Below are 119,462 nucleotides of genomic sequence, written 5' to 3'. Positions count from 1 at the left end.
TGGCTACGGATGCCGACGAGTACAGTGTGACCAGATCGCTGGAGGCGTACCTACTTTGATTGTTTGTCATCATGTTCAACAACACTCATGGCAACTCGGTCGATAGGATTCTCCTTCCGTATGCACGGGAGATTGCGGATGGGGACGAGGACATACCGCCCTACAGCTGGGGTGAGGCGGTACTTGCAGCCACTTACCGTGGACTCTGTGACGGCTGCATGAAGACACATGGGAACGCTATCCTGGCAGGGTGCCCACTACTGCTACAGCTTTGGTCGTACGATAGGCTAGCCGTTGGTCGGTCCATCATCAGCCACGAGCCTTACCACGGGGCCATGTACGGCGACGAGGAGGACGACAGGCCCACTGTGGGAACTGTCTGGATCTGACGTCAGATATGTTCGCAACAAATCTAATTTTGTTATTCATTGTTATATGATGCATTAGCGCACTTTTAATTTTACTTATTTGGACTGCAGAGGTCCTGGGTGCATGCGCAGGTTAGACGCGCATATCCTGAGTTTGTTTCGGAGCTCGACATGCTGACGGCCGAGGACGTTGTCTGGGAGCCTTACAGCCCAGAGGCTGTGGCTACCCGTGCACTAGCAGGCCTGTCTTCGCACTGCTCTACGAATGTGAGCCTATGGCTTACTACAGCCGTCCTGGTTTATGACATCGCGGTTGAGGCATATTGCCCCTGGAGAGTCAGGAGACAGTTTGGGCAGCGCCAGGAGTTTCCGGTGCCCACCGCGTTGGAGCTTGTCAGTCGCCAGGACCACAGGTAATTATGAATGAACTTGGCTCATACATTCATGTCGAATCTAACGATTCTTCGTGGTCCACTTTTGTAGGTTGTCAAGGAGTGGCTTGCCGTGCTCTGATGATTGGCTCACCAAGATGCAGCCGTGGGTGGACCAATGGGAACAGGCAGACGAGCACTTGGTCCATCCAACAGGACCACACACAGACAGCTCCTTTAGGGCTTACCTCACCTGGTACTTACCCCGGACTCGGCCTCGTCTGGTTTATGTTGACACTCACCCACAGCCACACCAGGCGAGGACTCAGGATGGCTACGCCCGGCACCACGCGGAGACACTAGCTAGCGCGGTGAGTCTCTTGATCATATTTGCATATATATATATATATATATATATATATATATATATATATATATACACACATTCATATTCGTAAGATAATTCATGCATTTCTAACTGTACCTTTACTGAATGGATGCAATTTCGCCTTTGCAACATGATGGAGACGGACTGCTCGACTTACCTGACGAGGGTACGTGCCGGATCCCCAATGACCCAGTTTGAGCAGACAGAGGCATGGTCGAGGCAGCGTGATCAGTTGCGTCAGGTAGTGCACAACTTGGGAAGCCGTGTGCAGTACGAAGACAGCCACGGGTCGTCCCAGGCCTCGTCTTCGTTCCCGTGTCCGTCGACCGTGCACGGACCGACGTCGCAGTTCTTCCCAAGTGCAGGTAACGTACATATCTCTTCAAATTAGATCAAGTGTTCCTACATATTTACTAATATCACATACAGGATACGATCCAGCTACTGCGTTCGGCCATACTGGAATGTTTAGAGGGACAGCACCAGTTGACGGACCGTATCCAGGGATGGTACCGGGGCCACAGATACCGGTCTACACAGGTTAGTTTATGTTTCATATTTCGGTTTCTACATGTCATTACGAAATATACGAGCGTACGCTAACATCCACATTTTTTGCGTAGGATTCTACCCCGATGCGGGCGCCGGACCTTCTTCTTCCTCCTTTCGACCAGATAACGAGACCTTCACCTTAGACGACTTCGACAGCTTGACTCCAGAAGAGCCTGCCGCGCAAGGTGACCCCGATGTCTTGGGGTATTCACAGCTAGGAGGAGCACCACTTGGGATCTCTCAGCAGCAGACACCGCAGCCCCTTGCGCGTCCTGAGCGACAGGTGAGGTCTCCGGATGTTCTCACCTACTCCGAGGGTCATGTCCGTGCCCAGCAGAGGGCTAAGAGGGTCCGACGCCCTAGGGGTGGTTAGATATATCTGATGTTTGTATCTCTGATGTTTATTTGTAATGAGATAGCTGCGGACCGCTTATTTGTATCCGATGTTTATGATTGTGCTAGTTTACTTGTCATTTGTTTCTATAGGTACTATTGATGTGAATTTATTATGTTTGTGGGTTCCATAATGCTCATGAAATAAGGGAAGTTCTTGCGATTTTTTTCCGTAATTTAATGAAGGACAAGTTAGGTGCGCTAGGAGTTAGCGGCCGAGATCCTGCCGACGATGATGACGACTACACGCTCGAATAGCTCAAAATAGGAACCATAGTGTATCTAGCTACGAGTACGAGAGCACAGGTTGCCACTACTCAGCACGGCGATCACGGGTTTCCCAAATGTCGCATTCTTTGCCCAGACATACGTGACCTAATAACAGTGCCCTTCCACCATTTCAAAAAGATGTGACAACACGGCAAGCACTCCAGCTTTTTTCCTGAATTTTTAGGCTCAAATGACAAAGGGAATGGCTGCATATGGCAGCCAGGTATTATAAAAGGGAGGGGACCCTGTCGCCCCCCCAACGGGCGACAGGCCCCTGTCGCCCCTGGGGTGGGCGACAGGGGCCTGTCGCCCGTTGGGAGGGCGACAGCCCCCCCCCTCTTTTTTACTCTAGGGACTTCGTTGCAAATTTGAAAAAAAAAATACATTTGAGCCCTGTCGCCCCCCATAAGGCGACCGGGGTATATTTTTGAAATTTTCCAAAACGGACATATATTTTTGAAATTTTAATTTTTTTTAAATATAAAAAAGAAAAAAGGGCATCAACTTGCCGTTTCCAATTGGCCCATCATGCTGTCCTACACAGGCCTTGGCCCAATCACACAGACGGCGGAGCGGGGTTTGAACGGAAAGAAGGCCGGGGAGGAAGAGTGGGCCACGGGGAAGCTCACCACGTCGCCCAGTCGAGCGGAGAAGGGCCGGAGGTGGTTCGTCGATGGGAGGGGGCGGAGCTCGGCGGGAACGTTGTGCAACATCTATACTGATCACAAGAGTCTCAAATACCTTTTCACTCAAGCTGATTTGAACATGCGTCAAAGGAGATGGCTTGAGTTGATTAAAGATTATGAGCTCGAAGTGCATTATCATCCTGGCAAGGCAAATATAGTCACCGATGCACTAAGTCGCAAAGCTCACTGTCATTGCATTTCAGCTATACCATTAAGCGAGTCTCTTTGCTATGAAATGGAAAAGCTGAATTTAAGTATTGTACCACATGGCACATTGGCTCATCTAGAGCTTGATCCTACTCTTCGTGATCTCATCATCGCGGCACAAAAGTAAGATAAAGGGGTGAAGGAAATTCAGAGAAGACTATCAGAAGGAGACCCTAAAGTGAATTGCTTCCACCAGGATACTGAGAATGTGTTATGGTTCAAGAACCGACTAGTGGTGCCTAAGGATTTTGAGCTCAGAAAGCAAATTCTTGACGAGGCTCATACCTCTCGACTATCAATCCATCCGGGTAGGTGTGGGTCACGGGCCCAGCATGTACACGGGCGTGTGTGGGTCAGTGCGTGGGCATCTGGGATGTGCCGTTAGCACTAGACGCACAGACGTGTACATGTGTTGATTGGCACTAGGACATACAGTCGTGGCCAAGAGAGGAGATCATGTTCCTGTCCCATATGGGTAAGCTGGTTCGATGCCTCGATGAGGACGTCGAGTCCTAAGGGGGGGTGTATGTGACATCCCAGCCTTGTTAAGTGGGTTAAGTTGAACAGCCGAATTGGGCCGGGCCTAATACCGGTACGGTAGCTATGGTACTGTATCGAATCGGTTACTGTAGCATCAGGCACTGTTCATCGCGGAACACTGTAGCCCGGGACCGATGATCCCATGCTGGAAATTGAGAAAGGGACAGACCAGCTTAAATAGCCGGTCGTGGGAAGCTAGTTAATTCCGTATCGATCCTTTTTACGCGAAGCGAGGACGAAAGCGCAAGAGGATTAATTAGCAGGTGTGGTTTACTCAATGTGCAGAGTAGATCTTAGCCGTTATCCCGAGCCGGGTCATTACAGTTCTGTAACGTCCCGCCTCCCCGAGGCCGGGCCCGCTTACATCTGGTTGCTTTCTAGGATATAGACTGTCCTCACATACCAACACCAGTCTTTTCAGCACACTTTGTCCTCACTCGTGCACACCCGAGAAGAACTTCCCGGTCGGTCACCCATCCCCAAATTTTTCTGGGCCAAGCACGCTTAACCTCGGAGTTCTTTGGAGACCGGCTTCTGGAAAAGAAGTTGCAACTTGTTGGTATGAGTATCCTATAAATCCTATTAAGCCCTGGGCCGGGGTGTCACATTACCTGTCGCTAGTGGTATGGAAGGAGCTACTACGCTTCCTCACCACTGACCGAGTACTCCTTGGGCACTCAGTCTGGGCATCAGCACTTTGAGTGGGGCTGTGCTCCCCATCACTCCTTTCCCCAGACGTTGCCTCATCTGCACAACCAAGTCTGGATATCAGTACTGTTTATATGAAACCTCATATGAGCATGCTAAGGTTTGACTAACAAATCGAGAAAATTAGAAGAACAAAAGGATGAATAAATGCCTGGTAGCGAAGGACTACTCTTAAAGCGATCCACGTCATCCTACAGAAAGCAAATCCTATCAGTTTTACACTATGGTAAAGTACTCGATTTCTATGAATCGACTACTCTTATCAAGTACCAGTTTCGGTGGATTCGCAGCAGAAAATGTACCAGAAACACCTGGATATTATTTACATTCTTCAGAAGTCGTTGTATTCGACTAAAAACTACATCATCCGAGATCTCTTCCTTCGAGTATCTCGACGGATCAGTTGTTCCCTGATACTGGAATCCAAACGAAACCCAAGCCTGCAATGACTAGATTCTTCGCTTCATCCAGTCAAACATGACTGCTTCCCAGTCATCATATTTTGCCTTAAAATGGCAATCCGCGCGAGTAGTTCAGAGATTTGACTCTCGTCGGCTGGTTTTTTTATTCCACTCGGGCCATTGGATTGGAGGGCCGGGAGCAATGGATGGAAAACTTCTCAACTGGTTCTCGATATAGAACCACATGGGTTTCCATTCGATTACTTTATTACTAAGGTCATAAGGAATATACACTCTATCCTTCCTTTGCCTAAGTTGGAGACCCGTGCCCCCTACTACATGTAAGACGAATCTGTTGGGCTGCGGCTTCAAATGAAAAAGAAAGCGAAAGACCTCAAAATGGGGCTCGATGCCCAGAAAAGCTTCGCATAAATGCACGAAGATGGATATATGGACAAAGGAATTTGGGGTCAGATGATGCAACTGGATCCTGTAGTAGCGCAGGAGTCCAGAAAAGAAAAAAGAGAAAGGAAACCCCAATCCTCGTTCCAAGTATGAGGTGAAAGCAACGATTTCCCCTGTATTTTCATACGGATGATCTGAACCCAAGGCAGGACGCCATTGGATAACAGATCTGGGAACTAAAAGACCCTGCGACACTAGAGAATCTAAGTCAGACTGAGAACACTTACTTGTGTTCCAACCCTCATCATGGGTTAGCTCTGCAGCCACACCCTTCCCCTTGGTCGCTTTCTTGGGGGCCATCCGGAAATCTACGGATCGCTTCACGCGCATACATTAGCGGAAACCCTAGGGCAAAAGTGGGGAGCAAATGAAGAAAGAACTTTGGATCTGGGAGCTTGAGAGTAGAAAGACAGATCTAAAGCAGTAAAAACAAGTGGCGGCCGGTGGGGTAAAACTTAAGTTACCGCTTCATTTTATAATGGCGGTGGTAACATGGTAAAAACACCCAACATGCCAACAATCCATTGCAAATCACGAAAATAACGGGATTTAAAAGAGACATTCCTTTTTCTGAGATTACATTCTGGAAAAGAAAACACTTACATCCCTAGTTGACTACTCGACACCATTTTCCTTAACTGGGATTACATTCCAAAACAAGGATAAGTACTCGACACAGTACAACTACTCGACATTACAACTCGAGTACTTTTTCCTAACTAAACTTTACAATGACTCGGACCTGCATGCCCATCGCCTGGATCTCTTGGAGTTTCTAGTCGACGTCTGCTGCAGCCAGATCGGCCCGAGGCCATGACAAAGTACTAACTTATTATTCCAATTAAGGGAATAATGATACTCGTACTCTAGGAGAAAAGTTTCAAGAGTATGGAAGCAGATTACAGTAATCACCTCGCAAGTCCTCTTGTAGCATCTTCTGGAGAAACTTCTCCTTCTCCCAGAATACGTTGTGGTAAGACTAAGTCTCCTACCAGAGATGCAGTTCTCGGGCACCTAGAAACAGGCCACCCCAAGAATAGGACACAATGTGATGTCACTCATCCTCTGAAACCCTGCCTCATTGGAATATGCAAGGACATGATGTCCAGCATGGATCCGATGAGAACATTAGGGATGCAGGAGGAGGCAGCAGAGACTTCTCTTGTCACTCGCAAGTTCTCTTCTAGCATCTTTTGTTGGAAGGAACTACGTAAAATTCAGGAGGGCAAGAACAAGAACACCAAGGAAAAGCCATGGTCGCTGCACTTTGGTGCTTCTGGCAAAAGCCTCTCCCCTACCTTTTATAGCCATAAGGAGGCTTGCTGAAGGAGAATCCGTGAATCAACAGTGCACGTTTCACGGATGCATTCATGGCAGCATTCATGGACGCAGTCAAAGTTGCAATAATGCAGATTCTCCAAACAGTAACTTCTCATGTGAGCACTGAATAAACAGCCGTACATCCCGGGTTTTATTCTTGAAATTATTTCGGGTGCAATCAGTGTGGCGGATTCAATTGTATCATTTTTCTGGGATTTTACCCGAAAAAGAGGTCTTTTCGGATTCCGGATCTGATAAATCCTGCAAATAATCTGAAGGATAAAATCTGATGCCACGACTTAAATCCTTAATTCCAAATCTACGCTCGGGGGCTACAAGCAGCAAAAGGGATTTTGATTTAAGGCTCGGGGGCTGCTGGATATAGGCATCAAAGATTTATTTTTCAAAAATAGACTGAAGTGACCCTCAGCCTGATTCTACGATTCAATCTAAGGCTCGGGGGCTACTCCATATGGAGCGCGAGTACTTCGCGCACCATATATGATCAAGATTTTGGGGCTTGAGCACCTCACAGTCTTGAAGCAAATGGAAGTACTTGAAGGACTACTCAATGTATTTGAAGGAAGGACCAGAAGGATATTCTAACTACTTGAAGTACTCGAAGAGGCCCAGCCAAGTACTCGACGCCTGCAGGACTCAGCTACGAAGAGCTCGGGGGCTTGTCAGACCCGGGACAGCGGGACTGCTTATAGACATAGAATATTCTAGAGTAAGGGATAGCTCATGGATATACCTTACATCTTTTGTAACTACCCGAATAGGCATAGAACTAGCTGCAGTACAAAGGAAACTACCCGATTGTGTTGTAGTAGGATTCCAACTGTACTCGGCTAGGACTTTCCATGTAACCATGTCCCCCCTCGGATATATAAGGGCGGGCAGGGACCCTCTCCAAACAATCATCAACACCTAAGGCAATACAAACCACACATGACGTAGGGTATTACGCAAATTCGCGGCCCGAGCCTGTCTAAATCTTTGTGTTCCTTGTACCATCGAGTTCTAGAGCAGTCGATCCCTACCTACAAACCCTACTGCTAAGGGTATCACTGAGCAGGCTTAGCGGTAAACACCGACAGTATCCTTACTTTTATACACAGATGGTTTATAGTAGGATGTATATGCAGTCATATTACATTCAATATCCTCCTATATATCCAAACCATGCAAAAAGACCGGATGTTGCTAGCAATAATCTGGTCCAACAAGATGTTGATTGCAGCAAGGAGAATGAGAAGAGCAAGGAGCAAGACTCAAAGTATTTACAGCTGAGATGGTGTCCCTCAGGTTTGTCTCATACTCAGAAGAGAAGGCTGCAATATATACGCAAGAAGGAGGCAATGGAACAACAAGTAGAGGCCGAGCCGAAGACGTCAGCAATCATGAAGAAGGTATGGCGGCGAAACAAGTTGTTTCAACATCGACTTGATTAGAGCAAGACATGGCCGATAATTGTTTATCGCCCTTAGTACAAAAAATGGCCGATGTGATGTTAATCATCGCACTTAGACAATTTTGGCTCAGAAGAATATTTTTTGGCAAGCAAGTTTTACCAAAAAACAGGGGGGGCATATGTTGACAGCCAAAATTGGCACCAACCGGTCTGACCGAGCGGTCTGACCGGTTGAGGCACTGTGGCCTGTCCGGCAAGGACCGACCAGTCTGACCGGTAGGTCCGACCGGTCTGACCGGTCTAGGAGGAGTCCGAGTCAAATAAGGATTTTTGTAGATCTAGATCTATAATAGGGATTTCTTGCGGAATATGTCCAACCCCAATCTGCTGTTCTTCCTTTGTCTCCATGACGTCTGAAGGCGTTCTAGGTCGCCCGCCGATCCTAGAACAACCCTACGTGCGCCTACCCTAATGGGGTCCCTCCCGGGTTAGCGTTCGCAGGCCGTCGCCGATTCTCACCGGCGATCGGTCAGACCGATCCCATAGACCGGTCTGACCGCTCCACGCAGAAAGAGCTGGATCGAGCTCTTTCTTGCGTCGCACGATCTAGTGCGTTCGTGTGTTGATCCGTAAAAGGCGTCAACAGAAGGGGGTTGAATTGGGACTTTTCAAAATATGTTTGGTCCTTAACCTACTTCTAGTATTGCCCAAGTCTAGAATTGAAAATCTAACAACTAGAGCACACTAGCAAAGTAGTCATAGGTGGGAAAACACACTAACATGCTTATTTTTCTAGTTGAGATCACACTATCAAATATAGAACTAGACAAGAGAACACACTAGCAACAACAAGTCCTAGTTCAACAAACAAACAAGCAAAGAGCAACAAAGATAACAAATTGAATTAAATGCTTGAATGTAAAGAGAGAGGACACGAGACAACCGGATTTTTCCTGTGGTATCGAGGAGTTGACGGTCCCCCCCGGTCCACGTTGGAGCACCCACAAAGGGTTGAGCTCCCTTGCATCACGAGGAGTGAGTGTTCACTAAGAAGTCTCCTTCTCTATCTTCGGAACGGCGAGCTTCACACCGTGTACAAATCCTTCTTCTTGGGGCTCCCACAAACTCTAAGAGCTCACCAAAAGCCTCCGATCACTAAGACCATCTAGGTGCCATCAAACACAAAGAGTAATAAGCTCCTAAGCCTTCACTCGACCCTCACTAAATTGGCCCTAAACTCAAGCACACTTGCTACTCTCCATTTGGATGAATTCTTCTTGATCTGAGTGAATTGCAAGCTTTAAATCCCTTCTCTTATCACAAGGGTGGCATCAGGTGTTCAATGTGTCAAAAGACATCTCAAATGATCCAGGGCAGAGAGGCTCCCCTAGCTGTTACCAACTCGCTGCAAAAAAAAAAAGCAATAGGCATCGGAACTTCCGATGGGGGGCATCGGAACTTACGGTCACTCTGAATGCAAATAGTAGTCGTTACAGCTCTGACAAAGTAACGGGTTTATGTCATTGCTCCGACGCGTTGCTCCGATAGGGCGTCAGAACTTCCGGTGCTAAAGAGAATTTCAAATCAAAAACATGCTCTCTGAGTGAAGCTCCGATACTTAGTCCGATGGGGTGCTGAAGGCATTCTGAAATCCCGAGAAACATGCTCTTTGTGTGACAATTCGGTGATTAGTCCAATGCTTAATGTTGAGGGCATCAGAATTTCTAGTGGTACTAAGGTTTTCCGGTTGAATCCAAAGTGCACTAAAAATAAGCACCGTACTAAGGTGTCGGAACTTCCGGTGAAGGATCATCGGAGCTTCTGATGGCCACCGGAACTTCCAGTGCTACAGAGTTTTTTGTTTTCTGCCCCATTTGACTTGGTTTTGATTTTTTTTCTTCGAGTTTTTCTTCTTCCAAGTATTGCCTTCTTCCAACGACATCGCACCAAGCCGCCGGATCCGGTCTCACCCGCCGCCGCGCGCAGCCGTCGGATGCGGCCTCCCTGGCCGCGCCGCTGCTGGATCCGGGCTTCCACGCCACGCGCCGGATCATGGAAGAGGGAGCCTGCCGCCGCACGCCCTCGGCCTGGATCTGCCGCGCCGCTGCCGCTCCTCGGGTGAGAAAGTAGTGAGGGACGGAGTGAGAGAGGGAGGGAGGCTGACGTGGGCTTATAAAAGACAGGAGATGAGAGTACCAAACCCTAACTCGGGTATATATATGGAATCCTGGTGATGGGTCTTCTGGGCCTCGGTATTTTCCGAGGTGGATCGTATAGGGTGCCCGCCTCAGTTAATCGGTTAGTCGAGTGGTTTGGTTTAGAGCAACCATCTCGATTAATCTATATTAGCTGAGTTGGTTATTTTAAGGGTGCGTGCCTCGGTAATCGATTTTGAGATGCGATTATTTTAACTGTCTCGGTTAGTAATAGATTGACCGCCTCGGTTAATTATAAAATGACCGTCTTGGTTAATTGATATCATTAATCGAGATGGTTGAAGTTCCTCCCTGACTCAGAGGTGTTTTAAAAAGATCGTGATAAATCAATTTTTGCAGTAATGTTGCTAGAGGATTTGGTGGAAAAAAATTTACTTGGGACGGTCCCAAAAGTCTCTTTCGTGCGTACCTACTCCGGATTGCTGCGCCATCCCATGTATTCAACTGCAACCGCTTAATCTACTTCTAGCTTGGCTACACTATGAACGCGACAGCTTGGCTCATAGGGGGCTCAGTAGGGGCGTCGGGGCTCCAATCTCCGAAGGGAGTCGCCCGGTTGCTGGATCTTGTAGCCGCCGCATTATGAGTCTTTGACATACATATTATTAATGTTATTACGAAAGTTGGATGAGCCATACATACCACTAAAAAGTTAGATGGGTCATTTATGCCATCGCGTGAACTTCTTTTGACATGTGTGCCATTCCATCCATATTACGTTAGAAAGAGGACTTACAAGCGGGACCCACCAATCCAAATGACCATTGTGCCCCTGGGTGTATAGTTCACATGAGTTTTTTATTTGAAACCAGAGCTGCAGAGGAGGCGCACGGTGCAGAGGAAGGTCGCACCCGAAGCAGAGCAGCTGAGGGAGGTCGCGCGGGAAGCTGCGCCGGCGGGAAGCCGCGCGGGCGGCGGCAGAGGGCCGCGCGTGCGGCGGCGGGCAGCGGCGGGCGGCCTCCGCCCGTGGAGTACTCCCGCCGTGGAACGCGTGGCGGAGCGAGGCGGAGTGGAGCGGAGGGCGGCGCGCGCGGCCGGGCGGAATGCGGAGGGCGCGCGACCAGGCGGAGCGCGCGGCCGGGCGGAGGGCGCGGCACGCATGGCGGCGTTGGAGGCCATGGCGCGCGGAGGAGCGGTGGCTGCGGGGGCGACGAGCTGCGGCGGGAATGGCGGGCACATCCCCTCCTCCCTCCTCTCCCTGGACGGCGCATCCCCTCCCTCTTCCCTCTCCGGGCGGATCCATGGAGGCGGCGGCGGCGCTCGGCAGCCGCGCGGGTCCAGGGCGCGGGCCGTGGAGGCCGGCCTCTCTCTTCCCTGGCGAGCTCCCTCCCTCCCTCGCTCTGCCATGGCGGCGGCACGCGGGTGAATCCGGCGTCGTGGCCGGCGAGCGGCGGCGGGGCCTGCGCGCGTCCTCAAGCGGATGTGCCTCCGCGACTGCGAGCTCCCTCCCCGGCGGCCATCCTCCCTCGGCAACGACCTCCCTCCCCCGGTGGCCATCCTCCCTTGACAGCGGGGTAGAACGGCGGCGGAGCGCAACGCAGCAGCCCGGCGCGGGAGAAGCCGGAGGAGCAACGGCCGGAGGTGGGCCCACCCACATGCAAGGGAAAGAGAAGACATGCGCATGCACGGTAACTTCAGCTCCCAACTACTGCACATGCAACGGAAAGCAGAAGGACATTAAGGTCATTTTGCACTTCCGTTAGTCTCCATTAAGTCTCCATTCGTCAAAAGTGGCACACATATCAAAAAAATTCGCACGATGGCACAAACGACCCACTCAACTTTTTAGTGACATACACGGCGCGACAAACTTTCTTAATAGCATACATGTCAAAGACTCCCACTCAACTTTTCAGTGACATACACGGGGCGACGAACTTTCTTAATAACATACACGGCGCGACAAACTTTCTTGGTCTACCATCGACTTCGCCGGGCTCCGATCCGTGATGGACTGGCGCGAGTTCGAGGATGAGGAAGGAACGCTGAAGTAGTAGCAGGAGTTCAAGGACACCGTCGCATGGGCGGCGGCAGGGGTATGCCCCTGTATGCCTTGGCATACCCATGATTTGAGATCAAATATTAATATGTATACATATTTATACGTATCATGTATATTCAGCACATGAAGGAACAAAGTCTACTAGCTCATCAAGGGAGAAACTAGCCCAATAAACTTCAAATAAGTCTCATTTCATGCAAACACATAGACTTATAAGCCCCTCCATAAACCCATAAGCTCCTTTAAAGGATGCTTACGAGGTTTATTTCATGTGAGCCGCATCAAGAAAATAACATTTTTTAACATGTACCACTCCACACCCCTATTATTCCGCCTCTACAAGAGGCTTATGGGCTTGAAGTAACCATACAGGTCTAAACTCGAGTACTCGCATCTCGCAAGCGGCGAGTCGCATTGTATCACCTCTTTCCCCGCTCGCCTCAGCGCCGCATCCTGGAGGCCTCATCGGCGCATCCCCAGCTCGGCAATTAGCGCTCGACGGCTCTCACACTTGGTCACTCTAGCGATAGGCGGGTAGCCCATCACCTCGTGCGCTCGCCCTCATCGGCTATCGCTCGCGGGCTGCGATTACATTTGCTTAGTTACATTTATTCAGAGAGAATCCTTCAGTCAAGTGAAAGATGAGGATATTATCAATCTCTTCGAACAGAAGGGGTCGTAGGATTATATTGTAGTAGCCTTTATTGTTTTATAATATTCTTTAATTATTACTTATACTTTGGTTATTATTATGAATTTGTTGTGGCCATTATAACTTATCGTCCATTGTATTGCGTATTTGCTTTGAAATTTTTTATATGTGCCATACCCAGTCGCAAATTCCTAGCTCCGCCACTGCACCGTCGGCCTTCTCCTACAGTCCTACGTGCCCCACTTACAGTTTGTACCTTTGTGGTACCTTTTTGTGGACCCTGAAACGACGGCCTTGCGATGCTTACCACCAAGGTGGTCTTCGAAGGTGCTTGCTTCTACGCAGACGACGGTTCCTCATGAGGGGCGCCTAACAGTTCCTCATCAATCCCAACTTCTGATGCTAATTTAAATGGTCAATGCCCCTAAAAAACTGAAATGATCAATGGAATGGAATAGCAATCTGAATTTGGCTTACAGTTTACCAAAGAATGGACACTATCAATTTGAGATTTTCAATTTTTAAACTAGTCTATCAACCCGTGCTCCTGCACTGGCTAATTAGAATTAAAATAATAATTAAATTTATAGCTAATAATTATAATTACTTATCTCACGTCCACTTTCATCCATTAGATTGTAACACATAATCTAAAATGCATATTTATCATTACCTAGTTGCAATAAATTTTGTTTTGCATCACAACTCCATATGTGTTTGATATATATTTAATTGAACTATTTATATGTGAATTGGTATTTTTATCTCTTCCATCATACATGAATACATAGTGATACATATCATGGGCAATATTTTTATATAAACAGTATCATAAATAACATATATATTAATAATGATAAAAATAGTAATTTAAAATTTTATATTAGTGCACTTTAATATTTTGTTATAATCATATAGTTTAGATTCATATTTAGGGGTTACTTGTACTTTAAATAAAGATATAATTGAATAATTTATATGCAAGGTTATTTGTATTATTTTTATAATGACATAGGTGGATAATTTACACGAAGAATATGGGGTTACTTTAAATTTGTTTTATATTGGCAGAGGTGGAAAATTTATTAGGAATGATAATAGATCCAATAATTATTATGATTAGAGTTGTCGGATTATTGATGGCCAGATATTTCTAATTTTTATGAGAATTTCTAGAATTTTTTTATTTTTAAAGTGACCACCAAGGATCCTAGGTGGCTTCATGTGGAGGCTTAAAATGAGCCTCCTATTAATAATAGTAAGATATATGATATATAAACCTGCAATTGTTTATTAGTGTGTGATGGCACCATGTTAAATTGCCAGCAAAGTGGAATCTGAATGTGATGTTTTTGTTAACAATGTGAATGTTCCTCTAATTGCTTACCAAATAATCTCCAACTGATATCTACATGTTTTAAAAGATTGACAGGTTCATGTCAAGAAAAATGACCGGTTTCTTTCACTTGCTATCAAAATAGGACAGGTTCATGTGTAGAAGAAAACTAGTTCATTAAAATTGTTTTGACACAAATATCTTTATATTATTCCAGTTAAAATCATCTTCTAACTTGATTCGGAATTCTTGACATCATGGGCTTCATGTGCCTGCATAACAATTATTGATGGTCGAATTTGGTCCGGATTTTTTTTCTTTTGAGAAATAGGCACACACACTCACCCTGTATATGAATATGCGCACGCAACTGCTATAAGCAACTCTGAAAGACTAAACCTATAGATCTTAGGATTGATAAAGTCAACATAGACACTCTATTATAACGATGGTCAAATTATAGAATATATAAATTAAAAAAATACAAGCATTTGTGGTGATTCGATGATTTAAACCTAGCTAGATGAGTAGGTTTTACCATAAGAATCTTGCCAACTAAGCTACACTGAATTAATAAATGTAGTACCAATATTATTTTAATATCCAGATTAACTTCCAGCCATTCACTAGTAGAAAACAAGCTAATAAAGGTTCACTCCAAAAGTAGCAGCATGAAAAAGATTCGGTACCAATGCTGGGGTGGATGGAGCCTAAGGCTACCCGCACTAGGGAACTGTAAAGTTCCCTGCAGTGCGCGGTGCCGTAAAAAACCACTGCAACGGTCTCCTAGATAGCTTCCGCTATCCTTGCGGACGCCCTCCCGCACGCCAAATCTGGCAGGGGAAGCGGACGTCCGCTAGGCGCCTCCGTGGCGCGGGGCCCACGCATTCGCGTGCGTCCCTACTGTCCGGCGCGGGGATGTGCGACGGAGCAAGGCGCGGCGTGCGGACCGCCGCGAGGGAAGAGGGCGGCGCAGAGCGGGTGGACCGGTGAATGGAGGCCACCGGCGAGCACCCTGCGCCAGAGAGGAGGACGAAAGGCGAGCGAAACTCGATGCGGCCGAAGCAGGGGAGGTGGACGGTGGATCTGGCGATGTGGAGGTGCCCTGCAGGACGACGGCGATGGTGAGGTCGGCCTTGGCCGCACAGACGAGAGGGCCAGGAGGCAGGCCTGCACGCGAGAGGCGAAGCTCGAGGCCGCCATGACCTTCGCTGCACGCCGTGGTCGCCAGCTCCGCCCCGGGTATAGCTCCACGCTTGCCGCCGCTGGCAGGCCACGCCTCTCCATTCCACCCCACTCCACCGCCCGCGCGCGCTGCCCCACCACCCGCGCACTCTCCTGTGCCGCACGACCCGCCGAGCTTGAGGCCGTCCAGCCTTCCGCCGCGCGCCATGGCCTCCGCCGCCGCAGGTGGTCGGCGCGGGGATGGAGGAGCTGCGAGAACGGTGCGCCACACGGTGCAGGAGCTCGACCGCGAGCTCGCCGCCAAGCCCCCCTCCGCCGCCGCTTGGAGGTCGCCGTCGAGGAGGGGGCGCCATATCCGGAGAGGGAGGAAGCCCCCGTCCAGCCCCGAGCTCCCCGCGCGCAAATCCAAGCCCGAGCTCGGCCATGGCCTCCCCCGCGCGCGGATCCGGCCGGCCATGACCTCTGCCGCGCGCAGATCCGGGGAGGGAGAAGGGGAGCCGGCGCATAGAGGAGGGGGGAGAAAGGAAGGAGGGGGCGCGGCCGTGTGGGGAAGAAGAGGGTGGGGAGAGAGAGAGGAGAGTGGAGAGAGAGGATGGGTGGGGTAAAAAATAGAAGGGGAGTGAGTAGTTGAGATAGAGTAAGATATAGAGGGTCTGTTTAGGTCCTCTATTTTGTATTTTTAAAAAGGAATCTTTTAACATTTGAAGTATTAAATGTAGGCTAATCACAAAACTAATTAAAGAACTACGAGACGAATCTAATGAGCCTAATTAATCCATCATTAGCATATGTTTACTGTAGGTTTGCTGTAGCAATTTAGTGTCTAATTACGGCCTAATTAGGCTCATTAGATTCGTCTCACGATTTACAGTCCATTTGTGTAATGCGATTTATTTTTTGACTATATTTAATACACCATGCAGACGATTTACAATTTTTTTGGATTTTGGGATTTTGGATCTAAACACGGCCAGAGTATAATGGCTGCGGTGAAACTGGATATAGAGAAGAGAATATTGATGACTAAGACAGAATATTCCTTTTAAAGGATGAGTTTAGAGTACGACGAGTGCGGATAGGCTAAGGACATTCTTTATTACCGGGTGGTAACACCACAGAACCAAAGGTTAGACATTGGTATCAGGTGGTGTTATCACCCAGTACTTTAGTACCTATGTCTAGCTTTTGATACCGGATGGTATTATCATCCGGTACCTAAGGGTGCTCCACGGGTTAGTTAAAAAGAAAAATATCTTCCTTTCAATCACAATTGTTGTGTAGGTGAGATGGTAAGGGATCTAAGTGTGAGACAAGAGGTTGTGGGTTCTAATTCCAACCATTGCATGTGCTTGTTTTTCGTGTTAATATTTTTGACAAAAATACTTTGGTACCGAATGGAACCTTCACAGGTACCAAAAGAGAGCCTTAACTACCGATTGTTTTACCCCATGAATAATGTCCTTGGACTCTTTTCTAATAGTAATTTGATTCTGATTTTGTATATATAGTAGTACTCTACACGATCAATTGACAATAACTAATAAGTAAGTTTGGGTTCCTAGCAATTTCTCTCGCAGTAAAGAAATTATATCCACAATGGATGTGCATCGCCGGGAAAATAAACTTTGCCCGCCTAGCAAAAAGATGGGGAATCTCATTTATGTCTTTCCACCTACATATACGCATGCACCATCATCTATGCATGAAAGAGAGTGTCAGCTTGGTAGAGATCACAGGGAGCGCTTGCATTGGTATGGTTGGGAGAGGGCTCGATCGGTGTTTCTATTAATTCTGCGGTCTGTCTTGCTCATTTGGTAGCCGGGTCCCGGGAGGAGTTAAATGCCCGCACCAACACGCAGAGCGTAGGGAATCAGAGAAGCCCATAAGACGACGGGTCTCCTCCCTCAAACCCAAACGCAATCCTACACCACCAGCCAGACAACCCTACCTAGCAACACCTGCGGGGTGCTCCTCTCTCTCCATGGTTGCGCGCCATGGATGCCTTGGAGCTCAGAGATCCATGGCTAATCCTTCTTCCACATATCTCCTTGCCGTCGTTCTATCTCCTGTCCTCAGCTAGCAAACCGGAGGATCAAGAAATGGAAGTGTAGCTATGGTGTTGGCTCGGCTCACTCAGAAGCTGAAGGAGCCATATGGCCCATGGATCTAGCTTAGCTACGCACATATTGAAGTGCTAGCTCCTGGCGTTTCTGATTGAGCCGTGCCAATATCTTAGCACCCTTTCATGTTTGCGCCGCACCGTCTCTTCCTGAATTATTCTGCCTCGTCTCACGTGCGCGTTGTTACTGGGTTCTTGCATATTATTCTTGTAATATCTCTTTGAATTTTCTTCTGCAAGTATGGATCATTCACACATGAACTGCAACCATGCACTTTCGATTTGTTTCTAGATTTTTTGGGGGTACTGGGACTAATAAACCATTGCCTGCCTCGCATAAGTAGTGGTTGCGCTGCGCCTTCCATGCTGTGGCACCAGTTAGGTCATGCAGAAATCGCTAAGTAGATAAAGCAGGAGAAAAGAGTGCAGGCGCACTGCCCCCAGCATGTATGCATGTTCAGTCCATGCAGCTCTTCAGATGCATCATGAGCATTCTTGAACACACCCTAATTTTGAACTGTGCTATTGCTAGAGGCCCTTCCATGGAGGATTTGGTATTCTATACATTTTTTGCAGTGTGTGATATATATATACACTTGATTTCCCATCTGACGAGTTTCCAGATTATTTTTTGCTGCTCATCAGCCAAACTACTATATTCCATGGAATATGTATATGACCCAGTTGGCCAGTTGAAGCAGATTGAAGGCACACAGATCGCACTTCTGGATACTCATTTTAGTAAGGAAGGACATGGACCATATGATCGAGCGTGTGTAGTAGCCATTGCTTAGTGGACTATGTATAAGTATAACCGCAGTAAGTGTCCGCCTCCTAAATGAGGGAGAAAATGTGTGGACATGTATCATGTATGATCTTTGCACATTTCATGTGACAGTTGTGACCATGTATATATTTTCTGATTCTCTCATGCAACGCCTGTAGTAATTGTGCCCCAGACAGAGAATATAATTCAGCAAAAAAAATGAGTTGGTTCACTTGATATTGATAGTACATCATCCAAATGCAGTTCTTGTCTCCAATAATGTCTAAGTTTTCTCTACCAGCAGCATTGATTCGTCTAAACCTTATTGTACTCCTTTCTCTTCTCATGATCGAGAAGACTAACTTATTTTACATTCTTGTGTATCCTGTATCCCAATGCAAAGTACGTAGTTGATCACTCCTGCAGATATATCATATACGCAATCTTCCGTGTGCACTATGGAATTGAAAACTGTGGGCTTTATTAGCATCTAACCAAAGATTGAAAATGAACTAGCAAGCGAGTTCTGAGATATTCAGACGTTGTTCTTGATATGTGTGACACCACAGCTAGTGTGCATGATTCAGAGCAGAGAAACATATCCATGTGCCAACGCCTCATCTTTCTGACCCACTTCCAGAGGTGTTCATCATGGCATGTACTGATGTACGTACGTCCCCGCCGCGCGCGCGCGTAAATTGATTCCCCGCACGGCACTGGTCGCTGCAGCTTCCAACTTCCATAACTGTTAATGCAAACGCAGACATTTATGCACACAATGATGCCTCCATGCTCTACTGCAACTCATCGCCCCATTCGATCTTTTTATTAAAAAAAACACACGTCGTCCCATTCGATCGCACTGAAGTCTGAAGATGAAAGAGAGAAAACCCATAGTCCGCTTTCGTATCTGAAAATCTGTTTTCTCAAGCCAGCCACCGGTTTCTGAACTTTGCGACGATGGGTTTCTCACGTCGACAATGCAGTTTCAGACTGAACACGCGCGCGCGACAGTTCTCTGGTTGCCTCGTGTAAAGTTTTTGAAAAAACATCTTTTTATATTTAAAGTACTAAATATAGACTAATCACAAAGTAAATTATAGAACTCGTCTGTAAATCGCGAGACGAATCTAATGAGTCTAATTAATCCGTCATTAGAGGTTGTTTACTGTAGCATTACTGTAGCAATTTAGCATCTGATTACGGCCCAATTAAGTTCATTAGTTCGTCTCGCGATTTACAAGCAAACTGTGCAATGTGTTTTTTATTTCGTCTAGATTTAAATCTCCATGCAGGTGCTGGAAATTTTTTTTGAAATTTTAAACTTTGCAACTAAACAAAACAAGAGTCAGCAGACCGAAGGCTATGTTTGCGGAGGAAGACGGTAGTTGGGGCTTGCGAGGGAGAAGTAACTGTGGCACGAGCATGCGTAAATGAGGAGCAGAGCAGGGCGAAGGCATGCATCTGCATTGCATCGATCAGAGGAAGCCGAGGGAGAGAAAAGAATATGGGAGGGGCAGCCTTGCATTTAACACAACACGCACAACGCAGTAGATGGATGGATGGACGGGCGGAGACGAATGGCATCGTCGTTAGACAAAGATTCCCCGCATTCACTCCCCGGCCCGGCTCCTGCAGCTCTGCGTGCCTGCCGCCCTGCAGGCACCCATCCCCATGCCGTTTGGTAGCTGTAGCTTTGATCGCCCACCGTCTCGTCAGTGGGCACCCTCCTCCATTAGTCCACCATCCCCGCCGCTCGATCGCTTCCCGGCCCACGCATGTCGCCGCTCTCCGCGCACAGGGCCTGGCCCCATGGTCCCTAAATTTATATTAGAAATTTAAATTTTAATTAAATTTTTATATAAATTTGTATGGTTGATTCCCTCTAATAATGAAAAAAACAACTTCCTGACTCCGCCCCTGTCTCCGCCATTGCCTTCTATCCCTCGTGCTGTTCAGATAATTTCGTGTTTGTTGGTGCATTTGAAATTCCCAAGTGGCGAAATTTGCAGGAACGAAAAAATTTAGATAACTTCGGTTCTCAAAACGAAGTTTAGAAGATTATTATCTTGAGAAATTTGAGAAATGCTGAGACGGAGCTGGTCATGTGACTTGGGTAGGTGGAGGCTGTTATGATCGTTGGAAGCTTGCTGCTTGCAAGGTGTGAGCAAAACGAATTCAAAATTGATGCAAGAAGTGGGGTCGCCCCGGCCGTTGCCAGGGGACGGCTGGACGATGGCCGGCTGCATGGATGCAGCAGGGAGCAGAGAAAATGGTCCATGGTCAAACACGAAGAAGGCTGATCGAGCCAAACGGTGCTCCAGGTCTTGGCTCCAGCAGGATCTACTGCAGCGTCTGGTAAGCTTGATGGAGAGGAAGTTACGGCTTAAATGGCTATTGGCTTACAATTACAGAAACAGGAAGAACCTGATCAAGGCTGGGTTTTGGCTTTTGAGCCTTTGACTTGCACTTTTCGTGGGTATTTGGCTGATAATAACTTGTGCAGAAAAGTTAAAGGAAATGAGGAGCCTGTTCGGCTGGCCAAATGAACAGTGCTCGGCTGCAGTGGCGAAGCTAGCGCTAAGATTACCGTGGTGCACTTCTAAAGAAATCTGTAAACTTTTGCAGCAATCCATGATAAATTTAAGTCAAATTAGTGGTAATGTTTTCCGCTACCCTGGTGCATGGGCACCAGGCTACTTGAACGTGGCTTCGCCCCTGCTCGGCTGGCTTATTACAACTTATTCCCTCTCACATAATACTATTCATTCTACCAGTCGAGTACTATTTATTCTACCAGCCGAACAGGCTCAAGATGTTTTACCACTCGGTCCACACCGAGCATTATTCATTCTACTAGCCGAACAGACTCAAAATGTTTTAGCACTCGGTCCACACTACAGCTGCGGTTCTCTATTTCGCCTGATCAGATTGGGACCGAGAATCGCATGCCATTCTTCAGAAGTGAAGGAAAAAACTACTGAACTACTAAGAATCATCAGGAAACTTTACTACTCCGTACGTGATCCTTCGTACGCGCTAAAAAAAAGTAATGGGGACGCAACAAAGTATACGATCCGAAGCACAACTTAGTACGGAGTACTATATGTATACTAGCTGCAGTACGAATAGTGTGTATTGCTGAAGACACAGGAGAGCTCATTGCGAAGGATTGCCATATGGGGGCAAAATCAAGAGGCGCTTTCTCCCCGCGGCAGAGATGTGTCGCGACAGTATCGACCAGCGAGTGCTGAACAGCAAGTACTACTCCTACATGCTTATACATGGCCTCCATACCGCTGCCGCAGTGCCGCGAATCTATCTATCTAACCAGCTACGAGCAAAAGCTTATGATGAATTCCCAACAGTAAGGTAGGCTGGTATAGTCACAGCCACAGAGAGAGAGAGAGAGAGAGAGAGAGAGAGAGAGAGAGAGAGAGAGTCTAAACAAGAAACGGAGAACCTGAACCGAAACTATGCACTTCCAATGCCGTAATGCAGTGACAACGATTTACAGGTTTGATGGGTCCAAATCACAGCCGGCAGGATCTGAAGCACCGATGCGCATGGAAGGATTAGGAAGAAATATGTACAAGGGGGATGGGGCGATGCATGACAACGAGATTATATTACATTACAGTTACAAAGAATTCCCGGACGGAGAGAATAATCGAAGGCGAGGCTGAAGGGCCCGTTCAGATCTTCTTGTACTTGTGCCAGCAGACGAGCATGGCGACGCAGCGGCGGAAGATGTAGAACCGGGACCGCTGCTCCCGCGCCAGCGCCAGGCACCCCCTCCTCCCCGCCCCGCCGGCGGCCGCCGACCCCGGCCGCGACGCGCACTGGCCCATGCCGCCCGGTGGCGACCTCGCTCCTCCCGCCGCGTCCTGGCCCTCCCTGGAGCCCTCCGTCCGCGACGAGGCGGCGACCGCGGGCGGGGAGGGGCGATCGAGCGCGGACGAGGACGTCTGGACGCGCGCCCCTAGTTCTCGCCGCCGCATCGCGGGCGACGCGACGCGCGGCGCTCGTGGTCGTCGTGGGGGGGGTGCTTGCCTGGATTGGATAAACCGTGACCGCGGTGGGGCCCGCGCGTTGCGGGCGGCGACGCGGCCTTCCGGTTTGAGTTTGACTGCGCGGCGGAAGCGGTTGCCTGGTTCGCTCAGTCCGGCGTGACGTGGGCGGTGGCGGCTTGGCTCCCGTCGTGCTCCTCTGCTCGGAACGCAGCGGGCGGTGTTGAATTCAACTGGTGTTGCCTGATAGGAGTACGTCCAGGTTGAAGGTGCTTAATCTGGACGATTGGGCGGGCTCTGAATTTTGATCCGCTGGGTCACGATTGGTTTGAAGTTTTGGACGCCGCCGTGCTCGTCAAATATACTACCAGTACACCGAAAGTCCTATTTACTGTAGGAAAAGAATAGGACCCGTCGGCACGACCGTATCCGAACAGTGACGATGTTGAGGACGACCGAAAGTCGCGCGATAGGCCTCGATTGGGGCACTCGGACTCGGAAGCCTAAAGCTCGAGTCAAGGCCCAGAATGGGTTATCTGGGCTAAGCCCATGTAAAGGAATTTCTCTATGTCATTTGCGCACCGCTCCGCGCAACCTCATGTGGTCAACGACAATAAAAAAAATTTCGACCGTTTGATCTGTATCCTGCGGTGTCCATCTTTCACCCAACTGCTGTAAAACAAATCTTCGTTCCCGAAGCATCCAGCAGCCTCGACGCTCCACTGACCTTTCCGATGGCACTCGACCTCCTGTGGATGGCGAAGCGAAGGCGCTGCCACCGCCGGCGGACGGCGGCTTCACAACCGATGTGGACGGGCGGCCGCGACGCTCGTCGGCTCCGACCATAATCGGCGGCTGCGCAAGGCGTTATCCCACATCCGGAGCCTTGGCGGCCTGCCCATCCACCGCACCAAAGGCCGGACGCGAACGCCGCTGAGGAGGTCAGGTAAGGTGGCCGGCCGCGCAGGATCGCCCCGTCCCATGGTCCCGCACATGGCTTGGGGTCGGCGCGCACGGATCCGCCTGCGGAGCATGGGCCTGGCGCGGCTTCGGCAGCCCCCGCTGCCCAGGGATGGCCACTACCCATGCCTCTCTGCCTGGCCTCGCTCCAGCCCCGGCCAGCGCGACCGCCTCCACGCGCGACCTACCCTCCTCGCCCACCACCTGCTCGACGAGTTGCCTCCCCTTCCCCAAACCACTTGCGTGTGCACTCGCAGAACAAGACAAGGCGCACATGAATCGCAAGTTGCTGCTTCTCTCGATCAGCTTTGATGGAGGTTACCAGAGTTTGTGCCTGCCAAGGTGTTGGATGTTGGTGCCAAGCCAAGCTCATCGCTTTGGTAAGCATGTCATGATTTACATATGTTAGTACTGAATACCAATTTGCATAAGCTTAATATGCTATGAGAATGCAGGGCCTAATTGGATTGCTATTCTAAGCTATTGTCAAAGATGTTGGGCAGCTACGGCCTCAACATCGTAACATACACTATATGGCAAGCGACCTTTCACCTTTGGTATCGATGCTGCCACATATGATGTTTAATAAACTGCTCTGTTCTGTCAAATGGCAGAACCGTTAGCCATGAATTTGCCCTGTTGATAAACTTTGATGTTCCATTACTACAACAGCCTTGCTTCTCTATGTGCAGAGTGAGATGCTGTATGTGCAGAGTGAGATGCTGCAGGAGTTCAAATATTTTGAAGTTCAAGTGGCAAGTGCAGAGCTCGCAGGTATTGTTCAAAGCTAAACAGTGACCAAATATTTTGAAGTTCAAGTGGCAAGTGCAGAGCTCGCAGGTATTAGTAGTTGCTGAATTTTCATTGAAACTCAACCGGGAGCTTGTGTGTCCCACATAAACTGTTGCTGGCTTTCCATTGAGCTTGATTGCATAACTTTATTTACCATTATTTCTGCTGAAGACACTTAATATTGGTTTCTCTCTGGATTGTTTTATAATGTTCCATTTCAGCACTACTGTATTAAAGGTTTATGCAACCCTGTTTATTGATGCTGTTCATTTCCAAGATAGGCCCTCAAAGTTTTTTTTTCAACGCCTCAAGCCTTCAAGTACAAGCTGTGGGAATGGGGATTATGGGTTCATACGATCACTTGACTCCCATTTAAATTTCTTTTTTTTCGTTTGTCAGGTATCAGAATATGACGGGTTGCTATATCTCGATCATTTGGCTGCCTTAATTTATACTGCATCTGGTACATTTTTTATTGCTTATTAACACTAGGCCTTTTCTCATGAGATAAGGCCAGTGACATGAGTTTACCTATAAAAAATTATCCACATATCGCCAAGTGACATTGTTAGTTCAGGCATATCATATTTACTACCTATCTTGCATCAGTTACTGCACTCTTTCTTGAATCAGCATACATCCATCTGCAATGTCAGTGTCGAAACTCTGTAAGGCTTCCAGCCATTTTGTGGAAGTATTTTCTTTTTTTTCCCTTCCACTGCTGCTTCTAGGAGGAGAAGAAGAAGTCTCATTCGCTTCTAAAGTGATTCGATCAGAGAGTCTGCAAGAACCAGTGCTATAGCTCTAGGTAAGCAAGATAAACCACCTATTCGGCTATTTCAAAGTTGTAAATATAATTAAGAACTATATCAGTTCTTGCTTATATTTTTTACAATTACTTCTATTCTTAGAATTAAATTTAATGTATGCATTTGCCATACAAGGATACCCACTAACAATCTTTAGTATCAAACTAGAGTGTCTATATACTTACTAAATGCACACAGATAATCAGCACTTACAAAGATTAGAAAAAAAAATACCTCCTACTGACTATGCAGAAACAAAATTCATATTGGTCTCAACCATACTAACTGGAGTATATCTGCAAACCTTTGGCTTGGTAGGTTCTACTTACTTCATGCATGATCTATGCTAGGACCATTAACTGTTACCATACATTTTTTTTGCCTTGTCCTTTGATTTTCCCCCCTTTTATATCAGTTGACATCAACATAGCTTGTGATATGGACGTAGTGTTCTTTAGATCTATAACTTATTTATAGCGAGAGCTTATATGACTTTACGTTTGCATACTATTGAGAGATCCTATAATTTTAAGTTATTAAGAGCTCCTATATCATTGTTCTCAAAGAAGGTAACTGCATCTACAGCTAATGAGATTCAAGGGTCCATTCATGGTGGACAGCCTCAGCTTTGGTTGCCCAGGTCTTGAAAGCTTAGGTTTTATCATGTTGCACAGTTGGTCCATTCAATATATAGACTGGTCATGCCCTAAACCCTGATTTCTTTTCTCTCCTTGCTTTACAGTGGGACATTGCCTCTTCGAATAAGGACCATATTGGAGCTATTCTATTCCTCTGGGAGCACCAAATCATTCCTGGTACTTATTCACTAACGCCACACCTTCTTCTCCTTATTACTATTCATTGTGCTTACCATTTGTTGATGCTACTATATAAAATGGTACAAACCATACCAAAATATAGCATATTCCTATGTTCCCCATACACCATTTATATGGTGATACAACTAAAGGTTCTCAGTTGTTGCCTGAAAAAAAAAGTAATCTATAAAACTGGCATTACCATCTGCCATACTGTCTAATATTAACAGTCCACAATTTACTATCCCAGGTGCTAATTTGAACCTTATATACGTAAATCTTATCCCTCTTCTTAGCATTTCAAGATAATAATAATAATAATAATAATAATAATAATAATAATAAAATTCTACGACAATTCTGCAGAGAACTGTTTTTTCCCATTTTTTTGTTTATTATATACACGTACCCCTGACCGGCAATAATATTAGGCACACTGCCTCATATTAAATGACTAGAAGTTATTATTTGGTAAAATCATTAAACATATTGTCTTATATTAATACCCTATAAGTTATTATCCTCTATGCTGCAATGAGCATTATGTGTATATAAATCTCACCCCTTTCCTTGACTATAAAAATTGGACACTGTCAGCCAAAAAAGGAGCGAAAACATTTTTCTCACTCTTTCTTGACTGCATACTTTTACTCTCTATCAATAACAATGCATTGTCCAATGTTTCAAATGCCATTCTTATCTAATTGTCTTTCTTATGTGCTTTTATTTCATTTGTTTTCATTCACTGTATCTACTTTCTTTTTTTTACTCCTCTTTGTAAAATAACCCCAGGAAGCAGCACTGCCACATTGTACCAAGCATACCATGTTCATAAAGGGACCTTGTCTGATAGCCTTGCATTTATACTTATTGCAGCTGAAATAGAAGATGAATGAAGAATGAATAATCCACCCACCTTTCATGGCTTTGCATACTCTAGAGAAACTTCAGATGATGACGACCCCAATGACGCCTACTATTATGCAGGTTAGCAAATATATTTTTACTCACCTGAAATAACAATGCTAATTTATGACATATAAACTACGCATACTGATGTGAAAATTATATGAACCAAAAAATTGGTAACCTAATATACAAGGTGCGTATTCATTCTACAACCTTATAATCTCCTTTTCTTTTTAAAAAAAATGGAAACTAATGCTACCTTATTAATTCGCAGCCCCTCAAGTAACACGGCAAGACATCGAGACGACCTGCCCATGTCAAGCAAGTAGAAAAAAAACAATGTCATTCCCAAGACCCCAACTCATCTTCTGTTTCTGCGTCTCTATGTATGCATGTTTGTATAACTATGAACGTGTGTATATCAGATATCTGCAACTGAGCTCGCATGTCAATGAAAATAATGTAGAAATTGTTAATTTATACTACCCTATCATAGTCTCGTTATCTACGCAAAATATGAAACTATTCTGTACAGATTATATACCAACCTGCAGTAATACTCATCATAAATAAGCTTATTATCTCTCATATATCATGAAAAAGAAAATACACAACGGTAGCGCGCCAAGGGCGCGCGCAAAGTACTCGTATGTAATGGAGTGAACGAGGGAAGAAGAGGTGAGACTGACTTGTATATAGCAAATAAAACCAAATCTATATATCCGATTTCCGCACCAAAAGATGGGTAGGCAGCGTGGCTATATCATCGGGTTTTTCCAGCCATTGGATCAGCTGGAAGGACGGTCCAGATTTCTGATTATTTTGCAAAACAACTCGTGTCCTTTAGCAAAATCAACAACATTTTAAAAAAAGCTCCCACCCTTTAAAGAAATCAACCCACGCAGAAAAATTTACAAATAAAATCTTAAGTTTTCGTTGAAATAACCCGTTGCCCTGATCTTCTGTCAACATTTTTTAAGAAAAACCCTCATATTTTCAGTTAAATCAAACCACAACCAAATTCGTTCATTACTTCTACACGAGCAACACTATATGTACAATTTGAACACCAGAACGTGTTGAATCCATGTTTTTTTGCGACTGTGTTGGAATCAAAGTTGTTCAATGTAAAACTTGATCTAAAATTCAAAAACTACAACTTCATTATTTTGAAATTTTAAAATTCAAAACACTTTTCATAATGTGTTTGAACAAATGCTTATATACAATTGTGCCTACAATTTGGATACCAAATCATCTTCAAATCAAAAAAATGTTCAATACAAAGTTGCTTAGAATTTCAAAACCTAAAACTCACTACCTAACAAAATTGTAAGTTCAAAGCGTTTTTGTAAATCATTTAACATATGATCCTATTATGCTAAAAATATAATATCGTACCATCGTTCTTATATTACTTTCTCATGCTATTTCTACAATAATACGACATGTTTTAATATAACCACTAATTTTTTTAAAAAAAACATATCATCACATCTATTAATTGCCATATGATCAAAAGAATAGATCTCCTACAGCTACATTAAGCTTTCGACTCATTGTGCTCCGCCCTCCCTAATAAAAAAAAATTACACATCCTTTCACAACAATAAATATAGCGAAAAACATAAACTCATTTCGATAGCTAAAATACAATATACTACTTAAATGATAGCGTCACGATAGCTCAAAATATACCATAATTATTACATACATGAATCAATCTGTAGTCTAGCCTTCTCCCTTAGACTTTTTTGTAAAAAAAAATTCTCTCCCTTCAATAAAATCAACCCACAGTCCGGTCTACTCTCTCAAGTAATTAAAATCCTCAGCTTTTCTTAAAACAGCCCGCAGTCCAACCTTTCTAGTTCAAGGAAATTTCCAAATAAAATCTTAAGTTTTCGTTGAATCAACCCACCATCATGGTCCTCTCTCAGCATTTTTTTAGAAAAATCTTCGCATTTCAATTAAATCAACCACAACTCGTTCCATTCGTTACTTCTACATGAGCAACATTATACATACAATTTGAACACTAAAACGCGTAGAAATCAAAAGTTATTCAATATAAAACTTGATCTGAAATTCAAAAACTACAACTTTATTATAGAGTAAATGTTAAAATTCAAAACATTTTTGCAATTTGTTTGCACAAATGCTTACAAACGACCCATTGTACCTACAATTTGGACACCAAAACATTTTCATATCCAAAAATGATTAGTACAAAAGTTATTTAGAATTTCAAAATCTACATCTTTATGGCATAGTAAAATTTTAAATTTAAAATGATTCTATAAAAAATTTGAATAAAAAAATGTCTCAAAATTTCAAAACCTAAAGCTTTGCTACACAACAAAATTGTAAATTCACAAAAAATTCGTAACTCCTTTAATATAACATCTTATTTTGCTAAAAATATAATATTATACTACCGTTCGCCTATGGCTTCTCATGCAACCTCCACAATAACGCGGCATATTTTAATATTACCACTACTTTCTTTAAAAAACATCACGTCCATTAAATTGCCTCATGATTTCACAAATACATTAAGTATCCAAATAATTGTGCTCCACCCTCTCTAATAAATTATATTACCCCTTCTTTCACCATAGTAAATACATCAACAAATATCATACCTCCATTTCGATACCCAAAATAGTATACCACTTAAATAATAGTGTTACGACAATAGAATGCCCAAAACACCAAGTGCAACAGCAGACTGCAGACCATGACACCTATGAGAAAATAACAGAGATTTATCTTAACTACATTGCTTAAAAAATTATACATTTGCATATACACAACAATTACTGCATGCATGAACTAAAGTCCACATCAAAAGTAATACTTCACGGGATACGGGCCCCTCATGGCAAAACTTCAGGCCTTTCTAGTTTGTGATATAAATATCTTCTCCATGTATCTTCTCAACAATATTTACCGGATAACGGATCAAATCTCTAGAATTTTGATCATTCTACGTTATCATCTTGAAAGTGGTGATCCTATCCCGTAATATTTTGAGGCAATAATAGAACTATTCAGTTGGCATGCTCCCCAGCTAAAAAGAATTGTAAAGACTCATGCAAGGATTAGATGATCCGAATGTATATGCAGCAATAGATCAAACTAAATGCGGGAACTAGCAAGCTATAGGTGAGTAGCTAGGAATAGAAGTCTCCCAGCAGCATGAGAACTATTTGTATGCATATTAGTTGTAGATGGCCAAGAGGACGACATAAAGTAGGAATGTAAATACCCTTCTGATCTGTGATTAATATTATAAATTAAAGAGAACTGTACAAAAAAGTATTTAAAAAAAGAAGAAAAATTGAGATCGCTTGCAACCGCAAAAGAAGAAAGAAAGAGAAAATATTAGTAATTACAAGGGCAACACAACCCAACCGCAAAACTCTTATTAATTGGATCTGTCTCCTCATTAGGTGACTTTTATTAACTAGATCTGTCTCCTCATTAGGTGAGGTAGATATTGTATTTCCGTAAGTCACCTGTTTGTCTGGCAACACTGGACACAAAAATAATGAAACAAGGGAAGAGGAGTTGACTGGGCAACACTGGACACAAAAATAACTAAACAAGACACCCAACTGATGCACTACAGATAGAGCACAGGCTCGATTGGACAAAAACAAAACACAAAAACAACTAAATAAGGAAAGGGGAGTTGATTGGGCAACACTCTGACAAAAAAAAAAAACTAAACAAGACACCCAAAGGGTCCACTACAGATAGAGCACATGCTCAATTGGACCAAAAATAAGACACACAAATTGATCTCTCCGATCGATTCAACGCTCCATGTTGGTGACTTATGCAAATACAAGTCACCTTAAAAGGAGTAATTAAATATGTTATTAATAGAATTCTAAAGAATGATGATATGTTTCGTGATCCTATTATATTACCAAATTTGTTGATGAGGCATAATATTTAATGTCTAGGTCCTTGGACCGTTAGATCCCCAACTTATCTCCGGACATCATCTAGCTAGGTCCTTCAACTATCAATTTTTTTTTCCAGATCCATGAACTTTTCATCAGATATCACTAGATCCCTTGTACAGGCATGTCATAATGTTCCTAAACTCTAAAATGCAATTTAGGTCCCAATAATTTGTCGCTATCGGCAATGCTTCCTCATCGCTCACCGCCTTCACATCCACGCCATTTATGCCGGTGATCACGCAGGGAGCGATGATGACATTACAACTAGAATCGGAGGATGGCAGCGGATGAGGTGGACGGTGACTAGCTAGAGGTGCCATATGCGCAGACACAAGTCTTGCAGCTAGCATAGGCTTTTTCGCGGTGCTTTAGGCCCTGTTTATTTTGTTTTACATGTAAACGCAAAATTTTTTTGTGTGAGAATCTTACCAATTTGAAGTACTAAATGAAGTTTATTTATAAAACTTTTTGCACAGATGAGTTGTAAATTGCGAGACGAATCTAATGATGCTAATTAATCTATTATTAATCAATAATTAGCGGATGGTTACTGTAGCATCACTGTTGTAAATCATGGATTAAATAGGCTCATTAGATTCGTCTCGCGGTTTACAGCCCAACCATACAAAAAGTTTTGTAAATAGACTTTATTTAGTACTTCAAATTAGCAAGATTCCTTCGTAAAATTTTGCGTTTACAGTTTTTTTGCCTTTACGGAATGGGAACTAAACAGGCCTTTAATTTCTACCCCTTGTTTGGCGGAGATGATAGTCTAGGCTAAAGCTGAAGCAGATGGAAGCAAAAGGAAGGTTGCAGCTAGTGGCAGGAAAGTGCAAGACGATTTAGCTCTAGGATAGGGAGAGGAGTCCTCTCATTCTCCCTGTTTTCTTTACTAGTGATAATGCATGCTTGTGATGAGTTTCATTTTAAAAATGCATTTTCGAAGTTTAGTAACCCTGATAATATCCCGAGACAAGTTTGACGACTTGGGAAATACATTTTTTTTAGAGTTTAAGGATCTAGACGACACTATTAAAAAAGAGTTTTAGGATCTGATTTTTGAAAATGCATTTGAGATCCAGTTAATGTTTCTAGATGACATACGAAGACAATACCACCAACATATTTTACTCCATTTCTTTTTTTTTTGAAGTAATACTCCATTTCTTATATGTCTCAGAATAACAAAACAAAAGCAACCGAAGGACTGGCCTCGAGATGGATGCGCCTACGTCTGACATCTGAGGTGTGAACATTTAATATATGAAATGGCCTCGCGATAAGATATGAAAAGGCAAAGGCTTGTTTAGTTTCCAAAAATTTTCCTACAATATCCATCGTATCGAATATTCGGACATATGTATGAAAAATTAAATGCAGTCAAAAAATAACTAATTACGTAGTTCAACTGTAAATGACGAGACGAATTTTTTAAACTTAATTAGTCTATGATGGGACATTAATTGCCAAATAAAGAGCAACCACAATGTGTGTAAGAGGTAGCATTAAGCAATAAATGCTAGAGCAGAAATGCACCATAGCCATTGTGAGACTGCACCTTAAAAGAATCTTTCCTATAGTGCACCATAAGCTTACAACGCATCACAAGAGAATAAAATAATTATTTCTCTCTCTTCTTGCTTCCTATGTGCTGCATCCCCGCGTGGTTGTTGGTGTTGGCACCATGTTGTGAGACCCGTTTGACCTTTCTTTTAACCATACACATTTGTAGAGGATGAAAATAACTAAGCCCTTGTTTAGTTGAAATTTTTTTTGGACTTTTAGAATTTTGGTACTGTAGTATTTTCATTTGTATTCGGTAATTATTATCCGGTCATGGATTAACTAGACTCAAAAGATTTGTCTCGTAAATTACAGACAAACTGTGTAATTAGTTAATTTGTTTAGCTACATTTAATACTTCATGCATGCGTTCAAAGATTTGATGTGATGGAGAATCTTATAAAGTTTTGAAATTTTAGATGCAACTAAACAAGGACTAATATCATAGGTAGGTATGGCCCAGCCCTAAGGTCACACCGACCATGCACATTGGGCTTCCCTTTAACAACGAGAGGCTGCAGTATCCAAAGCCAAAAATTTTCGCGAGCTAAACACAGCCAAAATAGCATATGATTACAGGTACAGCTAGCAATTAATTAATATCTACCCCAGACCTGCCTCCGCCTCTGCCTCTAGCCCCAGCCGTTGCTTGGTCACTTGCATCGGCAAACCGCCTTTCATCCTTAGCGTGATGGTGTGGTCCAGCCCGGGGTGCTCCTCGCCGCCATCTTTTATGACTGAAAGCGAGTCGCGCTCCAGGCCATTCAGGCCGGCCACGTCAGCACGGAAAATATCGGCCGTCGGATCACGATCCGACTGTCAGGAATAGATAGAGACGTAAATTTTGTAAAAAAAAACCCCGAGTTTTGTCAAAATAAACACGGAGTCCATCAATTTAATGGGAAACCCCTCAAACTTCGTGGAGCCTTACTTTAAAAAAAACCATGAACTTTTAGTAATCGTGCCATACTCCGTGAATTTTGTAAAAAAAAACCCTGGACTTTGTTAAAATGATTCTGAAATCCATCAAATTTATGAAAAACCCCTTGAACCTTTTCAGTAATCGACCAGTACTCCGTCGACGCCAAATTTACCAAATAACCCCCGCAGTCTACCAATTTTACGAAAATCCCCCCGGACTTTTTGTAGTTCAATTTTTTTTAAAAAAAAATGAACTGGAGGGCATATTTCTGCGCGGCAACGCCGCGCAATGTTCTAGTATCGACCGAAACTTCGTGGAATATATGCTTGGCTCTATGCACAACTGGTTGGAAACTGGCCTGGGTTTCTATTCCAAACGCTGCTATCGAGCTATCAGACAGACCTTACTACTTTTCTTATGTTTGAATTGAATAACCGGACCTTACTAATTATTCGATCGGATACTACAAGTGCCAGTTTGCAACAACTTGGTAAACACGCGATTATATGCCGACATCGACGTCGTGTGCGTACACGAGAAGTTAGAGTTGATGATGACTCCACAGTTCTAACAACAAAAACAAAGAAATAATGTAAATATAGACACCTTGTTTCTGTATTTGAATTAACAAGAAGAAAAATATAATACAAGTTATAGCACATGTCTATGCTTAAATTACGTAAATCTCACAAATATTCTGGTTTGCACGTAGATTAGTTATTTCAGGACCGGATGGGGGGGGGGGGGGAGTAAATATCCCTGTGTTTTTTATTATGCATGTACCCCATAGTAACAATCTATTGGCTTTCCTCGTTCCAAAAGATGAAACTCGCCATTTTTTACAGCGAGGCGAAAAATTCAAACTATGTGACAGCAGTCCGCCTCACCAAAGTTTAGCCTTCAACGCGCCATGCCCAAATTTGTATATGCATGCTAGCACTACTATAAAAATAATTTTAGGTGTTTCTCCTTTTTGTTTAGCAGCGGATGAAAAGTTCCCTACTTTAGCTTCCAGTCCGCACCTGAAAATTCATTTCCAGGGGTTGACTGCAGAGTGAACCGCCCCTAGTCCGGATTTTTAAGGGTGGACGGTAATATCACCTGGTCCTAGAAATAAACATTTGTAGAGGTGAACCGTGGGGTGAAATTGTGCTTGTAAATAGGGATAATTTCTAGTGGTACTGGAAGCTGAACCTCTCGAAGGCGCAGGAGACGATGGACTTCATCTGGATGTAGGCCAGCTCCTTGCCGAGGCACATCCTTGGCCCCGCGTGGAACACCGGGAACCTGAACGGGCTCTCTGGCTGGAACGTGCCGTCCTCCCGGAGCCACCGTTCCGGCCTGAACTCCTCGCAGTCCTTGCCCCACAGCTCCTCCAGCCGTGACATCGCGTACACGGAGTGGTTCACCGTCCACCCTTTCCCGACGAACGTGCCGTCCGGCAGGACGTCGTCCTGCTTGCAGCAGTGCATGCCCAAGGGCACCGGCGGGTACAGCCGCATCGACTCGGTGATGGCGGCCAGGATGTAGTGCATCTCCCGGAGCTCGTCGAAGGTGAAGGTCGTCGTCTCGCCCGTGTCGCCATGGCCTGACGACCTTGATCCGCCGCGCACTCTGCGGATCTCGTCCACGATCTTGCTCTCGACGTCAGGCCGGCCGGAGACCTGCCAGAAGAACCATGTCAGCGCAGCCGACGTTGTGTCGCGCCCGGCGAGGAGGAGGTTGGTGACGACGTCCCGGAGGTTCTCGTCGCCGAGGTCATCGCGAGCGGCGATGTGCGCCAGGAAGTCGCCCCTGCTCTCCGGCCCGGCGGCCTCCCTTCTCTCCCGGCACCTCCGGACGATCCTGTCGGCGTAGCCGTGGACGACGTCGAGCGCCTCACGGATCTGCTTCTCGGGCTCCATCTTGAGCGCCCTCTTGAGTCTTGACACGCCACAGAAAGCCCGGCACAGCAAACCGGCCCAGGATGGCGCCCTCCACGTAGTCAAAGGCGCCCTCCATGTGATGTAGCTTAAGCAGTGGCACGGTTGCACGATTTTAAATTTCATTATCAACGGCCGCCATTGTTGATACAAGAGTGAATTGCGCCCCATATTCCCAAACTTATTCCAGAGTTTCACCTAATTCCTTAAACTCTCGAATTGCCAATTATGTCCCTAATCTGTGTTAAGGCGTCCATCCCGGATTCCAAAGGCGTCATGCGAGCACCTAAAGCCAATGTGGTATGCCACGTGGCACCACGGTGGTAAGCATTTTGTAAAAATTCCCCTACATAATCTTAACTTCTTCTCATTGCCTCTCTCTCTGTCCCTCTCCAACCTCTCTCTCCCTTCCTCCCTCTCTCCCTCTCTCTTGCGCCATGGGTGGCCTCCATGGTGGCCCCATGGGTGAGGAGGCGGCGTGCCGCTGGAGCGGCATGCAGCGGCGCTTCAGATGCCTCCCGCACAAGCGAATATAATGCTACCGCGGTCGCCTTGCCGCATAAGTTGAAGCCCACTGCCGAGGCGTCCCCACCTCCACCTACAATAGTTCTTAATCGACACTGCATTTCGTAAACAAGGTAGAGGCACCACGAGTGAATAAGCCAATTACCTGTTCGGAGAAGGCGTCGAGGAGGTCGTTGAGGAGTAGCCCTGCGGCGTCGCGGATGTCCCCGTAGTGGCATGGCATCCACTAGGTGGCGTCAGTGGCGGAATGGAGGCGCGAGGCCTCCACGGCAGTAGCGAAGAGCGCTGCAGACACGCAGGAGAGGCTACACACGGTGTCATGGAAGCAGGCGGTGGGGCTAGCGCAGAGAGTTGGCGCTGGATTGGTGCGCTAGTGGGCGGCTCAGCGGCGAACGCACGGAGGAGGAAGTCAGCTCGGGGCGAGGGGCAGCGCAGCGGCGACCGCGACAGTCGTTGCACGGCGAAGCTGAGGAGGCGGAGACCGTCTAGGGTCCGGTAGTCCGGGAAACCATCCCCCGACGGCACGCCCTGGCCGAGGAGCTTGCGGAGGTTTAGCGGTAGATGTGGTGGCTGATGGGCGACTAGAAGGGCATCGAGAGTTAGCGGCGGCGGTGTAGATGGTGCGGAGGTTATCGCGGTAGCGTCGGCTCTGCTTGGAGCGGTGGAGCTGAGGGGACTGGTGTTCGGTGCCCTCCCTCCCTACCTTATCCCATCCTCCCTCGAGCTCATCAATGGCGAGGCCCGCGCGGTGACGATGAGCTCTGGGACATCGTCTACCGGTGCTTCGAGGCCACCCATCACAGAATTTTCTGCCGCGAAGGACGATCCCAACCTAGTCGAAGCCCAGAAATCGCTGAGGATAGGCCCAACCCCAGTGGGGAACGCCTGTGGCGCTGCGCTGGCTACACTTTGATCCTCGTGTCTGACTAATTGTGTTCCTCCCTTCCTAATAAGTTATTTTATCTCTTCTTTCACTACAATACATTTAGCAACAAATGTCGTACCTCCATTTCAATACCAAAATAATATATTACTTAAATAATAACGTCACAGCAATAGAATGCCCCGAGTGCAACTGTGAGCTGCAGACTATGACATCTTTACAAAAATAATGAAACAATGAATTTATCTTAACTACATTACTTAAAGTTATAGATTTACCTGTACATGAACTAAAGTCCGCATCAACTACAATACTACAACGCCAGATACATGCCCCCCCACGTCTTTGCCGCGAGCCTTTCTAGTTTTGATTATTCTACGTTATCATCTCGAAAGTGGTGATCCTACTCCGTGATATTTTTCAGTTGGCATGCTCCACCTACCCCAACTAAACAGAACTATAAAGACTCATGCAAGGATTAGGTGATCCTAAGGCCAGTCTCAATGGGAGTTTCATGGAGGATTTCATAGCATTAAATATTATTTTTGCTAACATAGTAAGGAGAGAGAAAGATAGAGTTTCGTGGGATGTGAGGAGAATTTCATCACCATGAAACTCATCTGGCACAGTTACTTAATTCCCAGTCTAGGTAACTGTGCCCATGAAACTCCCACGGAGACTGACCTAATGTACAGCAACAGATCAAACTAAATGCGGGTAGGGAACTAGCATGCCAGGTCATCTAGATCCATGACTTTTCATTAGATGTCATCTAGATCCCTAAATTTGTTTAGGCATGTCATAATGTCTCTAAACTCTAAATATGCAATTTAGGCCCCCCTAATTTGTCGCTAGCGGCAATGCTTCCTCATCGCTCACCGCCTTCGCATCCACTCATATGTGCCGGTGATCACACACAGGGAGCGATGTGGACAGTACACCAAGAATCAGGGAGCGATGAGGACAGTACACCAAGAATCGGAGGATGGCAGCGCATGAGGTGGACGATGACCAGAGGCTTATTAGGTGTCATATGCGCACACAAGGCTTGCGGCTAGCAAGTGAGGCTTTTTCGCGGTGCTTTAATTTCTAACTCTTGTTTGGGGGGGTGGCATATGACGGTCGTCGCTAACTCGAATTCTGAAGATGTATTTTTGGGATCGAGTTCAGGGATCTAGATGATTCAAAGACAAGTTCAAGTACCACCCACGTATTTTATCTTTATTTCTTATTATCTAAGAATAACAAAGCAATAACAACCGAAAGACTGGGCTCGAGATGGATGTGCCTTCATCGGAGGCTGTGAATGTTACATGCAAAATAGTAGTAGCACAGGTACAACAGTTTAATTACCCTGCCTCTGCCTCTGGCCCCGGCCTCTGCTTGGTCACTTGCATCGGCAAACCGCCTTTCATCCTTAGCGTGATGGTGTAGTCCAGCCCAGGGTGCTCCTCGCCGCCATGGTACTGGAAGCTGAACCTCTCGAAGGCGCAGGAGACGATGGACTTCATCTGGATGTAGGCCAGCTCCTTGCCGAGGCACATCCTTGGCCCCGCGTGGAACACCGGGAACCTGAACGGGCTCTCTGGCTGGAACGTGCCGTCCTCCCGGAGCCACCGTTCCGGCCTGAACTCCTCGCAGTCCTTGCCCCACAGCTCCTCCAGCCGTGACATCGCGTACACGGAGTGGTTCACCGTCCACCCTTTCCCGACGAACGTGCCGTCCGGCAGGACGTCGTCCTGCTTGCAGCAGTGCATGCCCAAGGGCACCGGCGGTTACAGCCGCATCGACTCGGTGATGGCGGCCTGGATGTAGTGCATCTCCCGGAGCTCGTCGAAGGTGAAGGTCGTCGTCGTCGTCGAAGGTGATCCGCCGCGCACTCTGCGGATCTCGCCCACGATCTTGCTCTCGACGTCAGGCCGGCCGGAGACCAGCCAGAAGAACCATGTCAGCGCAGCCGACGTTGTGTCGCGCCCGGCGAGGAGGAGGTTGGTGACGACGTCCCGGAGGTTCTCGTCGCCGAGGTCGTCGCGAGCGGCGATGTGCGCCAGGAAGTCGCCCCTGCTCTCCGGCCCGGCGGCCTCCCTTCTCTCCCGGCACCTCCGGACGATCCTGTCGGCGTAGCCGTGGACGACGTCGAGCGCCTCACGGATCTGCTTCTCGGGCTCCATCTTGAGCGCCCTCTTGACACGCCACAGAAAGCCCGGCACAGCGAACCGACCCAGGATGGCGCCCTCCACGTAGTCAAAGGCGCGCGCGAACTCCGGGCCCTGGGGCGCCGCCGCGCCCTCCTTGGCGAGGCAGCCGGGGTCGTCGCCGAAGGCCACGTGGCAGATGTTGTCGAACGCGAAGCACTCGAAGACGTGCTGCATGTCCAGAGCGCGCCCATGGCGCTCGGCCTGCTCGAGCAGCGGCAGGAGCCGCTCGACGACCTCGGACCGGACGGTGTCGACGATGAACTTCGTCAGCGAGCGCTTGCTGAACTCGAAGCTGGCGGCCTTGCGCTGCCGCAGCCACTGCTCGCCGTCGGAGTTGAAGATGCCGTGGCCGAGGAAGTCCTCGAGCGTCGACGACAAATGGTCGCCCTTGGGGTAGTTGGCGAAGCTCGTCTTGGCTATGTGCTCAAGGTTGTCCGGGTTGGCGGTGATGACGACGCCGGGAAGGCCCGGGGCTTTGAAGGCCATGGTCCGCGTCGTCGGGCTCCGCTTCGCAACCTCGACGGACCACTCGACAAGGCGGTGGCCGTTCTTGGCCAGGTGAGGGAACCTGCCGAGGATCGGGTAGGCCTTGAGGTCGTCGCCTGATGCGCGAGGCATCTGCTGCTTCCTGCTGTGATCCTGGAGCAGGTATAGCAAGCAGACGAAGGGTAGGAGCAGGACGAGGAGGAGAGGCCATGAGGCCAGGGAGAGGTGCATTTCCATCTGGCTAAACTTTGCCTTAGCTTGCTCGTGCTGCAAGGTGATTTTAACGATAGTAAGCGAGGTGACCGACGATATTATTTTATTTCTTGCGGGTTGTGTACGGCACGACCAACAATTAACTCAATGGTCTGCAATTTGCAGAAATAGATTATATATATCTAGTGGTAGCTGAAAACAGAGTGAATATTTCGAATCTTTCACTGAGAGCACGTGTCATGTCACCCTGTTGCATTTTCTTGGCACAAAATACTGGAGCAGTGTTTATTTTCTGATACCGACGTTTGAAGAAAACATGTAACCGAAGATATATTATTGTGAGCAGGTGCAGTTCAAGTTCACATATTTACTTTTTTTCTTTTTCTGGCAGTAAGTTTTCCAATCATCCATACATGTTTCAAGCAACCAACCTATTAACTATTGCTACTGTAGTTTGGTTCGATCAGCGTGCACAGTAATGCCATGCACGTGATAGCTGAGTGCCTGCCAGCTAGCCAACTCTTAAAGATATTTTCCTTTGTTTATTTAGCACGTGATACTGCCTCCCATCATACAAAAAGTCACATGAGTCATGACGATGATGCCGATGTGATAGATCTCCAATGTGACTAGCGGTATCCGTGAAAAATTTCACATTATTTACTGTGTTCTTGTTTCGATGCTCGGTGTAAAATTTGTGAAATGGAACTTTTGCACATTTGAAATATTAAATATAGACTAATCACAACACTAATTACAGAATTCGTCTGCAAACTACAATACAAATTTATTAAGACTAATTAATTCATCATCAACACATGTTTACTGTAGATTTAAGTAGCAATTTATTATCTAATCATGACCTAATTAGACTTATTATAGTCGTCTCGTAATTTACAAGTAAACTATGCAATTAGTTTTTTTTTATTTTACCTAGATTTAATACTACATACATTTGCCGCAAGATGGTTTTGGAATTTTAAATTTTGCAACTAAACAAGACATGTGTCTCCGTTCCGAAGTCTAGTTCCCCACCCAAAATTTTTCACCCATCACATCAAAGAGAATTTTACATGCACGAAATATTAAATGTAGACAAAAATAACTTATTGCATGGATGTGCGGTAAATTGCGAGACGAATTTAATGAGCCTACTTAATCCATAATTTGTAATAATAATGCTACAATAACCATCTACTAATCATGAATTAATTACTCTCTAATTACTCTCATTAGATTCGTCTCGCGATTTTTATGCGAGATCTATAATTAATTTTATAATTAGTCTACATTTACCACTCCTAAATAGTAAGATTTTTTTGCAAAAAAATCATGTTTAGTCAATCTGAAACTTTGTCCTCTTCCTAAACCTCGTGCTCTGTTCTTCCAAATTCCAATCCAATCCTATTCGGGCTACATGCTGTTAACAATATTGGTATCAGAGATGTTCGATTTGAAGCCGCATCAAATGAATCACTGGCAGTTCGCTCAATTCCGCACCGCATATGGAACCAACTCACACTGAGAACGTACAAGCAATTTGAGGTTCATTCTGTTAGCCATAGGAGCATGTTTGACTCTTGTAGTAATTCAGGATCTAGTCATAGTGTGGATTAGTCTATGTGGATCAAAGTGGTTTCTATGCACTTCTTTGCTGCAACTGTAAGAAGAGTTGTCGTTCGAACTGAGCGTAGCTCGTAAGATTTCTCGTGGTGGAACCTGTTCATCAGAGTTCGAGTTCTCGATTCGGCACTGGTGCTTGTATTTTTCTGGATTTATTTCAGAATTTAACCAGCGCTATATTTTCAGTACCAGGCGATGTGTCCCTCGATTGCGGGGCGTTAGTAGTGACTTCGTCAATCTTGAGGATCTACTGGCCCAAGATGCATATAGGGGTAGGTTCGTCAATCTTGAGGATCTACCTGCTCAGTCTCTCAGTCTCTCGAAGGTGCATATAGAGATAGGTTCGTCAATCTCAAAGATATACCTGCTCAGACTTTCGGAGATGCTCACAGAGATGGGATTGAGTACGTGTATTCAGGGATTAGTTAGTTTGTGTGTTCGTTTATGAATATCTGCGTTTCTACTGTATTTTGAGAAAAAAAAAGTAGTCGTGGCTTGAGTTTCGTCAGTTGATTTTGGAACCTTTTGGAACTTCGTGATTTCGTGCAGGCGTGTTGGGCCGCGCATCCGAGGTCCGGGCCAGAGCTCGTCACCGATGAAGCTACGCTGCCTTCGGTCCCCGACCTCATCTCGCCTCCTGCATCCCCCCACCCCTTGGCCGACGCGCGCGTCGCGCTCCCAGCCAATCCGTCTTCTTTTCTAGGGGAATTTTTGGTGTCCATGGCGCCAGGGAACGAGAAGGAGAAGCACCTGACACGTTGTTTCAAATGAAACCCCGGCGATCGGAGGATAGCTTCATTTCACACGAATGAACCTAACTCGAGGATCCTGGCTGCTGGCGACGGCCGACAGAGGGGGATTGGGGCGCCGTGAGGAAAAAGGTCACAGTTGATTAGAATAATAAAGTAACAGTGTGCTAATGAAAACAAATGGGGATGTAGCTCAGATGGTAGAGCGCTCGCTTAGCATGCGAGAGGTACGGGGATCGATACCCCGCATCTCCATTTTTTTTTTCTGTGCTACAATGTTCGACTATGTCCGGTATTGGTCACCTAAGTCGATGGTGTGCTTTTCTTAATCCTATTTTTCTCGGAACATTTAATTTAATATATATGTGCATATGTAATCGCTACCAGCTACAGCCCGATCAGAGCGAATTTATACCCAAACCAGTGTGAAACTGTGGATGAATATGACCCTATTCGTTTCTACCAATCCTTTTTTAGCTCCTCTCACATCAAAAAGAATCTCATCATTTAGAAGTATCAAATAAAATTTGTTTATAAAACTTTTTTGACAGATAGTCCTAATTTGCGAGACGAATCTAATAACTAATGAGATCAATTAATAACCATCGGCTAATTATAGATTAATATATCTCATTATATTCGTCTCGCAGTTTAGACCCGGGTTCTGCAGTTAGTTTTCTAATTAGACTTTATTTAATACTAATAAATATCAAAATTCTCTTTGATGTGATATACTAGTCTAAAGTTAGCTCCTGAATCCAAACAACCCCTATATATATTGTCAGCTTTGAGATGTAAAGCTGCACGCACCGTTGAAACCCTATGTAACATTATACAAAGTTACATAACCTATAATGTATAGATGAACTTATTTCTAGACTTAGGGTGTTTAGTTGGTGAAAAAGTTTGGATTCTGGTAATGTAGCACATTTTGTTGTTATTTGGTAATTAATGTCTAATCATGGACTAATTAGGCTTAAAAGATTCGTCTCGTATGAATCAGTTAAACTATGTAATTAGTTATTTTTTAAACTACATTAATACTTCATGCATGTGTTCAAAGATTCGATGTGACTAGCACTGTGCAATTTTTTTTTGAACTTAAAGGCAGAAGCGCTACCAGATATATAAGAAGGAGAAGCAATACAATGTTCATACTGATTGATATTACGTAAATAACTAAAAGACTCGCACTCCTAGAGCCGATATGCATTATGAAACTACATTATTCACCCAAAGCTCACACGCTTGTTGTCGGAGCGCCATCTCCTATTTGATCAATCCCAGAATACGTTGCGGTGCCTGATAAACTCCCTGGAAGATGTGCCTATTCCTTTTGTTCCAAATGTTCCATGTCGTGTAGATTAGTAGAGGCACCACCCCGCTCTTGTTTGCAGCCACAACTACCTGCAGTGCTAAATTCCACCATTCCTGGACATTGACATTCAGGGCAGGAATGGAGACCAACCCATCTGGGCATGTCCGGACATATAGATTTCCAAATGGGCCACCCGGCCCTAGCCCGACGTGGCCCGGCCCGAAGCGGCCCGGCACTATCAGACCATCGGGCCTGATAGTGCCCTGCCTATCGGGCCGTCGGGCTAAACTGGCAGCCCAGGCCCGACACTAAGGCTATTTTATAGGGCCGGGCCGACACGGCGGCCCGACTGGCCCATCGGGCTCTGGCGGCCCATCTGGCGCGCGGAGGCTAGAGGCGGCGCCGGGCAGTTGTGTGCTGCGCTTGGGCGTGCGAGCGGGGGCCAGGGTCGGCGGTGGCCGGGGCGGAGGCGGCCGGGGGTTGCGGACGCTAGCCGGGGTCGAAGGCGGCCGGCGTGGTCGTGTGGAGGGGTGGAGGAGAGAGGGAGGGGCGACTGGTGTGGGGTGGAGAAATTAGGGTTTGATGATTTTATATCTGAGAGGTGAAGAGGGAAGGGAAGGTGGGTTGCTGGGCCATGGAATCACATGGACCGCTATCGGGCCGGCCATTATCGTGTCGTGCTTCGGGCTGGCACTATGGGCCGTAGTGACAGCCCAAGCACTAAAAGGTCGTCGGGCCAGGCTGGCATTAAGCACTATTGATCGTGCCTAGTGCCGGGCTAGGGCCGTGTTTTTTAGGGCCGTGCTTTGGGCCGCCAATCATGCCCGGCCCATTTGGAATTCTATATCCAGACCAGAGACCAAACTTGTTGCGTGAAACAACAGTGCAAGCATAAGTCAGATGCAGACCCAAGTTCTTGATGGCACATGCAGCAGATCGGGCTGCATTGAATTCCTTTCAGAATCGAGTTGTCCGCGGTCTGAATTTTTCCTTGTACCAACAACCAGGTAAAAAAGCGATGCTTGCCTTCAGAATTGGCTTTCCAGATCGCTTGTGAGTTGAACGTGCAGTAGGTGTTGACACTATTTTTTGGTATGCGTCAAAAGGGAATAAGGAAAGAGATATCAGTCTGCGAAAACAGCGCTGGTTTACAGAAGGAAGAGATCGGTCACGGTTTGGTGCCGATTAGGTGTCTTAGCATTAATGCGCAGATTTGGTTCGGGACGGCCTCGATTTGGAAGGGGGTATTTGGTTTATTGAAATAGTTTTATTTTTTAAGATAGAATTGTGTTTTGCCGTAATCGGCTAGGATTGTGTTAGCGTGGGGTATAAATATGAGTCCCTCGGCTATTGTAAAGATTGATACGCATCCAAACAAACAAATCTTACTACTTGCAATTTACTTTCTCGTCGGCGACTTCGCCATCTTTTTTTCATTTTCACGAGTTCTTTCAAGCTGATCAACGACGCCTCACATTCGAGCAACTTGATTTGCTAGTAAGTCTTCGTTTACCGAGTAAATCTGAGCTTTAGCTTCCGGGCGCACCGCTGTGGCTTCGTTAAAATCTATTCAAAATTTACCGAATTTATCTAAGCTTTGATCTCGGGCGTATCGCTGTTTTCTCGTTTAGATCTATTCACAAATTACCCAGCTTAGTGATCTATTTAATCGGCTGTAAGCTCCTTGTTTATCACGATAAACCTTGTAAAAGCTGACTAGATTGGTTACAAGCTTAGCTTTGTCCAAATCCACACATTCGTGGGTTTGTACATCGTTACCTGGCACGTGTCGGTTTAAGATCTAGCCGTCTAGTTTCATACCGGTATCGGCAGCTCATTGTCGATTCCCTATAGATCGCCTTTATTATACGCTTTTTTATACCCGATCTGCTGTCGTTTTCTGTATCGGCAGAGCCTTGCCGATACGCCGCGTGAGAGTGATTCGGAAATCCAGCCGATACACTCTTGAATTTGACTGTTTGCTATTTCCTTGTTAATTTATAGGTCAAATTGACTGGCACGCCCTGGTTTGACCCTCAGGCTCATGCAGATGGGAATATCGGAGATACACAGCCGATTAGTACTGCAGTACCATCTCAGTTTCCTCCTGTGTATACCAGTTCTACACCAATGGCTGCGCATGCACAGGGAAACTATATGACAGGGTTCCCAGCTGGCTGGAAGCCTGCTACTGGATTTGGTATGCCTCCTGAGTACATGATGCCATCTTCAGCAGGGCAGCCATGCTCATCAGCTTCGCAGCCGATGAATCAGCAAGTTAATGCGTCGGTTTCACAGCCGACCCAGTCTCAAGACGCCGCACCGGCTGCACAGCCATCGGTTACACCTGCATCAGCGCCATCGCCAGCGAGTCCAAACAATGTGTCGGCTCCAAGGCCGACACCTCAACAGCAGAATCTGACGATGATGATACAGCCCAAGTCTCCTACAGAGGTCCTGGCAAATAGACTTCCTCACGCCAATGGAGTTACATGGGTATTCCATGATCCTGTGACTAGTTTTGTGCGTCACGTGAATGTGCCTAATGTACCTCCTGTGGCACAGCAACAACCTAGTCAGAGGCCAGCATAGAATAGTCATAGCAATGAAATGGTGCTCCACCAGTCACCGTCTAATCAAGTCACTCAGCAAGTCGCGCGGACCACATCGACTACTCAGCCGATGACTACACCCAGTGCACAGCCAGCATCAGCAGCTCTGCCGATAGCTTCACCAGTGCTACAGCCAGCATCAACTGATGGCCAACAGATCGATTGGGCATCCAAAATTGCTGAGGTGACGAGGGATCAGTTTGGCTTGAAGCCAAAGCAGCAAAATCTGATGTACAGAACTCCATATCCAGTTGCGTATGATCAACTGACGTTGCCCCACAAGTACAAGCTTCCAGATTTCACCAAGTTTTCTGGATATGGAGAGGTCTCCACAGTGGAACACATCAACAGATTCATCATGCAGTGTGGAGAAGCAGCTCAGAACGACGCATTGAAAGTGCATTTGTTCTCAATGTCTCTCTCTGGATCGGCCTTTACATGGTTCACGACGTTGCCAGCCAACTCCATAATATTCTGGGCCGATCTAGAGAAGCAGTTCTACCAGTTCTTCTACTCTGGCATAGAAGAGATGAAGCTGACCGATTTGACCAACTTGAGACAGAGAAATGATGAATCGGTCGCTGCCTTCATTCAGAGGTTCAGGGATGTTAAGAACCGGTGCTTCAGTCTGGTTCTGTCTGATCAGCAGCTTGCAGAGGTTGCTTTCCAAGGACTCTTGCCGCACATCAAGAAGAAGTACGCCTCCCAAGAGTTCTACAGCATCAGTCAGATGGCTCACAGGATGACGGGGGATATCAAATCGTATGAGCAGAAGATGAGCAACTTTCAGAAGAAAGTCAATTTTGTTGACTGTTCAGATGCCTCTGATTCGGATGATGACCAGATGGTGGGATCGGCTGAGTGGGTTCAGAGCAACAAGAAGCCGATCTCATGTCCGTTTGGTAACAAGGAACCCGAAAAATATGGGTTTGATATTACAAAGGCAGACAAAATCTTTGATCTGTTGCTGTTAGAGGGTCAGATTAAGCTGAAGTCGTATCTCAAGATCCCGACAGATCAAGAGTTGAAGAATATCAAGTACTGCAAGTGGCACAATGCGACATCTCGTGATACAAATGAATGCAAAGTGTTTCGTCAGCAGATACAATCGGCTATAGAGTAGGGGAGGCTCAAGTTTGAGACACCCAAAAAGGCGATGAACATTGATGGGCACCCGTTTCCTACTAACATGGTAGATGTTGGAGGGAAGAGGAACGCATTGCAGACAAAGGTGATCACGTCACAATCGGTCAAGGAGTCTGGAGCTGTTGATCCTAAAACTCAGATAACGGCCGATGAAGCCAAAGGCAAGAAGCCGCAATGAAAAGAGGAATCTGCGGCACCAAAGAAGAAGGTCACGTCTCGGATGCTTCTGAACAAGTTCCAGCATGATCAAGAGAGGAGATAGTACAGAGAAGAATCTGCGCAATGACACGAGGGACATTGGAGATGTCCTTTCTTTGTGTAATGTTGGGAAGAAGGCTTGACTCTACCGACAGTAGACAACTGTCCAGAGTGCAACGGTTTTTACCGTGAAGACCGGTCACACAAGAAGCCACATTTCGACCAGAGGCCTCGAGGGCCGATCATCAGAGAAAGGTGCGATGACAGACGCACCCCTGTACATGATCGGCTGGGGGGCAGGGTTTTAGTGCATGATCGGCTGGGGGGCAGGACCATGCTACGTGATCTTGCAGGAGGAAGGATTTCTGCTGATGAGCGGGTTGAGCAAACTGCTGATGCTCGACTTTCAGATGAGTACCCACATCGCAGGGATCCAGAAAGAGAGCCTATTCATGATAATATTGATTGGCCTCGGTGGTGTCCAGCGGGTTTGACCAGATCACAGAAGAGGCAAGTTCAGAGGCTGCGTCAGACAGAAGTGTTGGAAGAAGAGATAAAGGAGGCTCCTAGAAGAGGAGTCAGGTCAGAGGTTTGATGTGTTAAGTCAAGGGCCGATGATAAGCAAGAATCATGGTTATTGGTTGTACCTATTAATATGGTATTCATGTTGCCCAGTGAATTCATGGCGCCAGATAATGGTGATGAAAAGCAAGATTTGGAAGAAGCAATGGCTCAACTAAATTTGGAACCTGTACCGGCTACCTTTGAAAAGCCGGAATATGAAAAACGCAAACATCTCAAAGCTTTATTTTTGAAAGGTTTTGTTGATGGTAAACCTGTCACGAAGATGTTGGTAGATGGAGGAGCAGCAGTAAACATAATGCCATATGCTATGTTACGCAAGCTTGGGAAAGGCAGTGAAGATTTGACTAAGACAGATATGATGCTTAAAGACTTTGAGGGTGTTGTGTCTCTAGCAGTTGGAGCATTATGTGTTGATCTGACCATCGGCAGTAAGACTCTTCCCACTACTTTGTTTGTTTTCAATGGGAAAGGTTCATACAATTTGCTGTTGGTAAGAGATTTGATTCATGCCAATTGTTGCATACCATCTACCATGCATTAATGTCTTATACAATGGATTGGTGATGTTGTCGAAGTCGTTGCAGCTGATTCATCGTTCAGTATTGCATCGGCAGAAGCTTGTGAAGAAAACTATGAGAGAGTAAGATGTTTTTCTGGTCAAGCATGGGAAACAGGGTTTTTGAAGATTGCCGATTATGAGATGTCATCAAGCCAGACAATTGGACCTACGGATGAGTCTTGAATATATTTGTAAAAGCTGATGGTTTGCACATCGGCTGGGTTTGGTATAGCCGACATAATAGATGTCGCCTTTAGAGCAAAAAATGTAAAAAAAGCCAATAGTGTTTTAACAACATTGGCTTCTGATGGCCGATATAATTTTGTATCGACCTTAGGGCGATAAAATCCAAATAATACAAAAGAAGATATGTATTTGTTAAGGGCAAAAGTTGTGAATCAACATTGTGAGGCAGTGCATCAATTGAAGTTTTTTTCTACCACATCAAAGATAAGTAGCATTTTACAGTGATCCGAGAGCATTTCGGATCACAGAGATCGCACGCAGGCGAATGTCATTAGCATCTTGAATCTCTTTGTTGTCAGCTTCAGCAGAACCTGGTATTGGCTTGAGACTTTTGTGGAGTTGGTAAGTCTGACGAGCTTGTTCTTGTTTTTCCACCTCAAGTTGCTGGAGTGCCGATGGGAGTTGAGATAGTCTATTATCTACATCGGCAACTTCTTGATTTACTTGCTCCAGTTCCTTGGTGAGACGCTCTTGTTTGGCTTCCAAGTCTCTCTTTGATTGTTCCATATCTGCCTTAGACTGGGTTAAAGAGATAATTTTTCCACGAGTCGCTTCCACAAGACTTTTCAAATCATCTCTCTGTTTGATCGTTTGCTCTTGCTGAAGCCGATCAGAGAGACGTTTCTGAGCTCTGAGAACTTAAATCTGGTGACTCTCGATATAAGCAGCAGGATGCAGTACTTCCTCGAGAGCTTCTGGAAGGGGACCTTTTAGAGACTTCAAGATGGTGCGAATCGGCTCAGCATCTCAAACCAGTTGGCCAATATCTTGCTTCAGAAATTGCAGAATTTCCTGAAGCTTGGCCTTGGTCTCTTCTGATAATGGAGCCGATTCTGCCGATGATGTAGCCTCATCTTATGCACTGATTGCTCCAAGTTGGAAGGAGAATAGACTGTTATCTGGACTATCTTGTACCTGATGAAGAAAATGGGAGTGTTAGTTGGTTTTCATTTTTCAGTTTCTGAAAGGTGGAAGGATGTCTTACTTGTTTCGGAAGAGCTTCATCGGTAGCTAGTGCAGAGGAGGACGCTAGTAGTAATACTAGAGCATTGGAATCGGGGAGAGCATCTTGTGGGATGATTGATGGTTCTTGCATGATGATTGATGATTGCTGGACAACAAAGTTGAATCAGATACAAGATCAGATCAAAGAGAGAAAGTGATTGTGTTACCTGAGCCGTTGAAGGGGTTGTTCTGGCCCTTTTGGAGGGCAGGCATTGGATCTGGTTTTGAAGATGCAAATATCAGACAAGTGTCAAAGAATGGTAAATAGACAAGTAAATTACCTGAACTGTTGGAGGTGTTTGGGAAGTAATCTCTTGGATATCCCCTTCGTTTATGTCTTCGGCAGCTATGTTTTAAGTGCCGGATGGTGTGATCAGTAAGATATGCATTATAATTAGAAAGGAGAGTGAAAGTTGTCTATTACCTTCTGATGGGGAAAAAGTAGCATCTGTTGGAGCATCGGCATCTGGTGCAAATGTGATGGTCAAAGCATGGCCAGAAGAGCCTTGAGTCCTCTGGGCTGTTCTCTTAGTGCTGGTCATCTTGCGTTTTCTGCCAGCAGCAATATCAGCAAGGGTTTTTTGCGTCATAGCCGATAAGAGGATAATTTATTGGTGGAGAGTATTTGATCGGCTGCCCGCTTCTGCTGATTTTTGGAGGAGAAGAAACACCAGCCTGTTAAAAGTATTTGTTAGAACACAAGTAAGTGGTATAAGATGGGAAATACAACAAAGAGATTTTTGTATGTACCTCATCATCGGTGCCTTGATAATTTTCATCCAAGGCGATGCAGTAGATCTTTAATGATCCGCAGAAAAGGTGTTCTTGCCATTCTGACCACCATTGTGCGAAGGGTATGGTGGTAAGTGGTGCTGCTTGCCAATCGGCTAGTTGTGTCATGTTAATGACAGGTTCCAGATTTTTCAGCCGATTGTATGCAAGAGCATTGCCGATTGGGTGCCTCGCTTGTACTTTATCGGCAAAGTAGGGAAAAGGTGGTACTTGGACGAATCCTACTTGTCTGGCTACTATTGATGGATAGCAGAATTTGTAGCCAATGACACTTTTTCCGGAAGTAAAGTTGGAAGGTAGGATTCTTGGAGATATGGCCTCTCTCATGATATTTGTGGCTTCTTCGTCATCTCTCTAGAAATCGAGATTGAACTTGAAGGGGTTCTCGTATTCATTGTTATCATCATGATATGCAAACCAGATAGTGGAATCTTCGGTAAATCCATTGTAGAAGCATTTGAAGAAGTCAGTTTTGACAAAGACATTGGGGTCATTGGCAATCATAATAGCTGCTTCACCGAAGGAAGTGCAACGGCAAGAGATTGGATCTTCTTCCTCGTCAAATTCTTCTGATGAGAAGGATATTTCTAACAGTTTGATTCCCATGGTTTTATTCATATACATGTTCAGCCATAACTGAATAAACCACCAGGGACCTCCTAGATTGGAGATTGGTTGATCGGCCCTGAGTTTGGCCGATTCTTGGTGAAGCAGATGGTAAACTGATCCGAGAAGGTGTTTGTCGAGGGGTATTGGGTTTCCACTAGCCAGGGTTTCAGCCATCTTCAAGGTGTTGTTCGTTGGGCCTGCTGTCTTGCCACAAAAGATGAATTTTTCTAGCCACATGTTGAGGAAAGCAGTATGTTCCCTAAGTGATACAGAGCCAGTTTTCGTGTTATTAGTGACATATCCTTTCCACCCACCGATGGTCCTGGTCTCTATTCTAAAGGAAGCCTTGTCCAGAAAATCAATGGACCGGTCGGGGGCAGTGATATTGAGGCCAGTAAGCATCATAACATCTAGCAGGGTTGGGGTCATCGGACCATGGCCGAACAAGAAAGCGTTGATAGCATTAGACCAAAAGAAAGAAGCCGATATGAGCATCGGCTCGTTCCTGACCATTTCAGGCAGAGACAGATTGAGGCATTGGCTAATGTCATATTGCTCCCAAGTAGCCCGGTGACTGCCTGCTACCCTGCGAAACCAGTTTCTCCACCCTGGGATGATGTTTGGCCAAGATCTAAAGGCGAGGGACCAATCTGAGGTCATGTTTGAAGCCTTGAGGTGGATTCTGCCAGTTTCCAAGTTGATTATACTAGTCTGATCTGGGTTACTCATGGGGCCTAGGCAAATCATACTGGGTTGCTCGGACAGAGGGATGAGGATTGAGTTCCTAAGGGTCTAGAAATAATGACGGAAAAGGAAATCAAGAACAATCGCAAATTGCAAATTAGAATGGCGGCGCAGAAGGGAGATGGGAGGTCAGTGTACCTGGGGGATCTCGGAGATGGAAGCCATTGGTAGAACCTTGGGGAAGCTTTCGACGTTTGAGGAAGACGCAGCTGGAAATCCGGAAGCGGCGGAACAGATGAGTTCTTGAGCAAGGAGAAAGATAGCTCGGATGCAGAAGCTGTAAAGAAGAAAGGGGGAAGAGTATGCTGACGTACTTATAAGGTGACCCCGGATTGATGAGCCGTTTACACTGGATACGAGGAACGACATGAAGCGCTTTTTGGGCAACCGTTTGAAGGAAATAATTATGATTGAAGGGATAATTTTGGAGTAAAAGGATAATTCACTCTGAAACTGGGGGGCATGTGTTGACACCATTTTTTGGTATGCGTAAAAAGGGAATAAGGAAAGAGATATCAGTTTGCGAAAACGGCGCTGGTTTACAGGAGAAAGAGATCGGTCACGGTTTGGTGCCGATTAGGTGTCTCAGCATTAATGCGCAGATTTGGTTCGAGACGGCCTCGGTTTGGAAGGGGGTATTTGGTTTATTGAAATAGTTTTATTTCTTAAGATAGAATTGTGTTTTGCCATAATCGGCTAGGATTGTGTTAGCGTGGGGTATAAATATGAGTCCCCGGCTATTGTAAAGATTGATACACATCCAAACAAACAAACCTTACTACTTGCAATTTACTTTCTCGTCGGCGACTTCGCCATCTTTTTTCATTTTTGCGAGTTCTTTCAAGCTGATCAAGGACGCCTCATATTCGAGTGACTTGATTTGCTGGTAAGTCTTCGTTTACCGAGTAAATCTGAGTTTTATCTTCCGAGCGCATCGCTGTGGTTTCGTTCAGATCTATTCAAAATTTATCGAATTTATCTAAGCTTTGATCTCGGGCGTATCGTTGTTTTCTCGTTTAGATCTATTCACAAATTACCCGGCTTAGTGATCTATTTAATCGGTTGTAAGCTCCTTATTTATCACGATAAACCTTGTAAAGCTGATTAGATTGGTTACAAGCTTAGTTTTGTCTAGATCCACATATTCGTGGGTTTGTACATCGTTATCTTGCACGTGTCGGCTTAAGATCTAGCCGTCTAGTTGCATACCTGTATCGGCAGCTCATTGTCGATTCCCTGTAGATCGCCTTTATTATACGCTTTTTTATACCCGATCTGTTGTCATTTTCTGTATCAGCAGAGCCTTGCCGATACGCCGCGTGAGAGTGATTCGGAAATCCAGCCGATACACTCTTGAATTTGACTGTTTGTTGTTTCCTTGTCAATTTACAGGTCAAATTGACTGGCACGCCTTGGTTTGAATCAAGTGCAGTCCGAACTTGGCGTACGGGGATCTCGGGCTTGGTGTGTGATCGTTTCGCGTCAACAGTAGGAACCAAAGAACTGAACTTTGTACGGTGATTTGGAAGAGTATAATCCATTTGAAGTCCATTTCCACGTAATCTGATTTGGCAAGTCTGAAAAATGAACTCCTTGCACCACTTCCCACAGATATATGAACTCTGACATCTCAATTGCCATCGACATTCGCCGAAGTCCTCTCATCCAGATTCGGTTCTCCACCTCATCCCTGAGTTTGAGTCCCTTCCTCCATGCTAGCTTATATAAATTTGGTGCCAGATCTCTCGGGGCATTCCCATTCACCCAGGTCGAGTCCCAGAACACTGCGGTTTGCCCATCGCCCACTGTGACCGTCGTGCAAGAACGGAAAAGCTGCTTATCAACTTTAGAACAGAGAACCGGTGAGCCAACCCAAGGCCGATCAGGATCAACCCAACTGAACCAGAGCCATCTCAGGCTCAACGCCCGACTGAATTTATCCAGATCTAACACACCAAGGCCCCCATTTGCTTTAGGTTTCTTACGGGTGTCCCAAGCAACCAAGCATTGACTTCCTTTAGCCTGAGATGTCCCATTCCATAAGAAGCCCCGACGAATCTTATCAATCTTCTTCAGAGCCCACTTCTTGAGGTCAAAGACGGTCAGGAAGTATACTGGCATAGATGAAAGCACCGAATTAACCAGCATCAAACGACCAGCTCTATTGATGAATGAACCTTTCCAAGTTGATAACTGATTAGCCACCTTGTCAATTACAGGTTGAATATCAAGCCTTCTCAGCTGTCTAGTATGCAGTGGCAGACCAAGATAATTGCAAGGGAAATCTTTTATTGGACATTGAAACCCCATCATGACATCCTCCAAGTTGTAGCCCTCACATCTTATAGGAAATACAACACATTTGGAAATATTGATGTACAGTCCCGAAGCTTGCCCAAACATGTTCAAAATATCTACCACCAACTGCACCTCCTCCTTGACTGGATTAAAAAAAAAACGCCGCATCATCAGCGTAGAGGCTAGCACGCAATTTAGTGACACTTGCACCCAAAGGCGACAAGAGTCCTTCCGTAGTCGCAATGTAAAATAGCCTCTGGAGCGGTTCCATGGCAATGATGAATGACATTGGGGATAGCAGATCACCCTGCCGGAGACCCGTGAAATGCTTGAACCACTTGCCCCTGGAACCATTCAGGAGTACATATGTGGAACTTGTTGCAAGGAGAATAGAGACCCAAGCCCGCCATTTTGGTTGGAAACCAAACTGCTCCAAAACTTCCATTAGAAAGTCCCACCTGACGCTGTCAAAAGCTTTTGCTATATCAAGTTTTAGGAACAATCCTGGTCGCTTGCGCCGTTGTAGATCTTTAATCAAGTTCTCTGTATATAGGAAGTTATCTTGAATGCTCCGTCTCCTAATGAAGGCACTTTGTGCTCTTGAAATCAGGTCATTCAGCACCAAGGATAACCTGGTCGCAAGGATCTTGGAGAAGAGCATAGCAATGGAGTGTGTCAAACTGATAGGCCGAAAATCCCCTAGGCAACGTGCATCTTGTTTTTTGGGGACCAAGACCATATGAGCTTTGTTGAGCTGATGAAAGTGTTGATCATGTTGCTGATGAAAGTAGGACAGAGCTGCCATAATATACTCTTTGATGACAAACCAACTCCTTTTGAAAAAGATTACAATGAACCTATCCGGACCTGGCGCTTTATCTGTAGCCAGATCATCTATGACAGCCTTCACTTCCTCCTCCGAGAACCTGTCTTCCAAATGTGTGTGCAAAAATTTTTGGGAACTAAACACTGGACTCACTGTATCAGCTACTTTGGTCCTGATGTTTTCCCATCAGAGAGCAACCGAGGAATCTCATTACCAAAGAAAGCAACCGAGCTAAAAGGTGAACAACTACATCACAATAAAAACAGTGCTGAGAGTAAAAGTTTTGAGGGCATTGCAGATGATTAAATTAAAAGGGACAGTTCTGCTACTACCTACTATGCTAACCTTCTCACAATGTAAAGTTCAAAGCCATAGACACTGGCTGAAAGCCTGCCGCTTGAATTGCCCATGAAGCTGTCTGTAGGGTGGTTCAGTGAAAGGATTCAGAGAGCAACGCGGTTGATCCGTAGTAGTATCTACAGCGCCGTTGCATCAAGATGTGTACTGGGCCCGCTTGGAAGCTGGAACACCCCTGCTATTCACCGCGAAGTTCTTGCCCAGCCACTGACAGGTGGCCCGTCCCGCACAAAGCCGTAGACAACCCCGTCTCCACGACACGTGTGCGTCTCATCGGCCGCGGGTAAACCCTCCTTTTTTTTCGGGGGGGAACGGGAACCCTCGTGTTCCGGTAGCAATCTACGCTCCGGCTCCTTTCGTTTCCACCCCGTTCCTCTGCGCCCCCTTCGGCTTCTCCAGGACTCGTGCTCGCCCCCACCGCACCCCGTCACCATGCGCCGCCCGTGGAGGCACCCGGCGCCGGCGGCAGCCGCCGGCGCGCGGCGCCACGGCGCGGCGGACCTCTGCTTCCGCGAGGTCGGGGACCTCCTCCCCCGCCATTTCGCCCGCCGCGCGGCCGGCTCCGAGGTCGGTCGGTTCCCCAGCCTCCCTTCTTCCCCCGCGGCCGCGCCTTCCTAATCCCCCATCACCCTCGCGTCTCGATCCGTGTCGTGGGGGGCGGATCGGCGCGCGCAGCGGCACGCGATCGGGCTGGGCAGCGGGCCTGTTCTATGGCGTGGCCTGCTCTCGGGGCCGGGGCGCCTTGCGCTAATTGGGGCATTCGGTGTTCCGTTTAGCTGGTGGATTCGAAGCATTGTAGGCGGTGCTAGTTGCTGCGATTTTGCGTGTAGCCTTGGTGTTTGTTTGACGAATTGGTCATTTGGCTCCATTAGAGTTATTCAGCAGCACTATCCGAATTTCGAGCTCATCGCTAGCTTTTTCCCTACCAGCTTAATCAGAGTAAATGAATACTGGATGCATTTGTTGTGGGTTGCTGATGGAATTACCTCCTTGCAGGACCTTGTGATGCGGTTCCAGATTCACTGGAAGCTTGATAGGCACACGGGCTGCGTCAACACAGTGGGCTTCAATGAGGTCGGTGACACCCTCATATCAGGGTCCGACGACCAGATGGTGATGCTGTGGGACTGGGACACTGGCGCCGTCAAATTGGAGTTCCATTCAGGCCATGGTGGCAACGTGTTCCAGGCACGCTTCATGCCCTGCACAGATGATCGGACCATTGTCACTTGTGCTGCCGATGGCGAGGTTGGCGCGCATATGATCTTGCATACCCATTTAGTTGATCATATTATCTCTATCATCCTCAGTAATCTTTCTGCCACTATCAGGTGAGACTCGCCAAGGTACAGGATGGTGGAGATGTGTCCACTACATTGCTTGGTGAACATGGGGGAAGGGCTCATAATTTGGCTGTAGAGCCTGGTAGCCCTTATATCTTTTACAGCTGTGGCGAGGATGGCCTTGTTCAACATGTGAGCCATTAAATAAGTGCAGTACTTCATATGCTTATAAACGGACCTATAACCAAGTATAATTAGCCATTGCTTTCGTGTGCAGTTTGATCTCAGAACAAACACAGCCACAAAACTATTCCTCTGCAGAAGTTCTTTAAGGAAATCAGGATTCTCCTCCTGTGTTCACCTTAATGCGATTGCAATAGATCCGAGGAACCCAAATCTTTTTGCCGTTGGAGGAAGCAATGCATATGCTCGTGTGTATGACATCCGCAAGCACAAGTGGGATGGGTCATCTGATTTTGGTCACCCATCTGACTGCTATTGTCCACCACATCTTGTTGACGATAAACGTGTTGGGGTAACAGGGTTAGCATTCTCTCACTTGAGTGAGTTGCTTGTATCTTATAATGAAGAAAATATTTACCTATTTCCCAAAAATGGAGGACTGGGATCTGACCCAATCTCATCTATCAAGATTGGAGCAAATGAAGGTTACAAATCAACAATGACTGCATCTGGACAAGATATTGCTCAACCTGCACCTCAGGTATATGTTGGTCATCGCAATCGTGAAACTGTGAAGCGTGTGACTTTCATTGGGCCAAATGATGAATACGTTGCTAGTGGGTCAGACTGTGGTCGGATATTTATTTGGAGAAAGGGAGATGGTAGGTTTTTACGAGCCATGGAGGGTGATGAGTGCATAGTGAATTGCATTGAGCCACATCCTCATGATATGACAATTGCAAGCAGTGGAATTGATAATGATGTAAAAATGTGGACTCCCTCTGCCATCGAGCGAGCACCTGTGGTAAATATTGAGGAGGTAATATCCCCTGTTTGGGACATCTCTGTCTCTCCTTATCATCTCTACTTCCAGTCAGCCTATATCCTCCACATACATGTAGTATTAAGCATTACTATTAGACGTAGATATAGTATCGAGTGGGCAATCTGTTTGTCAAGATGCAATACTTATTTCATGGTCAATCAGAGGCATTAGTACATTACTTCTCACTCCACTCTTTACAGTTCAGCATCATCCATTTTCCTTTGATATGTAAAAGCTAAATATTTACGATTCACGTGAGTACATTCTTGTTTGACTGCTCCAGTTGAGACCTCGCAAGAGAAGAGCCAAGCTTTGGAACTTTGACTTACCAGAGCTGTTTATCCGGCACTTACTGGCATCAGAGCGTAGGCAACAATCAACTGAAGAAGATTCATCGGAGGACCTTGAGGACAGCACAGGATTACTTAGGCTAGTACTACGTGCTGCTGATGGAAGTGTGTCATCGACTGATGATGAAGACATCTCTGATGGCTCTGAAGAGTTTACAGTCAACTGATCTGTTGTCCAACTTTCAGGGCCATTTCAAAATTGTACATATACATTAATAAGTTATCACACTCTTATGAATGATATAGCAGCAAAGTGTGGTTTAGTAGCTTGTCGTTTCTATGCTATAGGTATGTGTTCCGGAGGCCATTTTAATGAAAATTTTGAGTTGTGCTAGTTGTGAGCCAGCATCTTATGAAAATCTGCCATGGTGTTGCATCATTTCAATTTTTTTTCTGACAGAAAAATTATGTGGTTTATCGCTGTCAATCTCACCTTACTTGATGTGTGTTCTTGCACGTAGTAGTACATTTACTTAGTGGCAATGTCCTGTGCTGATTTCACAGACCCATTGAGCTTCATTTCCACTTTGCTGTTTATATAACTTACTGATTACTGATACCAAATGCTGTAAATTTTTTTTGCTGTGTGAGAATGTTTTGGGTCCCTGCAGGGAGTAGTTTTTTCGGTTCTTATTCTTCTCAACTGCAACATTCTGGTTTTGTTCTTCGGCATTGCAAGCATGGACAAGCATTTTTTGTTTACTTAACTCGAAACAAGTATCCACTGGCATTACTTCCTGCATAATAGCCATCAATAGAAATATTGTGAGGCTTAATCATATCATTTCACTGAATCAATCTGTTTGCAGCATGAGTTTCTTGTGCTGATCGCTGCTAATTAATAGGATGAAAAGATTGAAGGTTCATCAGTTCTTCGGTATTATTGGGCTAAACAATAATCATTGTTAGAGGAACAGTGATGAACTTAGAACCATGGATTGTGTAAATGAATGAGGAATTCACGGAAATAGTGCAGTTGTGTACATGTGAGATCAAGAAAAACAAAAGAACAGAGGAACAATGATGAACTTAGAGCCATGGATTATGTAAAGGAACAAGGAATTCACAGAAGTGTATTTGCTATGCACTTTCACACATGGGAGATCAAGAAAAAGAAAACATCAGCATTAACAGGTCAGTACTCTTCATCAATTTCTCGGTATTCTTCTATTAGTAATGTTTCAGGACACAAGGTTTATGACATAACATAACATTATTAAAAGCTTGGTCACATACTCACATTATTCTGCGGGAAAGACACCTGAAGCCCGAGCTAGAAAGGCATTATTATTTTGTAAAAACCTGCCGTACTTTATCTATCGATTATTCGAGATAGACATTAAGATCAGGAAGACTGAAATAGTGGAACTATTGAGCACGGCTTGTAACAGCATTACTCAGGAGTCAAGCATTGAGCCTTACATTCTCAATGAGGCAACAATTTAGGAAAGTCTGTTACAAGTATGTATGTACTCAAACATCTGAAGTTTTTCTGACGTTTTACATCAGTACCCGCTGTCCATGTTAATCAACTAACAGTGGAGTAGCGTGCAAATTATATGTAATGCTAACTACATAAAACTTCACAATGGCTATTGACAGTGGTTAGTAGATGATAGAAGATTAATGGTACACATGTAGAAACTATGTACAGTACATGCATATATCCACGATTTTTTTCTTCCAGAGCGGTCTTTGGCTCATCTATTTCCTATCTGGCCGCTGTACTTCAGCTGGCCTCATACTTATGCTTGTTGCAAGCGCTACCAGCTGCAAAAACAGCAGTAAAGCAAAAAGTTAACATCAAGTGGTTATTACATGATGAACAAAACAGCTTTATTGTGGCAATAGAAATATTCAACTTATGAGCCTACCGTTGCAAATCCGGCACAGGCAAGGCTGAAACCTTTTAAGTAGAAAGGCGTAGCTTCTGATAGACACCAGGCTGTCAGGCCAAAGGGAGACAAATTATGTCTAGAAATACTTGGCCAAGCTCACGAGTAGGAAACAAAGAAACAGTGCTATTTTTGAAGGGAGAAGGCCGTCAATGAGAAATTGGACAGCAGACTTTGTCGATGAAGCAAGGCTCCAAGCTCATAGGATCAAGGATAGCAATAGACAGGAGTTCCTTAACTGGATCAACCTTGTGCAAATTTAGTTCTTTTCTTTAGTTGTTCTTTTGAGTTTTCTCTCCCTTTTGGGCACTTGGTGTCCCTGGGAGCTTTGCTTCTTACAGTTTCTTCTCTTTCGTATATAATATATAATACCACAGTGGGGGTCTCCCCCGCTGTACAGTTTCAAAAAAAACGAGTAGGAAATTAGTATGAAAAAAGAATCTGAAGAACTTATTCTTAGTTGAGATGTTAACTTATTCTTAGTTGAGATGCGTTAGTAAAGACAACATCAGGTACATACCTGTGAGTGGAGTAAAAATTAGAGGAGATATCACATTTGCAGTTGAGCTTATTCCAGTGATACACCCTTGGACCATTCCCTTGATTACAAGTAAAAAATTAAATCATGCAAAAGAGTTGCTGGTATATTGTGGAAAATAAGCAGCTTCCATTTGATTTGTGAAGAAATTCCATTTGCATTAATATATACTGGGTCATCAGAAACTATCAGCTGCCAGTGATGGACGTGTGACTATACCTGCTCAAAAGGTCCCACTTTCTTTGATATGATGCTCCTTATCTGTTGAAACATAGTCAATAAAAAAGATTTGTTCATATGGTTTAATGAACCAAAAACATTTGACTAAGGGGACATTAACATGTGTTACTTACACATGGGGTGACCAGCATGCTTAATATTACACAACTTGCAGCAAGATAAGGGACCTTCAAAAACCACGCATGACATAAAATTTATCAGAACTACTGCCAACCAAAATCTCATGGGGGGAAAAAGTACACTTGCATACCCAGAACGACCATGCGATGCTGTATAGGAATGCCTGCAGCATCAACACCAGAACAAATGAAAATAGTTATCACCAAAATTTATTCAGAAACAGATATGACGATCCAACGAATGAGCATCCTTACGTGCCCACAGCTCGCTGTAAGTGCTATGATAAGTAGCTTCTGTTCACCTAGCTTTGGCACTAGAAGTGGCATCACAGTTAGCTGTATCACAATTTTACACGGCTTTAGATGCAGTCAAGTAAAATTTGAGCACGATGTAGTCACAATTAGTTACTGTGGAAAATACTACTCCGTATGAGAGAAAATTGTACCTGTGAGAAGCTTCCTGTAATGCCAATAATAAGTAGCAAATTGGCATACTGGTTCTTGCTATAATGGAATTTCGCCTTCAGAAAATACTGCATTTGTATCCCACAAGGCAGAAGAGTTAGAAGCAACTTTCAAAGACACCCATCAGGTGTATATGGCAATTCCCGGTTTTGACATTGAAACATAAGTTTTGTGCATGCATCTGCGCAATGAATTCTTTCAGAACTGCATAGCATTTACACCATGATAATTTACATGTTCATCTTAGATGTGTATTTTGTACCAGAAAAGAGATGTACCAATAGTGTGTTTAGCTGGCCTGCGTCGCCAAGGCCATGGAAAAATGTGACGACTGCGGCTCTCGAGAAGGTTGAGCTGCAAGTTGTTTGGAGAATTCAGGAGGTGAATTGAGAGAAGCATATCATCTTGCATTCTTTTTTAATTATCTATCTGTAGCTTTGCCAATATTATAGATCAGCGCCATGAGTGGCGTGCTCTAAAAGAAACGTGCCTGAAGGTGCATCAGTATCTAAAAAGTTCATCTGTTATGTGATTTTAACCTCAGCATGTTGACGGTGTTGCCATCAGTATCTAAAAAGTTCAGCATGTTGAAATTTTAACCTCAGCATGTTCACATAGCTAGAGTGGATTTTGCTTACGGTTCTGGTTCTGCTACTAATACGCTTCGCAATGCAGGAATCCGCGACAGCTTTCAGAAGATCTCAAGAGGCCATCAGGAGTTCAGACAGTCGAAGGCTCAACAGACGTCACCTGCTGGTAAGAAGGGCGGCTATCTCCGACAGCGATGGTGCTTTGCGAAGAGGCGGGAGCTTCGGCGACAGCTCCTCACTGCTGGAGGAGGGAATGCAGAGCGGCCGGGAGGCCTCCTCGTCGCAGCTGCACGAGGAGGCTCCGCCGTCCGTCTCCTGGAGGAAGGCCTTCATGTACACGGCCGTCGCCACCGCTGCCACTGCGGCGACCTGCAGCGCCAGAAGAATGCAGTTGGGTGACTCGGGTCCACCGGATGCCGAGGATCACCGCCGGCGTGTGTTCTCGGACGCAGACCTGGCACGTTGACGAGACGGGGAGGAAGCGGGCTGCTATGGTGCTGGCAACGAAGCCGGCGCTGCAGACGCCGGTGAACACGCCGAACGCCGCCGCGCGCCGCGCCTCCGGTACCCTGTCAGCCTGCAGCAGGGAAGAACGAAGATGTTCAGCGCAGCAATCCAGCCAAGGTACTGTCTGTTGGTGACGCCAGCTCGAGGCGGGGACGTGCTGAGATACCACGTAAGCAAGGGAGAGGCACATCATGCTGCCCTCGCAGACCGTCGCCGTCAGGGTCTCGGTGATGTAGTACGCGTAGAAGTAGCCCCTGGTCCGGCCGTACGCCAGGATGCCTTGTCGGAGGGGAGAACAGGTCAGTCCACACGACCACAAAGGTGCTACGTAGTGTAACATTCAGAGAGGAATGTTCAGCTGTGTAACGTGCAAAAGGTGGTTGGATTACCCAGGGGGACGATGGACGCCGTCGCCGGGAGCGCCAGCAGCGCCTTCCGGCCGTACCTGTCCGACAGGTTGCCGACGACCGGCGTCAGCACCAGCGCGCCCAGGCCCGTAACCTGCATCAACATTCAGACAGCGGTTGGACGACACGGCCATGTCGAGTACGGAGAGAAGCATCATGGGACCTGTGGCATTGCGGCAGACATGCATGCCCCACTTTTCAACCGACGTGAAGGCACGCGTGTTCCGTCGTGTGCCCCGCTCGTCGGGCGGTGCGCGTCGGCGTCGCGGGCATGCGCGGTGCCGTCAACTTTTTTTTTTTTTTGCCTCTCTCTCCCGATGACATGATGGAGGAAGCGGAGGCCGGCGTAGTGCCATGGTGGTGTCGCCGGCACGCCTGGCGGTGGTCCGAGTCCGAGAGCAATCGGGCATCCGAGTTCACTGGTGGCCGGTCGGTCGATCGATGGATGCGTCGCCGTCGCCCCTCGCTTGGCCGGCAGATTGGACAGGCATTACCGCCGCTGGAAAAGTCGCGTGACTCTTTTGTTAACTTTACCGGTTACCACCTTCTTGGGGACGGCGCGTGGTTTGTTTTTTGACATATCGGGCGAAGTAAAAGTGTGGTCGGTGCGAGTGCGACGTTGGTTAACAAAGGCGCCGGCCGCTGGGATTCGGACGTGGACAGAATCCGGTGCGTGCGTGGTAGAAATCGCCGCGTGACGTACGGCGACCAACCGACCACCACACACCGTGCACCGGTTCTCGAGTGCAGGGTACTGGAAGTTACCCGGTCCGGGGCTCGACCTCCGACCAAAAAAAAAAGAAAAAAGAAAAAAAAGGGAAAGAAAAAGAAAAAGAAAAAACGTTTCTAGAGCAGAGGTGAGATGACCGACACGGCCGTTAGTGTGTCATCAGCACTCGTCACCGAGAGTACGCCGGGGGAAACGGCGCCGGCCAACTGCCGTTCTCTCGCTCTCCGCTCAAGTAAAAAAAAATAGTGCGTCGTCTCAATAAAAACTCGCTTTCGACTTGTTAATGCGAGGGCACTGTGGGGTGAGGGCGATCGGTGTGGCGATTAGCTGATGGCTGTAATAAGGGACTGCGAATGGGTGCTCAGTGGAGCTTCCACTCTCCAGTCTCATGGCATCTCCGCGTGTGTGTTCTCGGAAACGAGGTGAGCCGTATCTGAAGATCACTTCTTCAGAGCAGGAAGCGCAAGCATAACTGCTCCAAGAAGATTCCAGGAAACACAAGGAAAAGCAAATTCATGTTCTATGCTAATCTGTGTGACTTAAAGTTTTGATCAGCCAAGTGTACCGCAGATGGCTTGCAAATAATAAAAGATCAGCATCGTTGGTGGGTGGCCAGAGGTTTAGCATGTAAGAAAAAGTGACAGGATCGAGCGGGAGCGGACCATGGATGAGGAGGACGATCTCAGAGGTAGTAGTAGCTGTAGCTTACAGCTTGCTGGAGCCCGGTGAGGTAGATGGCGAGGGAGCACTCGTCGCGGCCGGGGCAGAGCGCCCCCATGGTGACGTCGGTGATCACCGGCCCGACCATGTAGGCGGCGAAGCAGAAGAGGAAGGCGAACACCAGCAGGTGCCCCAGCTCCGCCACCTCCTCCATTCCTCTCCTCCTCCTCCTCCTCCTCCTTCCTCCTAGCTAGCGACGCCCCTCGCTCCTTTTCTGCCTACTATACGCTAGCAGCTCGCTCGACGCCACTGGACCCTGCTCCCTCTCTTTCTTTCTCCCACCTTATATGTGCTTGGTGACGCAAGGCAGCAGTGTGGCCACGGTAACTACTGGTCATGAGTAGCTAGCTAGCTAGCAACGTCTCAACCCTCAAATGTTAGGGACGGAGGCCGATGGGTCGAGATGCTCTTTCTTAACGCAACAAGCAAGGTAAGAAATTCGATCGCGTCCTCCAAAGGAAAAAGTAAACAAAGGTGATGAAACCTTGCTGGATAGCTTTTTTCCGGTGGAAGATTAACCGGAGAAATAAAGGTGTCATTAGTGGGTTCAAAAAAGCGGCTACTAGCAGCGATTGAAAATTGGGGTATATTTATTTATTTATTTGCCCACGACGAAAGAAATCGGTATATGCCTATATATATGGACACGCTTCTGGCTTTCACCTTGCCTTACTTTCTCTTTTTTTTCATACTTAACTTGATGTTCGGTGGGTTCAAGTTGAAGGGTAGCCTGGTTTTTAAAATTCAAAGTATTGGCAGCATCTATCCATGAGGTGTTAGATATCTAGGCAATTTTCGGTATATTTTAATTCCAAATATTAATATCAATTTCATGATATAGATGAGTGATAATGTGTGTACAAGATATGTGCATGTGTTCATGTTATTCTCACTAATAAGCATGAACAAAGAATTAAACCAGAGTAGGTTTAGTAAGTACCCCAAGGCGGGACCAGTGCCGGAGGCACCGGTTGCGCCGTTACCAGCTGGAATAGACATGCTATTCGACTGGTCTTGCTCGAAGTAGCCGAACTATGTCGATGCAGGAAGATGTTCGCAGTGCAGTCCCACGAACGGTTACGCCGGGAAGTAGACGAAGGAGTCGTTCAGGGAGCGAGCAGTCGCGTCAAGACGCTCCCCAAAAACCTAATTGCCCGCGTCCCGTGCAGGACCTTCAGCGAGCAGAGGTTCCGGAGGCCCTGCTCTCGCTAGACCTGTGCGCGCAGTGCTAGCGGTGGGGAAGGCAGAAAGAAGCTGAGGGAGAAGGGAGAGGTCTCCTGAAGAGGAGTACCTGGATGAGTGCTTGAGATGAGTGAGGATGAGAGGAGAGGGTGCTGGTTTATATAGGCACGATAGGCCTCAGGTTCAACGAATTTGGACGTCATGAATGGCTTTGATGAGCGGCAGTTAATGTGCCTCAGGTTCAACGAACCTGGACGTCGTAAAGAGCCTTCAATGTCCGGTCATTAGTGACGACAATAACCCTCTGTTTTAATACTCTTTACTGCAAAACATCCTTCTCATCTCAGCACATCACGTCGCACCGCACCGCACCGCACCAGCACCTGCACGTCACGTCCGGCCGCGCACGCGCACGCGCACCGCACCGCCCGTCCGGCCGGCCGGCCGCGCCGCGCCGCGCCTCGTCTCGGCCACGGCCCGGCCCGGCCCGGCGAGGCGAGCGAGCGCGCGCGCGCGTGTGGTTCACCGTCCTCCTCTTACCGGCTTCACAAGTGGTGTACACGAAGTCCACCTTTTAAGTCGGTTGAGATCCTCCTCAATTCCCGGTATGGAATTAAGCATTGATTCCCTAGCATTAATAGTTGGCTTTAAATTTTTTTAATGCTTTAGAAGTAATGGGCCAAGCCCATTACTCCAACAATCCCCACCAAGAAATTCAAGCCACACTAGAAATACCCTCATTGATATACCAGTATTCGACAGAGACTGTTAAGTTGAACTTCCATCTAGGACAAAAGCTACACTTATTCACAACTGTGCAATGGACTATGCCTTGAATTGCCAGTTTTGTGCAAACAAGTTTGACCAGAGCCCTACACTGGTACTAGGCTGCAAAAGCATCCCCGCGGTTTGGAGCTTATAAGTCATACTCCAGGTCCTTCATGAGTTTCTAGAGAATACCCAATTCTCATAGACCATGACCAGTGGTCAAACTCATATAGATGTGTTCCTTTCAGATGTTCTGTAGGACAACATCTTTGTTTCAAGAAAACAACTCATTTGTTTAAAAGAAACCACCTGGCACACATTAAGGTATAGACCAATCTGCCATACAGATTAGAAGAGAAATGCACCTTATACACAGAATGAGCCATTTTCACAAAGGTTCTCTTCTCACAGTCAAACTTTAGTTTGTTTCACCATCCTAATTCACGGGATCTCCGATCACATAGGACAGGTTTCCACTATAGAATGACTCACGTGGGTCTCAAACCCAATTCCATAGATGCATTGTCTATCACATTTCGTGACAGATTTCAACCGCCTTTTCACATGTCTAGATGACTTCATGTTATCCTTTGAACTATTCACCTTGACAATTACCGTTTGATTGTCACAATTCATTAGGATTGCCGGTAACGGTTTTTCAACTATCGGCAAGTCCATAAGGAGCTCACGAAGCCACTCAGCCTCAACAGTGGCGGTATCTAATGCTGTGAGTTCTGCTTCCATAGTTGACCTCGTTAAGATGGTCTGCTTGCAAGACTTCCAGGAAACAGCTCCACCACCAAGTGTAAACACATATCCACTTGTGGCCTTTACCTCATCAGCATCAGAAATCCAATTTGAATCACTATACCCTTCTAGTACCCTTGGGTACCCGGTGTAGTGAATTCCATAGTTCATTGTCCCCTTCAGATAGCGCATTACTCTTTCAAGAGCCTTCCAATGATCATCTCCCGGGTTTGAAACAAACCGGCTCAGTTTGCTTACAGCAAACGAGATGTCAGGTCTTGTAGCGCTCGCTAAATACATTAATGAACCAATGATCTGAGAATATCTCAGCTGATCTCGCATTATCCTTTTGTTCTTTCTAAGAATTAAACTGGCATCATATGATGTTGAGACAGGTTTATAGTCGCTATAACCAAAGCGACTTAACACCTTCTCCACATAGTGAGACTGTGTAAGAATCACCCCACCATTGATCTCTTTTACCAGTTTTATATTAAGGATAACATCAGCTTCTCCCAGATCCTTCATCTCAAAATTTTGAGATAAAAACTCTTTGACTTCCTTAATCACATTAAGGCTAGTGCCAAAGATCAGTATGTCATCCACATACAAGCACAAAATCACTCCTTCAGCCCCACCATAGCGATAGTACACACATCTGTCAGCTTCGTTCACAACAAAGCCGGCAGAGGTCAAAGTTCTATCAAACTTTTCATGCCACTGCTTAGGCGCTTGCTTGAGACCATATAAAGATTTTAACAACTTACAAACCATTCCTTCTTGACCCTTTGATACAAACCCATCCGGCTGATCCATATAGATCTCCTCTTCTAACTCTCCATTGAGGAAAGCTGTCTTAACGTACATCTGATGAACGAGAAGACCATAAGAGGCTGCCAGGGAAAGTAACACTCGAATTGTGGTCAATCGGACAACTGGTGAATAAGTGTCAAAGAAATCTTCTCCTTCTTTTTGGGTATAACCCTTGGCCACAAGCCTAGCCTTGTACTTTTCAATAGTACCATCTGGCCTAAGCTTTTTCTTGAACACCCACTTGCATCCAACCGGTTTACATCCATAAGGACGTTCAACGACCTCCCAGGTTCCATTAGACATAATAGAATCCATCTCACTCCTTACTGCTTCCTTCCAATAGTCAGCATCAGGAGATGAATATGCCTCTTCAATGGTTCTGGGTGTATCATCTATGAGGTATACAATGAAATCATCACCAAAAGACTTTACAGTCCTTTGTCTCTTGCTCTTTCTCGGAGCATCATTGTTATCCTCCTCAGAATTTTCTACAAGTGTATGTTCATTGTGTTCTATCGGCTTAGCAGAGCCATCATCCTCGATGAACTCTTGCCTAGATGAACTTGTTTCATCTCTCATGGGAAAAATATTTTCAAAAAATGTAGCATCTCTGGACTCCATTATAGTACCAACATGCATGTCAGGTACTCCAGATTTCACTATTAAAAATCTATATCCAACGCTGTGAATAGCATAACCTAGAAAGATACAATCCACAGTTTTAGATCCAAGCTTACGTTTCTTGGTTATTGGCACACTCACTTTTGCCAAACAACCCCATGTACGTAAGTATGACAGTGTTGGCCTTTTCTTCTCCCATTCCTCGAATGGAGTTATCTCTTTATTCTTTGTAGGAACACGGTTTAGGACATGACATGCAGTCAATATAGCCTCACCCCACCATTCCTTGGAAAGTCCCGCTGTATCTAACATGGCGTTAACCAAATCCGTTAGAGTACGGTTCTTTCTTTCGGCAACCCCATTTGACTGAGGTGAATAGGGAGGCGTCCTTTCATGAATAATACCATGTTCCTCGCAGAATAAAGTAAATAAATTTGAGAAATACTCGCCACCACGATCTGACCTAACTTTTTTGATCTTTCTCTCAAGTTGGTTTTCTACTTCAGCTTTATAGATTTTAAAGTAGTGTAAAGCTTCATCTTTTGACTTCAACAAATAGATGTAACAAAATCTAGTACTATCATCAATCAAAGTCATGAAATATTTTTTACCACCTTTTGTCAACACTCCATTCATTTCGCACAAATCGGAATGAATTAATTCTAAGGGTGCCAAGCTCCTTGCCTCCGCGGTCTTATGAGGCTTACGAGTTTGTTTTGATTCAACACATACATGACACTTAGAATTTTTGACAAAAGTGAACTTTGGAATTAAGCTCAAATTAGCTAAGCGCATCATACAACCAAAATTAACGTGACAAAGCCTCGAATGCCAAACATTTGTTTCATCAACGTTAATAACATTGTATGCAATTTTATTACAAACATCTGACAAAGAAAGACGGAACAAGCCTCCGCTTTCATAACCTTTTCCAACAAAAGTACCAAACTTAGACAAGATACATTTATTGGACTCAAAGACTAATTTGAAACCATCTCTACACAGTAGAGAGCCGCTGACTAAATTCTTCTTGATGGTGGGGACATGCTGCACGTTCTTCAGCTGCACGGTCTTCCCCGAAGTAAACTTCAGATTTACCGTACCAACACCAAGAACACGCGCATGTGATCCGTTCCCCATCAGCAAGGAGGAAGTCCCGCCGGTCTGGTAAGAAGAGAACAAAGAAGCATCATCACAAACATGAATATTAGCACCAGTGTCAACCCACCACTCGGGTGAACCAAAGACTGAAAGAACAGTAGGTAATAAATTACCGTACCCCGAAGTTCCTCCAGGCTCGCTAATAACCATGTTGGCGGAGTCGTTGCCTTTGCGGTTCGGACACTTTGCAGCAAAGTGATCCGTACTAGCGCACACATAGCAAGCTCACGTCTTCTTCTTCTTCTTAAAAGTGGTTGTCTTCTTAGTCTTTGGTTGGTTCTGCGGTGGCTTTTTCTTGTTCTTGTGGGAGTTGTTCTTCTGAACAAGATTGGCACTTGAAGCACCAACAACTCCTTTCCCACGTATGTCCTTTGCTCTCGCCTTCTCCTCAACATCAAGAGTCCCTATGAGTCCATCTATTGTGAACTCCTGTCTCTTGTTTTTAGAAAAGTAGCAAAGTCCCTCCAAGAAGGTGGCAGCTTAGAGATTATACCTCCGGCCACAAACTTATTGGGTAACACACATGGGGACTCTTTGCTGCAATTTTTGAGATCTTTTGCCAGAGTATGTATTTCATGAGCCTGTTCCACTACAGAACGGTCTTCGACCATCCTGTACTCAAGGAACTGCTCCATGATATACAACTCACTCCCGGCGTCAGATACTCCATATTGAGCCTCAAGAGCATCCCACAATACTTTTCCAGTTGGCAGCCGGATATAAGAATCCACCAGGTTATCACCAAGAACACTAATGATCAAGCCTCGAAAGAGGATATCAGCCTCATCGAACGCACTCCCTTCCTCTGGAGAGAATTGTTCAGGCTTACCCTCTTTCACATGGATCACTCTCGATAGTGTTAACCACAGTATAAGCCGCTCTTGCCAACGTTTGTAATTTGAACCATCAAAAGGTGGTGGTTTGATTGATGCAGCAAAGCTAGATACCAAAAGCCTATTAACACAATTAGGTTTTTGGATTGTTAGATATCTAGGCAATTTTTGGTATATTTTAATTCCAAATATTAATATCAATTTCATAATATAGATGAGTGATAATGTGAGTACAAGATATGTGCATGTGTTCATGTTATTCTGACTAATAAGCATGAACAAAGAATTAAACCAGAGTAGGTTTAGTAAGTACCCCAAGGCGGGACCAGTGCCGGAGGCACCGGTTGCGCCGTTACTAGCTGGAATAGACATGCTATTCGACTGGTCTTGCTCGAAGTAGCCGAACTATGTCGATGCAGGAAGATGTTCGCAGTGCAGTCCCACGAACGGTTACGCCGGGAAGTAGACGAAGGAGTCGTTCAGGGAGCGAGCAGTCGCGTCAAGACGCTCCCCAAAAACCTAATTGCCCGCGTCCCGTGCAGGACCTTCAGCGAGCAGAGGTTCCGGAGGCACTGCTCTCGCTAGACCTATGCGCGCAGTGCTAGCGGTGGGGAAGGCAGAAAGCAGCTGAGGGAGAAGGGAGAGGTCTCCTGAAGAGGAGTACCTGGATGAGTGCTTGAGATGAGTGAGGATGAGAGGAGAGGGTGCTGGTTTATATAGGCACGATATGCCTCAGGTTCAACGAACCTGGACGTCATGAATGGCTTTGATGAGCGGCAGTTAATGTGCCTCAGGTTCAACGAACCTGGACATCTTAAAGAGCCTTCAATGTCCGGTCATTAGTGACGACATTAACCCTCTGTTTTAATACTCTTTACTGCAAAACATCCTTCTCATCTCAGCACATCACGTCGCACCGCACCGCACCGCACCGCCCGTCCGGCCGGCCGGCCGCGCCGCGCCGCGCCTCGTCTCGGCCTCGGCCACGGCCACGGCCCGGCGAGGCGAGCGAGCGCGCGCGCGCGTGTGGTTCACCGTCCTCCTCTTACCGGCTTCACAAGTGGTGTACACGAAGTCCACCTTTTAAGTCGGTTGAGATCCTACAAAATTCTCGGTACGGAATTAAATATTGATTCCCTAGCATTAATAGTGGGCTTTAAATTCTTTTAATGCTTTAGAAGTAATGGGCCAAGCCCATTACTCCAACATGAGGAACACGAAACTTATACAGACACAAGCGACAGCAAGGATCATATCGGATCGAGGGATGTTTTTTGTCACAGCAAAAAAAGGGAAGAAAATAAAATTTCCCGCCGGGCCCCACCTGTCAGCCTCCCCTTCCCTCCCTTCTCTCTGTTCCGCTCGGCGCCGCGCGCACGCGTCGCCCGTCGCCGATGTTCATCCTCGCGAGACGTGCCACGTGCCGGCCATCTTCGCGTTCCGTGCCGCCCCTTCACTCTTCCCCTCGCCCTCTCCTTATCCGTGCCCGACCGGCCCTCTTCCCCGCCCCAAACCCTAGCCATTCCCCACCATTGTTGCCGCCGCCCCGAGCTCCCGTCGCCGCCGCGATTCGCCGCCCTCGGTGAGCCGTAGCTCGATTCCGCGCGGGGAGAGCTTCTCCTCCCTTCCCTCGCTCGATTTCGCCCCTCACCCGACCCCCCCCCCCCCGCTGTGTAGGGCCGCCGTCGTGCCGGTCCGCCCGCCGCTGCCCATCCCCGTCGCGCCACCTCCTCACCGCCGCTCCCCACCCACGCTGTCGCTGGTGCGGTTCGCCTCCATCCCCTCCGCACCGTGCGCGCGCCCCCGGCCTCTTTCTGGCCTCGCCTCGCCGTGCCGCCTTGCGCTGCGCTGCCGCTGCCGTCACCGCGTGCGACATGCGCGCGCGCGTGGCGCGCCACGCGCGTCGTGGCCGCGCCCACGCCGCGGTCAAGGCCCGGCCTGGGTGGGGCGCCTGCCCGTGGGGCCCACCTGTCGGCCTCTGGCTGACGGGTGTGGCCGGATCCGGGTGTACCCAGCAATTTTGTTAGGGTTTTTTTTAGGATTTATTTATCTGCAACTTTGTAAAATCCCTATAAATTCATGTATAGCTCCAAAAATTATGAAACTTGTTTTGTTGGATTCCTCTAGCTTAGATCTACTTAGGAAAAATATTGTTTTGCATGTTACTTTGTTGTAGATTTATTTATAGTTTTATCTTGCAAAAGTGATTTTAATGCTTAGTTATTTGTATGTTGCTCTAAAAATGCCAAACTAAATTTTGTTAGACTCATTGTGAGGTGTTGTTTTCAGTGGTGCAACTTGTTCACATGTTTCCTTGTTGTTTATCAATGTTTTAGCTTGTTTTCTTATACTTTGTCTGAAAATGGTTTAATATAGAACTTTTTTCTGGAAAGTGAGAAAATAGTAAAACCAGATTTGTTGGCTTTTTTTCATGCTTAGTATCTTAGATAATTTTCTTGAATTTGTTTAGTTTAGTTTGCATTTCTTTTCTGTTTTACCTTGTTTAGAGTGGCTGAAAACTTATATATTTATGATTAATTCTAGAAAAATGGTTTTGCTGCAAAACCAATTTTCATGAGTTATTTGCAATGTTCTCTGCATTCTCAAATTGTTTCGTGATTTATGCTTGTTGTTAAGTTCATTTCTTAATTCTTGCATCGCATTCATGCATAATAGTGATCGAGCCGTCGGAGAACGAACCCGTGGAGCCCGCCGAGTCCGTTGAGCCCGAGTCTGGAGTCCCGTTCGTGGTCGAGTCTGAAGTTAACCCAGGCAAGCAGCTAATCATATTCCTTGCACCTATCTAATCTGTTTTAGTTTAGCTATTACACTTGGGTATTGTTGGGCTATATATATATAGTATGTATGTATTGCATTTTTATACCTATTTTTATGCATAATCCATCCTTGATTTGTTATCCCTATTCTTGGCACTAGTTAGATAGTTAATTACTTAACTTGACTAGATGCTTAGCCCTGCTTAGAATACTTCTATTGCTCGCTAGACAGGAATGGTTTGGATGATCACACTTACCGATAATCCTTGATCGCACTGGTTCGGTTTGGGTGGTGATGAAGTGGAAATACCGAGATTCGAGCGGAATGTTAGGGCCTAGAGAATGAAATCACATGGGCATAGTCCGCTTGGATCGATTAAGGACCGAGTGGACGACGTCGGTTTTGAGCACCTTTCCGTGCTACCACATATCCAATATAATGGAACGGATAAGCCAAATACCTTCTTTGACTTGATCATTGATGTGCAGTCCTAGATACGTGGCTACGGGCTATGCAGAGAGGCTTAGTGTGTCCCCAGGTGGACCTATGTGTAGGAAAGTTTAGATCTGTCCCTGGTGGAACTAAGTCTCTACTCGTAATCTAGGTATGAGGTTCAATGATCGAGCCATGTTGGGAACGGTTAACGCGAGTACCCCCTGATCCAACTTTGGCCAATTGGGTGAGTCGCATGGTCCTTGCGTCGTGTGGGTAAAGTAGTACACCCTTGCAAGGTTATAATCAATTCGAATTGACGCACTCTCGGTTATGAGCAAGCTCTTTATCCCATGAACTCCTCATAGAATTTCGGTTATGTTGGGAATGGTTCATGTTACAGCTATGATCAATTATAGATTATTTTACTCTCTTAATCAACTAAAAGTGTTTGGGGTTGGGCAAGATTAATTAATCCTGATAGGTGATAGTGTAGAGAGCTAATGCTTATGCAATAATTACTTAATCTTAAAGCTTTTACTTGAGCCAATATATGATCCTTGTTTATGTAATCGCGTAAGTCTTGCGGAGTACCTTTTGTACTCAGGGTGCTTTCTAAACCTAGTTGCAGGTGAGCCGGAAGTGGTGTTCGGCCACTTCTACCCTGCTGATCCAAACGCGGGGGAAGAGTAGGTCGTGGTGGTTGTGGTGTTGTCCTTGAGCAAGGCATCATCACTTTAGTAACTCTTTATCGTAATTGAGTTTCGTGAGAGCATGTAAATACAATAAACTTTATGTTTCTGTTTAATATGACTTTCGTGAGCCCAAAGCTTGTAAGTGAAGTTTGAAACCCACCTATATTGATCTTGTAATGTTAAGTTGTGAACTCTGTTAATATAAAACTGCTCTTTGTGGATTATTAGCGATGTATTCGATTGTAAACGGTATGTGTATATGCTGATTCTGGACGTATGTTGGAGCACATACCGGGACTACCGGATTTGATATTATTATGGATGAATGACGTGTCGGTTATTCGTGTCTCTAGATGTGGGATAACATGTGGCACGCTCTCCGGCAAGCACGTGTTAACTCTCATATAGATGATAATGACCGGCGGTTCGTTTAAAATAGTATCAAATTGGGCGGTTCTCACATTTTTTACATTTAATTTGGAAAAAGAAGACTACACCTTTTCGTTTCATTTTGTGGAAGACTAAACGAAAGACTAAAGGAGCTACTGTGCATGGGCCAGTGGGTGTGATTAGTGTACACGTGACGTGTCTAGTATGGGAGCTTCGGATCTGTACGGTAGCGGGTGCCAGAAGTTGGCGAGTCTTGGCACGCACTGGGCTAGCTTTCGGTTCGTCACTGTCTGGGCATCACTACTAGTAGTGTGCGTGTACTCGGTGCGGCTGCGGCTGAAGGAGTAGTTAGTGCCCGGGAGCTGCGACTCGTACTTGATCTCGCCCTTAGCTTAGTGACCAAACATTGGCAGCATAGCGCGCCATGTGACCCGAGGGAAACGAAATGAACGAGGATGGGCGACGAGAATGGGGAGGTCAGGACAGGCCGTTCCGGACTTGCATTGCCCGATGCGGCGATGCGCCGACTGTACTCGCTGGCACGCGGTGCCGTCGTCTTGCACGCTCCTGTGTTCGCGTCTTGCGCCCGTCTATTGGACCATTGCGGCCCACGCTTCTTTCCCTTTTCTTCTCTTTAGTTATGCCTCATTATCCCTTTTATGTTCCTTTCATTCTTTTTTTTTTCTCTTTCTTGCCGCCTTTCTACTTTCTAACCCTCAAGCAGTTTTCTTCTCTGGTTTGTAATTTTTATTGTCAACTCATATCACCAATCTGTATTTATACTTTACTTGTTTTTCTTGTTGCTCGGGGCAATGTCTATTTTCTATCGAAACATTTTTTTCATGTCTAGAATATTTTGCCCCTAAAGATGAAACATTTTAACCTGTATTTTAGGAACAAATCACAAATACAGTTGTAGATGTATAATATGATGGTTTTTCAAAATAAAAGTTTTACTATGGAACAACTTATATATAGTTCTGAAACATTAAGATAGAATATCCCTTTTTATGAAATTTGACCATTATTTTACTGAGCAGATCCTGTTTTTCTTTTCAAATTGGAGCACTTATGTTGAAATCATTGAGTTAGATGGAAAATGTTGGCATGAATACTGTATTTAAAAAAAACATTTCCAATAGTGTTTACTACGTTTTCATTGAAACCCACTGAGTTAGAAAATGTAGGCCATTTATCGTAAGTCGAACTTTTCTAGTTTTGATCAAATCATAGAAATCAGTTAGAGTAGTTTGTTAAATTTGGGAGTCTTTTTCACTACTATAAAAATAATTTGTAGCAACGCCCTAATTTTTTTCAGGGCTGGGTCAAAATGTAACCCATTGGTACAAATAGAGCAAAGTTACCGTAGTATTTGATCCGCCCCTATCATTTTTAGGGGTAGGTGACGCCATCACCCACCCCTACAAATGGGCGATCTACAACTTTGTAGTTGAAATTTTTTCATTTGAGGTCATTTAATGGTTCAAAATATTATTATAAGTTCTCTAATAGCTATAACTATACAGTATCTCATATAACTCAAGTCATACTTTGAGGTTTTCACCATCTTAACCATTATATACAGTTAAACATACTTGTCATATTTGTTTTCATTTCTATAGTTTACAATAACCGTAGTGTAGAAGTTTCAATTTTTTTATTTGTTTTTCTATATGTAAAGATTTAAATGAGTTTTCGAATAAAATAGAAAAATATTTCTAGGGGTGGGTGGTGGCGTCATCCGCCCCTGAAAAATGATTTTTGGGGGCAGGTGATGGCGTCACCCGCCCCTATTAATTAACTTCTGAGTTAATATAAAAGAGTAGCATAGCCCATGAAGTCACAAGTGATTGTGTGGTGTGGTGGTAAGGAAGGCACGTACGAGGCTTATTTTTTGGATATGGATTTGTAAGGGTGGGTCATGCCATGACCCTTCTCTAAAAGTCAATCTCTAGAGGCGGGTCATGTGGTGCATTATCCACCTCTAAAAATAGTATTTTTAGTTACGAAAACTAGGAGCGGGTACCGTACCCGTTTCTAAAAATATATTTTTATCCGCCTCTAAAAATGATTTATATAGTAGTGTTTAGTGCATTATTCGTAACATTGATCAAAGCTAGAAAATGACCTACATGACAACAAAATATCAGAAGGTGTAACATTCATTTACTTTAAGTTTTCGAGAAGTACCTACACACAACTGGAGTACTAGCATTTTCATGGTGATTAGCCAGAAGCAAACGAGCCATTGGTGGAGACATATTTGCCCAAAAAGAGGCTAAAGTGCTTGAAAATTGGTTTATTTATTTGCCAACGACGAGGAGCAAGAAATGCGAGCGAGGTACGTGGACACGGTGTCTGGCTTAATTTTCACCATCTCTTCCTACTCTGATATCTAAACTTGGCATGCAACGCAGTCAGATTAGGCGTAGCGTTTTGGACATAACTAGGGGTGATAAAAGGCCCAAAATTTTGAATTAGAAAATCTAAGAGCCGGACCCTAAAAAGATCGGACTCTAATCTTATATAATTTTAAGTTAAAAAATTTAAGGGCTTTGATGAGCTGTGAAGAGGCCACTAGAGCCATAGCCCATTACCACCACATAACTCGTCGCGTTTCTTCTGTGAGGCTCGCGTGTCATTTCTACTGACGCACGCAGCGAAGCATCGAGTGTCGCTGAAGAATCGACGACGTTCTGAATTTGGTAACAGGATGGTAGGCCTTTCCTAAAGAAACGCAGTTGGTGAGATTAGGTGCCGCGTGATGCCAATGTTTTTTTGTTTCTACAGGCGCCACGTCAGCAAAGCCGCGGCCACTTTGGAACGATCCCCAGGAGATCACTTTTCGCCTGGCCACTAGCTCTGGCTGTGCGCCCTACTAGTGTATTCGCTGCCGGCTGCGACGCGGCTGCAGTAGCTGCTCGTTCCAAACTTGGCTGCAGTGCCGTCGCCTTCCACACTCGTCTTGTGCAGTTGTGCTGCTCATGTAGTCCAGTGAAGTATACCATCTCATAATCTTCAAAAAAAAAAGTATACCATCTCAGCCTCTGCAGTCCCGCAGAGGCGTCCAAGGCGGCGCGCTCTGCTAGCTCATCAGGGGGTTCGCTCCTATCCACCTTACGTGCGATAGGAAGTCCAGGAATCGCACGGCCCATGAAAAAAAAAACCCGGCAGCTCCTGGCGGTGGAGGCTATTTATCGCGCGCACCACTAGAGGTAGAGCTATCGCAGAAGGAGGCGTAGCTCGTTGGCAGGTGGGCCCGCGCGGTACTGTGCTTCTTCCTCCTCTAGACCTCGCGATGGTGGTGGTGGCGGGGTTAGAGAAGGGGGTTGCCGGGGTCGGGGGGGGGTTGGTGAGAGGAGCGGCTGCTGGCGAGGTCGCCGGCGGTGAAGGGAGGCGGCGGCTTTTAGAGTTCGGATTGGCGGGGGTGGGATGGCTCCATGGCCTCCAGCTATAGAAGAGGAGGCCGGGGGCGGCGGTAGTTGCGGTTGGGCCGGCGGAGGGTGAGGCGACGCGGGAGCGCCGCTGGCTGGGCAAGACAGGATCTCCAGTGGGCGGAGGCCGGCGGCGGAGCCGAGGCGGTGGACGGACTGTGCGGCTGCGTGTTTGGTTAGGGTCGACGGCGACGGACAGGGCCGGCTTTATAATTTCAAGGGCCCTTGGGCGAGTAAGTATATAAAGGCTCGTTAAACTAATTTTTAGTACCAAAATTACAGTTGCAATATATTTATATATAGCTCCTAAAACATAACAATAGTGTAATAAAAATTTAGAAATAATAAGCATTATGATTACCTCAAATAAAAAATGTAATGCCTACTGTGACTGCGTGCGTGTCGGTTGTCTGCCTTTCTTGCCATTGGCGGTCGCTGAGTAAGGAGCAAATCACATTGGTGTCAGTATCTCCTCTCCTCATCTAGAACCCAAACTAGTGCGAGCGCGTGAGAAGGATGCAAGGACCGCGGGGGTGGCAGGAAACAAAAACAAAACTTCGAAACATGCCTGCGCTCCACCTATGGTTAGGTTACAAGTTGGAAATTTTTCTACGAATGTATGTCATGGTTAGAGATGGTAAAAGACCTCAAATATTAGCTTGATAATTTAAGGACCGGATTTTAAAAAAATAGACTCTTATCTTACTCAATTTTGAACTAAAAATATATAAGAATTATGTAGGATTGCGAGTACACTAGAGTCATGATCCGTTACTATGTCTAACATATGGCCTCATAAGCTGGTATATGATGATTATTATTATATTAATTACATATATGATCTTGGCCTCCCTAGTTCCATGGGCTCCGGCGGTCGCACCTGCTGCCCCTCCTCTAGAGCTGGCCCTGGCGACGGAGGTGGCGGTGGCGCCACCGGAGCTGGGGGAGGTGGGGGGAGGCGGAGGCGTTTCTGTGATGCGCCATCGATTTCTAGCACATGTGAGCACGCCCCCACTCCTGGGCTCCTGGCCCAAACGGATGGCAGCGACGCGCGAACGCTCAGGAGAATAACAAGCTAGCGACTAGCGAGCCCTCTTTATCATTTTCGCTGCCTTTGAAGGCTTGAACAAACGCTGCTGCAAGGCCTGGGCATGTACATTGCAATACTGTGTTCAGCATTTTCTCTGACCGATTCAATATTTTGAAACAACTAATAACTCAACACTTTGAGAAAACTAATTCAACAGTTTAGAAATCAATATTGAAACAGTATACTGGAAATGTTGAAATGATATAATGAAAATATTGAACTAGTATATTGGAATGCAAAACAAGAGACTAAAAATAACGTATTGGATTCCATTTTGTGCCATTAATTCCAACGTATAATACGATTCAAACAGATTCTTAAAAATATGAATGATATAAAAGAAATTTTCATTTGAATTTTGAGATTGGAAGTAGGCATGTCCTCATGTCAACCAACTGATGGCTGACACGTCTCCTCCAAGGCTCACAGCTAGACAGTTGCAGAAATTCTCAAACTGGCGCATTAAAGTTCTTTTAGTACTCTTAGAATATAGGAAAAATTTCGTACCCGCAGACATGCTCTGCCGCCTGCTACTGCCTTGGTCCACGATACCTCAGCCCACGTCCGGTCAGTGTTTAGCCGCCTAAGAGCAGGTACAATAAAAGTTTATTAGTCTGTTCATATCAGCAACAGTTCATGGATGAGAGAGAAATAAAATAAGAGAATGCCATGTACATATCAGCTCTTACGTAAGAGACACCTCTAGCACAAGAAACAAATCACAAGAGTCGATTTTGGAGCCTAACCTGTCTCTTGCGCACGCATTTCATGAGATTTCATTTTTTAAGAGGGGCTTTCATTTATTTTTATATGTAAAAATTTAATGTTCCTATACACCATAAGAGACAATATAAAAGACAAATTATTGTAGAATATGTCTCCAAGTGGTGTCTATAGATGACATGGAAGGAGCTTAAAGTCCCTCTTATTGCCCTTGCTCTTAGATCCCATTTATTTTCTTGTGCGTGAATCTTCCATAATGGAAGATGGGTAAGTTTCTTTCTTCCTCCGGAATGTGGATATGAATTCCGAGCTCAGACTTTTGCGGTGTTTTCTCTGGCATCATTGATGGGTTCCTTCCCACTCATGGGCTGCGTTGGGAGCCCAGGCCGCACACGGCCCGTAGCGTGCTTAGCGCTTTTTTCTTTTTTATATTTTTTAAAAATAAAAATTTCAAAAATATATGTCCATTTTGAAATATTTCAGAAATACCCCCGGTCGTCCCCCATAGGGCGACAGGCCCTAAGTGTTTTTTTTCTTCAATTTCGCAACGAGACCTCTGGCAAAAAAAAGGGCCTGTCGCCCCCCCAACGGGCAACAGGGGCCTGTCGCCCACCCCAGGGGCGACAGGGGCCTGTCGCCCGTTGGGGGGGGGCGACAGGGTCCCTTCCCCCTATATAAGCCCTGGCTGCCATATGCCGTCATTCCCTTTGTCATTTGAGCCTAAAATTTCAGGAAAAAAGAGAGGGGTGAGGAGAAGAAAAACGGCGAAACTCTGCCGAATTGCGTACTTGTGATCTACCGGTAACTTCCGTATGAATCCATTGATATTGTATAACAATTTAATTTAATTAGCGGATTAGCTGAATTAGATTTGGTGATTTAGAACACTCGTTTAATATTACAATTTCAGTACTATTATAGACTTGTTTTTAAATTAATTATGAATTAGAATAGAATTATGAAAGTACCTTATTGATATTGCAGCATAAGGCAATGGCTGCCTCCAATTGCGGAGGATTTTCATGGATCGAAGAAAAATCTAGTATAATACTTGATATCAGGACCCATCTTGTTATCAGTAAGAAGTTGGATCCGTTAGCGGATGGTACAATAGAGATGGTGTTGTCCAAAGTAGTAGAGTTTAAAGATTTCACATTATTTCGAGGTATTACGACGCAAGATGTAAAGGTACACCTGCTAGAACGTCGGAAGATATACATGAGAGTATGTGAACTAGCGAATTATCCTAATATCATTGGATTCTTACAAAGTTCTTGTAAGATATGGATGTGGCCAGAGGTGTATGAGATGCACATTAAGATAACTCTCATTCAGTTGTAATCCCGTCCGTCATTTCGAATCCATATTTATGAAACAGTAACATTGTTTTTTAATTATATGCTAGGATTACCCCGAGGACACAGAGTTGATTAACAAAACGATACCAAATTTTCGTAAATTGGTATGTATCTTCGGTGGACTTATGCCGCAAACTAGACGAAGGAGGTGGATAAGATCTTCGGGTGATAGTAATTGGCCTGCGCAAGAACAGATGCCCGGAGGTTCGTCGAGTCATGCTGCAGCACCTCAACCACCAACTTGTGTTAACTGGGATGACAACATGGATGACTTCGTGCCACTCAAACCATGGCCTCCAACACATGATGTTCCTCCCCCTTTACATGAACCTAAAATCAGAAAAGAGACAAAGGGAAAGGCAAGAGGTTCATCAAGTCATGTTGCACCACCTGCATCACAAACTTGTGTTAACGGAATGACGACATGGATGACTTCATGCCCCCAAACCATGGCCTCCAACACATGATGTTCCTCCCCCTGTACATAAACGTAGATCCAGAAAAGAGAGAAAGGGAAAGCCAAGAGGTTCGTCGAGCCATACTACACCACCTGGAGCACCACCATCTGTCAACAAGGATGACGACCTAGGTGATTTCATGCCATGATCTATAACATATGATGTTCATCGGTTTAAGATGTATTCGCATTTAGTATTGTTAATGTTGTATTATGGTTGTATGTATGTCTCGTACCTAACATGCATTCACTAGACATGTACATAATGTCGAGTTTGAATCGTACTTAGTCGTAATGGAGCATCGAAGTATAAACATACCATCTATTGTATGTAATGGAAAATACGAGAGTGATCAGAGGCGAACGTTGAAGTGTATAAATAAGCGATCCACAGCTATCTCATTACAAATAAATATCAGAGATTCAAACATCAGATATATCTAACCACCCCTAGGGCGTCGGAGCTTTTCATGTCACTAGAATACTAAAAAGCACACATTTAATTAATATAACGCTAAGAAATAAGAACTAAGAAATGCATTACATAATGTGAACCATCAATTTTTACATCATAATACAACGATAATGAAACACACATCACACATGCAGTAGCATGGCAGAACCCATTGCAAACTACGGTAAACAGATTCCGGACTAACCTAACATGCCTTAGGTAATTTTTAAAAAAATAGAACAAACACAACGATGCAGCATGTCACTAGCACTAGGGTAGTCCTAGTAGCCGTACCCCGACGTAGCAAACTGCGTTGAGCCTTCTCCGCAGTATCCACCCATTGCAGGTGGTGCAGGCGGCGGTGCCGGAGGCGCATGGCCCTTCTTCTTGTGACAAGGGCAGTTGCAGTAAGGAATAGTGCATGGTTCATCCTGTGAACCGGCAGCATTGCTGGTATCATCAACTTCATCGTCTTTGTTACCCTCGCTCACTTCCTCATAATGGTTCACCTTGCATTCCAGATCAAAGATCTTTATCTGGAGGTACTCGATGAACTCCTGAACAGAATCAATTGGTGCAGGATCGACCCACCTAGTAAAACCACAGTTTTCTGGAGCATCGGAAGACTGCAAAACAAATTTCATGTAAGGTGTCTCATTGAAGATAAAGAAATGAAACAACCGAGTATTACCCATGCGTGTGGACATTTAAAGAAATGCCGACCGCCATCCATCCCGTCGGTGCACATCTACACTATGCAGTCCTCACCATGTCTGCATTTTGGCCACGGCTCTCTACGGTTATCGTATTGTCGAAGAGGAGTTTTATTGGTAAATTCACTCTTGTGCCGTGGCGGAAACTCAAACACTGGTTCCGGAAAGGAATCAGGTCCAAGAGGCCCCTCCCATATTATGGGGTCTCCCTTTCTCCCCCCCCTTTTCCTTTCCCAAAACCGTAGTAATTCTTCCTGCTAGACCCACCTCCAGACATTGGGTATACAATGAGCTTTGGTGTTTAAGTGCTGCTGGGAGTTCACAAACTTCGGAGTATTTATAGGCACATAAAGGTCTGATACCCGGAGTGTGGAGTGTAAATGCACCTAAAAAGCCTACATGACAACACAGTGAAGAGGCTAGCTGACCTAACACTGAAAAGGCTAGATTCGATTCTCGAAATGACTACTCGATGCATCTCTGTGCATGCAGACTCACAGCACTGCATTGCTGCCGCTCGGTCGATCGCGCCTAGATGCCGCCTTCCCCACTACACGCCATAGACCTGCGCTGTAGAATGACAGGTCCGTCGTCCTCGCCAGAGAGACTGATTTAAAGGTGAGCTGGAGTGGTTGCCGTGTTGTCACATCTTTTTGAAATGGTGGAAGGGCACTGCTATTGGGTCATGTATGTCTGGGCAAAGAATGCGATATTTGGGAAACCCGTGATCGCCGTGCTAAGCAGTGGCAACATGTGATCTCGTACTCGCAGCTAGATACACTATGGTTCCTATTTTGAGCTATTCAAGCGTGTAGTCGTCATCATCGTCGGCAGGATCTCGGCCGCTAACTCCTACCGCACCTAACTTGTCCTTCATTAAATCACGGAAAAAATTCGCAAGAACTTTCCTTATTTCACGAGCATTATGGAACCCACAAACATAACAAATTCACATCAATAGTATCTATAGAAACAAATGACAAGTAAACTAGCACAATCATAAACATTGGATACAAATAAGCGGTCCACAGCTATCTCATTATAAATAAACATCAGATATATCTAACCACCCCTAGGGCGTCGGACCCTCTTAGCCCTCTGCTGGGCACGAACATGGCCCTCCGAGTAGGTGAGAACATCCGGAGACCTCACCTGTCACTCAGGACGCGCAAGGGGCTGCGGTGTCTGCTGCTGAGAGATCCCAAGTGGTGCTCCTCCTAGATGTGAATACCCCAAGACATTGGTATCACCTTGCGCGGCAGGCTCTTCTGGAGTCAAGCTGTCGAGGTCGTCTAAGTTGAAGCCCTCGTTATCTGGTCGAAAGAAGGAAGAAGAAGGTTCGGCGCCCGCATCGGGGTAGAATCCTACGCATAAAATGTGGATGTTAGCGTACGCTCGTGTATTTCATCGTGACATGTAGAAACCGAAATACGAAACATAAACTAACCTGTGTAGACCGGTATGTGTGGCCCCGGTATCATCCCTGGATACGGTCCGTCAACTGGTGCTGTCCCTCTAAACATTCCAGTATGGCCGAACGCAATAGCTGGATCGTATCCTGTATGTGATATTAGTAAATATGTATGAACACTTGATATAATTTTAAAGAGATATGTACGTTACCTGTACTTGGGAAGAACTGCGACGTCGGCCCGTGCACGGTCGACGGACACGGGAACGACGACGAGGCCTGGGACGAGCCGTGGCTGTCTTCGTACTGCACACGACTTCCCAAGTTGTGCACTACCTGACGCAACTGATCATGCTGCCTCGACCATGCCTCTGTCTGCTCAAACTGGGTCATTGGGGATCCGGCACATACCCTCGTCAGGTAAGTCGAGCAGTCCGTCTCCATCATGTTGCAAAGGCGAAACTGCATCAATTCAGTAAAGGTACAGTTAGAAACACATGAATTATCTTATGAATATGAATATATATATGCAAACATGATCAAGAGACTCACCGCGCCAGCTAGTGCCTCCACGTGGTGCCGGGCATAGCCATCCTGAGGCCTCGCCTGGTGTGGCTGCGGGTGAGTGTCAACATAAACCAGACGAGCCCGAGTCCGGGGTAAGTACCAGGTGAAGTAAGCCCTAAAGGAGCTGTCTATGTGTGGTCCTGTTGGATGGACCAAGTGCTCGTCTGCCTGTTCTCATTGGTCCACCCACGGCTACATCTTGGTGAGCCAATCATCAGAGCACGGCAAGCCACTCCTTGACAACCTACAAAAGTGGACCACGAAGAATCGTTAGATTCGACACGAATGTATGAGCCAAGTTCATTCATAATTACCTGTGGTCCTGGCGACTGACACGCTCCAACGCGGTGGGCACCGGAAACTCCTGGCGCTGCCCAAACTGTCTCCTGACTCTCCAGGGGCAATATGCCTCAACCGCAATGTCATAAACCAGGACGGCGGTAGTAAGCCACAGGCTCGCATTCGCGGAGCAGTGCGAAGATAGGCCTGCTGGTGCACGGGTAGCCACAGCCTCTGGGCTGTAAGGCTCCCAGACAACGTCCTCGGGCGTCAGCATGTCGAGCTCCGAAACAAACTCAGGATATGCGCGTCTAACCTGTGCATGCGCCCAGGACCTCTGCATTCCGAATAAGTAAAATTAAAAATGCGCTAATGCATCATGTAACAATGAATAACAAAATTAGATTTGTTGCGAACGTACCTGATGCCAGATCCAGATAGTTCCCATAGTGGGCCTCTCGTCCTCCTCGTCGCCGTACATGCCCTCGTGGTAAGGCTCGTGGCTGACCATGGGCCGACCAACGGCTAGCCTCTCGTACGACCAAAGCTGTAGCAGTAGTGGGCACCCTGCCAGGATAGCGTTCCCATGTGTCTTCATGCAGCCGTCGCAGAGTCCACGGTAAGTGGCTACAAGTACCGCCTCACCCCAGCTGTAGGGCGGTACGTCCTCGTCCCCATCCGCAATCTCCCGTGCATACGGAAGGAGAATCCTATCGACCGAGTTGCCATGAGTGTTGTTGAACATGATGTAACCAAACAACCAAAGTAGGTACGCCTCCAGCGATCTGGTCACACTGTACTTGTCGGCATCCGCAGCCAACAGGGCAGGCTGCATAAACAATTAAGATTAATGGTTTCAATTGACAATGGAACATGTGAATTGTAACAATTAAATTTATATATGGAATGAATACGTACTGTAAACTGTAGGAACCAGGTCTTCGAAGGACCTGCTGCTCGCGGGTGCGGGTTGAACGGACCTGCTTCTTCCACGTGGTCCACCAGGGCAAAACGGCCCTCCAGGTCATCCTTCCACGAGGCTACCACCACACGCGGACCTACAGCCTCCCCGACGATAGGGAGGCCGAGGAGGTAGGCCACGTCCTGTAGCGTAGGAGTCATCTCCCCACACGGGAGGTGGAACGTGTGTGTCTCCGGCCTCCATCTGTCAACGAGCGCCGTCAGGAGGGATCGGTCGAGCTGAATAGGCCCAACCTCGACAAGACGGCTCAGAGTCAGTAGACCGGCCTCACGTAACCTGCAATAAACAAAATTGTCGAAACAAAAGAATACCGACGAATACATAAGTGATAAACAATAATATTTCATTACATACCGGTCACACCAATCGTGGTGTATAGAGATCGCCTCCCCGGGTGGATGAGGACGTAGCACCTCTAGGGCTCGGTGCTCAACAGCTGCAAAGTAAGACATGTGGCTCGAGTCGATAACTGGGTCTAGCAAGGAGTCCATCTCCATAACTGCATTCAAAAATATATGAGAACACATAGGTACATATATGTTTCATACAAACTGGACACATAGATACAATAATATTTCATTACATACCTGCAATATTTCATTACTACATATTACAAATAATGAAATACAATTGTGGATCATGACACCGAATGCCTTCCACAAGCAATTCTCGCCGATGCTCGTCTGAACGTAGGAGATGCTCCATCTCTGGGATTTCCGGAAGGACCGACGTCAGCAACATCGTGAAGTGCATTCTGAGGACACTTCTTGTAGTTGTGACCCAATGCTCCACATTGGCTGCAACGCTTTTGTGCCTTGCTTACTTCGGACTCGTCCATACCATTCCGAATACGACGTGTCTGACGGCGGCCTTTGCCTTTCTTAGTGGCTGGATCAGGAATAAACATCTTATTCTCATTATCCTGAATGAAAGGTCCCACTATTCCAATCCCGTATACCTCATGTCCCCAGGTGGATACAGCTGCTTCCTTGCTGAAGTAAGGTGAAACAAATACTCCTAGCTGCAACACAGACTCTGCACATGCCGCAATGAGATGGGAGCATGGCAAATACAATAACTTAGGCTTCATGCAGGAGCAGAAGGCTTTGCCATCTACTGTAATCAAAATCTCATGTACCACCCTATCTCTACGGATACCACGACCAGTTCTATCCTTGCATAGAACCTCAAATCTATGCTCCATTGTAACTGTCGATATGACGCGGTGCAGTTTGGCCTTTTCAATCTTTTCTTGCATATATTGTGTCACTCTTGTGCAAAACTAAATTTGGGGGTTGCTGATATTTATGCTTGCAGCCGTGTAACACTCTCTGAAATACTTCATGCACCCATACATGATGAACTCAACAATTCCCACAAGAGGAAAGGCACGACAAGAACGCATAACCATATTGAAACACTCTGGATGGTTCATTGTCTGAATACCATACCGTATTCCGTTGGTATCATAAAGGAATGACTATTTCTCCTTAGGTGCACCTCGAATCCAGTGTGAAAATGGCTTCTCAATTGAATCCCTAGCCTCTGCAGCCTGACTCGTGCCTGCTCCTGATGCCCTTACCTTCACTAGCTCTGCAGTCAACTGATCAAGCATCTGCCATAATGCATTGAATTTTCTCTGTTGTTTTTGGGTGCACAACCTCTTAAACAGGTTCTTAAGATCCTTGGTCTTGAAGTGGTCATAGAAGTTTGCACCCATATGCCTAATGCACCACCTGTTTTGGACATCGGGCCACAATGGAGGCGTTTTCACAGTTCCACGTTGCAATTAAAGTATTGATTGCAGCAGACCTGCATGCATATCACTAATAAGGCACACATCTGGACGTGCAGCAACAACATGAACCTTCACTCGTTCAAGGAACCAATACCAACCGTCTAAGTTCTCATTCTCAACAAATGCAAATGCGAGCAGAACTATTTGGTTGTTGCAATCTACCCTGATTGCGGTGAGTATCTGACCTTTATACCTTCCAGTCAGAAATGTGCCATCAATGCAGATCACCGGAAGACAACACTGAAATGCTCTAACACAAGCACCTATGCAAAAGAAGGCTCGTTGCATAATTCTTTGCCCCCTAGTCACGGCTGGTACGAGGTATGTGTCATAAAAGCTTCCAGGATTTCTAGCAGCAACCTGGGATAACATACGAGGTAGGTTATCGTATGATGCCTCGTATTTGCTGAACCGCATCTCGAACACCCTTTGTTTAGCCCGCCATGCCTTCAAATAACTAATGGTGTACTGGTAAGTCTGCTCAATGTGTCGAACAATCATTTTTTGCTCATAATTTAGGTTGTCCATAATAAACACATACATTTGCTTTGCAACAAAGTCGCATGATATATTGCGATGCGAGGGAAGAACTTCTGACAGCAAACATGTGTGCTCTGTCACAATGGAACATTTCCAGTTCGACTTCCATTTTCCCTTGAATGCATGTACTCGCCATGGACATCCATCATTCACACACTTCACCTCATATTCTTTACTGCCAGACTTTACGACTTTGAATTATCGTTTCAATGATATTGCCCATAGTCTCACAGCAACTTTTAAGGCTTCAATGTTTGGATATGTTGCACCTTACACTACCTCATTCCCTCTGTACCCCCACTCTTCATTTCGTGCGTCTTCTGCGACATGACTGCCAAAAACATGCTCCTTCCACTCTTTTGGCAATGAGTACTGCTCGTCATCAGATGAGCCCTCATATTCTTCCATCTCTATTGCGGTTTGGTCTTCTGCCTCCATCTCGTCCACAATGCTATGTATCCTCTCTCTTTCATCAGCAAGGCTCTGTGGTCCCGTGTTTTGGTTCTCTATCTCTTCTGACTCATATTGCTCAACATAATTGGTCTCTCTTCGAATACTCGGAGTTCCTTGATCTGCACAATTTTGGATTTCATTTTGTGTCTTCTCCCGGATTTGAACAAGAATGGCCAGAGGCCACCCACGCTCTAGAGCTGCTTGCATGTACTTCTGCCAGTCATCACTGCTATGTATCATCATCAATTCTCATAAATCACTTTCTAACTCCCAATTAACAAGAGACTGGACGGTGATCACATGTGTCAACGGATCAACACGGAACCCACGTTGCAATCACTTACATATGGAACCAAAACTCATTTCCAGAGGTTTATCTATGGCACTAGATGTGCACTTAAAGGCAGAAAGACCTACTCCATTTGGCCCATACAAAACATTGTAGTCACCATAAAATACTTGAAACTGTATCTTGCTCGACATATCTGTATATCACATAATACTTATCGAGTTATATTCTTTACTTCACTACCTTATTCAATAATCCGTAAAAACTAAGTATGAAATTCAACTACAACGTATAAGTATTCATAACTACGTGATGATACTCAAATTCTATACTGCATATGCCAAATTCTATTCTAAATCATAATTAATTTATAAACACGTCTCTAATAGTACTGCAATTGTAATAATAAATGTGTAGTACTAATTTACTACTACGTAACTACAAACTAAAGTATTATTAAACTCCTACTTAAATGGTTCTACTATAGCACTAATTAAATTAAATTACTCACACCTACTTAAATTACTCATACTTAAATGCGTAGTACTTAAATGGAAAAATATATAAACTAAATGTACTAACCTGCAGATCACAAGTGCTGAATCCGTCAGGGCTTCGTCACTTCCCTTCTCCTCACCCCTCTCTTTTTTCTGGATTTTTGGTGGAATTTTCGGGCTCAAATGAGGAGGGAATGGGGGGTCAGATCCTTATATAAGGGGGGTTACCCCGGTCGCCCGAGGGGGGGGCGACAGGCCCCCCTGTCGCCCGTTGGGGGGGCAACAGGCCCCCTTTTTTTTCAGGGACCTCGTTGCAAATTTGAAGGAAAAAAATTACACTTAGGGCCTGTCGCCCTATGGGGGGCGACCGGGTGATATTTTTGAAATATTTCAAAACGGACATATATTTTTGAAATTTTTATTTTTTTTAATATAAAAAAGAAAAAAGCGCGCGTGCTTAGGAAGAGGATTGTTAATTCGGCCTGTTTGGGACACGGGCAACAGCCGTGGCCCACCTGAGGCGCGCGCGGTTCCTCGTTCGTTGTCTTGGTCTTTAACGATTTGGTCGGATGGGAGAGAGCGAGAGGCATTGCAGATAGGGATGGCAACGGGTATCCGAAATCCGATGAATTTTTGCTCCATTAGGGTGCGGGCATAGACTAAATTCTATACCCGCGGATTTCTTAATGGGATAAACTTCGTACCCGTCGGGTTTGCGGGTGCGGGTTTGTTCTTCAAGTACCCAAACCCGCAAACCCGTGGGTACAATAAATCCGACAACATATAACTTAAAATATTAATGTCACAAGGTCTTGTATCAAAATAAAGTCCAATCACATGCTAAGAGAGACTTAGACTCATGTATTTCCATTCCCATCGATGATTACCTATTCATAGACTCATTTGGCTATAATGCATTGTGTATTTGTTTATATTTTCTATTAAATTTTGTTACTTCTTCTATCGGGTACGGAAAAACCGCGGGTAAAAAAACCCGCACGGGTACAGGTATGAAATCATACCCGCGATGGGTATGGGTTTTTTAACGGGTACGATTTTATCCTGGCGGGTGCGGGTTTGGGTTAGTGATATCCGACGGGTTTGTACCCGTTGCCCCCGTTGCCATCCCTAATTGCAGAGACTGGGTTAACACATTGACTGATAGTCAAATAATCGTATATTGTGAAATATTTTTTTATGTTAAAATATTTTTTTGTTGGAATAATTGTTTCATCAATAAGAAAATTGCTCCACATTTAAAAAATACTTTGATTCTTTAATATTGGTGAAATCATCGATATGTACTGATATATTGAACCAACCTTGCTTGTTACTTTCGATTCATCTAATAAAAAAACAGTCCACCATAAGCTTGTGTGACCGATCCACTCAGGGTCACACGCGTGACCCCGAGTAGCGCCTGCGGTATTCGGAACACGGCATGTTTTTTTTCTGGAGACGCTATCCAAATACGCACCACACAGACGAACGAGAGAACTTTTTTTTTTGCGCCAACATACGAGAATATGCACGAATGATAGGCTTCCGAAGTTGACAATTAGTAATTCGAGGAAACCATCAGTGGGCATGCTAGCAGTTTTAGTATGTACATAAGCACAATCATGAGGCAGTATCTATCTATCCTAAGAGCATCTCTAAGAGTTTGCCATATTTTACTTGGCATATCTTGTGTTTCGCCAACTTCTAAAAAAATATGCCAAGTAAAAAAAGAGCTTATCTCAACAGTTTGGCATAGTTCACTTGCCAAATCCAGATCTAACTTACTTCAGGAACCCTGAGAGAGAAATAAAATTATATTTATGCCTTTCCACCTCTTGAAAACTTAAATCAGGAACCCTTCTCTGTTATTTATTTCTTTTTTCACCCTCCCACCTGACTAGAAACCACGATGCCAACTGCGCGCCGTGCGCGTATATTTGCGTGCTGGAGGCTGATTTTTCCCAAGTTGCCAAAAATTGCCAAGTCTTTTGCCAAACTGTTGGAGGAGTATTTTTAACGTTTTTGCCAAAAATCAAAGATGACAACTCGATTTGCCAAACTGCTGGAGATGCTCTAATTCCTACTCAAACACAAGCGTAGCATGATGGTCGGCCTCCTGGTGCGCGCGGCGACGCAAATGATTGCGCGAGAACGGCGCCAACTTATCGTGGCACCACGCCTCCGACGAATCATCGAGCCATGTGGAATCCAATTCTGTTCAAATACCCCCCATTGACTCGCACCGAACGAAATTCCAATCCCCAGGTCAACCGAAGCAAGCCGCCGCCGCCGGCCGGATCATGAGGTAGCGGCCGGCAGCCCAAGGAAGATGAGCTCAACCCGGAAAGTTGCCAAGTTGGTGGGTGGTGGACACGAGCTCGAGCGCGAGCGCGTCTATATGTATGCGCCGAGCGGTTGCGCCATGCTCAGTTGCTCGATCGACCGCGGGTCGGATAAACAGCACACCAATCGACGATCGGCGTTCGCCGCACCAGCATGCACGGCTGCTTCTTCCGCTTCGGGAGCCCGCGCCGACACCAAGCGCTCCACGGCAGCGGTGTCACCGTCGTCGTGTCGCGCGGCGACGGCGGCGGGGTCCGCGCCAAGGTCGTCGTGAGCGGGGCCGAGCTGGAGCGCATCGCCGCGGCCGTCGCGCGGAGGCAGCGCGTCGGGTTGGCGGCCGCGGCCGCCTTCCGACGGCGCATCACGGCGGTGCCGCCGCCGCCGCGCTCGGAGCCAGAGGAGGAGGAGGAGGGCGCGGGCGCGTCGCGGCGAGGCGGGTGGCGCCCCGCGCTGGACGGCATACCGGAGGACGCGTAGGGCGCCGTGGCGCTGCCGAGGGAGGAAGGCCCGGCGGGCGCGCGTCGGGATCGCGCCCTTCATCAACGAATAAGGATCGCCCTCGTGTTAACTGAGCTCGGGTCGTTGGGATTAGGATTCGGAATGGCTGTGCTGTGTGCTTGGTGTTCGGGCAGGGTGCGCGCCTGTTGTTTTCCAGGAAGTGCTGCTGCTCTGCACTCCTGATGCTTGTTTCAACTTTCAACTAAGAATTTTTTTTCCCATGATCTTCTTTAGATAATTAACGGAGATAATCTCTGGAGAAATTTAACCACGGTAACTGTTTTACCTTGGTTCTTGTCATCTCATAGAATATATAGACAGGAAATGAAAGAAATGAATACGGAGAAGTTTATATATTGAGGCGAGTAGTAGAGCTTAACGACAAGTATTTTGCAAAATTTCAAATTGAAACACGAACTACATATAGGATAACTAAAAAGGTGACTTTTTTTGTTAAAGTTAGCAGTATCTCAAATTCGGACGTGGGTGTTTTTCTTGTTCCCTGCGACGTGACACGTGACGATGCAGAAAATTCCAGAATAAAATCTCAGGGGAGGGAATCAGTGAAATTTCCTGCAAAATCCGGCAGAGGAAGTAGCTAGTAAAAAGGTAAAAGGTTGAAGAAAAAAGATGCCTACATTGTAGCCAGAATGGGATGTTCAGATTTCATAATTCCATTCCCCTGCTATCATATTGCCACGATGCAGACGAGATCCATGCTACAAAATACCCGTTCAAATTGAACAATACAACTTATATATCAATTTAGACCAATCTCAATAAAAATATCATAGAAGTATTATAAGTATTAAATTTACTGACCTAAGAGATGAGAGAAGAGAGAAGAGAAAGTGTCGTGGAACGGTGGAAGCGGCACACGCACCTCGCACTGCAGCAGCCGTTGGCGCCGTGCGCCGTCCTGTGGATCGATGCACCCTGAGCCCGAGGTGGCTCGCTTGTTCTTGGCTACAGAGAGAGAGAGAGAGCTGCAACTGCGAAATGGGAGGATCCACGGGAGGCTGCGCTTATGTGGCTGCCTGTTTCCGCTTCGTCGTTTTTAGGTGAAAACCATAAACAACAATAAGTTCGGATTGGTTTTGATTTCAAATCACTAGCAAACTAATTTAGTTTAGTTTTTGAGGAATACGGGTTGGTGTGGTGCGATTTGAACGGTTGGTTTTGATTTCAAATCACTAGCAGATTAATTTAGTTTGGCTTTTGAGGAATACGGGTTGGTGTAGTGCCGTTTGAACGGAGAGCACATTGAGTAGTTGGATTATATTGGTGTGGCTTTGGTCTGGATATCAGACCATTAACAGCTTGTGCGCATGAGGTATGGTAGAAAAAACACAACATTCAGCCAATTATGAATAGTGTAGAGCTGACCCAACCCAATGTTGTTGGAATTATGGGCTTGGCCCATTTATTCTAATCAATACAATAAAAAAATTTAAAGCCCACTATTAAATGCTAGGGAATCAATTACTTAATTCCGTACCGGAATTTGAGAAGGATCTCAACCGACTTAAAGGGTGGACTCCGTGTACACCACTTGTGAAGCCGGTAAGAAGATGTCGGTGAACCACACGCGCGCGCTCGCTCGCCTCACCGCGCCGGGCCGAGGCCGTGGGCGAGGCCGGCATCGCGGTGCGATGCGATGTGCTGAGATGAGAAGAACATTACAACAGATAATAAACATTGATAGTAATGACTAGAGAATCACACCAGTAACTGCCGCTCATCAAAGCTCTTTACGACGTCCAGGTTCATTGAACCTGAGGCACCTCCTCGCCTATATAAACCACTCATTCCTCCTCTCATCAACACACACTTCAGCACTTGATCCAGGTACTCCTGCTTAGGAGACCTCTCCCTTCTCTCTCTACTGCTTTCTGCCGTTCCCATCGCTAGTGCTGCGCGCACAGCTCTAGCGTGAGCAGGCCTCCGGAACTTCTGCTCGCTGAAGGTCCTGCACGGGACGCGGGCAATCAGGTTTTTGGGGAGCGTCTTGACGCGACTGCTCGCTCCCTGATCGACTACTTCGTCTACTTCCCGGCGTGAACGAACGACTACTTCGTCTACTTTCCGGCGTGAACGAACGACTACTTCGTCTGCTTCCTGGTGACCGTTCATGGGACTGCACTGCGAACCTCTTCCTACATCGACATCGTTCGGCTACTTCAGGCAAGGCCAGTCGAATCGCATGTCTATTCCAGCTGGTAACGGCGCAACCGGTGCCTCCGGCACTGGTCCCGCCTTGGGGTACACTCTAAACCTATTCTGGTTTAACTTTTTGTTCATGATTATTAGTAAGAATAATATGAACACATGCACATATCTTATTCACACATTATCACTCATTTATGCCATGAAATTGCTAGTAATATTTGAAATTAAAATATACCAAAAATTGCCTAGTTATCTAACAATCCAAAAACCTGACTTTGTTAATTGGCTTTCGGTATCTAGCTTTGCTGCATCAATCAAACCACCACCTTTTGATGGTTCAAATTACAAACGTTGGCAAGAGCGGCTTATACTATGGTTAACAATATCGAGAGTGATCCATGTAAAAGAGGGTAAGTCTGAATAGTTCACTCCAGAGAAAGGGAGTGCGTTCGATGAGGCTGATACCCTCTTTCGAGGCTTGGTCATCAGTGTTCTCGGTGAAAATCTGGTGGATTCCTATGTCCGGCTGCCAACTGGCAAAGCGTTGTGGGATGCTCTTGAGGCTCAATATGGAGTGTCTGACGCCGGCAGTGAGTTGTATACGATGGAGCAGTTCCTTGAATATAGGATGGTCGAAGACCGTTCTGTGGTGGAACAGGCTCGTGAAATACATACTCTGGCAAAAGATCTCAAAAATTGTAGCAAAGAGTCCCCATGTGTGTTACCAAATAAGTTTGTGGCCGGAGGTATTATCTCTAAGCTGCCACCTTTTTGGAGGGACTTTGCTACTGCGAAGAGATGGTTTTAAATTAGTCTTTGAGTCCAATAAATGTATCTTGTCTCAGTTTGGTACTTTTGTTGGAAAAAGTTATGAAAGCGGAGGCTTGTTCCGTCTTTCTTTGTCAGATGTTTGTAATAAAGTTGCCTACAATGTTATTAATGTTGATGAAACAAATATTTGGCATTCGAGCCTTTGTCACGTTAATTTTGGTTGTATGATGCGCTTAGCTAATTTGAGTTTAATTCCAAAGTTTACTTTTGTCAAAAATTCTAAGTGTCATGTATGTGTTGAATCAAAACAAACTCGCAAGTCTCATAAGCCGCGGAGGCGAGGAGCTTGGCACCCTTAGAATTAATTCATTCTGATTTGTGCGAAATAAATGGAGTGTTGACAAAAGGTGGTAAAAGATATTTCATGACTTTGATTGATGACAGTACTAGATTTTGTTACATCTATTTGTTGAAGTCAAAAGATGAAGCTTGACACTACTTTAAAATCTATAAAGCTGAAGTAGAAAACTAACTTGAGAGAAAGATCAAAAGAGTTAGGTCAGATCGTGGTGGCGAGTACTTCTCAAATTTATTTAATTTATTCTGCGAGGAACATGGTATTATTCATGAGAGGACGCCTCCCTATTCACCTCAGTCAAATGGGGTTGCCGAAAGATAGAACCGCACTCTAACGGATTTGGTTAACGCCATGTTAGATACAGCGGGACTTTCCAAGGAATGGTGGGGTGATGCTATATTGACTGCATGTCATGTCCTAAATCGTATCCTACAAAGAATAAAGAAATAACACCATTCGAGGAATGGGAGAAGAAAATGCCAACACTTTCATACTTACGTACATGGGGTTGTTTGGCAAAAATGAGTGTGCCAATAACCAAGAAACGTAAGTTTGGACCTAAAACTATGGATTGTATCTTTCTAGGTTATGCTATTCACAGCGTTGGGTATTGATTTTTAATAGTGAAATCTGGAGTACCTGACATGCATATTGGTACTATAACAGAGTCCAGAGATGCTACATTTTTTGAAAATATTTTTCCCATGAGAGATGAAACAAGTTCATCTAGACAAGAGTTCATCGAGGATGATAGCTCTGCTGAGCCGATAGAACACAATGAACATACACTTGTGGAAAATCCTGTGGAGGATAACAATGATGCTCCGAGAAAGAGTAAGAGACAAAAGACTGTAAAGTCTTTTGGTGATGATTTCATTGTATACCTCATAGATGATACACCCAGAACCATTGAAGAGGCATATTCCTCTCCTGATGCTGACTATTAGAAGGAAGCAGTGAGGAGTGAGATGGATTCTATTATGTCTAATGGAACCTGGGAGGTCGTTGAACGTCCTTATGGATGTAAACCGGTTGGATGCAAGTGGGTGTTCAAGGAAGAGCTTAGGCCAGATGGTACTATTGAAAAGTATAAGGTTAGCCTTGTGGCCAAGGGTTATACCCAAAAAGGAGAAGATTTCTTTGACACTTATTCACCAGTTGCCCGACTGACCACAATTCGAGTGTTACTTTCCCTGGTAGCCTCTTATGGTCTTCTCGTTCATCAGATGGACGTTAAGACGGCTTTCCTCAATTGAGAGTTAGAAGAGGAGATCTATATGGATCAGCCGGATGGGTTTGTATCAAAGGGTCAAGAAGGAATGATTTGTAAGTTGTTGAAATCTTTATATGGTCTCAAGCAAGTGCCTAAGCAGTGGCATGAAAAGTTCGACAGAACTTTGACGTCTGCTGGCTTTGTTGTGAACGAAACTGACAAATGTGTGTACTATCGCTATGGTGGGGCTGAAGGAGTAATTTTGTGCTTGTATATGGATGACATACTGATCTTTGGCACTAGCCTTAATGTGATTAAGGAAGTCAAAGAGTTTTTATCTCAAAGTTTTGAGATGAAGGATCTGGAAGAAGCTGATGTTATTCTTAATATAAAGCTGGTAAAAGAGAGCAATGGTGGGGTGATTCTTACACAGTCTCACTATGTGGAGAAGGTGTTAAGTTGCTTTGGTTATAGCGACTATAAACCTGTCTCAACACCATATGATGCCAGTTTAATTCTTAGGAAGAACAAAAGGATAATGCGAGATCAGTTGAGATATTCTCAGATCATTGGTTCATTGATGTATTTAGCTAGTGCTACAAGACCTGACATCTCGTTTGCTGTAAGCAAACTGATCCGATTTGTTGCAAACCCGGGATATGATCATTGGAAGGCTCTTGAAAGAGTAATGCGCTATCTAAAGGGGGAAATGAACTATGGAATTCACTACACCGGGTACCCAAGGGTACTAGAAGGGTATAGTGATTCAAACTGGATTTCTGATGCTGATGAGATAAAGGCCACAAGTTGATATGTGTTTACACTTGGTGGTGGAGCTGTTTCCTGGAAGTCTTGCAAGCAGACCATCTTAACGAGGTCAACTATGGAAGCAGAACTCACAGCATTAGATATCGCCACTGTTGAGGCTAAGTGGCTTCGTGAGCTCCTTATGGACTCGCCGATAGTTGAAAAACCGATACCGGCAATTCTAATGAATTGTGACAATCAAACGGTGATTGTCAAGGTGAACAGTTCAAAGGATAACATGAAGTCATCTAGACATGTGAAAAGGCGGTTGAAATCTGTCAGAAAATTGAGAAACTCCGGAGTTATAGCCCTGGACTATGTTCAGACGGCTAAAAATCTGGCAGATCAGTTTACAAAGGGTCTTTCACGAAATGTGATAGACAATGCATCTATGGAATTGGGCTTGAGACCCACGTGAGTCATTCTATAGTGGAAGCCTGTCCTATGTGATCGGAGATCCCGTGAATTAGGATGGTGAAACAAACTAAAGTCTGACCGAGAGAAAAGAACTTTTGTGAAAAGGGCTCATTCCGTGTATAAGGTGCATTTCTCTTCTAATCTGTATGACAGGTTGGTCTATATCTTAATGTGTTCCAGGTGGTTTCTTTAAAACAAATGAGTTATTTTCTTGAAACAAAGATGTTGTCCTACAGAACATCTGAAAGGAACACACCTATATGAGTCTGACTACTGGTCATGGTCTATGAGAACTGGGTATTCTCTAGAAACTCATGAAGGGCCTAGAGTATGACTTATAAACTCCAAACCGCGGGATGCTTTTCTAGCCTAGTACCAGTGTAGGGCTCTGGTCAAACTTGTTTACACAAGACTGGTAATTCAAGGCATAGTCCATTGTACAGTTGTGAATAAGTGTAGATTTTGTCCTAAATGGAAGTTCAACTTAACAGTCTGTCAAATACTGGTATATCAATGAGGGAATGAGGGTATTTCTAGTGTGGCTTGAATTTCTTGGTGGGGATTGTTGGAATTATAGATTTAGCCTATTTATTCTAATCAATACAATAAAATAATTTAAAGCCCACTATTAAATGCTAGGGAATCAATTGCTTAATTCCGTACCGGGATTTGAGGAGGATCTCAACCGACTTAAAGGGTGGACTCTGTGTAGACCACTTGTGAAGCCGGTAAGAGGAGGTTGGTGAACCACACGCGCGCGCTTGCTCGCCGAGCCAGGCCGGGCCGGGCCGAGGCCGAGGCCGTGGGCGAGGCAAGGCGCGGCGCGGCGCGGCGCGACCGGACGGGCGGGGCGGGGCGGTGCGGTGCGGTGCGACGTGATGTGCTGAGATGAGAAGAACGTTGACAGTAATGACTGGAGAATCACACCAGTAACTGCCGCTCATCAAAGCTTTTTACGACATCCAGGTTCGTTGAAACTGAGGCACCTCCACGTCTATATAAACCACCCCTTTCTCCTCTCATCAACACACACTTCAGCACTTGATACAGGTACTCCTGCTTAGGAGACCTCTCCCTTCTCCCTCTGCTGCTTTCTGCCGTTTCCATCGCTAGTGCTGCGCGCACAGCTCTAGCGTGAGCAGGCCTCCGGAACCTCTGCTCGCTGAAGGTCCTGCACGGGACGCGGGCAATCAGGTTTTTGGGGAGCTTCTTGACGCGACTGCTCGCTCCCTGATCGACTACTTCGTCTACTTCCCGGCGTGAACGAACGACTACTTCGTCTGCTTCCTGGTGACCGTTCGTGGGACTGTACTGCGAACCTCTTCCTGCATCGACATCGTTCGGCTACTTCAGTCAAAGCCAGTCGAATAGCATGTCTATTCCAGCTGGTAACGGCGCAACCAGTGCCTCCGGCACTAGTCCCGCGTTGGGGTACACTCTAAACCTATTCTGGTTTAACCTTTTGTTCATGCTTATTAGTAAGAATAACATGAACTCATGCACATATCTTATTCACACATTATCACTCATTTATGTCATGAAATTGCTAGTAATATTTGGAATTAAAATATACTAAAAATTGCCTGGTTATCTAACAAATGTAACGTGCTGTGTTTGGGTCAGGATCGTGGCACATAGTGCCGACCTGAACACAACAGTCGTGGCCCGGCCTTTTGTCTCTTACCCTCTGTCTCTTCTGTCTCCTCACACCGCCCCTTCCATTTCCCCGCCCATGGAGGAAGGTAGCCGGCGCGCGCCACCCTCCTTTCTCTCGTCCGCGCGCCTGAAGGCCTCCTGAGCTGCTGAGCTGCAAATGCTGCATTGTCCCTCTCATTGTATGGGTACAAAGTGAACTTGGACTTTATGGTCTGAAGCCAGCTGTCGGCCTGAAGGCCTCCTAAGCTGTTGAGCTGCAAATGCTGCATTGTCCCCCTCATTGTATGGGTACAGAGTGAACTTGGACTTTATGGTCTGAAGCCAGCTGTCAGCCTCCAACGGCGCCTGAAGGCCTCCAACGGCGCTTGCCGTCGCCAGCGGCCTCCTCCACGCACGCCTCGGCGTCGCCGCCGCCTACCCCTGCGCGCCTCGCGTCACCGCGGTTGCTGCAGCGGCTAGGGCTTGTGTCCGTAGTTGTGTGAGCTTGGTAGGACACAGCTGAATATCATGCTCGTGCACCGATCGACTGCTGCACACGTTTTGAAACATACATGTCAAGAGTATCTTTCCCTCTTTCGAAGAGGAGACACGAACAGAAGACTGCTGAAGGCGTCGTTCGAGAGTACCGCACGCACAGGCCGAGAGTAGGGTCGCTGAGGAAAAAGGAGTCCGAGATCGTGTCTCGTGGGCTGTCGCGTCCGGCCCAATTCGATGTGACCCCATGTGGAACGGGCCGTTTCACTTGTATGGCCCGTTGTAAATGAAGTCCGGAATTTGCAAAAACAAAAAGAGAAAGAAAATCAAAGCTCGGAAAAACTATATACATGTTGAGTATGCAATTGGCATCTCTTCGGATGAATATTCTTTTAAGAACTGAGCAAGAGAGCCACCGATTATATAGCTAAGAAGAAGATCTAACAAATCTCGGAACACGGTTTTCTTCTATTTTTTCCATTTGTTAGAACAATTAGCCATTACAACTATAAAATTTGTTCAGTCCTAGGTCATTCTTACGCAAAGTTCATTTGTTATACAGAACTTTGCAGTGCTGAAAAGTGGCCAACCAATAATTTGTTTAGGAAAAGTCTAATTTTCACCGACGTACAAGCACGGCAGTTCGATTTACAACCAACAACTATAAAAACCGAATAATAAAACTTACCCAACTATTGAAAAGGGTCAAATTTGAATCTTAAGCAGGTTTAAAAGTGGTTTTGTAATTTTTATTAAAAATAAAAATTCTCGTCAAATTAAAAAATTAAAATTATTTTATTTAAATTTAAAAAATATGAATTTGATACCAAACTTTTCCTACAAATGTAATCTACCTATTAGTGCTCTTTCAAAATCATTTCTTAAAACATAATAAGTATAATTTATAAGAAAAAGTACTAGAAATATGGAAAGTTGGATGCAAATAACTGATAATAGAGTAGTGACGCATAGGTTACATTTTTAGAAAAATATTGGCACCGATTTCATACTTTTATAATTAAAATAAATTACTTATAATTTTTAGTTAAACTTGAATATTAATGATTTTTTATAAAACTAAAAATCGCCTTTGAAACTATCCTTGTGCTAAATTTATCTTGTTTCAATAATTGGATAGTCCTCGTTATCATGTTTTATAGTTGAAAGTTGGAAGTAAGACTCTTATGATAATTCAATAGTGTAAAGTGTAAACTGGATTTTTCCCAAATCTGTTCTAAGATATTATTAGCTGAAAAGTCCAAAACCATCATATTTACTATCGTCTGAAGAATTTCTCTAGGCTGTAAGACGTCTTTCTTTCTTTCTTCTGCCCAAGAAGAAGATGTCCTTTTAAGCAAAGAAGAAAAATAGAGCTCTTAATGATTAGGTATTACGCGAACTGAGCGTAGCTCAATTGCGGTAGGCGATATGCCTGTTGATAGCGAGGTACCAGTGGTGACTTCGTCAATCTCAAGAATCCGCTGGCACAGTCTCTCAGAAGTGCTCATAAGAGTAGGGTCGTGCTATATTCACAAGAGTAAGTGTGCGTGTGTTTGAGAGCGTCTGCATTTCCACTATATTTCGTAAAAAAAAAGATTAGCTATTATTTTCCAGGCTCCAGAATCTGCACTGTTAGGCATTTTTGGGACCATGATTCGTCCCGCCTACCAAACAAGGCAGTACTATGGCCTAGTCCAGATATTTGTTCTCCGCTACCACCCACTTGTCGATTCCCCCAGCATCCCGTTCCCTCATACTTCAAAGACGGCGCGCGTTCGGTTCACCTGGCGTCCGACGAGGAGCCCAGTCCAATCTTCCGGCGGCTCCAATAATCCATAGCCGTAGCACCACGAGGCGGCAACCATCTGATCTGATGAATAATTGAAAGCAGGAAGCCTGGTCCATGGGCAACTGGGCATCATGGACATGGAGTACTACAAAATTCACCAGATGATCGCATCCTTCCATAAGGAAGTGTTTGTCCCGCTGTGCATCCACGTCACTGTTCGCAAGAGCGTGTGCAAGTGCACTGAACCGCCGCGTCACCTGCCAATAAAACTGGCATCCGCCAGCAACCAAAAAACTTGGGGGGAAAATGCACGTTCCCGTCACACGCCATGACGATGAAGTGGTGGTGATGAACAAACAGGCCGCGGTACGGCCGGTGACGCCGACGCGGCACTAGTTCCCAACGCCATTTTTCATGGCGAGCTGTGCCATCGGCGGATCGCCATTACGCCACCGGTCTCGCCGCATAAACACCCGTCGGCCTCGGCCTCCTTCCAATCAAAACCAGTAGCATCCACGATGACGCGCGAGCTGCGACCTACCACTAACAACAGACTGAACGGTCGCCATTGCCGGACGGTCTCCCTGTCGAGATGCTGCGGTTCTTTTTTGTGATGATGAAACAGGAGGGGGAGTTCCCCTACTGGTTATATATATTAAAATAGAAAATACACACAGTTTTTACATCCTGAGTTACGAGACAAAAAAAGAAACAAAGAAAATTAGAGAAATTACAAATGGTTGTTTATCCATGCTTGGGACTGTTCTTTGATTGAGTTCTTTGCTCTATGCGTAGCTAGAGCCAACTCTTTCCTGAGAATTCCTTGACCACCTTGCACAGAAGGGGTAAGTTGTCGAAAGATGAAGTCATTGCGTGACATCCAAATGCCCCAGCATCCCAAGATTATGATCTCCATGAAAAAAGGGATGTTGAGTTGTCGTCTGAAAGAAGAGACCACTTGAACGTGTTCTTGGAATACCGGCACCAGGAGGCCCAAGGATGCCCAGAACTGCGTGGCGAAAGGACAGGTCAAAAACATATGCTCAAGAGTTTCCCTTGAGTGTTGGTTGCAGAGGACACACTCATGGGATTGGAGAATCATCCCTTTCCTTTCCAATAAATCTCTTGTACTCAACCGATCTTTTAGAAGTAGCAAAAAAAGACTTTATGTTTGTGTTGACAGCAATTTTTCCAGAGCCATTTGTAGGAAGCATGGACGGAGGCTTGACCTGTAAGTTATTTGTATGCTTTAGAGCTTGAATAGTAGGGAGATCCCCAAATGTAATTCCAGATGTCATGACTATTGGAGAGCTAAATTGTGACATTCTTGATCTTGAAAAAAGAAAAGAGCTCAGGAAAAACTTGTGCACCCATAAATCCCACCAAAGTAGACAGGTTCTTCCATCAGATAAATTGACTGAAGCAAGGCCCTTGAATTTGTCTAGCAGTTTCAGATTATCCTTCCACCAGAAAGATCCCTTTTTTATTGTGCTTGGCAGTTTGTCATTTTGGTAGTGCTTTTCCCAAATGAGATGCACACAGGGAATATCCAACCTGTTGAAGAATTTGTGGAGGTTTTTGAGAAGAAGAGCCTCATTTTGAGTTGTCAGGTTGATTACCCCTAGGCCACCTTGAGCTTTTGGAAGGCACACCATATGCCAGGCAGCCTTTGGAGGTGTTCTAGCATTTAAATCAGTCCCTCTCCACAGACAATGCTTTCTGAATTTATCAATTTGTTGGATGACTGTTTTATGCAACTTGAAAGTACACATATAAAAAGTTGGTAAAGCCGAAAAGACTGCATTTGTGAGCTGTAATTTTCCTGCTTGGGATAGAAAGATTGAGGTGCTGGCTAATCTTCTTTCACATTTTGAAATCAAAGGCCAAAAGTCAACCACCTTTGGTTTGCTCAGACATAAAGGAAGCCCCAAATACGTGAAAGGCAATGACCCCAAAGCACATCCAACTGACTGGGCAAGAAACAAAGCATTTTCTGAATCCAAATTTATGGGTAATAGCATAGACTTAGAAAAGTTAACCTTGAGACCAGTGGAGAGTGAGAAGAGCCTTAGAATATCTTTGATGGCTGTCAGTTGATCAAGCTTAGCTTCCATAATTATCAGAGTGTCATCAGCATATTGTAAGATTGGAAAATCCGGAGAGTGATTAAGAGGTATTGGAAGAGAGAGCAAACCATTGTTCCTTGCAGCATTCAGTGCATATTGCATAAGATCTGCAGCTAATATAAAAAGGAGAGGTGAGAGTGGGTCTCCTTGCCTTACCCCTCTTTTGCAATGAAATATTTTACCAAGCACACTGTTGAGAAGAACTGCTGAAGTCCCGGATGAAAATATGGCATTTATCCAATGCAACCATTTTTCGCCAAAACCCATGTGTTGCATAACATGGATAATAGCAGGATGTTCCACTTTATCAAAATCCTTTTCAAAGTCAAGTTTGAGAATAATTATCTCTTTCTTGGAGTGATGACAAAGATGCAAATATTCAAAAGCCCAGGCAACACAATCTTGTATGGTTCTGGATTGAATGAAGCCATATTAATTTTTGTGAATAATACTCTGAATGATTGACTGCAACCGATTTGCTAGTAACTTGGTAATTAGCTTCATTGAAGTGTTGAGCAAAGAGATTGGCCTGAAATCAGATGCTGTGGAAGCATTGTCCACTTTTGGAATGAGAGTTATATAAGAACCATTAATGCTCTGTAGACAAATATCCCCCATTATAAAATGCTGAACAAAGAGCATAGAAATCTTCCTTAATGATAGGCCAAGCTTTCTTAATAAAATCAGTGTTAAAGCCATCTGGACCAGGGGACTTGTCAGTTGGCAGATTTTGAACAACTAAGTCAATTTCCTCATGTGAAAAAGGCTCTTCCAAGAAGCCCAGAAGGTCTGAAGCAGTCAACAGATCATCTAAATTCAAATGCATACCCTGAAATTCAGTTGTACTGAGATGATCTTTAAATGCTTCCCAAAGAATGTTTGCTTTTTCTGAATGACTAGATTTTGGAATTCCAGCATTGTCATGAAAAGTAGTGATAAGATTCCTTCTACTCCTTAATGTGGCATTTGCATGAAAGAATTTAGTACCTTCATCCCCAAATTTGACCCACTTGATAGTGCCTCTTTGTTTCCAATAAATTCTTTGCTGCCTAAGAAGACTAAGCATCTTGTCCTCTAAGATATGCTTGAAATTTCATTCCTCAATTGTAAGATCCCTGTGAAACTCCACAAGCTGAATGAGCCAGAGAACTAATTTGACAATTTCAATATTGCCTTTTAAGCTGGAGAGTTGTACCTGCCATGCTTTAAGTACCCTTCTCAAATTTTTAAATTTGGCAGAGATAACTTTTGCTACATCAGACTGCTGAGTGGGGATACTCCAACCATGTCGTACTACATCCATGAATACTTCATGTTCCATCCAGTAATTCTCGAAACGAAAAAATTTCCCTTTGGGTATGTTGGTGGCAATGTTGACCACACATGGAACATGATCAGAAGTTTTCATAAGCATAGTTGAAACTGTTGTGTTAGGATAAGTGAGAGTCCAACTGCTTGATGTGAAAAACCAGTCTAATCGTTCTAGAAGTGGTTCAAGTTGTTTATTTGTCCATGTAAATTGTTGACCCAGAAGAGGCAGCTCCACAATGCCTAATGCACTGATAGCTTCGTTTAACAAAAGCATTTGATTTATATCACCTCCAGGCTTGTTCCTGTTGGCTGGGCTTCTCATCAGATTAAAGTCTCCTACAAGGAGCCAATCTACCTCTTCAGGCATAGCAATATTTTTCAACCAGTCCACAAAAGAAAGCTTGCCCTCATCAGTGCATGGCCCATAAATATTTGTAAGCAGCCATTCAGCATTATTGTGGAGGGAACAAAAGTCCACCGAAAGGGAAAAGGAGTTATGAAAAGCAAGGTGTCCTTCAAAATAAGCTGATTTCCAAATGGTGATCAAACCACCCGAGGCCCCCACAGAAGGGAGAAACTCAACAGCGTCAAAAGCAGGGGGGCAGAAAATTTTGATATACTGCAGGTCAAAAGTTTCACTCTTTGTTTCCTGAAGGCAAACAATATCACAGCCACTTTCCACAATTTTATCTCTGATAGAATCCCATTTGTTGACAGAATTAATCCCTCTAACATTCCAGCACAAGATTTTCCAACTTTTGATATTTGTGATGTGAGCCATTAAGCAACCAAGCGATTAAAAAAGAAGTAGCACATGATTAACATGAGTACTAGAGACACACTTGAAAATAGAAGTATCAGTGCCAAGCAACTTATTACAAACAAAACAAAGACAGAAGGACAAATAGCAGAGAGGACAAAGGCAAAGGCTACTCTGCTAAGAACACCACCACATTCACTTTCTGGATTTTTTCTTGTCAGGCTTAGATGCATCATCATTCTTGTCTTGTGGTTTTTTGAGCTTCTTCCCACCAGGAGCAGAGGCCTTCTTTTTCTTGAGGAGAGCTTCATCAGACAGCTTGTTGGGGTCAATTTTACAGAAAGTTGCACCCATATTTTTTGACATTTGCACAGATTGTAGGAGGTTTAACAGAGCAAGCAACACAATCCTTTTCTAAACAGGATGGATCTTTGTAACCTTTGTTTATATTCTTTCTGCGAGCACTTCTTCTCAGACCTGGGTCATCAGCAATGAGCTTCAGCTTGCCTGTTTGTGCCAAAATAGCTTTGGACCAAGGGCCCAAATGTTGCTGATCTGGAGGTGACTTGACAGGAGAGGGTGACTTGTGTTCAGTTGACTTAGCAGCCTCAGTAGTGTTGTCATTCTGTGAGATCAGGTCTTCAAAGAGATCAAAGTTGATAGAGTCCTTCATACAAGAACTAGCAGTTTTGGTGGGACAATTATGTGGCAGGGCAAAAGGTCTTGCATCAATTAAAGAACTGGAAAAGATATCCCAAGCTGAGGATTCCAAGAATTTATTTGCCCACATAAAGTTACCAGGGTTGAGGAGCATTGCAGTGAAAAAAGGACTCCACTACAGGGGTATCTGAATTGTAGGATCCCCAGGCCCAGGAGCAAAATTTCTGGCCCATTGTCTGATGAGTTCAGAAGAAGCAGCCTGCATAGTGTTTTGGGCTGAAGCAAAAGCAGGATCCACAACAGGAAAGAAGGTCTCTACAAAGCCCAATTGCATGTTGCCATTGTCAATAACATCAATCTGAGGCTGGTTTGGATTTGGGAGTGGGTCCCCAAGTAGTTCATCCTCATGGATTTCATCAGGAATAAGTTGGAGGGGGACATCTCCATCCATTGGTATAAAAACATTCACCTCAATATCATTGTTTAAGTTGAGCAGAGGGTGATCAGCTAAATTTCCTTCAGAATTATCAGATTGATCATCTAAAATTGTTTGTTCCTCTTGAACCTGAGCCATCTCTTCTTCCATGGCATCAACAGCCTGAATAAGATCCTCTATGCCCCCTAATTCATCATCCAATGGCTGATTCAGATCCAAATCAACCCCACCTACATTCCCATCATTCTGATTGACAAGATCATTGAGCTCAAGGAAAGGTTCTCCTTGTATAGGGACTTGCACTAGATTGGCAGCCTCAGCTGGATCAACCGGGCCATTTACTTCATCTTCATTGTCCTGACCATTGTCAGGCCAGAGACCCCATTCAGCAGCAGCAGGGGCGTTAGGAGCATTTGCTGGGTCATGGGGTGGAGGAGGGGCATTCCCTGGCTGACCATACCCAAAAAAATCAAAGAGCCCTGGATTGAAATCATCATTATTATCAGGAGGGATATCTTCATCTTGTGGTTGTTGGCCAAGCATTCTGGTCTGAATAATCTCACACTGACAAGACCATGATTCTCCTTCAAATCCTTCCCCATCAGAACAGACCATGAACCAGGGAATTTCTTCTAAATTGATTACTCTTGCTTTGACTAGCACACGAGCAAGATTGTTGGGATCTTCTTCCCAGGCCACTAATTTACCAAAATCTGCTAAAGCTTTTTCTACATGCTTCTGTGACTAGTAATCCACATTGAAACCCAAGAACATAAGCCATACTTCATGGTTAAATGTGACCGACCTAAGGTTCCAACCATCATTGTGAGGAGCAAAAGACACACGAATATCACCAAAAGTATGAGGACTCCCATGGATCAGAGCATCTCTATCATGGAAAAAGTTGAACCTGACATATGCTTGGCCGAAAGGACATGGTTGGATGGAATGAAAGCTAATTCCTTTTTCATCCCTCAGAAAGTCCTCTAGAACATGACGAATGCCCAAAAAAGATACATGCTAGTTCGGTAATGGGTCGATCGTCGCAATGGCAAGATCACTTTTCCTTGCCGCCGGGGGTCCCATCACCACACGAGACATCAGCTTACGACCCTCAATCTGCACACACTGAAAACCCCTAGGGATAAAGGGAGAGGGATCAACAAGGCGGAATGCCATGGCGGAGCCTTCCACCGATGGAGCAGGGTTTACTGTAGCTAGGTGTGGGGTTTTCTTGGTTGCGCAATCATGGAAAGATGGGGAGGAATGGGTTGCGGAAGGCGCGGAGTGAAGAGGAAGGCCAAGATTAAGGTCAATGTCAAGCGTATTCTCGCTCTGCGTGGGCTGATGATCCGGGAGAATCACCGACGAAGGCGAGGAAGAAGGAAACACACGAGCTTGAGCAGAAGGGGGGATTTCTTTCCAAGGGACTGTAATTGGGGATGCAGGGGCGACCTTGGTGAGAACCTGAGACAATTGCCCAAAGGAGCTAAACACCGAGGCCAACTGCGGATTGGGTCCATCAGTCATACGCGGTTGAGGCTGGAACCAGTGAGAAAGAGGTAACCGTGACTAGTCCCCTGCATAGGGTTGGAAGGTAGAGGGACATTCCATGGAAAGGCCCGGGAAATGAGGCGGGAACCTACAAGAGTTGGCAACATGACAGAGCCGGAAACACGCATTGCAGCGGACACTGAAGGTGCAGTTGGGCCTAAGATGCGAGAAGGAGAGGTAGCGAGAGCAATTTGCCCGGCCCAAACTAGAGTGCCTGGGGCCCAGAGGCACACTATTCGAGCCTGTTAAATGAGGAGGATTTGAATTTGCAGACTTAAGTTAAGGTCTAGATTAATTGCCTGATTAGTGACCGAGAGAAGACCCGTGGATGTAGCGCGAAATCTAGGGGAGATATGATTGGAGTTGACCGTGTTCTTCGCATGAGCCGGAAAACGAAGCCTGGAAAAACAGAACGTGGAGCAAGATCTTTCGAGATTCGAGAAAACACATTTTTAGCAGGGATCTCCATGTTGGCTACCTTGTTAAGATCAGGAATGCGAGTTTTCACCAAATCAACGAAAGACCGTTGGGATGATTTTTTACTCTTGACTTGTACCCAGTCATACTGTGGGCGAGAGTCTTTGATGGAATTGGATTTGGCAGGATCAAAACCCAATTTGTTCCAAAGGTGGAAGAAAACTCGGAAAGAGGAATTAGAGAACGAAGACAGATGATAAACTTCAAGACCAACCGATCTCGAGAAGACCGTGAATTTAAATATACGTTCCTCGACCTCAACGACTGCAAAGAATGAGGCATCACCACCCAAAATGAATTGGAGAGCTGACGAGAATGATTCAGGGGTCAGCCAAAAATCAGCACGGCTAAAGGATGCTAAGAGCCAAAAACTCTTGGCATCATCGGGTTGAGGTGAAACTACCGGCACACCAAATTTAGCACGAATATTGGAGGTGAAAAGGAGACCAGGAGACGATGAGGAAGTGGAGAAATCCATGGAGAGAAAGGGAAGGAGCGCGAGGGACGAATGAGATGAACTGACCAGCAGGAGATTAACGAGGGAGAAGGATCACCTGGAAGAGCAGATCACGCCAGCACCACGGAACCTGCAGAGGATGCATGGACGACGGCAGCACACCAGGGCAGGGCCGGCAAGGCCACCATCGCCTCGGGTCAGAGAAGGTCAACCGTGTGATAGCTAATTTATGCTATTGTTCTTGTTGATCCTTTGCGGGGAGCCGGCGCTGTCCAATAATCATCGGCGGCGTCGGAGCCCGGCCTGAGTCGGCGGTCGCCGTCGCGGCGCCAGGGCTGCCGCCACTGGCCCAAATGTGGTGGCCTATCTATCGATGAGCTCGTCGCCTCTCTGCTGACATATCACCAGCCGGCTAAGTGGTAGGTTTGAGATTATTATATACATAGTCATGGACCATATTGTGACGGAACCGCCAAATTAGAGAGGCACTCGCCTGACAATTTGGTTGGTAATTAATTGCCCCCCGGGCGAATGAATATTGTATGGATTTGGCATGTTTTCTATTTTCAATCCCAGCCTAATGGCGCACTCCTTGCTAATAAACGCATGAGATACCCCAGAGTCAAACAATATGGTGACGGGATGATCATTTACAGAAAACGTACCCGCCATCACTTGAGCTCCCTCAGGAATACCCTCAAGGGTGGTGTAGTGTACTTGCCCCAGCTTGAAATAAGCCACATTCTGCTTCTAGCTCTGCTGATCGGACTGCTGGCCCTACTTTGGTGGCATCGGGCTGTTCCGTGCAAAGTGACCCGGCTGCCCACAGTTGTAACACGGAAACAAATTGGGGCGCACCCCCCGGCTGCTGCACCTAGACCTTCTGCTCATTCTGCTGAGGGGCAGGAGGCCTGACTGTCCCTTGTGACTGAGTGTACTGAGGGGGCCTGTATTCCCACTGCTGCGATGGCTGGTGCTGAAAGGGGGGCACGCTGCGGGCCCGACTGCACCAGGCGGAACCTCTGAGGAGCACTGCTAGAAGACCCCACTGTCAGTGACTTTCTCTTCTTTTCTGCTTTATGAGCAAGATGGGCATCCTCCTGAACGATAGCCCCATTGACTAGCTCACTAAAAGTATTGAATTTGAACATTGCCAGGCGATCTTGGAGCTTGCTGCTAAAACCCTACCTGAAGCAAGCCTGCTTCTTCTCATCCGTGTCCACGTGGTACCCGGCGCACTGTGAGAGCATGTTGAAATTCTGGGCATATTGCATCACATTACTGTTGCCCTGCTTCAAAGCCAAGAACTCTGTAAGCTTCCTTCTGATCACCCCTGCGGGGACATGATGTGCCTTGAAAGCTTCTTTGAACTCCACCCAAGTGAATCGAGTGCCAGCAGGAAACATGGCCACGTAGTTGTCCCACCACGTACGTGCGGGACCCCTGAGCTGCTGAGCTGCCAATGTTGCCTTGTCCCCCTCATTGTATGGGTACAGAGTGAACTTGGACTCTATGGTCTGAAGCCAGCTGTCGGCCTCCAATGGCTCGTCTGCCTTGTGAAACAGTGGTGGCTGGGTCCCCAGGAACTCCTGGTACCCAGGAACAGGTGGCGGGTGGTGTCCTGGCCGTGGTGCTGCCCCCTGCTCCACAAGCTGATGGAGGAGCGCCGTCTGCTCATCACGCCCAGTAAGTATGGCTGCAATGGGCTGAACCAAATCAGGAGGGTTCGGGGGTGCTGCCATTCTGCATTTAACCATGACAAGATTAGTTCCATCATCCAGATTAATTAAAACAATCCCGATGGTAACTAATCTCTCTACACATGACACATTGCAGAATGTATAGCTTTAAAAACAATTCAGTGTAATGCTTGCAGGCGGGGCCAGGCGGTTCGATCGGCTCAACCAGACGGTCTGACCGATCTCCCCTGGTCCAGCCGAAAAATGTACGGCGGACCGTCCGGTGTACCAGAGCGGACCGTCCGCTGTACAAGAATCCTGTTAATCGGACCGTCCGCTGAGATTAGGCGGACCGTCCACTTTACAAACTGTCAACCCAACTCAGTTTCGGATGGTTCTGCGTATTCTTCCTTAATGGCCGGTGGACCGTCCGCGTGTCATGACCGGACTGTCCGCTGGACACGTTTTGAACTACCAGACAGTGTCTTCGGCCCGGCCGACGACACTTCTGTAACACTTCACGGCAAGTCTATGAAACCTTACGACCCGAGCTTCGTCAATAAAGGTCCTTAGGGCCATAAACTCACACTCCCAACAACTCCTACGAGACAAAGCCCAAAACACAACCAAAAATATGATGCATGCTTGCCCTACGCTAAAATTCATTTTTATATTTTTGGAAAAACTTGAAATTAGTCATGCATGTACCACCCTCGGTGCGTTTCGGCTCTGATACCAGCTGTGACGGAACCGTCAAATTAAAACTCTAAATTAAGCCTAATGGCCGTCATTTGAACACATCGGGCGCATTAGCTTAATAGTTTAATTTGACAGTCCTTTCTCAGCCCACGTCCCGATCGAAACATCACCAATAGTCTCACGCGAAGGTGAGCGCAGATGGTACAAGCACGACACAAATTCGAAAAATACAGCAAAATACACAAGACCTTGCCATAAATTTTACAAACCAAATTTTAATACCTACATAATTTACAAACCTTACAATACCAAAACGAAGGTTCGACTAGAGAAAAGGGCCGGCAACTACCACAAGTTTACACTAGGTAGTTCCCTATCTAAACGTTTGGGTCCACAACTTCCCATCCATCCGCGTCCCACCGGATGAATTTGACGCAACAGAGACAGAAGTCTACATCTGTGTGCCCTGAAAATAATATTTCAACAAAAGCCCTGAGCAACTAATACTCAGCAAGACTTACCCGACCAGTGGATATAACCTAGCCCACATATCTAGACATGCAAGGCCTTTGGCTGGTGGTTATTTTGCAGAAAACAGCGACTAAAGTAAATCCTAAATTTTCATATTTTAGCTCCAGATTCTATATAAATTAATTATAGTCCAATATTTGCTTAAACCAACTATAGCAATCATAGAGGTGCAATCCATAATAATTCAATATGTTCATTATCATATGTATATAAATATACTCATCATTCCATCATAACACTACGATGCGACGCAGCGATCAAGGTGCAACTCAAACTATATAATCACTATACCCAAACTGAAAGGTCCTGTGGACTGTCCGCAACCAAATGGCGGACCGTCCGCAGTTCAGCTTCGCAGACCCACCAGAACCAACTACCTCTCTGGACAAATTTCTAGACTGACTGGCAGACTGTCCGCGCCTCTATAGCGGACTGTCCGCAACACACTTCTGCAATCCCACCAGAACCAACTACTTCTCTGGTCAAATTTCAAATCTATACTGCGGACTGTTCGGCCCTCCTTGGCGGACCGTCCGCAGTGCACTTTGTCTATCCACCAGAGACGACAACGTCTCTGGACAGAATTTTAGACTCTACAGCGGACTGTCCGCTCTCCAGTAGCGGACTGTCCGCTCTCCAGTAGCGGACTGTCCGCTCTCCAGTAGCGGACTGTCCGCAGTTCTACCCTTCTAAACCCCACCAGAGACAACATCGTCTCTGGACAAATTCGAGCTCTACGGCGGACTGTTCGCTCTCCAATAGCGGACCGTCCGTAGTACAATTCTGCGAAACCACCAGAGACAACATCGTCTCTGGACAACTTCTAACCTGACCTGCGGACTGTCCAGCCCTCCTAGGCGGACTGTCCGCAGTTCATATCTTTTAACACCGCGTAACAGGCGACTGCAAGCGCGGCGGCGGCGGCGGCCGTTCTCTGGCACCGGCGGCGCACAACAGAAGGGGAAAAGGCCGGGGAGTACAAATAACTCACCATGAATCCATTCCCGGGGTCGGTTCGGGCGGAGGACGACCGGAGAGGCAGATCGACGGTGGAGCAAAGCTCAAGAGGCTCCAATGGTGACCGGTGGTGGTTGGGGCGATCTCGGTCGGGGAGAAGCCGGGCTGGGGGTTAGGGAAGGTGGAGGAGGTGCTGGGGAAGGTGCTCGCACGAGGAATCGAGGTATGGTGGCCGGAGGAGGGTGATCGAAGAAAGGGGGCGGCGGTGGCGCGAGCGGACGAGCTCCGCTCGTCACTGGTCGAAGTGAGGAGGAGGAAAGAGGAGGAAATGACAGGCGGGTCCTACATCCAGATAAATATCTGGGTGTTGCCTAGGCGGACCGTCCGCCACTCTCTAGCGGACTGTCCGCGAGGCTGGATGTTACACATATCGCATCCATTGGATCGATCCCGGTGGAGTCTCCGGCCGGTCCGTGCCGCACACACGCCATGCCGGCCTTTTCCTTTGTTGTCACAATAATCCCCAATTTTTTCAGCGAGTCAGAGACGAGTGATCTGAAATCCCAGCTGCTCCGATCCGGCCCCCGCCTGCGCTCTTGGCTCCATTTGATCCTTCTTTTTCATTTTTTCTAGGAAAAAAAACAGGTGCCGGACTTCCGGTTGATTTTGACCTGCAACTCGTCTGCCGCGAGCCGTTGCCCATGCGGCCATGCCTGGCAGCAAGTTGTGCACTTGTACTATAGTATACTGCGCTGTGGGCAACTTGGCGTGTCATCTCAAGAGCTTGCAAGAAGTGCTGGTTCGGTGAGCCAGTGGCAGCGTGCGTCCGGTACTCCGGTGCCGGCGTGGAGGTTTAACCGTGCGTTCGCGCGGTCTCGCCTTGGCCAGACGCCGGCCGCGTGTCCTGATCTCGCTATCGACCGCCGGCCGCCGCTTGTTGCTCGTGTCGCCGTCGGGTGGTGATAGCTCGGGATTCATGCACGCAGGGCCGGCGATGTCGACGTCGCGCTTATTACACTGCGCCTCGCCGGAACTGATTGCTACAGTGCTCGATCGCTTCGCCGTCGACGCCGGCCGTGGTCTCTGACTCCCTGATCAGACCGGAGACGCTTTCTGAATTCTGAGAGTTGGGCGGCAAATCAGATTGGTCAGCAAAACCGCTCCTCGGAATATAATCCAACCAAAACAGTGTGCTACGCACGATGGTAAATGTGTCCAAATTTCAGTCTAGATAATCTAGCTAAAAAATGTCGGAATCTTGTTTTATATAATTTTAAACTAAAAATATATAAGAGCTAAATTGGATTAAGGAATAAATAAAAGCAAGACACGCCAGAGCCTTCGGTGAAGAATGTCGCGCCAGACCTGTTGGTGATATGCCCAAGAGGATATTGATCCAAGAAGAATTAGGGTTACTAATGAGCCTATGAGATAAAAGCCTATTAATACGCCCTATATATACGAGGGAGGGGTTAGGGGGCGACAGACTCTGGTGAGCCGCGACACCTCCCTAGCCGTCGCCCCTCCCTCTCTCTCTCGGCCGCCGCCCTTGCCGTGCGTGCGGTGCTAGCACACCGACGCCCGGCGTTTCATCCCCGTACATGTGGACTCCGTGGAGGCGCAGCAGGTGCTAGCACACCGACGCCCGGCGTTTCATCCCCGTACATGTGGACTCCGTGGAGGTGCTGCTGCGACTGCTGCGCTGATCGGCTGCTGGGATCAAGTACGAGGAGCTCGGTTCGTGGGACGTGATCGACTACTTCCTCTACATCGACGCGCGACTTCTTCCACTGCGCTGCACGTCTAGTGGTAACGATCTATGATCTTCTACTCGCAAGTATCTTGGGTATATGCGGTAGTGATGCTAGCGTAGCCTACACATTTCCCTACAGTGGTACCAGAGCCATCTTGCGTAGTTTTTGGTCTGGATCATTTGCATATAGGTGATATGTTGTTGTAGTAGATTGGATCTATTACTTTTGCACGATTTGATTAGATCAATTGGTCATAAGGGGTTAAAACTGAAGCGAGTTGATTGCGCGGCATGTGACAAAAGATTAGTTTGTGTTCTTTCTCTGTTATGCATACGACATGTCCCTACCGGCTGGAATCACCATCGGGACTAACTGTGTGCATAAGTCAGCATATTGGACCAACAGATCGAGGTCATGTGTAGATGCAGTCTTCTCAAGTGCAAAGTTTGCACGGTCAATGTGATTGACCTAGTGAAAATTGAGGCATTATGAATGGCTCGGATTTGAGGTGATGCGATCACTCTGATGAGATCCCCCGCCCGCTGACCGGCCAGCGGGACCGCCGTTGCTTTCTCGCTATAGCGGCTTCCTAAGCGCTACTTTGGTAGAACACGTGGTACGCCTAACTTGTTTTTGCAGGGTGTGATGTGAATGGTTTGGCCTCAATGTCATGTGATGATGTATGTGATGATTTGTGCGGCCTGCGTGTCGCAAGTTAACACAACCGGGTTGAGGTTGCACCAATATTGTATAACGACCTGCGTGTCGACTTGTGATGTTTGAATCCTCATGTAATTATTTCAGTAGCTATTAGATGTAGTAGCTTAGTATCTTTTCATGTAGGCTTCAATCATGATGGCGATGATGATCACCACAAGACAGGGCGGATGGCAATGGAGGTCACCTTGGAGCCATGGCAATGGAGCCCATTGTGATGCAAGAGGCCATACTATTCACAATATAATATAATTATATGCATGTGATGTTTATTTTCCTGTCATACTATTCTTTCATGCTTTTACATATGGTGGATGTTTTAATCATGATAGAATAGTTTCCCTCAGAAAAGGTTGAGTTTTGATGCTTTTTACCAATAGCTGCACCTATAAATTTTGATCGTTATATGGTAGGTTTACCAAAGTAGAGAACCCTCAGCTATCACTTTTGTATAGGGTGGATGTCGGACATTCACAAGCATAGTATTGGTTTACTCAACAAAGCTATCAAAACAGTTTTGGGCTTTAAGGCATAGGGTTGGGGCCGGGGCATTGGATGCCACCCAACAAACAAGAGTCGCATAGAGATGTGATTAGCAATTTGTTGCTTACCTGTATCACTATTTTTCTAGCTGTGATGCTAAAGCTCACTAGGATTTTAGTGATTATGGATCTTGAACCACTATATGTCATTAGAGGGAAGATGACTTTGATATAGTAGGTTGTCTTTTGTTAAATCAGTTAATGAAAGTCTTTTACATAAACTTAGTGCTGAAATCTTGCTTTACTTTAATGTTGTAGATCATGTCTGCCAGTAATAATTCCTCTTTCAATTTGCGTTCTGTTCTTGAGAAAGAAAAATTGAATGGAACAAACTTTATTGATTGGTACCGCAACCTGAGTATGTTCTTGAGCAGCCATATCCTGATAATCTCCCTGACAATGCGACTGTTGCTGATCGCAGAGCTTATGAGAAGCACTGCAATGACTCACTTGATGTCAGCTGTCTGATGCTCACCACCATGTTCCCTGATCTGCAGAAGCAGTATGAGCATGCGGATGCTCACACCATGATCGAGGGGCTGCGTGGGATGTTTCAGAACCAAGCCAGGACTGAGAGGTTCAATATCTCAAAGTCCTTGTTTGCGTGCAAGCTGCAAGAAGGTAGACCAGTCAGTTCTCATGTGATCAAAATGATTGGTTACATTGAGACTTTGGACAGACTTGGTTCTGAACTTCACCAAGACTTGGCTACTGATGTTATTCTCCAGTCGCTCCCGGCGAGCTATGAGCCTTTTATCATGAACTTTCAGATGAATGGCTTGGATAAAACATTGAGTGAGTTGCATGGGATGCTAAAGACAGCAGAAGAGACCATTAAGAAGAATCTCAATCATGTGATGATGACTCAGAAGGGGAACAAAAAGAGGAAGCGTTGGACGCCTCCTAATCCCAAAGGTAAAGGCAAGGAAAAGAGTTCCAGTGGTGAGTCCTCGGGCTCTAAGCTAAAGCCAGCACCTAAGGCCAAATCTGACCCTACTTCTGAAGATGAATGCTTCCACTGTCATAAAAAGGGACATTGGTCTAGGAACTGCAAGAAGTACTTGGAAGAAAAGAAGAAGAAGAAGGGAAGTGAGACTTCCACTTCAGGTATAAATGTTATAGAAATTAATATTGCATTATCTTCCAGTGAATCATGGGTATTTGATACTGGATCGATGATTCACACTTGCAAATCGTTGCAGGGTCTAAGTGAGACTAGAAGATTTGCAAGAGGCGAGTTGGACGTTCGTGTCGGCAATGGCGCAAAGGTTGCGGTGTTGGCGGTCGGCACCTATCACTTGTCTCTACCCTCCGGATTAGTTTTGGAATTAAATAATTGTTATTACATTCCTGCTTTGAGCAAGAACATTATTTCTTCTTCATGTTTGGAAGAAGTTGATGATTTTAATATTGTAATAGAGAACAAACGTTGTTCTATTTTTTGCAATGGTATTTTTTATGCTCATTGTCCATTGGTGAATGGATTATACGTTCTTGATCTTGAGGATAAATCTGTCTGTAACATTAATACTAAGAGGCTTAGACCAAATGATTTGAATCCCACTTTTATTTGGCATTGTCGCTTAGGTCATATAAATGAGAAGCGCATTGAACAACTCCGTAAAGATGGATTGTTAAGCTCATTTGATTTTAAATCATTTGACACATGTGAGTCTTGTTTGCTTGGAAAGATGACCAAAGGGACTTTCACTGGTCATAGTGAGAGGGCGAGTGATTTATTGGGACTTGTACATACCGATGTATGTGGACCAATGAGCTCAATAGCCAGAGGTGGTTTTCAGTACTTCATTACTTTCACTGATGACTTTAGTAGATATGGCTATATCTACTTAATGAGGCACAAGTCTGAATCGTTTGAAAAGTTCAAAGAATTTCATAATGAAGTACAAAATCAATTAGGCAAGACAATTAAATTTCTATGATCTGATCGTGGAGGAGAATATTTAAGCCTTGAATTTGGTGATCATTTGAAGCAATGTGGAATTATTCCGCAGCTAACTCCGCCCGGAATGCCTCAATGGAATGGGGTATCCGAACGGATGAACCGAACCTTGTTGGACATGGTTAGGTCCATGATGAGCTAAGCTGATCTTCCATTGTCATTTTGGGGTTATGCTCTTGAAACTGCTGCATTCACACTGAATAGGGTTCTAACTAAGTCTGTTGAGAAGACATCATATGAGATATGGACTTTTTTTTAGGTAACATATGAGATATGGACTGGGAAGCGTCCCGGATTATCTTTTCTCAAAGTTTGGGGGGATGTGAGGCTTATGTCAAACGTTTGATGTCAGATAAGCTCACTCCAAAGTCAGACAAATGCTTCTTTGTGGGGTATCCTAGGGAAACCAAAGGATATTATTTTTACAATAAGGCGGAAGGCAAAGTGTTTGTCGCTCGCAATGGTGTTTTCTTAGAAAAGGAGTTTCTCTCAAAAGGATTTAGTGGGAGCAAGGTGCAACTTGAAAAAATTCAGGAAACACCCGAAACTGTTTCAGCACCCACTGAAGATCCACGGGATGTGCAAGATGTTGCACAACCCGTAGTTGAGGCACCAGCCCCATGAAGGTCTATAAGGGCACGTCGCGCTACTGACAAGCTCAACCTCCTTATTACGGAGGAGCGCCACGTATTATTGATGGAAAATGATGAGCCCTCGACCTACAAAGAAGCAATGATGGGACCCGACTTCGACAAATGGCTTGAAGCCATAGAATCCGAGTTAAAATCCATGCATGATAATCAAGTTTGGAACTTGGTCGATCAGATTGATAGTGTAAGACCTGTCGACTATAAGTGGATTTTTAAGAAAAAATTAGACATGGATGGAAATGTTCACATCCATAAGGCACGATTGGTGGCGAAAGGTTTCTGACAAATTCAAGGTGTTGACTATGAGGAAACCTTTTCGCCCGTCGCAATGCTAAAGTCTGTTCGGATTCTCCTAGCAATTGCCGC

At 45.7% G+C, this 119,462-nt stretch overlaps 6 protein-coding genes, 1 long non-coding RNA gene, 1 other non-coding gene and 1 pseudogene across 24 annotated transcripts; 4 read left to right on the top strand and 5 right to left on the bottom strand.

The window, feature by feature from the left end:
- Window positions 1–21,816: 21,816 nt before the first annotated feature.
- LOC120692145 lies at window positions 21,817–22,456 on the bottom strand. Its single transcript, XM_039975388.1, has one exon. It carries the CDS (start codon window positions 22,358–22,360, stop codon window positions 22,055–22,057), a length of 306 nt encoding a protein of 101 aa, XP_039831322.1. The 5' UTR covers window positions 22,361–22,456; the 3' UTR covers window positions 21,817–22,054.
- A 602-nt stretch (window positions 22,457–23,058) lies between these two features.
- LOC120690867 lies at window positions 23,059–27,142 on the top strand. Of its 16 annotated transcripts, XR_005681994.1 has the most exons (7): window positions 23,322–23,709; window positions 23,785–23,886; window positions 24,043–24,929; window positions 25,516–25,570; window positions 25,673–25,745; window positions 26,625–26,735; window positions 26,932–27,142. It is a non-coding gene; the product is annotated as an uncharacterized LOC120690867 (long non-coding RNA). The 16 variants fall into 16 exon arrangements; XR_005681996.1 differs by lacking the exons at window positions 23,322–23,709; window positions 23,785–23,886 and adding an exon at window positions 23,059–23,315; XR_005681995.1 differs by lacking the exon at window positions 23,785–23,886.
- A 7,121-nt stretch (window positions 27,143–34,263) lies between these two features.
- On the bottom strand, window positions 34,264–35,117 carry LOC120689130 (annotated as a pseudogene).
- A 2,523-nt stretch (window positions 35,118–37,640) lies between these two features.
- On the bottom strand, window positions 37,641–38,644 carry LOC120691658 (cytochrome P450 94C1-like). The gene has a single exon (XM_039974797.1). It carries the CDS (start codon window positions 38,201–38,203, stop codon window positions 37,796–37,798), a length of 408 nt encoding a protein of 135 aa, XP_039830731.1. The 5' UTR covers window positions 38,204–38,644; the 3' UTR covers window positions 37,641–37,795.
- Window positions 37,647–39,462, bottom strand: LOC120691657 (cytochrome P450 94B1-like). Its single transcript, XM_039974796.1, has one exon. It carries the CDS (start codon window positions 39,365–39,367, stop codon window positions 38,222–38,224), a length of 1,146 nt encoding a protein of 381 aa, XP_039830730.1. The 5' UTR covers window positions 39,368–39,462; the 3' UTR covers window positions 37,647–38,221.
- A 2,435-nt stretch (window positions 39,463–41,897) lies between these two features.
- Window positions 41,898–41,970, top strand: TRNAA-AGC. Its single transcript has one exon. It is a non-coding gene; the product is annotated as a tRNA-Ala (tRNA).
- A 3,745-nt stretch (window positions 41,971–45,715) lies between these two features.
- LOC120689129 lies at window positions 45,716–46,768 on the top strand. Its single transcript, XM_039971463.1, has one exon. The coding sequence runs from the start codon at window positions 45,716–45,718 to the stop codon at window positions 46,766–46,768; it is 1,053 nt and encodes a 350-aa protein (XP_039827397.1).
- An 8,561-nt stretch (window positions 46,769–55,329) lies between these two features.
- Window positions 55,330–58,011, top strand: LOC120689770 (DDB1- and CUL4-associated factor 8-like). The gene is made up of 5 exons (XM_039972169.1): window positions 55,330–55,577; window positions 56,007–56,258; window positions 56,342–56,485; window positions 56,571–57,296; window positions 57,586–58,011. The coding sequence occupies exons 1-5, from the start codon at window positions 55,443–55,445 to the stop codon at window positions 57,817–57,819; spliced, it is 1,491 nt and encodes a 496-aa protein (XP_039828103.1). The 5' UTR covers window positions 55,330–55,442; the 3' UTR covers window positions 57,820–58,011.
- A 1,026-nt stretch (window positions 58,012–59,037) lies between these two features.
- On the bottom strand, window positions 59,038–64,271 carry LOC120689771 (hippocampus abundant transcript 1 protein-like). Of its 2 annotated transcripts, none has more exons than XR_005681436.1 (14): window positions 63,853–64,271; window positions 62,396–62,507; window positions 62,173–62,285; window positions 61,954–62,076; window positions 61,660–61,868; window positions 61,188–61,263; window positions 60,891–60,977; window positions 60,700–60,780; window positions 60,576–60,608; window positions 60,439–60,492; window positions 60,305–60,346; window positions 60,068–60,146; window positions 59,527–59,939; window positions 59,038–59,422 (listed from the first exon to the last, which is right to left on the bottom strand). XR_005681436.1 is itself a non-coding variant. In XM_039972170.1 (14 exons), exons 1-14 carry the CDS (start codon window positions 64,015–64,017, stop codon window positions 59,357–59,359), a joined length of 1,311 nt encoding a protein of 436 aa, XP_039828104.1. In that variant the 5' UTR covers window positions 64,018–64,263; the 3' UTR covers window positions 59,038–59,356. The 2 variants fall into 2 exon arrangements, 1 of the variants encoding a protein (XP_039828104.1); XM_039972170.1 differs by having other exon boundaries at window positions 59,527–59,597; window positions 63,853–64,263.
- Window positions 64,272–119,462: the final 55,191 nt, after the last annotated feature.

Source organism: Panicum virgatum, chromosome 9N (assembly GCF_016808335.1).
Source record: "Panicum virgatum strain AP13 chromosome 9N, P.virgatum_v5, whole genome shotgun sequence".
Lineage (NCBI taxonomy): Eukaryota > Viridiplantae > Streptophyta > Magnoliopsida > Poales > Poaceae > Panicum > Panicum virgatum.
Note: the sequence above shows the minus strand (reverse complement) of the source record. Positions and strands in the feature narration are given on the sequence as shown.

Coding starts and splice junctions, on each gene's coding strand:
- LOC120689771 (XM_039972170.1), bottom strand. CDS start 64,017: ATGGAGGAGGTGGCGGAGCTGGGGCACCTGCTGGTGTTCGCCTTCCTC. Junction 62,508..63,852: donor TCACCGGGCTCCAGCAAGCT/GTAAGCTACAGC, acceptor ATGTTGATGCAG/GTTACGGGCCTGGGCGCGCT. Junction 61,869..61,953: donor CCGTCTCGTCAACGTGCCAG/GTCTGCGTCCGA, acceptor CTGGCGCTGCAG/GTCGCCGCAGTGGCAGCGGT.
- LOC120691657 (XM_039974796.1), bottom strand. CDS start 39,367: ATGGAAATGCACCTCTCCCTGGCCTCATGGCCTCTCCTCCTCGTCCTG.
- LOC120692145 (XM_039975388.1), bottom strand. CDS start 22,360: ATGCGGCGGCGAGAACTAGGGGCGCGCGTCCAGACGTCCTCGTCCGCG.
- LOC120689770 (XM_039972169.1), top strand. CDS start 55,443: ATGCGCCGCCCGTGGAGGCACCCGGCGCCGGCGGCAGCCGCCGGCGCG. Junction 56,259..56,341: donor CTTGTGCTGCCGATGGCGAG/GTTGGCGCGCAT, acceptor TGCCACTATCAG/GTGAGACTCGCCAAGGTACA. Junction 57,297..57,585: donor CTGTGGTAAATATTGAGGAG/GTAATATCCCCT, acceptor TGACTGCTCCAG/TTGAGACCTCGCAAGAGAAG.
- LOC120689129 (XM_039971463.1), top strand. CDS start 45,716: ATGACTACACCCAGTGCACAGCCAGCATCAGCAGCTCTGCCGATAGCT.
- LOC120691658 (XM_039974797.1), bottom strand. CDS start 38,203: ATGCACTGCTGCAAGCAGGACGACGTCCTGCCGGACGGCACGTTCGTC.